We start from the raw sequence: 144,179 nt of genomic DNA on the forward strand, positions 1-144,179 counted from the left end.
TTCTACATGCTTTCTGGTATTCAAGTATACCAGTAATTACTTTGAGTGTTAATGGCCTAAGTGTACTAATTAAAAGTGAGAGATTGTCAGAATGGATCAAAACCAAAATTCAACTATGTGTTGTCTACAAGAAACCCACTTTGAATATAAAGACACATATAGATTAAAAAGTAAATGGATGGAGAAAAATATCCCATTCTAACACTAATCAAAGGAAAGCAGGAATAGCTGTATTATTTCAGACACAGCAAACTATAAAGCAAGGAAAAGTTACCAGGAATAAATTACATTACATAATGATAAAGAGATCAATTACTAAAGAAGATATAAAAATCTTTAACATGAGTGTACCTAACAACACAGCATCAAACTACATGAGCCAAAACTAACAGAAATGCAAGGAGAAAAAGGTGAATCCACTATCATAGTTGGAGACCACAATGCCTCTCTCTCAGAAATGGACAGGTACAGAAGAGAGAAAATCATTGAGGATATAGTTGAGCTCAACAACACCATCAATCAACAGGAAAAAACTGACGTCAATAGACCACTTCATCCAACGGCAGCAAAAACAAAAATGTAAGAAACAAAAAGTGTTGGCGAAGATGTGGAGAAAAAGGAACCCTTGTGTGCTATTGATGGGAATGCAAATGGTGCAGCCACTGTGGAAGACAGTATGGTTGTCCCTCAAAAAATTAAAAATAGAACTGTCATATAATTCAGTAATTGCACTACTGAGTATTTACAATCTTTTAATTTATCTTAATAGTAAAAGCCCAGTTTCTAGAGTATTTCTAGGAGCAAGTGAGAAGAGGGTGTAAATGTGATAAGCCTGCACTGCCTTTGGTAAAGACTAAATTTGGAGTCCCATCGTATCCCTCATGTTATTCTTTCTAAATATTGAGTTTTTTTTTTTAAACTAAATGTCTTTAAAATAAAAAAAAATATTTAAAAATGTTATGTAATGAAATTGAAAAAAAAAATTGATCAAAATTTGAAAAAAAAAGATCAATGGACCTTAATTAAAAATAAATTTAATATCTGTTTTATTCTGTCTTGATAAGTGCAGTTAGACAAATGGAGATACTGGGAACTTGGCTGTATATACTACAAAACTTGATATGATACATAACTTGGTATATTTAGTTGATTAAAGAGATCTTATAGACTGTGGTTCATAAGACCATCATGTGCAGTTTACAGGAAATTGTTACGAGGAGGCTCAAGAAAATTCCAATACCCGGAAAACAGTTTTTTTTTGTCAGATACCCACTTACATTCTAAGTTTCCTTTTTAGTTTAAGTGTGTCCGCACAGGGTTTAATATCAACAGACCTATTCTAGCTGCAAGATTGGTACTATGGAAAGGGATTGTGTAGAAAGCCCTAATAATTAGCCAGTGCCTTGTGGAAATTTCTGGGCCATCTTCATGCAGATACATGCATTCCATTGCAAATTGTTCTACCAACCAGTAGAGGTTAATAGACAAATCAGAACCACACCAAAATAAAGTGAATCTCAATTTTCTACAAATCACAGATTCTATTTCTGATCAAAAGTCTAGAGGAGCACCTCTATATTTTTATCACTCTGTGGTATTTTGGCCTGGAAGTTTCAAAAGGATTTAGGTTGTATATTCTAGGGCAATTGAACACCAAAACAAAGTCATGGAAAAAATAAAAAAATTAAAAAAAAAAACTGTGAGGAGACCACAGGACACATAGTTGGAAGGTCATCTGGCATGAATTGGAAACTACTAGACTAACCCTGACCATAGAATTAATCGAGGTTTACTTAGCTTACATCTGTGGTTCAGATGTTCTGCTTACCTGCCTTTCATCCCTTCTACTTCCCTCAAGTGTCTCTAATGGTGAAGGTAAAAAAAAAATTGCAATATTTGGTTTAAAAAGTTGCAATACTTATAAAGGTATAATAAATTCAACATCATGAACATGCAAGTATAAAAACATAGATCTATATACCTACAAAAGGAGACCTGATAAATCAGCCCTCTGTAATCCAATGAACTTTACATAATGCATTGCATAATTAAAAAATTTAACTAGTCCAAAAAAAAAGTCCTTAACAATTTACTCCCTCAGTGTCATAGTGCAATTTCTCTGTTAAATGAATACCATGACTCCTTTTCTTTTCAAATGTTTACATGAATTTCCTTTTAAATTTATATCTTACCTTGTCACTAACTCTTCTGGTTTTAAAATATGTAATAAGTACAGGTTATTAGTTTTTTCACATTTGTTTTCATGTGAGAACAACTTCTGCTTGAGGAGGATATCCTGAGTTGTACACACGTATAAATAGAATCTACGAAATAGATGTGTTAAGAACTGAAGTTGGCTTGTTGCTGGATTCTGGGCAGTATTTGCTTCTATCTTTTCTTTCTACATGCAGACATTTTATTTTTATTTATTTTTTTTTTATTTATTTTTTTTTTTAATATATGAAATTTACTGTCAAATTGGTTTCCATACAACACCCAGTGCTCATCCCAAAAGGTGCCCTCCTCAATACCCATCACCCACCCTGCCCTCCTTCCCACCCTGCCCTCCCTCCCACCCCCCATCAACCCTCAGTTTGTTCTCAGTTTTTAACAGTCTCTAATGCTTTGGCTCTCTCCCACTCTAACCTCTTTTTTTTTTTTTTCCTTCCCCTCCCCCATGGGTTTCTGTTATGTTTCTCAGGATCCACATAAGAGTGAAACCATATGGTATCTGTCTTTCTCTGTATGGCTTATTTCACTTAGCATCACACTCTCCAGTTCCATCCATGTTGCTACAAAAGGCCATATTTCATTTTTTCTCATTGCCACGTAGTATTCCATTGTGTATATAAACCACAATTTCTTTATCCATTCATCAGTTGATGGACATTTAGGCTCTTTCCATAATTTGGCTATTGTTGAGAGTGCCGCTATAAACATTGGGGTACAGGTGCCCCTATGCATCAGTACTCCTGTATCCCTTGGATAAATTCCTAGCAGTGCTATTGCTGGGTCATAGGGTAGGTCTATTTTTAATTTTTTGAGGAACCTCCACACTGCTTTCCAGAGCGGCTGCACCAATTTGCATTCCCACCAACAGTGCAAGAGGGTTCCTGTTTCTCCACATCCTCTCCAGCATCTATAGTCTCCTGATTTCTTCATTTTGGCCACTCTGACTGGCGTGAGGTGGTATCTGAGTGTGGTTTTGATTTGTATTTCCCTGATAAGGAGCGACGTTGAACATCTTTTCATGTGCCTGTTGGCCATCCGGATGTCTTCTTTAGAGAAGTGTCTATTCATGTTTTCTGCCCATTTCTTCACTGGGTTATTTGTTTTTCGGGTGTGGAGTTTGATGAGCTCTTTATAGATTTTGGATACTAGCCCTTTGTCCGATGTGTCATTTGCAAATATCTTTTCCCATTCCGTTGGTTGCCTTTTAGTTTTGTTGGTTGTTTCCTTTGCTGTGCAGAAGCTTTTTATCTTCATAAGGTCCCAGTAATTCACTTTTGCTTTTAATTCCCTTGCCTTTGGGGATGTGCCGAGTAAGAGATTGCTACGGCTGAGGTCAGAGAGGTCTTTTCCTGCTTTCTCCTCTAAAGTTTTGATGGTTTCCTGTCTCACGTTCAGGTCCTTTATCCATTTTGAGTTTATTTTTGTGAATGGTGTGAGAAAGTGGTCTAGTTTCAACCTTCTGCATGTTGCTGTCCAGTTCTCCCAGCACCATTTGTTAAAGAGACTGTCTTTTTTCCATTGGATGTTCTTTCCTGCCTTGTCAAAGATGAGTTGGCCATACGTTTGTGGGTCTAGTTCTGGGGTTTCTATTCTATTCCATTGGTCTATGTGTCTGTTTTTATGCCAATACCATGCTGTCTTGATGATGACAGCTTTGTAGTAGAGGCTAAAGTCTGGGATTGTGATGCCTCCTGCTTTGGTCTTCTTCTTCAAAATTACTTTGGCTATTCGGGGCCTTTTGTGGTTCCATATGAATTTTAGGATTGCTTGTTCTAGTTTCGAGAAGAATGCTGGTGCAATTTTGATTGGGATTGCATTGAATGTGTAGATAGCTTTGGGTAGTATTGACATTTTGACAATATTTATTCTTCCAATCCATGAGCAGGGAATGTCTTTCCATTTCTTTATATCTTCTTCAATTACCTGCATAAGCTTTCTATAGTTTTCAGCATACAGATCTTTTACATCTTTGGTTAGATTTATTCCTAGGTATTTTATGCTTCTTGGTGCAATTGTGAATGGGATCAGTTTCTTCATTTGTCTTTCTGTTGCTTCATTGTTAGTGTATAAGAATGCAACTGATTTCTGCACGTTGATTTTGTATCCTGCAACTTTGCTGAATTCATGTATCAGTTCTAGCAGACTTTTGGTGGAGTCTATCGGATTTTCCATGTATAATATCATGTCATCTGCAAAAAGCGAAAGCTTGACTTCATCTTTGCCAATTTTGATGCCTTTGATTTCCTTTTGTTGTCTGATTGCTGATGCTAGAACTTCCAGCACTATATTAAACAGCAGCGGTGACAGTGGGCATCCCTGTCGTGTTCCTGATCTCAGGGAAAAAGCTCTCAGTTTTTCCCCGTTGAGGATGATGTTAGCTGTGGGCTTTTCATAAATGGCCTTTATGATCTTTAAGTATGTTCCTTCTATCCCGACTTTCTCAAGGGTTTTTATTAAGAAAGGGTGCTGGATTTTGTCAAAGGCCTTTTCTGCATCGATTGACAGGATCATATGGTTCTTCTCTTTTTTTTTGTTAATGTGATGTATCACGTTGATCGATTTGCGAATGTTGAACCAGCCCTGCATCCCAGGAATGAATCCCACTTGATCATGGTGAATAATTCTTTTTATATGCTGTTGAATTCGATTTGCTAGTATCTTATTAAGAATTTTTGCATCCATATTCATCAGGGATATTGGCCTGTAGTTCTCTTTTTTTACTGGGTCTCTGTCTGGTTTAGGAATCAAAGTAATACTGGCTTCATAGAATGAGTCTGGAAGTTTTCCTTCCCTTTCTATTTCTTGGAATAGCTTGAGAAGGATAGGTATTATCTCTGCTTTAAATGTCTGGTAGAACTCCCCTGGGAAGCTATCTGGTCCTGGACTCTTATTTGTTGGGAGATTTTTGATAACCGATTCAATTTCTTCGCTGGTTATGGGTCTGCTCAAGCTTTCTATTTCCTCCTGATTGAGTTTTGGAAGAGTGTGGGTGTTTAGAAATTTGTCCATTTCTTCCAGGTTGTCCAATTTGCTGGCATATAATTTTTCATAGTATTCCCTGATAATTGTTTGTATCTCTGAGGGATTGGTTGTAATCATTCCATTTTCATTCATGATTTTATCTATTTGGGTCATCTCCCTTTTCTTTTTGAGAAGCCTGGCTAGAGGTTTGTCAATTTTGTTTATTTTTTCAAAAAACCAACTCTTGGTTTCGTTGATCTGCTCTACAGTTTTTTTAGATTCTATATTGTTTATTTCTGCTCTAATCTTTATTATTTCTCTTCTTCTGCTGGGTTTAGGCTGCCTTTGCTGTTCTGCTTCTATTTCCTTTAGGTGTGCTGTTAGATTTTGTATTTGGGATTTTTCTTGTTTCTTGAGATAGGCCTGGATTGCAATGTATTTTCCTCTCAGGACTGCCTTCGCTGCATCCCAGAGCGTTTGGATTGTTGTATTTTCATTTTCGTTTGTTTCCATATATGTTTTAATTTCTTCTCTAATTGCCTGGTTGACCCACTCATTCGTTAGTAGGGTGTTCTTTAACCTCCACGCTTTTGGAGGTTTTCCAGACTTTTTCCTGTGGTTGATTTCAAGCTTCATAGCATTGTGGTCTGAAAGTATGCATGGTATAATTTCAATTCTTGTAAACTTATGAAGGGCTGTTTTGTGACCCAGTATATGATCTATCTTGGAGAATGTTCCATGTGCACTCGAGAAGAAAGTATATTCTGTTGCTTTGGGATGCAGAGTTCTAAATATATCTGTCAAGTCCATCTGATCCAATGTATCATTCAGGGCCCTTGTTTCTTTATTGACTGTGTGTCTAGATGATCTATCCATTTCTGTAAGTGGGGTGTTAAAGTCCCCTGCAATGACCACATTCTTATCAATAAGGTTGCTTATGTTTATGAGTAATTGTTTTATATATCTGGGGGCTCGGGTATTTGGCGCATAGACATTTATAATAGTTAGCTCTTCCTGGTGGATAGACCCTGTGATTATTATATAATGCCCTTCTTCATCTCTTGTTACAGCCTTTAATTTAAAGTCTAGTTTGTCTGATATAAGTATGGCTACTCCAGCTTTCTTTTGGCTTCCAGGAGCATGATAAATAGTTCTCCATCCCCTCACTCTCAATCTAAAGGTGTCCTCAGATCTAAAATGAGTCTCTTGTAGACAGCAAATAGATGGGTCTTGTTTTTTTATCCATTCTGATACCCTATGTCTTTTAGTTGGCGCATTTAATCCATTTACATTCAGTGTTATTATAGAAAGATATGGGTTTAGAGTCATTGTGATGTCTGTATGTTTTATGCTTGTAGTGGTGTCTCTGGTACTTTGTCTCACAGGATCCCCCTTAGGATCTCTTGTAGGGCTGGTTTCGTGGTGACAAATTCCTTCAGTTTTTGTTTGTTTGGGAAGACCTTTATCTCTCCTTCTATTCTAAATGACAGACTTGCTGGATAAAGGATTCTCGGCTGCATATTTTTTCTGTTTAGCACACTGTAGATATCGTGCCAAGCCTTTCTGGCCTGCCAAGTTTCAAAGGAGAGATCAGTCACGAGTCTTATAGGTCTCCCTTTATATGTGAGGGCACGTTTATCCCTTGCTGCTTTCAGAATTTTCTCTTTATCCTTGTATTTTGCCAGTTTCACTATGATATGTCGTGCAGAAGATCGATTCAAGTTACGTCTGAAGGGAGTTCTCTGTGCCTCTTGGATTTCAATGCCTTTTTCCTTCCCCAGTTCAGGGAAGTTCTCAGCTATAATTTGTTCAAGTACCCCTTCAGCACCCTTCCCTCTCTCTTCCTCCTCTGGGATACCAATTATGCGTATATTATTTTTTTTTAGTGTATCACTTAGTTCTCTAATTTTCCCCTCATACTCCTGGATTTTTTTATCTCTCTTTCTTTCAGCTTCCTCTTTCTCCATAACTTTATCTTCTAGTTCACCTATTCTCTCCTCTGCCTCTTCAAGCCGAGCCATCGTGGATTCCATTTTGTTTTGCAATTCGTTTAAAGCGTTTTTCAACTCCTCGTGACTGTTCCTTAGTCCCTCGATCTTTGTGGCAAGAGATTCTCTGCTGTCCTGTATACTGTTTTCAAGCCCAGCGATTAATTTTATGACTATTATTCTAAATTCACTTTCTGTTATATTATTTAAATCCTTTTTGATCAGTTCATTAGCTGTTGTTATTTCCTGGAGATTCTTCTGAGGGGAATTCTTCCGTTTGGTCATTTTGGAGAGTCCCTTGCGTGGTGAGGACCTGCAGTGCACTTCCCCTGTGCTGTGGTGTACAACTGGAGTTAGTGGGCGGGGCCGCAGCCCGACCCGATGTCTGCCCCCAGCCCACTGCTGGGGCCACAGTCAGACTGGTGTGTGCCTTCTCTTCCCCTCTCCTAGGGGCGGGATTCACTGTGGGGTGGCGTGTCCCGTCTGGGCTACTTGCACACTGCCAGGCTTGTGTTGCTGGGGATCTGGCGTATTAGCTGGGGTGGGTAGGCAAGGTGCACGGGGGCTGGAGGGGCAGGCTTAGCTCGCTTCTCCTTAGGTGATCCACTTCAGGAGGGGCCCTGTGGCAGCGGGAGGGAGTCAGATCCGCTGCCGGAGGTTTGGCTCCGCAGAAGCACAGAGTTGGGTGTTTGCGCGGAGCGAGCAAGTTCCCTGGCAGGAACTGGTTCCCTTTGGGATTTTGGCTGGGGGATGGGCGGGGGAGATGGCGCTGGCGCTTTTGTTCCCCGCCAAGCTGAGCTCTGCCGTCCGGGGGCTCAGCAGCTCTCCCTCCCTTTGTCCTCCAGCCTTCCCGCTTTCCGAGCAGAGCTGTTAACTTATGACCTCCCAGACGCTAAGTCGCGCTTGCTGTTGGAACACAGTCTGTCCGGCCCCTCCGCTTTTGCCAGCCAGACTCGGGGGCTCCGCTTGGCCGGCGAGCCGCCCCTCCGCCCCGGCTCCCTCCCGCCAGTCCGTGGAGCGCGCACCGCCTCGCCGCCCTTCCTACCCTCTTCCGTGGGCCTCTGGTCTGCGCTTGACTCCGGAGACTCCCTTCTGCTAATCCTCTGGCAGTTTTCTGGGTTCTTTAGGCAGGTGTAGGTGGAATCTAAGTGATCGGCAGGACGCGCTGTGAGCCCCGCGTCCTCCTACGCCGCCATCTTCCGGCACTCTTTCCATGCAGACATTTTAGAAATCAGAAAAAAAATTATATTTTAATTAACCAAACAAATAAAAATATATATCTTTGTGGTCTAAAAATAGGGCAGAAATGCAAACAGGTGAATTAGGCTGAAGTTCAGACCTACTTGGAGTCCAGGAGCAGGCTGAAGTGGCCCGGAATTCGGGTCCTGTTGGGTAATGGGAGAATAAAATGGTCTGTATTGGTGGGAATCAGAGCCAGGTTCATTACATGGAAGAAAGTGTTGGGATGGAACTCAGTGAATGAGAAGAAACTGAAAAATCCTTCTGAGGATCACTGCCTGGGATTTCATTTTGTATGAAGCTTCAGATTTAGAAATAGCTGAGGATTTCTTAAAAGTCAGGTGGCAAAGGCTCTCGGAGAGGCCACTTTTGAGCTAGTGACTCATTTTGCAATATATATAGTTTTATGGTGGGACATTTCTGTCTCAATATTAGGTTAGGTACTGGATTAGGATAACTTTTGATTGGGAGATTTGGTTTCTGATTTATGCCTCAACTAAACATATCCCTTAATGCAAAACATGAGTATTGTAACACTTGTCATGTAATACTGTTAAATGTATGCAATATATGACTACCAAATATTGGATCATTTTACTTTCCTGTGATTATGTTTCCTACTAAATTACTTATCATGCATCTAAGTGTACAACATTTTATGATTTTGAATTAATTACTAATATTTCGGAATTTAGAATTCACAGAAATCTTTTCTAATATTTCAAGACTTGCTGTGTACTTTTTACACTCAACTCTTCCTTAATATCAGGCTGCAAATGCCAAGAAATGCCTATACAACGAGTAAACACTTGGCAGAGATGAATATATTTCTTAGTATTATATGCAAAATAATCCTTGGTGTCTATTAAGGGGAAAAATCCACAACACTCTTTGAAAAAGTTATTAAGAGAAGGAACATGAAATGACATTTTGTATCACTTTGATAAAGTAAGGCAAGTTTATCTTATATGCCAGTGAAATACGTTAATCATCTATGTAGTTTTCAAATTTACTAAGTAAAATATTAAAGATTATTTTGAAGCTGCCACAAAAATTTACTTATGATAGAAGGTATTGGCTTTTATTTTATCAAATACACTACATTTTCTTTGATACTTCAAAACTTTGTCATTGCTAGGTTGATATTTTGCCAATAAATTTCTTGTATAAAGTGAATTAAATTATTTAAAGGGAAAATTAATTGGGATAGAGGTAGGTGTAATTTTTAAATAAAATTGTTAGTTAAATTTCAATTTTTGAAAATTGAATGTTGAAAATGTTGCATTAGACATTAAATTATTAATAATTAAATTATTCTCACTTGAAAAAAGTTAAAAACCAAATAAATCACTAATGGAGTCCTCTTGTGCTACATAAAATAAATGTGACATTAGTAAAATACAGAGTTTCTCTTTATTGTTTAAAACAACAAGTAACCCAAAGGAAAATTTGACAAAATACATATTGGGCTTCATAAATGAAAAAAAATGCAGTTTACTCAAATTGTAATAATGGAATGGTTTTCTAAAATTAATGATAATTAGAACAATACTGACATAGGCTTTTGAACTGCATTTGGCAAAAAGTTAATGAACATTATAATGTGGAAAAAAAATCAGTAAAATCCAGAACTAGCCAGGGTGAAAAGATTGGATACTTTCATGTGCTGTTGTTTGAATCTTAAAGTAGTATAAACTTTTGGATATTAATTTGGCAGCTTCCACATTTAAAATGTGTATGTCCTGGGGGTGCCTGGGTGGCCCAGTCACTTAAGCTTCCGACTCTTGGTTTCAGCTCAGGTCATGATCTCACAGTTTGTGAATTCGAGCCCCACATCACACTCCCCACTGACAAGTGCCTGGGACTTTCTCTCCCTTTCTTTCTGCCCCTCCCCTGCTCATGAGCTTTCTCTCTTTCTCAAAATAAATAAACTTTAAAAAAAAGTAAATAAAAAATAAAATGTGTATGTTCTTTGTTCCAACAATTTTACTTTTAAGAATTCTGTCCCACAGGAATACAGTCATTGCTTTTATTTATTACATCATATAATTTAAACAAAACATTTAGTTATGGTGGCTTAGCTGTAAGTGTGCTTTAGCATTTTCACACTGAAATGTGTATTGTGTGTTGTATGTTATAACATAGTGGTATATAATACTAAGAGAAGGTCAAGTCTCTTCGCAAAATTGTTCCAGGACCTTACTAAACTACTAGAAATGCACTGGTAAGGACCCATGGCAGAGATACAATTTAAATGTCTCTGTATGACATTTTAATATGTATTAAAGTTATGCTTTTATCTTTGTAGATAACCAAATTTTCTATATATGAAATATGGGACTTATATAGCATTTTAAAAGAATGTCTGAGGAAACTGAAAAATGACACACAGAAGAATGGGCTTTGTAGCACATGAAGAGGTTTTTTGCTTTCTTGAAGAGCAGAGAACCCCAGGGTTTTAATGTACATGGCATCTATCCCTAGGAAGTATAACAGTTTTTCAGGCTTCAATGTTTCTTTCAATCCAATTAAAGCTTTCTAGAAATCTGGAAAGAAAATGAAAGGTTTAAATGGCTTATCATGGATAAAAAGATTAATGATTTTAAAATCCTAATGCATTCTATATATTAAGGAATAGGTTTTTGAGAATTTTGAATGTGACTATCTCTTAGTGCTTATTACATTTGTGCCTGAATTATATTGTAACACAGACTGAAATTCTGAATTCTTTGAAAGAGAGTCACAGTGCAGGTCTTCATGACTTCTGTCACTATCTCCTCATTAACAATCTTAAGCACCATTTTACCAAGTTTTCTATACATGGGGAAGAATGTGCAAAATGTCCTGCCTTTTTTTGGGGGGGGGGGGTAGGATCGATTTTCCCTTCAATGATGTGGTAAAGGTTTGTTATTTTTTAACAGTTAAGCAGAACACATTTAGTTTTGTTGAAAATCTGTTGGATTCATTTGGTTAGGCTCAAACATAGAATGTGACCTGTACCCCTTTCTTACCACCCAATCTAATATTGAAGCTTTCACAGTTTCTTTATGCTGTTTACCACTACAGCTATTTATGACAGTTCGAGCAAAGGCAAGAAGGAGGCACACTATTTAAGCTCAGGCACCAACTGTTCTCATTCTGAAAACACTAACGGCGAAATTCTTTTAGCTGAGAACCCATACAAGTTTCTAACCTTGATCTTATTTATTATGACACCAATATACTCTTGTCAGAAGAAAACCTATATTTTATATATTCAAGAAGATCTGTTTCAGATGTTTTTGGCTTCATGCTGGGCTCTTTATCATAGATTTCTTTTATAATCCTCATAACTTTTCTTTCTTGAGATTATTACCCAAATAAAAATATAAGGGTTATTTATAGTACAATCTGAAAACTAATATGTATGATTTCTACTTTATAGTCTCATATTTGCAATTTTGTACATGCTCATGCTAATAATTATGTAACAATTTCAGTATAGTTCCTAATCAAAACCATAAAGATTACCTTTCTCATATAGTTAAAATTTCACATACACTCTCTCACCCACAGACACTATTTTCTTACTCTAAATATTATATTGTGCACATATCTTGTGCATATGAATACTGCACTTTCATAAACCTTCTGCATATGTCACTAAACATATCTCCAAAGACCCTACGTTCTAGAGATTAGCAATTACTCAAAATTTATTGTGAGAAGGTTATGATTTTGCTTTATTGCACTGTGCTTTTAGTATTTTGCAAGGATATTTTCATTTCACTAAGGAAAACAATTCCAGATTACTGTTTTCTACCTAATCAGTTTTTCTTTACCTATCATTTAATCTTTTCACACCTAACCAGATTATATCAACAGAGTACTTTAAGATTTTGACCTTCCTTTTGGTTATGTAACACTGTACCATGTCTCTTTATTCTCTTAAAAAGAACAGCATGAAATGAATTACCTTGGAGGTGATATCTACATAAGATGATATAAAATAACTTTTGTTATTATTCTGACCCTGAGGGCTACAAAGAAGGAAAATATGTTATCACATACTTGTTACTTTGGTTACAACTTCAAATGTTCTGTTTTAGAAGAATTGTCTACCCTTTGTTCATCAAAGTTTTAAATCTCCATTGCAGTGAGTTTGACATAAAACATAATATCGTTCATTTTCCTCCTATCACTGTCACATAGGTAGCTATAACATTCGAATGAAATCTCCAAACAACTAAAACATGATAAATAATTCTTTCAGTTAGACTAACTAAACATTTCATAATTACATCATCTGCATGACAGATATATAAGAAAGTTATTGTAAAATAGATAATATCACAAAAACTGGTTTGTTTAAAATATTAAATATTTTGTTACATTACCTATCATGTCAAAAATAAATCAGTTTTAGTTTCGATCTTATTTATTTATAAATTACATTAACAATCATAATGATTTTATTTAGTTTAAACATTAAAATTTAAAAACTCTTTTGAAAACAAACAGAATCAGAGAATTCTGTGTTTTGGGTAAGGCACAAGATTTCCACTTTTTCATCTATAAAATGGGACTACTATGCACTTAATTGGGATTGTGTGAACGTTAATGAAATCAGTATATGTAAAGCACACAGTGAGTATACAGATACAGTTCTCTCTTCTCTCACATGTTAAGCACATAGAGATTATTTACTTTGGAAAAACCCTTTAGTTCATGAATCTCTGTGACCTACTGATTCCCTTAACAACCAATGATTTTCCCCATGTAAAAAACAATATGCAGAAACAAAATAAAAGTACAAATGTGGCCATCATATGTGTTTATGGAGTTCACAATTTTTGGGAGAACATTCTTCTAAAAAGACAAAATACAATCCAACCTGTGTTATTAACAAACAGATGTGAAATTAAATGGAAGTTGAATGTAACTTCTCAGAAGAGTTGGCATGAAATCTATACTTTAAGATCGATGAGAAGGTTTTAGGTTGAGAATAGGGCTTTTATCTTATTTTATTTTATTTTTTTAGGTATTCCAAATAGAAGGAATAGCATGTGCAAAATATAGAGTTTTAAAGGATATAATAAATCTGGGGAACCATAAGAAACTTAGTCTGGATTTCACCAAGGGAAAGTGGAATAAGTGATAAGAGATGAATTGATATTGGAATATTGAGGCCATTTGGAGGATATCTTTTCCCAAGGGAAGGTGCTTGGATTGCATCGTGGAAAGTCAATGGAAGTTTAATTGGAAAAGACCAAGAACATATTTGATTTACAGGAAAATAACTGCATTGCTTATATGGACACATTGAAACACAAATTTTCACACCTCTTTATTCCCTTCTATATTGGCTATACTGACTTCCTGTTATACAGGAAGTAACTGTTATACAGTTACTAACCATATGAATCATTTAACAATTTAACAAAAATGCTGCAAAATAACATAATTCTAAAATACCTATTACTGATCATTGTCCTGGTATCTTTACATGTATTAGTACATGCTCCTCACAACAAATCTGTGAAGTAGGAATTACAATTATACTTGTTTCATAGTTGGCAAAATTGAGGCACAGAGTTTAGGTAACCTTTTTAGGGTTTCACAGGTAGGAACATTAATTATTTAACTATTTCAGATGTTACATAATGTTTACCTAAGGATATCATCTCTTTGGAAATCTTACACAATCTAAGTGTATTTTTAAACATCTGTATTCAACAAAAATTCTGAAAAACGTTAAGATTAAATATCCATGAGGGTAAACACCATACATTTCCTTGAACAAGTAACTAGATGAAATTTGCATGGAAATCAGTGCTTAATATTTATATTTTAGCTATGATCCACACCTCTATCATATTCTAAGAACAGAGTTTAGATTTTACTGAAAATTAAATTTATTATTTTGATTTTTTTATTCTATTTAATTCACTGATAGTTTATTACATAGAAAAGTATTCATGTCTATGTTTTTGTACTTTTGTTAACGTTTATTTATTTAGAAAGAGAAACAGAGAGATACATATCATATTTATTTCCTGGATGCATTTGACAGTTTACTTTTCCTCCAGAAGAAAATGATATTCTATTTCTGTAATAGCTGTATTATCACTTTTTAAAAAGTTTATTTATTTATTTTGAAGAGAGAAAGAGAGAAACAGAGACAGCATGAGTGGGGAGGGGGCAGAAAGAAGAGGGAGAGAATCCCAACTTCTGATGCAGGGCTCAACCCATGAACTGTGAGATCATGACCTGAACCAAAATCAAGAGTTGGGCACTCAACCAACTGAGACATTCAGGCCCCCCTACCCATATTATCACTTAAAGTAATATTTGAGGGGTGCCTGGGTGGCTAGTCAGTTAAGTTTCTGACTTCCACTCGGGTTGTGATCTTACAGTTCATGAATTCAAGCCCCACATTGGGCTGTCTGCTGTCAGCACAGAGCCCGCTTTAGATCCTCTGCTCCTCTCTCTGCCCCTCCCCTGTTCTCTCTCCCTCTCTCTCAAAAATAAATAAACTTTGAAAAACAAACAAACAAAGTAAAATAATCTTTGACAATGTTGGACAGAATAATGGACAGTATTACTTAAAATTAATTCAAATAACAATTAAAAATATTATTCAATATTTATTGTGAACAATACCTTGTGTGGTACCCCCATATTTCTTTTGTAAATTTCCTCTTGGTAGATTTTGACTATTTTTTCATTATTATATTGGCTCTGATTTTTTATTATATTTTATATTTTATATTGTATTTTATATATTTCATTGATTTACTATTTTTAATTTAGGTACAAATATATTACCCCTTTGTCAGATATGCTGCCAGTATTTTTTTCAATTTATCATTTGCTCTCTACAATACTTACAGTTTACTTTAATACACATAAGTTTTAATATTTGAAAATGTAGTCAGAGAGATTAACCTTTATGATTTGATTTTTGGCTTCTCTTTTATGTTTTAAGAATACCATTCCAATCAAAATTATGTAAGTATTGATCTTTATCTCAGGAGCAATTATGCATACAATATTTTGTCTTCTCCTTATGCCATCTTGAATAATCTGTTTTCCACTGAAATGCCTCATCTTCTTTTTAACTACATATAGCTCATAATATAAACCCTACTCAGCAATACCTCCCCTTCTTCTCTGAAACTCAATGGCCAACCTGCGGTCTTCTGCTGACTAAAGTCCATCTCATCCAGGCAGATCATGCTCTTTCTGAAAGCCTCACCGCATTTAATGTTGGTGTTATTCATTACAAAATCATATTAAGGCCATTTAACTTGTAAAATATATACCTTAACATCATAACTAAACTATAAAATATTAGATGTCATGACTTTTTATTACATAATTGTATAGCTTCATAGTTAAGCACAAAGACTTTCTGGATTCCATGATGTTACAACCTGGCTCTATGACATAGTGGCTGTGAAACCTTTAGCAACTTATTAAACCTCTTCCTATTTCAGGTTACCTATTTGGCAACTAAGAATAATAATCAAGACTAAATGAGTTAAGGGGCCCCTGGGTGGCTCAACCAGTTAAGCATCTGACTTTGTTTGGCTCAGGTCATGATCTCACAGTTGGTGGGTTTGAGCCCACCCTGCCCCTCCGTCCTTCCCTTTCTTGTGCTTTTCTCTCACTCTCTCTCTCAACATAAGTAAATAAATTAATTAATTAATTAATTTTTAAAAAAGACTAAATGAGTTAATAAGTGTAAGTCTTTAAGAACATTCCTTGACATAAAGTAAACAAAAGATTAGCCATTATTAGATTAGACAGTAAGTGCATACTTTTAGTACAATATTTAACTTATAGCAAGTGCATAATACAACTTTAGTCAGTGACTAAAACCTATGTTGAGGTTTCATTGTTTTTTCTTTAAAAATCCATGTACAAAAAGTATTGATAAATACATACAACTTTCCCACTAAGACAAGGATATTTCCACCCATTATCCTTTACAGCATCATATTGGAATCCTAGCTAATTCAGTAAGACAAGAAGGAAATGAAAAAACCTGAGATTAGGAAAAAAAATTTGTCTTTGTTTTCAAATGACATAATTGTCGATGAAGAAAACCTAAAATTGGAGCGCCTGCATGGTTCAGTCAGTAAGGCCTCTGACTTCGGCCAAGTCATGATCTCGTGATTCGTGAGTTCAAGCCCCATGTCAGGCTCAGTGCTGACAGCTCAGAACCTGGAGCCTGCTTCCAGATTCTGTGTCTCACTCTCTCTCTTGCCCCTCCCCTGCTCATGCTCTGTCTCTGTCTCTCAAAAATAAATAAATGTTAAAAAATTTTTTTTAAGAAAACCTGAAAGAATCAACAAAAAAACTCCTCAAGCTAATAAGCAATTGTAACAAGGTTGCAGGATACAGGTTAATATAAAAAAGTCAACTACTTTCCTACATAGCAACAATTAATGAGTGGGACTTGATATTAGAAACCCAATGCCATTTACATTAAACTCCCTTCTCCAAAGAAAAATAAATACTTACCCATATATCTAACAGAATTTTGGAGGAGATAATCAAGAAAGAATTTGGAGGAGATAATCAAGAAAATGTGACGACCAGTTGATCCTCAACTTGGACTCTGGCAATTAGAGACTCTTTACCCCTTCCCTTGTTATTGAAATATGCTTTCTGCTTGCCTTCTCCATACACAGAAGCTGTTCCAAGGGCACAAATTTGAGATAGAAATGTGGTGTTGAGGCTATCTGGACTGTATACATGACTGAACCTAGTTAAGTGTTTTTACAAACTTTAATGATGCTGGTGGGTAGGTGGGAAGATCTACTCATCTCGCAGCCATCCAAGACAAGCCTTACAAGTAACTTCCCTTGTTTATTAAGACTGCCACCTACCAATATGGAGTGGGTTTTCTATTTCTTTGGTCTCTCCCTACCCTCAATGAATGGGAGCCAATTTCAGATTACACCAAGGAAATTCTCAAGGAGTTGGCAAACCAATAGTACAAGATAAATAATACAAATCTACAAAACTCTGATGAAAGAAACTTTTTAAAAAATCAAATGAAGAGAGATTCTATGTTCATGGATAGGAACATTCAGCATTGTTAAGGTGTCAATTATTTTCAACTTGATGTATGGATTCACCACTATCCCAACCAAAATACTGGTAATTTATTTTGTGGATATCATCAAATCAATTCTAAAATTTATATGGAGAAGCAAAACACCAAGAAAGGTAACCAATTTTGAAGGATATAACAAAATTGGAGGACTAATACTACCCGACTTCAAGACTTACTATAAAGCTACAGTAACTAAGGCAGTGTGGTACCGGCAAAAGAACAAAGAGATCGATAAAACGGAATACAGATCCCAAACAGAACCACATAAATATAGTCAATTGATTTCTGGCAAAGAAGCAAAGGCAAAAACTAAAAGTCTTTTCAACAACAGGTGCTGGAACCCTGGATATCCACATATAAAACAGTCAAACAAACAAAATCTAAACACAGACTTTACATTCTTCACAGAAATTAAAAATGGATCACAGACCTTAACTTACAAAACTCCTAGGAGATAACATAGGAGAAAGTCTAGATGACTTTGGTCATGATGATAACTTTTTAGTTACAAACTCAAAGGCATGATCCATGACAGAAACAATTGATAAGTTGAACTTTATTAAAATTATTTTTTTCTGCTCTGTGAAAGGGAATGAGATTACAAGCCACAGACTACAAGAAAATATATGTAAGAGATATATGTATTAAAGGACTGTTATCAACAATATATAAAGAACTATCTTTTTTTTTGGTTTCAAGTTTTTGTTTAAATCCCAGTTGGTTAATATACAGAATAACTTTATTTTAATTGTTTCAGGTACAAAGAACTCTTAAAACTCAATCATAAGGGGGGCACCTGGGTGGTTCAGTCAGTTAAGCATCAACTCTTGACCTCAGCTCAGGTCTTGATCCCAGGGATGTGAGCTCAAGACCTGCATTGGGCTCAATCATAAGAAAAGGACAAACCTTACTTAAAAAATAGGCAAAAGACATGAATGGACACCTCACTCCAGAAGATAAACATATACATATGGCAAGTAAGCATATGAAAAGGTGCTTCACATCTTGTTATTAAGAAATGCAAATTGAAACAACAATGAGATACCAATACATACCTCTTAGAATGATCAAAATCTGGAACACTGACACCAAATTCTGATGAAGGTGTGGAGCAACAAGAACTCTCATTCATTGCTGGTGGGGATGTAAAATAGTGCAGCTGCTTTGGAAGGCAGTTCGTCAGTCCTACAAAATTAAACATACTCTTACCATGTGATCCAGCAATTGCACTCCTAGGGTCTTACACAAAGGAATTAAAACATATCTACACCAAAATCTACACGCATATGTGTGTGGCAGCTTAATGCATAAATGCCAAAACTTGGAAGCAACTAAGATATCCTTCAGTAGGTGAATAGATAAACAAACTGTGGTATATCCAGATACTAAAATATTATTTAGTGCTGGAAGGAGTTAATAAATCATCAAAAATTATGGTGTAAACTTGAATGCATATTACTAAGTGAAAGAAGCAAATATGAAAAGCCTACATATTATGTGACTGAAACTATATGGCATTCTGAAAAGGCAAAAAACTATGAGACCACAAAAAGATCAGGGATCACTAATAAAAGATTAGTGGGGAGGGAAGTATGAATAGATGAAGCCGAAGGTTTAGGGCAGTGAAACTATTCTGTATCATGGTATAATGGTGGATGTATGTCAACACACAATTGTCAAGACCCATAAAAGGTACAGTGCCCAAGAGTGAACCCTGAAGTAAACTATTAACTTTGTGGAATAATTATGTGTTAACATAGATTCATGAATTGTAACAAATGTCCCACTCTGGTGTAGGATATTGATAGTGGAGTCAACTATGTATATACAGAGAAGGGGAGCAGGGAATATAAGGGAATTCTCTGTATTTTCTGCTTAATTTTGCTATGAATTAGTCTATTTAAAAGGAAAAGAATACACACATACATGTGTGCATGTGCAAACACACATGAAAGTACATTAAAAATAAAATAAAAACTTTGAAATATATAGGCATCATTATGACAGTTATTTTTCTTGTACTTGGCTGTATAGCTAATGACTATTTTGCTAACTTTTATAACTAACACAGTTATTAAAAATGGATATATTTCTAGTCAGTCTGATTATAAGAGTTTTCATTTTATTTTCTATTTTTAAATAATCATTGTTGTGGAAGTTCCAAATTCTAAGTTGGTTCTGTGGCCACAGTTTCTGAAATATGCAGTAAAATAGTCATTTGTCTTTCTTCAGTATCTTTTCTTCATGCTGTTCTCCTTGAGATAAATGACAGATTCTCCTAGTTTTGTAGGTAAAACAGATTTTGAAAACAAATTTTTTAGAACCATGTACTTCAAGCTGGTTTAGTAATAGAGTCCCTATATTCTTATAACATTAATTACAGTTTTTACTTTTTAAATTAGTAATAAGTGTATATAAGAATGAAATGTGGACCACTTCATTAACCACTAAATGGTTGATTTAACACTTGTTGATGTAACACTGTTGATTTCTGTTTAGAAGATAAGAGATTTAAATATCAAGATTATCAGAACAAGCCATAACATTAAATGACTGCAAATGAAAAACCCTGGGATGTGTTGAAGAATGCAGGTCTACTGTGCAAATTACCCCTTTTAACAACAAACTATTGAAGATATATAGTTTGCAACTATCTAATAATTTTTGAAAAAAATTACAAATATACTCTGTGTCCACCATGGTTGTAGCCAATATGTTTACATCAGATACCAGTAAAGACAGAGATTCTTACACTAATAGAGCTTAAATTATTGCAGAAGGACGTAAAAATAGTGATAAAGATAATGACTGACCAAATTTTATAGTATACTAGAAGGCGATAGGTATGATGTCTATGAAGTTTTTACATGTTTATTTCTCTGCATTTTACTCCTAGAGATGGAAGAATATAAAACTATATATCAGCATGTAATGCCTACATTCCTTTCCTCATTGGACGTTCTTACTCTAGTAAACTGTTTTGAATTATAAGAACAACAAAATAAATCATCTGCCAATTATAACTCAATTATTTTTTGTTACTTTTAAAAGGCAGTTTTTATTTTTTCAGTCTCAAGAACACTATTTCAATATATTATAAAAGATGATAGGCTATGAAGTATGACAATTTTGCTTTTATACTACATGACCTTTCTATACTTAATAGCAGATAAACTTTATTAAAACACTAGTGCTACCTTATTAAAATATAGGTAATACCAAGGAATATTTCATTGCAATGTGGTTATTCTTTACCTATTTCCTTGTCCCAAACCATATTGAGCAACTTTCTATATGTCAGCAACATGGATGGGTTTAAATGGTGTTTGTGGAAGGTAAGAGAGACTAGAGTTAAAAAGAAATAGTATATCCTGATAGTATTTGATTTCTCTTCTTGGTGCTGGGAAGCTTTAAGATACTTCAGTTTACCTTCATTATTAATACCTAGGGACAATAAGACTCTTATACAAGGTGGAAACACCCAACACTGGATCATTTCATCAGAAGCATTCCAAAATGACAATCTGAGGCTGTACAAATAATACCACTCTATAATTATTGAACTAAAATCCGTGCTGTAATATAAACAGTAGTATTACATTTTCAGTAAAAATATATGAAGTAGATTAGCAGTCATAAAAAATTCCCAACATTCACTGATATTAATCCTCTGAAAATATGTATTTTAATTTTATTACACAAAATATATATAATTATGAACACAAATAATGAATTAGTCAACAGAAGTGAATTTCATTATTGTCATAGTGTTGTATCACACAATAAAGAAAGATTGTTTTTATTAGGGCTTAGTCTTCAGAAGGTTCTTGTTGTTTGGGATTCCCTTGAAAATGCAATATAGTATCTAGGGATTTTCCCTTACTAATTTAGAAATACCTCCAACCATATTTCCTTATCGTCCTTGGGTATTTTGTGCTTTATCCAGATTAAATGTTTTTCTTTTTTTCCTTCTTAATATTTGATTTTTTTTCTTTTGTGGTGTACTGAACCTAAGGTTATTCCATATGTTTCTTACCTCTTGATGTTCAAATCTTTGTGTAAGCCCCTCTTCTAGTGTGGTCTTGATCTGTCACTTGTTTTTAACCAATAGAATATGGCAAAGGTGATAGAATGCCACTCCGTGACTGCATTATATTACATAAGACTGTTCTGCCAGCTCTCACTCTCTTCCTGGAATTTAAGAGCAAACTGCCATGTTTTTGTTTTGTTCGTTTTGTTTTTTGTTTTGTTTGTGTGCTATTTTTTATTTGAGAGAGAGAGAGAGAGAGAGAGAGCGCATTGCGAGCAGGGGAGAGGGAAAGAGAAAGAGAGAATCCCAAGCAGTTTCCACACTCAGTGCAGAACCTGACATGGCACTTGGTCCCATGAGCCTGGGATCAGGACCCGAGCTGAAATCAAGAGTTGGACACTCCACTGACTGAGCCTCCCAGGTGCCCCCAAACTGCCTTGCTTTAAATGGCTTATGGAGAGGGTCATATGGCAAGGAATTGCAAAAGACAGCAATTTCTTACGATCATCCTCCATTTGACAGCCTTCATGAATCCAGAGTCCACAACCATAGGGCCTTTAAAAAACTATTTGCCTATGTGAGCTTAGAATTGGATCACTCCCCAGTTGAGCCCCTAGATGAGGACATAGCCTGGCTGACTACAGCCTGTCAGACCCTGAACGGAGGACCCAGCTAATGCCATGCCCAAACTCCTAAAGCACAGAAAATGAGATAATAAATTAATGTTCTTTCAAGCCATCCAGCAAATATGCATTATTTGTCATAAAACATAGAAAAGTAATACACTTCCCCACCACTATACTTTCATGCAGATTCCACTGTCTATGTTAACTTTCTCTCCTATATATACAAATCAAAAATGTAAATTAAACACCATGGTCTACATTAAGTCTTTGTTGATTTCTATTAATGTTAAAAAACTCTATTTTCTTAAAAGCTCCATAATATTTTACTAATTATGAATATTAAATGTTTTATTGAGTAAATATAAAATTTCAAAGATGGTGCCAGATCTTGTAAACACAATCACACTCCCTAGCATTAAAGATCTCAAAAAGTGCTACAAATACAGTAATAATTAACTACTTGCTAGTGATTATATTTGTGATATAACTTTATTTTATATATTTAAAATTAAATATCAATATTTTAATATTCATTTTAGTTCTTTAAAACAGTATTTCTTAATTTTGCATGGGTTGGGTTTGTTTTTATATAATGCATACCCCTAAAAGGAAACACGTGCTTAAAATAATAAGCATATAATTTTTAGAGGGATCAGGTAATCCATTTCCATGGATTTGATGTTAAGAAGTATAACTATCTTACAAAAAGAATGTACATAAAATATTACTCTTGCGGTTAGCATGATTATACCATGTACATTACAGTGAGAAAGATAAAAACTACAGTTTCAATTAGTTCATTAAAAATAATTTTTTTAATGTTTATTCATTCTTGACAGACAGAGAGAGACAGAGCGTGAGTAGGGGAGGGTTAGAGAGAGAGGGCGACACACAGTCTGAAGCAGGCTCCAGGTTCTGAGCTGTCAGCATTGAGCCCGGCGCGGGGCTCAAATTCAGGAACCGCGAGATCATGACCTGAGCTGAAGTCGGACACTTAACCCACTGAGCCACCCAGGTGCCCCTAGATTTACTTCATTTTCATACTCCATGAATTAAATATTAAAAAGACAAAGTGTCTTTGCCATATGATAAATTGTAAAAAGACCGCCCATTTCACATGATTTTACAAACACACAGAAAACTTCAAGTCTATAATGATTGAAGCAGTGAAAGCTCAAGCCAGGATATGTAAGTTTTTAAAAATTTTTAAAGAAATCTTCTCCCTAAAATAAAAGGTTCATAGAATTATTCAGAAGTCATTTAGAGCTCTCAGCATTGAAGATAAAATTTGAAAGCATTATGTTTTTATAAGTATGGTTTATTTTGGAAGTAATTGGCTTTTCAAACTTTTATTTAATTTATTAAAAAATATTTCCAGTGTCATTTTAATTTTTTTATCCCCTTAAATTTTTATTTGGAGATATATATTTGTCCAAATACAATTTTCCAATACATATGATCATATATATATAAGCACTTTTCATGGATATATCCTTATGACTGGGAAAATCTTACTCTATAAATGTTTATAAATGTGTACATGTATATATATGTGCATATAAAAGTACACATTCTTAAAATATATTTGCAAAAACATGGTCATATCATGCACACTAATATGTCCATCTTGTTTTCATTTGAATATATATATGTGTGTGTATAAAAGACAAATATATATGCAGAAATATATGTAAATACTATATATATATATACACACATATGTACCCAATATATACACATATGTGTGTATATACATATATGAAAATTTACATATTCATATATAGGCTTATCTCATTCTTTTAAACAACATAATAGTATCATATATTATAAATATACAGTTATCAGCTGATCAAAACTTTTGATATCTTCAGAATTCTGCTAAATACATAAGCAAAAATCATTCTGATTTATGGCTAGTGAGCAAATATATCTATTAATACAAACTAATAAATGTGAATTTGCTTGGTGAAAGGGCATGAGAGTGTGTAATTTGCATAAATATAATCAAATTTTTCTTTAAAGATGTGGCAACTAATTAACTCTTTTACCATTGCCCCAAGAATTGATGATCCAAGAAAGACTTAACCTCCACTACCTCAAGAACTCAGAGCCAGCACTGCTAACAGACACTGGACATTGGATGCTGCCACTAGATGCATTACCAAATTTATCTCTGCCAGTGAGATTTAGCTTTTGACACACCATTCATCCATATAATGCAGGTTCCTTAATCACGCTGTTTCTACTCAAAGTCTACAGTGAGTATATTTGACTGACAAAATCATTGTCAAGTTGTAAGTGAAGTTAGTAAGGTGAATATCTACTGTGATTAACTCACTTATTAATTATATCATAGTGTTTCATATGCTCAAAATATAAAAAGGATTTTTTAAAATATAAAAATGTCCACATTATGTCTATTCATTGATCTATCTATATATCTATACCTATCAATACAATACGAGACTTTCTCCAGTATGGAAGATATAGGTATACATAAAGACATAGGCATGTACACAAAGCCTTAATTATTATATATGGAGAGAGCCACACATTACATCATTACATGTATATATCTACACATCACATATATGTATATATATCTGCACATTGCATAAATATATCTTATAATAATATTATATATATTACATATGCAATATTTTCATGATGTTTTCACAACAGGTAAGAAATTTGTGCTACTTTTTGATATAGGAGAAGCAGGAAAATCAAACCAGGTATACAACAAGTTTATTTTGGGATACTTACACAATATACCTAAGTAAAAAATACCCATATGAGTTTGGATTAATTTAGCAAATATAAAATTCATAAAAATAAAACGTCTAAAAATTGATTTCAGACACAAAACGATTATGTTGTACTCACCATTATGGAGTGCAGTAGAACTAGTATTGTGGGTTATGATTGACTCAGAATAAAACCTTAGAATAAAACCTGCAGCATTTGGGGGCGCCTGGGTGACTCAGGTAAGTGTCTGACTTTGGCTCAAGTCATGATCTCACAGTTCATGAGTTCAAGCCCCATGTTGGGCTCTGTGCTGACAGCTTGGATCCTGGAGTTTGCTTGGATTCTCTGTCTCCTTCTCTCTCTTCCCCTCCCCCACTTGTTCTCTCTCTCTCTCTCTCTCTCTCTCTCTCTCTCTGCCTCTCTCAAAAATAAATAAATAAACATAAAAAAAGAAACTGCAGCATTTGAAAAGCTGCAAAAGAGAATGATGTACTAAAAATATTAAGGGAGAAGAGGAGGACTAGAAAGAAAACAGTCACTTTAAAGAAAGTAAAAACAAAAGAAACACAAAAATGGTTAATAGTGTTAAAAATTCTCAGGAGAATACAAATATATAAGGATAGGAAATTTTTCATTTTAATTTTGCCACTTGTATGATAAGGGATATATTTACAAAAGCAGTTTAATGGAACAGAAAGGTAAATCCGTGCCTTGAATAGTTACTGTATCTGAAGAAGTAGAGGAGGCAAGTATAAGGTAATCTTTCTAGAAGTATGTATGTAAGGGTAAGCAGGGTGGTAGACCAGTTGCCAGACTAAGGAGAGGGTAGCTTATCTATTTGTTGGTATGTATGTATTTTGAAAAGTGGTATTCCTGCATATATCTGCATAATTTCTGTGTCTAAACTAAAATGTCCAGACAGAGAGTGAAGTTCAAGGCATAAGACCAATGTTGACTAACATTTTGAGAAATGTCCTGTTAGAAACGAGAAGAGAAAGTGCTTCAGGTGTATATAAAAGGGGAAAAAATTTCTGATTATTTTTGGGAAAAACTTCACAGAAAGAAAATAATCAAATATATTTATATTTTTAAAAGGTATATACTTTCTGAATTGAGAATGGTGATAGAGAGAAAGGCATGCCTGCCTGGAGGAGATACATGTAATATATCAAAATTTCATCTAGTTCTGTTTCATATTTTGATTTCTTTGGGCATAATTCCTCTGTCCACTTTCAGCTTTTCCTCCTAAAGAACTCCCATTTATTTTGTAAAAGAGGAATAAGACATCATTTCCTCCTAAAAACATTTCCCTCTATATCATCATCATCTTCTTCTTCTCCTCCTCCTCCTCCTCCTCCTCCTCCTCCTCCTCCTCCTCCTCCTCCTCCTCCTCCTCCTCCTCCTCCTTCTTCTTCCAGAGGGAGAGGGAGAGAGAATCTTAAGCAGCCTCCACACCCAGCACAATGTGGGGCTCAATCCCACAATGTGAGATCATGATCTGAGCTGAAATCAAGAGTCAGAGGCTTAACCAACTGCACCACCCAAGTGACCCTACCCCTCTATATTCTTAACACTTCAAATGAAATAGATCTCACCCCTTATTTGTTCCGATTTCACTCCATAATACTCCATTGTATTTACCAACATTTTCATATATTTTTGTATATATTATATAATTGCCCAGGTTCTTAAATAATTTAGGGATAAAACAAAAATTGGTGGACTCTCTAATTCTCTGCAGCCCAAGTTTCAGTAATAAGGTATTGCCCTTATTACTGATAGGTTTTTCTAATTTGTGTATGTAATTTACTATTAAAGACTTATTGTTCCTTAAGAATGACAACACTGGTCTTAGGCAGGCTTCAGCCTCTCCATTCTTCAGTCATTCATCAACCCCTCAAATGGAGAATTTTCCTAAATGAGTCAGCAGAATGTATTTATTTTTTTATATGCAAAGAGTTTTTATATACAATAAAAGTACATCAAGAATGTGAGCTTCCTATTCTCCACATGGCATCATCTTCCCTCCAGTCACTGCTGAGGCTTCCATGACCTGGGGAGTAAGTACCCCTTCATAGCAGACCAAGGTCAAAATCCATTGTATGCTTAAACTTTAAGTTACCTCTCTATATGATATGAGTCCAAAGCAGGTCAAAGGATTCTCTACAAACAACCAAGGTCAAAATGTAATGTCTTTATGTTAAATCTTTATGTCTATGTGTAGATGCTACTACGTGAAGAGTTGTGATTAAATGATTTCTGTACAATTTCTCCTCTTAAGTTTTCATCAGTAAATCAAAAAGAAGTTTGTCAACCAAGAGTGGGATAAGAGAGGAGTTCTTTATTGTTTGATGAGAACAATAAAATATTGAGAGGAAAAAGTAAGACACTAGCATCCACATTTCCTGTTTAGTTTTTAATATTCCCCCTGCAATGTGTTAAATGTTGGCATCTTCCCCAAAAAGGAAAGGGTCTTACCTCTTCATAAAACTTGTAGCATAGAGAAGTACAATTTTGAGCAATGCTCAGGCAGACCTATTATAAAAAAAATATTAAAGTAGTGGTTTAGGCAGAAGGAATATGGTCCCAGAGGGAAATATAGGAAGAAATGAAGAACAATGGGTATGGTAACTATACAATTAAATCTAAATTAATATTTGTTTAAAACTAAAAAAGAAGTAATGTCCTCTATGATTTATATACAGAGAGAGAAATTGAATTAATTTAAAAAATTACATAGGGGCGCCTGGGTGGCTCAGTCGGTTGGGAGTCCGACTTCGGCTCAGGTCATGATCTCGCGGTCCGTGAGTTCGAGCCCCGCGTCGGGCTCTGTGCTGACAGCTCAGAGCCTGGAGCCTGTTTCAGATTCTGTGTCTCCCTCTATCTCTGACCTTCCCCCATTCATGCTCTGTCTCTCTCTGCCTCAAAAATGAATAAACGTTAAAAAAATTTAAAAAAAATAAAATAAAATAAATTACATAAAAGTTGAGAGGGGCAATGTGTTTTAAGGACCTAATAATATCTGAGATGTGGTAAAATTTCTCATTTAAATGAGAGTCTAATATGTCAAGGATTCATGTTGCTAGGGTAACATTCAAAGAGTAGTTAAAGAGTGTATGTTTGTATTAACAGTAATCCCGAAGGAGTTAATAGGAGAGAGAAAGAATATAAAGTAGTTGAGACAAACTAAAGACAAAAAACATAAGACAGTAGACAAAAGCCAAATATGACAGATAACAATGTATGCTAAATGAATTAAACATTCTAATTGAGACAAAACTTGTCTGTCCCAATGTATCCTTGATTAAACCAGATCACAGAACTAATATAGATTTTCCATTGTTCTTTACAAACATCTTTTTTTTTTTTGCTTAATTTTCTGTTTACCCTTTTCTCTGTGGAGATTCACCACCACATGATGATAAGTTTGATTGAAATTACCAAAGGAAATAGTTACATGATATAATGCCAAGTGATAGAGATATTCAACGATTTTGACTCAAAGCAGACTGACTCCATGTAATCAAAATTCGAATGTTCAATGATACACAGATTCACCAGTTATCATTAGGAAAAAAATGTCAAAATAAAAACTGGACCATGCGTGGTGGATGTGGGTGGCTCAGTCAGTTAAGCATTGACTCAATCTTGGCTCAGGTCATGATCTCACGGTTCGTAAGATCGAGTCCTCTGATGGGGCTCCACACTGACAGCATGGAGCCTGCTTGGGATTCTCTCTCTCTCCCTCTCTCTGCCCTCCCCCCTCTCTCAGCTCCTCCTGCCCCTTGTGTGCACTCTTTCCCCCTCTCTCAAAAATAAACAAACAAACATGAAAATGATTGGACCATGCATGATATTCTAGTGGGGCCATTCTCTCAGTCACCCCAGATTTGAGATTCTGGTCCCCTTATGATAAGGTTACCCCCTTATCATACACAAATAAGTGGCACAAGATGATCAAACACATTCCTGAGAATCTACTACCAGCCAGGGAGAATCGACGGTCCATCAGTAGGCCATCCCTTGGCAGATTTCAACGCTGAGTTATGCTTTAGTTCATCAAGCTACTCTACCTTTTTCTTAGCTTGTGTGCTGAATCATTGATAGACTTTTTAACTCCTGTCTGATAGACAAAGGTCCTTTATAAAAGCCTGATAATTTTATCCTTCAAACTGTATTATACCTACACTTCCATTTTGCGGAATAAACTTAGTTCTTTTAAACTCTTCCTACTTGCAGGTTTGCTCTTCCTCCGTTCTCTGTCATGTGCTGTCAGAGAAATCCTGCTTGTACCTGTTCTGTTTGTCTCTGCTCATTCTATCTCATCTCATTGGATCTTGTTGCCTAGAAAATAAATTCAAAAATTCTTTTTTTCCTGACCGTGATTCTATTTATACTCAGCTTTCAATCTGCTTTATCATTTTTGTAGTTTTACTTCTCACTATACTCCTCCATTTCACCAATGATCTGTGTAAGTTGGAAATAAAAAAGAGTATGTTTCCTTTACTAGTTGGACAACATTCTGATGCTGTAACAGACAAACTCTCAAACATCAGTGGCGTAATACATACACAGATTATTTCTCACTCATATACTGTCCATCATGGGTAGTCACTAAAATGGTGTTTGCTAACCAGATGCATCACGCAATCAGGATCATTCCATTATGGGGCTCCATATTTTCTATGGCTTAGGAGTCTTTTGCTCCCAGTGAGAATATGGAACCTAGGAAGGGAGCTTTATGCAAGGGCCCGGAAATGCTCTCCAGGTTAAAACTCAGTAATACAGACACAGTCATCTGCCAAGGAGGCTGGCGTGTAGTTGACTCTTGCTGAGTACCAAGGAAGAATAAGACACCATTTCTATAAACACATGTCATTTTTGACACAAGGCAATGTTCTATTTTCTTTCCATAAAATATTCTTCTTTTTAAATCCCTCCCTAATATTCTCTTACTATGATTCAACATCCAACCTCATCACTTTCATCGAATTTATTTGATGCCTCTAACAAAGAAATCTAAAATTTATCTTTATATATATATCTTTCCTAACAAATTTTATTTTTCCTTAGGTCAAATATTGTATTAAAGTTAGTATTCAAACCCATTAATTTTTTAGTTTATGTGTTTATACATAGCAGATGTACAATAAAAATGCGTATTGAATTGATTAATTATTCATTATTCCTCCCTAAAACCAGAATTCTTCCAGGCGTATCAGAGAGATACCTATTTCAACTAATTATTTTTAAATGTTTGTTAATGCCCAAATAATTAGTAAAAATTTAACAAAAATTCAACACATCCTGAACAAAAATAATCTCTTAATTATAATATATTTTTCTTCCCACAAATGAATTGGCCACTAAACATTTCATAAGGCACTTAAAAAATTCCCATTCATTCTTGTTCCAGTTTTTTAATTAGTTTCTGCCACTTTTGTTTTCTTCAGTTAATTTAACTCTCAGCATATTGCAGCAATTATTGCTGCCTACTCAAGCACATTTGTAAAATTGCTACATATTATGAATATTCATACTGATACATTAAAGTTAAAGTAAAATTGACCGGGAAAGGACTTGTACCAGAACATTTACCATTAGACTGGTGTCTCATACATAAAACGTCATGATTGACTATTACACACACATACACACATACACACACACACAATTTATATATGCACAAATATAATTAAAATGTATTAATACAAACTTGTAAATATTAACATTATCATTCAAAGAGAGTTTCCAGAAAATATACTTTAGTTAATGCCATGACATTAACTTTTAAATGAATGTTGTTAATTGTCCCCTTAGATGGCTCCATTTGCTATTGAATAATAGAATGCAAAGCACAGTGAAATTGAGAACATTTTCATATAAATGAGTATTTAGCAAAACTAAAAACTTGATTCAGAATGTGAGCAGGTATTTTGAAGATGCTATTAAAGATTTTAAATATGATTATTAGGAGGAAGCTCAATTAAATCTGTTTTTCAAAAGATATGTTATTGATAGAAGAAACATGACATCTAGTAAATAAAATCAAATATGGACTCATTTTTTGAAAGGTTAATTTCTAACAAAAGGTATAGCTGGTTAGAAGAATAAGGGAATTTGGTGTGTGTAAGAGAATTCACTAGGACAATTAATATCAAAAGCTTATAGTGTTAACAAACTAGAAACTACATGGTGTGGAGTTTCAGGAAAGGAAGTTTGGGAACAAAATAGAGAGAGCCATATATCATATGTTAGGGTTGTTTTGTTTGCTTGCTTGCCTTTTGACCGATAATCATTTAAAAGTATTATAAACAATTATAAAATGTTAAGCATAAAGATATAACGATCACATTTGTGACAAGAGAACCAACTGTGGAAGAAATGGGAGTCAGAAAAAAACGGAAAGGCCTACAAATATAGCAATATTAATAAATGTTCAAAATAATAAATCCCTAACTGCTATTAATGGGAATTGTCAGGCAGAAAACGGCATTATAGATTGAAAAGAATAATTGTGAATTGATAACAGGTCTGAAATTGGATAATAGCATCAGCATTAATATTTTTAACTAGATAAAAAATTGGCAATTAAAAACAGGTTTGGGTAAACTCTTGTTGGTCTCACTGAAGTTACTGCAGATTATCAAGACTGAACGTCTAGAAGGTTGTAAGTAATAGAGGATTTTTGGCCAATGGGATAAATAAGCTAAGATTAGAAGTGTAGTTGTAAGAGAGCTCAACATAACATTTAATTTACAAAATGTAGGTATGGTTGGAATTGAAGGGCTAAGTTTATAAAAGAAAAAAAACTTAGAATGGAATTCTTGGGAAACTGACGTTTTAGAGAAAATTTAGAGGAAAATAAAAGGGTATAAATAAACCAATGCATCCACACAATGGGATCTTATTCAGTACTAAAAAAACATGACCTACCAAGCCATAAAAAGACATACAAGAACCTTAAATGCATATTACTAAGTGAAAGAAGCCAATCTGAAAAGTCTACATACTGTATGATCCCACCTAATTGACATTCTGGATAAGGCAAAACTATAGAGACAGTAAAAAGATCAGTGGTTGTCTGGGGTAGGTGGGGAGAGATGAATAGGCCAGCACAGAGGGTTTTTAGAGCAGTGAAAATACTTGGTCTGATGTTCTTACACATTTGTCCAAAGCCATAGGATGTACAACACCAAGAGCAAACCCTAAGGTAAACTATGAACTTTGGTGATTATAATGTGTCACTGTAGGTCATTCTTAAAAAAAGAAAAAGGGGCGCCTGGGTGGCTCAGTTGGTTAGGCGTCTGACTTCAGCTTAGGTCACTATCTCATGGTTGGTGAGTTCGAGCCCCACATTGGGCTCTGTGGGCTCTGTGCTGACAGCTCAGAGCCTGAAGCCTGCTTTGCATTCTGTGTCTCCCTCTTTCTCTGCCCCTTACCCAATTGCTCTCTGTCTCTCTCTGTCTCTCAAAATAAACGTTAAAAAAAGTTAAAAAAAAGATTATTTATAATAATAATATAATAATATAATATAATAATATTTATAATAATTTATAAAAAATAGAAATATTTTTAAATATTTTAAAAGAGTATATACTGAACTGCTGAGTAGAGAAATGGAAGTGAGGGTGTCTAAGGGAGACATTTCAAATGTGAAGAAACAAAAGTAAGAACAATGTTTCTGTTTTCCTTTGCAAATTCACCTGTTGCTTGTATAACACAAATGACATAAGTTCAAAAGGTTTTTAAAATGTTCCAAAACATACAAGGGCACTGAGTACAGTAGCTAATCATAGACTCAGACTCTCTGGGCACAAATTTCAGTTTCAACTGTCTTAACTTTGTCTCTGCAGGCAAATGGTTAGCTTCTGTAAATTTTTGTTTCCTCATCTATAAAATGAAGATAATAATCACATTTATCTCATACAGATGACCTGAATATTAAATAAGTAAAATAAGTATTCAAAAATGTGATTTGTTTCTTATAATATATAAAATATTTTTGTATAAATAAGTATTCAAGATGTTAACATTACTGTAATGCATGAAGTGTAATTCTAAATATTTAAGCACTGCTTAACACTGCTCTGCCTCAAATTATCATTATCAATCTATCTATCCATCTATCGATCAATCTATCTATGTTTGCCTGTTATATATCTCAGCTAAATGTCACCCGCCTGGCTAAACAAAATAATTTATTTTCTAAAATCATAACATTCTTCTTATCTATTCATAATACTCATCATAAGCTATAAATTTCTTATGTTTTCCTTATTTATTGTTTAATTCTTGAACTCTGCCACTCAAACTATCTTTATAAGAAAATGAAGGAAGAATATCTTGTCACTACCCATATAAATTTTGCACAGAGTGAACACTTGGCATATTTAGTTCCATAAATAAATACAAGTATACAAGAGGGAGGCAGAATTCTTCTTTTAGGGGATTGCATTATTGTCTTCACTTATTCACCTTCCTGTCTCAACTTTTTTTGTCATGAGACAATGTATACCTGCCTATGAAAAGAGTAGAGTATATTTTTCCACCTCATTACTTGGTATGCAGCTTGTGACTTGCTTGGGCCATTAAAATCAGACTGGTCTGACAGTATGCTAGTTCTCAGCCTAGTTCTTAAGACACCTTGTAATTTTTCAATTTCAAGTGAAAAGTGTCTGCCATCACCTCGAATCTTTTTAAGGACATACATTTTGAAGTGAAGGTAGACGCCAGGATTTTGGCTTCAGCAACTGGAAATGTGGGGTAACCAACAACTGATTTGAGAAAGACTGTCAGAAAAGTAGGTTTCTGGAAGGAGCTATGGAGCTCCAATTTAAAGATGTTGGTGGGTATGCCTATCATATATCCAAATGGAAATGTTGAGGAGGCAGCAGGGTATTCATGAGTTTGAAGTACTTGAAAAAGAACCTGTCACCATGTATTTTCAACATCACCCCCTACAAGTTTTCCTGTTGCTTACTAATTGCTGTAACAGGACTCCGTAAATGATAGGCAGTTAGTCCTAATAGTGTGTAATCATTATAACTCTTATAAAATGACATTTCATATGGCATTGCTGCTAAGAAATGGAACAAGATTTTAGCTTAGGCTTTTTCATTTCAGTTTTGTGTTTTCTCTAAATCTCCAAGAATTTGTGTGATATGGATTACTTAATGTTCTTGTTGTTCTTTCTCCCTCCCCTGCCCCCACCCTATACTAGTGCCCTTTAGTCTTTGCAGAACATTTAGCTCCTTGGGAGACTTCCATGGTCACCAGGGCGTATCCACTTTATGTGACCCAAACTGATGCTGTGCAAACTGCCTCATTGACTTCTGTCTAGTTTCTTCTATTTATTTCTCATGGTGATTTTACATGAAAATAGTTACTTATTCTTGAACCTCAGCTGATGAACTTGCGTGAACTGACTCAGTCAACAAGTGTTCCTGGTCCTATTTCCTGAGGCTGGGCTCTGTTTCAAAGTCGTCCTCCACATTTTCTCATTTACAAACAACTGTAATTAATGACCAGTCTCATCTGAAAGTAGACACAACACACTTAGGGATCTGGACATTAGGCTTTCTCTACTCTAGAGGTTGAGGCCCTCAGGACTGGACCTACTTGAAAGTATATTTAAGTTTTTTTTTTTTTAATATTTCTTTTATTTTTGAGAAAGCACCAGTGGGGTAGGGGCAGAAAGAAGGAGACAGAGGATCTGAAGTGAGCTCTGTGCTGACAGGCTGAAAGCAGAGAGCCCGATGTGGGGCTCAAAGTCACAAACTGTGAGATCATGATCCAAGCTGAAGGTGGATTTTTGACTGAGCCACCCAGGTTCCCCAAAAGTATATTAAGGTTTTGAAGAATGATAATATACAAGAAAAAAATAAACTACCCACCTGATAGGACTTTTGGAATTCAAAAGGAGAGGAGGTACACTGTTGATGAGAATATAAAATGTTACAGCTGCTATGGAAGATAGTATGGAGGTCCTGAAAAAAAAAAAAAAAGTAAACTAGTACTCTCATATGATTTAGCCATCCCAGTGATGGGTATTCGTCCAAAAGAGTTGAAATCAGAATCTTAAAGAGAGATCTGCACTCCTATGCTCATTGTAGCATTGTTCACAATAGCCAAGATGTGCAAGTAACCTAAATGCTCATCGATGCATGAATGATGAAAAGAATGTGCTATATACATGCAATAGAATATTTAAAACCTTAATCAATAAATCATGTCATATGCAACAACATGGATGAACCTCGAGCACATTATATTAAGCAAAATAAGCCAGTCACAGAAGGACAAATACTACATGATTCTACTTCCATGAAATACCTGTAAGAGTCAAACTCAGAGAATCAGAGAGTAGAAAGGTGGTTGTCAGAGGCTGGAGGAATAGAGAAAGGGGGGTTGTTAATGTTAATGCTGTGTAACATTTCAGTTATGCAAGATGTTTAAGTTCTAGAAATCTGTTGTACAACATTGTGTCTATTGTTAACAGTACAATATTGTGCACTTAAACATTGTTGAGAGGGTGCATCTCATTTTAAGTGTTCTTACAATAAGAAGAGGAGACTGTGTATGTAAATCAAGAAGCATGCTTGTAGTTATAGCTCCTTTCACTCCTTTGTTTCTTGTGGGCTTAGTTTAGTACTATCTCCTCAATTTGGAGAGAGAAGATGGTACCCTTGTTACCTTTTTCAAACTGACCAGCCCTGCCTTGGAAATCACCTGGTATTATCTCAGCTGGATAATGGGCAGGTAGTATGTACAATGAAATTTACTGTATTTAAAAGGGAAATAACAAAAGTTCTCCAACGTTTTGTTTTTTATTTTTATTTATTTTTGGGACAGAGAGAGACAGAGCATGAACGGGTGAGGGGCAGAGAGAGAGGGAGACACAGAATCGGAAACACGCTCCAGGCTCCGAGCCATCAGCCCAGAGCCTGACGCGGGGCTGGAACTCACGGACCGCGAGATCGTGACCTGGCTGAAGTCGGACGCTTAACCGACTGCGCCACCCAGGCGCCCCAAAATAACAAAAGTTCTTATGGGGACGGGTCAAATGATGCTTCACATTATGGGTTGTACTCATAGCAGTATGTTTAAAACCATTTTAATGAATTATTTTTATATCATTATAAATACAGAAATAACTAACTCAGCCCTGTACTTGCCTCTTCCCATCTAGGGAATTTATTTATCTTTAGTTTCATTTTAAAGGTGTTGGTGAACTTGAAGATAGTAGATATGTTAGTGGAAGATCTTTTATTTTAGTTGACACTATCTTTGGACTCAAAAAGCAGGCCTTCAGGCAATAAACTTATACTTTGACCTTTGAAGAAAACTCAGTCAAAGCCCAAACATAGTAAAAAAGGAAAAATCATAATGGAAGAAGTATAGCCTTAAGCACAGTTATAGAATCCCTAGAGACTGTATAGTATCTGTAAACACCTCAGAGGGCTGCTATAGATGACTCTGTGTCCGTGTTTACTGACACTTGAAAATTGTCATCAATTCAACACCTAATAATAGAAGGATGATTGTGTTGGTTCCCACCATAAAAGATTTTTAAACTGAATCACTCTTTCTTGCCTTCCACCTTTGATGTAATGTTATAGAGAGGCCACTCTTTCCTTACCCTGTCAATAGCAATCTTTGTTGAACTATTTTCAGCATATATTGAACTGTGAAAATATCATTTAAGGGAAAATACATTGATAAATTGTTGTTAGGCTATCTTTTATTTTTAACACTTTTTAAAAAGTATACCAATCGATGAGGTTTTAAGATTAAGGAATTTCCTCCATAGAGAATAAAATTCTTGTTTATAGATAGTGCTGCTTTATTTATTCATAATGTACTCCAGTTGTGCTTATACAATACTTGACTGAGACTTTCTGTGATAAAACATATTTTACTTCTGGAAGAAATAACTTCTATAATATAGATTATTCACACAGTTTAGCCCTAGAGTTTTTTTCACTGATTTTTACAATATAATTCACTTATGGGTATTTTCTTTTACACACCAAGTACATTTTTACATTTTGATTTTGGAAGAAGAAAATAGTAGTATTAAATATTAGCTATGTACTTACATATATACTTATATGTATGCATTTATATACGGATATTCAGTTTATAGAACAAGGTATAAATTAAATATTAGAATTTTTAATATCTTATACAAGATGAAGTAGAGAAAATTAGCTGATGCAAACTATGTAAAGTTATTATTAAAGGAAATATATTTAAGTTAAAATTACTTGACATGGGTGTTTAGTAGTATGAGTATGTATATGTATATAATTAATATTTATGTACCTATAAGGCATAGCTGTGACATATCTCACTAATGCATGCACAGGTTTATTTTCTAGACTTAGTGTGATAGAGTTATTTAAGAATAGAGGCTAGCTATACTCTCTCTATTTGCATGATTGTCACCCCTCAGAGCCCCATCTGGGGTACTCTCATTATTTTCAGCACATAATGTCTTATAGGGGGATGCTGCTGGCTCCATGATGTATTCTCATAGTATGAAATCTATCTGTGTGTGCACATCTCAGGCATTAGAACCTAATGGGTATTTGCTGCCATCACTTGCTCTCTATCCCAGTGCTGTCTTCAGCCCATCTTTGTATAGCAGCAGTGAGTTTCATTTATATTTTGCTCGTTAATTTCCTTCTTTTTCTCCAAGCAAGTTTTGTTTCACTGTTCATATTTATTTTTAACATTAGTTGAATAAAAATTGGATATTTGTTTTCATAGTCTTGCCCTAACTGCAGATCTTTACATGAATAAATATAATTTTATGACATGTATCAAAAATTTCCAGAATTTCCAGAAAGTATATGGTGTCTAGATTTTTACTAATTTCAGTAATTTATAGGAGATGATGTAGTGAGAGTCTGTTATGTAAATATCATGCTCAGATTCCCATTTTAAACTAGAGGATCCCATGAATTTCATTTTTTGGTTAACAAAATTAATCAACTAAAGACCTTAGGTAATAAATATTATAAAATGTACTCTATGTTAGAGAACAAAGTTGTTGACTATTATTAGGTTTATATAATAATATTTTTAAAGAACCTTTTCACCCATTATATCAATTGTATCAATTATATCAGTTACAATTCAGCCTTAAATTATGAACATAGAAGGATCCTGAATTGCATTAAGAATTATCTAATGGCTGAATATATTGATTTTCATGATAATTTCATAGGATAATATCTATGAGGTGAAATGCTAAAAATATTTTTCTAAATAATCAGAAATATTTATTCATAGGCTCTACTTTGAGCATTTTGGCCAAAATTTTTATATCAAAGCAATAAAATATTCCCAAATCATCTCATTAGAATTCAACTGTCCATATGTTAAAAGAATAAGTATACTTTATGTTATGGAAGGAATGGGGGTAGGAATGCTGTATTAGAATCCTAGGCAACCAAGATTGGGGTCAGGTTGAGAAGATAATTAAGTTTTATTCTAAAGGATTTAAATTTCAAGTGAAATGCTTTATAAAGCTAGGGTGATTTTTTTTGAGTAATGACATTGCATGATAGATCTCTTCATTAGATATGTAAATGTGGAGGCAATTTGCATAGAAAGTTGTAATACAGTCTAGCAACAGAGAACTGAATGATGTGCTAATAATGAAGGCATGTCCCAAAACAGTGGCATTAAAAATTCAAGGACTTACTCTTTAAAAATGATGCAATACCTGTTTTCTGTTGTATCACAGAACTTGCCCTTGACTGAAAGTAAAAGGAAAGCCTTAACATCTTCTTTTTAATGTTTACCAATGTGAGCAGCCATGTGAAATTAATATGCAAATAATAGAAAAGTATCCAAATAAAAGAAAACTATGCAAATAATAAAAGCTAATATATATTGAACACCATGTAGCAGCCTAAATACATTTGTTATTTCATCTAAAAATCTTTGAATGATATATAACATCTTTCTTTTGTTTTAGAGTTAAACAAAATAAATGGAAAGTTAAAAAAGCCAAGTTGCTTATTGAAGGTACTCCCACATATGAATTGCAGTGTGCATACCTGGTTCCATCTGCTTTCAAAGCTCAGTGTCTGTCACTCTCTGCTAAACTGTCTCCTTGTAATTCCTCAAGACTTTGAATGACCCAGTAATAACAAAGACCAGGATTTCAGTCCGTGCCACTTCATCTTTGGGTACTTTAAAGAACAGTGAGAATTGATTCTGCCTAATTTATAAATTCAACACTTCCATGCTTCTACTTCAATACTGTTTTTGGTTTTTTGGGTTTTTTTTTTGCCAAATTAGCTTTTCTGTCTTGTGTTACCAATTATACAGGAACTGTTGAAAGATCAATGATATTCAGTGGCTTTATCAACACTACACGTGGTGTAATTTTAACTAGGATAACCTAAAAAGAAACTCCAAATTTAGTATAAAGTAATTAAGTAAAGAAAATAACATTTTTTCTGTAAATCAAACCATGACAGTATATCCAAGCCTGATATGGGAAGAAAGACAAGAAGGTATCATATTGGATCAAAGAAATAGAGTTTGAAATAGCACATATATCATATCTAGGTTACATAAACAACAGGATGTAAAGCTATAAAAGTCCTCTTTCCTGGTGGTAATAATGTAACTTAAAAGTTGGTTTAAAGCCTTGCATTCGTTCTCTGAAGAGTTCAGAATCACTTAACATCACTGAAAATCACCTCATTTATAGAAGACTAAATCTCATTAATACTGAAACTGCTTATGTCACTAAAACCTCCTTGATTAACTTTTCATTTTTCATACATATCCATCAGCTTCTTTCCCTCTGGAGTCTCAAGGGTTGTCAATTATCCAGAAACGTATTTTCTTCTGAGATGGCATCAAAGTTTAGAATAGTTTTTCAGGATGGGTTCCTATCAGAGAGCCTCATGGGAGTCATATACATACGCCTAGGACTTTAGTGCTTTTAAGATAATGACAATATTTTTATTATTCTTCAAGATTTTTTTGAATGTGGAATTGATTTTTCTAAGCAGAGGTAAGTATCCCATACACATATAAAACTGAAATGACTTCCTTTAGCGCATGATTACACCAGCTTCTGGACAGGCTGCAGAGGGAGAGTTACATGCTATCCCACCTAAGATTAGACAGTATCTGCTTCGGCATCTAGCTTCTCATTTTTTTAAGTAGCCTCTTCACCCATGGTGTAGCCCAATGTGGGGCTTGACCTCATGACCCTGAGATGGAGACCTGAGCTGAGATCAAGAGTCAGACACTGAACCAACTGAGCCACCCAGGCGCCCCTAGTGTCTCATTTTCTATGACTTCGCTGTAATTTTTATTATTTTTCACGTAGATAATTCTCTCAACTATATAATTCCAGTTCCTTCATCTATATGTCTAAAATCAAAATTTCAGAGCATTGTTACAGATTAGATGAGATGAATAAATCATATAGCACAGTAACTAGTTTATCATAGTGTTTCATATTAAATCCCAGATATGTTTTTAATATTTATGAATCAGAAATACCCTAACAAAAGTGAAATGGCTTCATTTTGGTTTGAAGAAATTGTGGATGTGCTCAACAAATGTTAGTTATCATTTTTATTTTGTATATGCTCTCAAAGAAATTTATGTGGTCAAAAATATAGTCCATAAAAATATAGAGCAGAATAAGTGACAGAACTACAAAAGGAAATAAAAATATTATGTAAAGCAACAATGTATCATTACACAAATCAAAATTTAACAGAAGCAACAAAAAGATGAAAATTAACAAAATTATTAATCTACAAGAAAACTGTATGAGTGAAAATATACAAACATGTAAATAAATTGAAAAAATTGGTATGAAAAAAGGTAAAAGAAAAAGAAAAAAAAGAAAATGAGTGGTGTTCCTGAAAAATACATAATTACAAATATAAGATAATTGATATTGAAAGGAATAATAAAAGAAAATGTAGGAACATTGTAGAAATGTAGAAAGACCTAAAGATTGGTAGGGAACATTTAATTCTATTTTTAAAAAAGGTATACATATTAATAACTTAATTCTAAAGATGTATTATTGTTTATCTACATAAAGGAAGAAAATAAAAAACCTTCACAGGTAGATCACACATGAAATAAAATGCTAACTTCAGATTCTCCAAAATTATATATTCAATATTAGAATAAACTGAATAAGGTCTACAGATTATAATTTTCTGCATTTTATTTTATGACATCAAAGGACCAAACCCAGAACTTCTAGGGAGAGTAGAGTAGGTCAATTAAACATATCCTTATGTGCCATAAAGCAAAAGTAAAATAGTTTCCAGTTTGGGGTGCCTGGGTGCCTACTCAGTTGAGCATCTGACTTCAGCTCAGGTCATGATCTCAACAGTTTGTGGGTTCGAGCCCTGTGTCGGGCTCTGTGCCACGAGCTTGCTCACAGCTTGGAGGCTGCTTCAGATTCTGTGTCTCCTTCTCTCTCTGCCCCTCCTCTGCTCACACTCTGTCTCTCTCTGTCTCTCAAAAACAAATAAATGTTAAAAAAAAAAAAAAAAGCTAAATAAAATAAAATAAGTTTCCAGTTAGAAACACTGATGGACTAGCCAACCCAATATTGAAGGTGTGGAGAAAGGTGGCATATCACAGGGGAGTTTAATCATATGTTGGAGATAAATGTTCCAAACAAAATCTTGGAGGAAATAAAGTTAACTAAACAAAACATTTTGGTTTGCAAAGTCAATGGACCAAATCAAGTCCCCTCAATAAGTCTAAGACTGACAAGATCAATGCAGTAAAATAACCCTGAGGATTTGCTAGGGGATTTTTTTTATATAATAATTTTCATCCTAGTTCATATATTCATCAAATGAAAAATGTTCATAAGAGTTAAAAAATTCAGGAATATTGTTTCCATGAATGCCTCTAATAAAACAAATAAACCCATTCATAACAATACAAACAAACCAAGTAACAAAAAGAACCAATCAATTATGTTAGCTATACAAACAAAAAATGATTCAAAATAAAGACTCCAGAAACAACACCACCTCCAACACATTTGTTACTGATTTACTTACCAACACATTTGTTACTGATTTACTTAGCGGTAATGGATTAGTAGTTTAGATCCTCAATGTTTTTTTTGTTTGTTTGTTTGTTTGATCATATAACATTAGGAGATAGACAAGGTGGTACATTAGACCTTGTAGGTTAAATCTAGCTGTCCTCTTATTTTTATTCACCTGAGCTACTCAGTTCACAGTAGTAAAACTTAGATTGTTATAACTTGAGGGAATACAGGTTTGTGGAAAAGGAAAGAGCTTTATTTTGCCTACATCAAGTTAAGGATTCCTAATAAAATATCAACACAAGAATTCAAGTGGATAGTAGAATATATAAAACTGGAATTCAGGGAAAGGCAGTTGTTGTTAAACAACTAGTGTCTCTGTAATTAACATTTTTTATTTTTCAGAATGTGATCCCTCCATATAATATAATAATCATTTTAGATTAAGCATTTTGCTTTCATGGAGGTTTCATTTAAATTAACAGCATTCCCTGATTTGACATAGTTAAAATTGTTTATGGACCCAACAATTTGGGTCCATAAATTTGACTCAGCATATTTAATAACAGTAATAGATAACTATTTCTTCCTGATTTTATCATTTATTTGTAGTGTGACTTGAACTAATTGGAAAATTTTTAAATAAAAAAGGAGAAAATATTGACCCAAACTATTACTAAACAGATCACTTTATGAGATTATACACTGATGATACAGGCATTAATCAAATCACTTTTAAAACTTTTATTTCAAAATGGTTTTTCCAACGATTTATTTTTTTCAATAGAATTTTAATTGCTTCTCAAACTTTTTGGTCAAGACAACTTTAAATTATTAAACATAAGTGAAGATTTAGGATAGCTTTTTTATGTGGATTATATTTATCAATATTTACCATATTAAGAATTAAGCTGGTTTTATAAAAATTTATATTTTAGTTTAACAAATAGCAGTAATACAGCCATTATATGTTAATATAAATAGCATGTATATAAAAATTGCTGTATTTTCCAATACAAATCTTAGTGAGGAGAGTAGCATCATTTTGCATTTCACATTGTCTGGTTTAATGGATAACAAATGGATTATTAAATCTATTCTACTTTAATTTTTTTGCAATGTCACAAGTCGTGTAGAGCCTCTAGAAAACCTTACATTTTTCTCTTGAGAGAATGGGAGTGGATAATGTCTTAGAATCAAGCAAATAGTTTTGAACTTGAAAAACCCTGTAAGTCCCTAGACTACTTTTGAGACCTCTGATTTATAATAATGTATCATTCTCCTTTTACAATTTTTTTCTTTATCCCTGTTTCTTTCCTCACTTTTTAAAACCTTATTGTCAGCTTTCAAGTTTCACACATGCTTGAAGTGATGCCACCACCTTTGAATTAACACTCTAAGCCTTACTATGTACCTTGCTAGAACTGACTTGAAAGTGGGGATTCATCATTTGTGGCCGTGGAGCCCAATGATTTTTTTTTTTGATAACCCAGAAACTTGCCTAATGGAGAACACTTGTAGGAAGGATGTTGACTTTTACTTTTTGTGTGTGTTGTGCCTAAATTCTAAATAACGACCTATTGCCAAGTAAAAAATGTCCATACCATGTATTATATTAATGTTCTAAATGGTATTCAAGAGGGAGGGAAGATTTGCGACCACATGCATAGATGTTCCATAAACAAACAGTGGAATGTTTGTAGTAATTATTCCTGAACCACATCGCTCTCATTCTGTCTTCTTTACCACTAGTTTCTTTCTCTCATAAAAGGGTTATGAGTACAAAATTTCAAAAAGCAAGTAAGAAAAGTACTATAGTGAGAATTGTTTTAGAAATGTACAGCCTTGAGGCCATATAGAAGGCATCAAGATACACAAATTTAGTCAGTTCTACAAAAATGCTTCTTCAAAACCATAAATTTGTTCCCACATGATTGATATATTAGTGAAAATTCTAAATGTAATGGGAATTCTTTGCTTGTGTATGCTATAATTTGTGAGAAATATTGAGTGAACACAGAAAACTGCACCCAGCTGAACCAAACACACTGTGTAGGAAAAGAAAAATGCACACCACTCAAACATCTACCAGTCGCTTCAGTTCACCATATGTGTTATCCTATAAGGTTTGTTTTGGTATGCTTTCACATTTATGAATATATATATTTTTTCAATGTCCCAAACATGCCTAAGTGTCCTGATTCAAAACCACTGGGAAGTGGGGAAGTGGTAAGCAACTGGAAATGCAATTTATTGTGCAAAGGCAAAAACGCAAAACAAAAATTCATCTTAACTAAAATACTTTGCTGTGCAACTTATATTAATCTGTATAGAGTTGTGGTGTGGGTGCGCATGTGTGTGGGTCTGCAGGCTGGTGTTATGTATATTTGTTTTTGTTCTATAAATGCTCTCAAATGTTTTTTTAACCACATATAATAGAGGTTATTCTTTAAATTTTTTTTTAAAAATGTTTATGTATTTTGAGAGAGAAAGTGCAAGCAGGGCAGAGACAGGGAGAAAGAGAGACAGAGAGACAGAGAGACAGAGAGAGAGAGAGAGAGAGAGAGAGAATCCCAAGCAGGCTCCATACCAACAGCACAGAGCCTGATGTGGGGCTCAACCGCGAGATCATGACCTGAGCCAAAGTCAAGAATCAGATGCTTAACCAACTGAACCACCCAGGCGCCTCTAATAGATGATAGGCAAGACAGATCATCTTATGAAAGGTGATACATGTCTTCTTATGCAAGACACGCTTTCATGTTTGTGTTCCATGATTTTTTCTAGTGGCTATTAAATAGAAAAACTGGGCTGCCAGCAATTCTAGTAGAGTAATAATGGCCCCACTCCTTCACTGTCAGCTGATGAACAGCTGAGTACTATCACATGATACTATTGTTGGGACCAGTGCTCTTACACATATGATGAGATAAAACCAAAATGTGTCATTATTCCCATTAGAAAAAAGTGAAAAATGTGTGCTTTCCCATAGTGTTTACTAATATTTCTAGCGGTTTCTTAAAAAATAAAAAAATGTAAAAAAAAAGGAAATCAGTAAGCTGTTAGCAAAGAGAGATGAGGACAGTGAGTGAATCTTGACTTACTCTGCTCACTGTTGCATCCATCCATTGCCCTCTCAGTTTGAGTATCTCAGAAATATTGGGTTGTCTGGCACATAATAATTACCTCATTGACTTATGCTAATGTTTGTCATTTCTTATTCTGCAAGTGTAAATGCCCCCTGTGCACTCTCAATGAAGAAAGAGGGTAAAAATGAAGGTGAGTTAGCAAATTGGGAAAACAAGAGTTAATCAATATGAAGGATCCTCAACACATTTCCATTCTTTTAGCATGATTCCACTCTGGATAAAAAAGAACACACAATAGTATTCCCTCTATAAAGGAATGTCCAGCATTCATGAATTCAATGCTGTAGAATTTAGCTTTTCTTTTCTTCCTTCTTCCTTTTTTTTAAAGTTTATTTATTTGAGGGGCGCCTGGGTGGCTCAGTCGGTTAAGCCTCCGACTTCAGCTCAGGTCACGATCTCACAGTCCATAAGTTCGAGCCCCTGTCGGGCTCTGGGCTGATGGCTCAGAGCCTGGAGCCTGCTTCCGATTCTGTGTCTCCGTCTCTCTCTGCCCCTCCCCCATTCATGCTCTGTCTCTCTCTGTGTCAAAAATAAATAAAACGTTAAAAAAAATTTAAAGTTTATTTATTTGAGAGAGCGAGCATGAGTGGGGGAGGGAGTGTGAGTGAGTGAGTGATCAGGGAGGAGGGAGAGAGAGAATCCCAAGCAGGCTCCATGCTGTCAGCACAGAACTAGATGCAGGCTCAAACCCACGAACCTGAGCCAAAACCTAGAGTCAGATGCTTAACCGACTGAGCCACCCAGGCTCTTTATTTATTTCTTCTTTATGCGCTTCATTTGACTTATTTCCTGCTGATCACGATTCTCTCCTTTTTCCTACCCATTGCTGGATGCACAATAATTAAAAATACACATTTGTCAATGAAGTACCAGGCATTTCAATTTCCCACACCCTGCCCCTAGCATGGAAGCCTAATTATTACTATTATTTAAAAAATTATAACTTCTGACTTTCACATTTTATTTTCTGGCAGGGGATGCCACAGAATTTTCTGCAAGAAATGAAAGCTACAGTTAACAAGCATCGATACCTCCTGGCTTTAGCTCTTTTCTATCACCAAGATTCTTTGGTTGAACCCAATTAGTCTTGGTGGTGGCAAAGAATGAAAAAGTATGAAAAATCCCAACCCTATATTTACTTAAACCTGTGCTTATGCCCTTTGCAACATAAATATTAAACTTTCCTAGAAGTCATTTTAGTAGTTGCGGGTCATAAGTTAAACAGCTGCAAGTTAACATTTATAAATGTCTAGAGGCATAATAGATAAAATAATAATATCAACTTGAACTTTGAGTAAATTTGAAAAGAGAATTCAGAAAATGTGGACACTACTGCTAATATAAAATTTCCATTTTGGGCTAAGTCTTGCAGTTAACCTTTGTCTCAGGGCAGGCTTTACTTTAGTCATGTTTTTCTATTTCGTTTATTTTATCACTCAGTTAAGCTGAATTTGGGCTTTAATTCTTTGTCAATTTAGCCCGAGCCCTTATACAAAAGGGTATTTAATGATGACAAAAGGTAAAAATAAAATGGTTTAGAAATTCCAAGCAAAAGAATATGCCTGTTTGATAACTTTTCACATGTGTTTCCAGTTTATAATTAGATGTGGCTAAGGACAGCTTGATAAGCAAACTTTTAGATAGCTGAAGATTATTCCATATAAAAATTGGAAGGATACAAAAATACTGATTCGAAGGGGCACATGCACCCTAATGTTTATAGCAGCTCCATCAACAATAGCCAAATTATGGAAAGAGCCCAAATGTCCATTGACAGATGAATGGATGAAGAAGATGTGGTATATATATATATATATATATATATATATATATATATATACACACACACACACACACACACACAATGTAATACTACGGAGATTAAAAAAATGAAATCTTGCCATTTGCAGCAACGTGGATGGAACTAGAATGTATTATGCTAAGTGAAATAAGTCAGTCAGAGAAAGATAAATACTATATGATTTCACTCATATGTGGAACCTAAGAAACAAAACAGAGGAACACAGAGGAAGGGAGAGAAAAATACTATAAAAACAGAGAGGGAGGCAAACCATAGGAAACTCTTAAATACAGAAAACAAACTGAGGGTTGCTGGAGAGGAGGTCAGTGGGGGGATGGGCTAAATGGGTGACGGGCGTTAAGGACGGCGCTTTTTGGGATGAACCCTGGGTGTTATATATAAGTGATGAATCACTAAATTCTACTCCTGAAACCAGTATTACACTGTATGTTAACTAACTTGGATTTAAATAAAATAAAAGAATAAAAGAATTGGAAACTCCAACACTTTCCTTAAAACAGACTACTTTTTCTTAATCTTACATTTTTCAGTAAGGTAGAACTTTCAATAACACAATGATGACCATGATGCCTAAATTGCATAATCTCAATCTCACTACATAAGAATAATCAGCATAATTATTTTGGAACCCAGTTCAGAAACCAAATAGATACTCGGCAAAGATGTGCTAATATCCCTGTGCAGTTCATTTTCCTCCTCCTATTAAGAAAAGACACTTAAAGTTTGACTCAGCAAGTCAACACTGGCAAAGCCTGGTTGGTATATTTCATTCTAATTGTTTTACCTTTACAGTAGATACATTTCTTTCTCCCATTGCCCCTTTGGCAGGTCACTTGTCTCATCAGTCACTTAGGCATAACTGAGCTTGTTAAGCAATCATCAGAGTAAAATCAATACTAAGCATTATGCTCCCTGTACTGTAAAAGGGAGAGTGTACAGAGCTAATCAACACAAAACTTGGTGATGTTTTGACCTTAACTCTAAAGGTTTGTCAGGGCAAGGCAAGTTGCTTAAGAGTTGTGTGGTACTAGATTTTCACTCTCCTTGTCTTTATTTATGCTTCTCAATGCTCCACTATTTGTCATCCACTCATATTTATTGTGCATTCCCAGGTGCCTGACATTGCAGTAAGTGGTTTGAGATTTAGAGTTTTTATTTGCTCCTTGCCCTTAAAAGGCAGTTTAATGGGACGCACAAACACAGGCAAATAGCTTATATTGCTAGGTTCATATGCTTAGAATAGCAAGTAAATAAACAAGAACAAAAGCAAAGAAAACATTTACAAACTAGGGATGAGGACAGGCTGAGACTTTTAGGTAGGTCTGAACCAGCTGGGGACAATATATAGGTAGGCTTTGACATATTTGAAACTGCATAGATCTGAACATGTAAGATATATTTTAGGTAGGATAGACAATTCATTCACATTTAATCTAGCAGGAAAACAAACGCAAAACCAACTAAATTGCCAACCTTATAAATAGTTTTTTAAGTTAAATTGTATGTTATATAGTAAAAATCAGATATCCCAGACTCAAGAACTACATCGAACACTGCTACTCTCTTCTGTTTCAAATATCCATCTGTAAAATTAAAATACGATTCATTCACTTATAGAAAAATCTGAAGTGAAGTATACAGTTGGAAGAAAGGAGAACACTGGCACTCAATTTTTCTCTAGACAGCTTGACTGGATTAAACTCTTTTGATGATCTCCCCACTGTCTACTCTAATTTGCTGTTCCTTGATCTCTGCCATTTCCCTGTTAATGAAACTCAATCCAATATCATTATTATCATTATTTTGAATTTTGTGACATAGAACACATATCTATATTAAATATATATGTAAAGATCTATAAAATTACATACAAATATATGTGTATATAAATATATATAGCTTCTGAGATAATTATATAACAACTCAATTTGAATTATGTTTAAAATCTGTGGTCTCAAAGCAAAGAGATTACAGTTGCACAACCAACTAGTTGTATGTATGATTTTGGAAAAACGATCCAACTTTTCTAGACCTCCATTATATCATCTCTACAATAGCAATTTTCAGAATATCATTCCTCTATTGTGGTTTTGCGGACTGAAAGTATAAATTCCAACAAATGAAACCAGCACAATGTCTGGCACATAGTAAACCCTCTCTTGGTCTGTTCAGGATACTTAAAAAAATACCATTAACTAGGTAACTTATAAACAACAGAAATACATTTCTCACAGTTGTGGAGGCTGAACTTCCAAGATCAATGTGAGGGCATATTTGGTGTCTGGTGAGGGCTCTCTTCCTAGACTTTTGTATTTTTCACTATAACCTCATGTAGTGGAAGGGGCAAGGAATCTCTATGGATCTCTTTTAGGTAAGGGCACTGATCCTATTTGTGAGCACTCTGTTCTCATGATCCAAAGGCCCCACCTTCTGATACCACCACATGAGTCATTATAATTCAACATACAAATTTTGGAGAGACACACAAATACTTAGTCTACGATAACTCTCAATGAATGTTAATAATTTGTGAAATTATCTGGCCATTGCTTTTGTATCATACTAGCATATAGTATGCTATCATTCATTAATGATAAAAATACATGATATATCACTACAAATATTTTACACGAATAATATCATGATATACAGTCGGATTGGAAAAAGTAGCACTTTTGTAATGGCAGTTTGTGGGGTTAGAGAAAAATACTCGGCTGTCTAAAAATTGGCAATTATCCTACTTTGTCATTTGACACAAGGTTCCCTGACCACTCTTGTCATATCTACATGCCTGATGCTTTCCTTAGTATCCAGGAAATTTACTCATGAACTGTTATGGGCTCTTCAACCTCTAAGATCATCCAACTTCCACTACCTACTTCCTAATCCATTTTAGTACATTGTGGGAATTATTCCTGTCCCTTCCAATAATCCTAAAGTCATCACTCTACATCATGTTTGCTTATACCTCTCTCTTAGTCCAGGCCGCTAAAATAAAATGACCATAGACTAGATGGCTTATAAACAGAAAAATATTTTTCACAACTCAGGATGCTAGAAGTCTGAAATCAGAATGCCAACATGGTCAGGTTGTGATAGGAGCCCTCTTCTGGGCTTCAGTCAGCTGACTTCTTATCTTCACATGGTGGAAAGAGCTAGCTAGCTCTCTGGCCTTTTCTGATAAGGCTACTAATACCATTTGGGAGAGCTCTACCTCATAGCATAATTACTTCCTTCAAATACTATCCCATTAGGATTAGAGTTTCAACATATGAATTGGCCTGGGTGGGGGGGCATTCAACATATGTCCTAAACTGCAGTCCTAAACTGCAACCCCTAAACAGTTCTCAATATAACCTGCATTACAGTCATTACACAGTGGTATCTACTCCTACTTGTAATTGTATGAATGTACCCATTTTATTTTTTTTCCTATGACAAACAATTCTCCAATGAACAGAATACACATCTCATTGTATAGAGTAGCCAAAATTTCCATCGGGTGTATTCCTAAGAGTGCTTTAGGTGAAACATAGATACTCAGATTTTCAATTTTACTAAGCCTAGCCAAACTGCTTTCTAGAGTAGTTGTAATATTTCCATTCCTACCTTTAGAGTAAATTATGTCAGGCTTTAACAATCTCAGAGTAGTTTCTCAGTAAAGTCCAGTTAAAACCAAGCAGAAATAATTTGTGAATAAAGGAGGGGTAACCTGGAGTGAATGAATTCAAACTTTTAATATCAGGATTATAAATTTAGATTTTTCTGCCAGGTTTCTGACTTAGATGGTTTAAAATTTTTGATATAAACTATATGAGAATATATTGTTTTGTAAAGTTGATGTACAATGAAAATGAAAAATACAGATCTAAGAGTTTATAAACAATATATAGCAACGATTAAACAGGAAATTAAAATAACCTGGACAAAACTGGATCTGTGCAGATGAGCGTGTGTTGAATATGAAGGTTCAGGAACACTTGGTGCTGGTGTTGGTGAAATCAATGTTGATATTGAGGACTACCATTTATCAATATCTGCCACATGCCAGTGAGTTTCGATGGTTTTCTATGGTGCTTTATTTCCATCTTATTATATATCTTATATCTTATTTCTTCAGATAAGGAAACTGAAGCTCAGATATGCAGAAATACAAAGAAGAATAAAAGAAGAAATGAAAAAGTTTTTCTTGAACAGTGTCTATATGGTATCAGATAAATGCTATTGCCATTGACAGGGATGAAGATTTGGAGAAAAGGTTCAAGTTTGGATATATGGAATTTAGTTTCTGAGAAGATATGTTTTGTTGGTTATCAGAATATCTATTCAATTTCACATTGAACGAGTTCCTCTAAAGGATTTAGATATGACTATTCAGCTCTGAGCATTCTTATTGGAGCAGAAGTAAAATCATATTTACTTTAAGAAAGATTATGCTCAGTTCACTCTTTCTTATCAAAATATTAACAACTATCTAACTAGAAAGCTGAATGAGGAAAAAATGAAGCAACAGCATAGGGATAAAAATCAAAAGAGCACTCAATATTTAAATGTATAATGTTCTTAAAAAGAAATGCTAATTAATGCATTTCAGATTCGCTTACATTTTATAATTCATATTCTTGATTTTAATGCAAAAAGCTTACTTTCACAAAACAGATTCTCGCTCTATATGTCTATAATTGATACTACTCTCTCCATACTCTTAACTTTTTAAAGCCAAAATGTTATTTTCTAGGGTCATTAATAATCCAACATATCTGATTGCATTGTAAAGTTCAGTTAGCATGAAAAATTCACTAAAAACTGCAAACTGGGGTAATCTGCTAGAGCTTATTTTCCCTTCTATACCTGATATATATAATCTCAAAGGTTCACATATTTATTCAGCCATCCATTGTATTACCATTAATCTTGGCACAGAAACTGTCACTTGAACAACACCTGTACTTTAAACATATATATGTATGTTAAACATATATATGCATATATATATATATATATATATATATATATGCATATATACAAATTTTTTAGTTTTTGTTTGACTCAAATTTTTATGGATAATTTCCATACACAATTCATTCTCTAAGCATTCTGAAACTAAACACCATAACATCTGCTAATTCTTAAATGTGTGTTTCACTTTAGATGTGTCATTTAAGTTAATGATTTCTCACTCCACAACAATAAGCTTAATATATTTCATATTTTCTCGTACTTTGGTTCAACATATTTATTGGGCCTGTGCTTTATGCTAAACATCTTCCTGGACACAGAAAATACACAAATGAATGAAACTCTTTACTTAATGGGCTAAATGCTTAATAGATGTATAAGCCATGAGTTCCGATAGAGTATCATATTTTTTGAATCAGAAATAAACACCAAGTGTAATGGATACATAGTGGAGGAGAGACTTCAATTTGCTATAAAGGAATAAAAGGGAAGGCATGAAACAAGATGCCATCTGAGGCAGTAGTGACTCAGTCTTTGCATGACCCCTCCTCTTCCAGTGTCCACAGCACTGCCTCAGACACATAGTCTCAGAGCAGGTCCCAACACACTCTGACATGCAAAATACTTCCTCTTTGTCACGTGTAGAACGGGAGGCATGTGGGGCGCCCGGGTGGCTCAGTCGGTTAAGCGGCCGACTTTGGCTCAGGTCATGATCTCACGGTCCATGGGTTCGAGCCCCGCGTCGGGCTCTGTGCTGACAGCTCAGAGCCTGGAGCCTGTTTCAGATTCTGTGTCTCCCTCTCTCTGACCCTCCCCCGTTCATGCTCTGTCTCTCTCTGTCTCAAAAATAAATAAATGTTGGGGCGCCTGGGTGGCTCGGTCGGTTAAGCGTCCGACTTCGGCTCAGGTCATGATCTCACAGTCCGTGAGTTCAAGCCCCGCATAGGGCTCTGTGCTGACAGCTCAGAGCCTGGAGCCTGCTTCGGATTCTGTGTCTCCCTCTCTCTCTGCCCCTCCCCTGTTCATGCTCTGTCTCTCTCTGTCTCAAAAATAAATAAATGTTAAAAAAAAATTAAAAAAAAAATAAATAAATGTTAAACAAAATAAAAAAATAAAAAAAAAGAACAGGAGGCATGAGGAATGTGGATTGAAAGGACCTAAATGCCTTAATAGATTAAGGCTGATGGTACCAGCCATTACACAAGATATTTAAGTTAAACGTGGGGGGAAACTTGTGAAAGTTGCTTGGAAATCAGATTGTAAAATGTATAATTATTGGGGAATTAATATAAAAGAGAGAATAAATATCAATGTTAACATCTTGTAAGCAATAAGACATGGGACAGGCTCCTTTGAATGCAGCAGCGGGGTGAGGTGTTATTAGAACCATGGTGCATCACCATGGAGGCTGAATGAATCTTAAGGCCAGTAGGATGTAAGAAAGGAAAAACAGCCTCTTCAAACTGCAAGAAATTTAATTTATTCTGAAGTCATTAGAGGATACTAAACACATAGATATTTGTTATATAATCTGTATTTTATTTTGGTCATATAAGATTAATAAATAAATAGAAAATTGGGAGTAGAAAGAAGAGGAACTGAAATATATATGAAATTTTAAGCATAAGCATGTTTGCTGTTCCTTAGTAAATGAATGACAAATAGAGAATAACTTCATTGTTTTTATTTTAAACTTTTTTTAATAAATAAAGGATTATTTTATTTTTTGTTGGCATTTTTTGGAAGTAAATGTAAGATGGTAAAGAAGTCAAAGTGGTGTTTGTGTGAGGCTTTTCCTTAATGTTATAAGAATATGTGGAAGAATGTAAAATACATTTAAAATTTTCTTTTATTTCTACTATTTTATTTATATTTAAGGAGAATTTATTTGTGGATTTTAGAAAGACAATCATGTAACAGAGATATTCTTGTAGAAAAAAATGCATAAAACTTTTGGATATCTGGTAGAAATTTATGTATTGTAAAACATACAATACTCCTGAAAGTCAGGAGTCCTGGGTTTGAATCCAGATTCAATTCCTAATTAGTTATTTTGCTTACATTCAGTTCTCATAATTAAAAAAGCAAGAAGTCTGGATCAAATCATTTTTTTTTTTTTTCAGAAAGCTATGGTTTCAGAGTTCACAATTTGAGGGCTATTTGCATTCTGACAGTGTTTCAGAAGAGACTAAAAGGGTTTGAGAAAAGGAAAGGCTAAATCTCTAATAATTGAGTTCAGAAACCATAACAGGTTGCAGGGTATAAATTTTGGGCAGTTGGCCTTCCCGGTGCCCATAAAGTAGCATGATACAGATGGTTTCTGAGTCCTGCCTACTTATTAAGGTCATTCGTAATAATAAGATGAAGCATGGATCATAAGTTAACAAAAGCGGTTGCTGGCAGTTGGAAGTCATTTTCAGGGATGTATTTAATACAAATAACTCTTCAGTTAAATCTAGTTGTGCAATTATTATTGTCTAAAACCTCCTTATTAGTAAAGAGCCAAAAAATGTTCTCATTATGACATTAAGGAGAATGAATACTAAACTTTTATCACAAAGTCTTTTGCACTGGAAACACACATACACAGAGAAATGTTTACAGAATGTTTCAAATAACTGTGAAATAATCATCAGTACTAACTCATATTTCCATTATTTTCCTTCAGATATTAACAGAACATTTTTTACAGATAAAATACATGCTCATTTTACTTGACTCTCCCAAACTATCATATCCTTTTCTTACCAGAGAAAATTCCTATCAGTAATGTTGTGTATAGCAATTCAGGATTTGCTTTTATATTTAACTAAAAATGTCTATAAATAACTCAGGCACAAATGGAAATATGAAATAGTAGGTATTACAAATTAGAGGGAGAAAAATGGACTCTGGAATGAATCACATTAGATCAATGATCCTAGTGTTGGGATAATCATTGTCTGCTAGCCATTAACTCAAACTACATTATAATCATATTTTTGAAAAACAAGACTTTAAAACTATTTAAATTAAAAAAAATAAAAGTAAGGAAATGAAACAAACTTATTTCTGCATTTGTAGTTCAAAAGATTTGCTTAGACAGCTCATGGAAAGCAAAACAAGACAAATATTGATAAATGTGATCATGTGAAAATTTAAAACAATACAGTTTCCAACATTAGTTTTATAAAAAAAATCATATATATTAAAAAGAAATGATAGGAAGAAAGTCATGTAAGACTGTATCTTTGAAAACTTAATAATATGTTTATACAGTATAAAGCTTCTCCTTTTTCATTATGTAGCAGAAAGCACTATGGAGCTGGTGAAATTTCTTAATCTCTCAATTCTAGCTTTCTCATTAACAGACTTGGTCTAATAACATCAATCTCACCAATTCTTACGAGAATTAAGTGAGATAACACGTGCAAGGTGCTAAATATATCTTAGCTCTCTCCCATGCAGATGGTGCGAAGTATTGTTAACAGATGTAACTTCTATCACTAAAAGTTTCTGTAACTATCAACACATACTTGCTGCTCCTTTAGGCTTGTGTCTACTCCTGAGTCTGGGCTCCTAGTTAAAAATCAATATGTAACTAACTCTTCAGATTTGGCCATAGGCAATTACAAACAGTCTTTCCATGATGGGCCTGAGTCAGGGAAAGGTGTCCTCCCTGCAGTGACTTGGAGATAGTCAATGCCTTGGAGCCTTTGAAGGAAGCTGTAGTTTAGGAGGTGGACTCCCCTGCCAGTCACAGTCATGTTCTTCACATATGTACATTCTTAGTCTGATGGGCTTCACTCCTGGCTCTCTTTGTCTGGGCACAGTTCCTCTTTAAGTTTTTCTGCTGAAACCTCCTAGGGTGGGAGTGCAGGACAGAATGAGGGAAAACCCTTGAAGTCTTACTTTCCTTTACAGTGACTACTTTTCTACTTCTAATCTTACTCCCTCACCTTCTCCCACCTGAGTCCATAAAACTGACAGAGCCTTTTGTTTAGAGCTCTCTCAGTGGTAAGATGACCCCCATATGCACGCTGCTGTACCTGACCCTCCCCTGGAGCACGGTTCCTTAGGGGAAAATGGATCAGGGGTTGTCCATGCTTTCTTGGGTTTAGACTCTTGCTTATACTATCACAGTAAGTGATTAAAGGTTTAGCTCTTTTAGAGTTTTGTAATGTTCTTTTTATTTTTATTTTTCTGCCTCTCAAGTCAGGATTCTAATGTTATAAAAAATCTTCTAATTGTTCTTTCTTTTTTAAACATTTTATTTTAGAGATAGAGAAAGAGAGCCAGGGGAGAGGGGCAGAGGTAGAGAGAGAGAGAGAGAGAGAATTCCAAGCAGGCTCCACCCTCAGTGTGGATCCCACGACCCGAGCAGAAATCAAGAGTCAAATGCTCAAATGACCGAGCCCACCAGTCACCCCTTAAGTGTTCTTTGTATAATACATTTCATAACTTCATTGTCAGGCTATGGAAAAATGCATTCCAAAATATTAATTTCATAGTAATATGAAAGAAGACATAATTCATGAGCAGAAAGAAGTATCTCTTCCTCCTCATCTGTCTACCTACCTACCTACCTACCTACCTGTCATCATCATCTATTTATACCTATCCACAGATACATGTATAATTTTATAATTCTTTTTCTTTTAATTTATAAATTTATCTGTAATTTCTGAAATGACTAAATTTTTGTAATGAATTTAAATCATTAAATCTTAAACCTTATTGTTTACAACACTGACACACATAACACATAGTATACTTATATAAACTTGGAAAGAAATCCTATGCAATTTGGAATCAGGAAACTTTGGTGTGAATCCCATATTATCTACCCTACTTTGGGAAGTTTGCACAGCTTCCCTAATTCGTAGTTTATCTGAAAAACTGGAATAATTATATTGCCTACTTTGTATACTTAAAGAGTTAAATAGGAAGATGTTCACAAAGTACACCATCATAGAGGTTCATGGTGCTATTGCTATGTTATTCCATTAATCCAAACGTGTCTGTTATAAAAACACAGAATTACATGAGTATAATGAACATTTTCTGTATCATTTTATTTCCTTGTAAAGCGACTTAACACCAACTCCAGATGTCCTAGTTGACTTGGCCATTGTTGTAGACCCAATCCTGTGTAAGGTTGAAACTCTAGAGAGATGGAAGGACAAGAGTTCAAAAAAGGCAAGCCACTGAATTGCTTCAAACCCTAGACAAACTGTCGAGGGCTATAATCAATTGTTTGCTTGTGACAGCAATACTAATGAGGAAAATAGGTAAGCTAACATGTAACCACACATACAGTTCTCAAATGGTGTGCTGAGCCACACTGGGGTATTATAGAAGGATCACAGGATTTTTAAAATTTTTGAGAGAATTACAGTGATTTGTCAAAAACTGTATATAACTATTATTAAGTTGTCTGTACCTAATGTATTTTAGTTATGAATTTCTTTTTTGCCAAGGAAAGCTGTGAAAAATTACTGAAATACTAAGGTGCTCTGAATCCAGAAAGTTTGATATGAAAAGGATCATAAGAAATACCGTATCTTCAAGGATGAAAAGCTTTGTGTAGGCTGGGTAAGGTTTTTATTTTATATAGAGCCTAATTTTTTTTCATATTTTCTCACCTTTTACTCTGACTCAGTTATTCAGATTTTCTGGTAGAACTAAATATGTAGAACCAAACAGGCCACATATCATTCCACCTGTGATATAGGTCATACCAGCTGCCTGCAGTTTTTCAGCTTTAAATGCCATGACTATAGGGTGTAATGATCAGGGTTTAATTGTCTTACAAAATGTAACCCCACTTGGTCTGATCATCCTGTGATGATGACCTTAGTCTTGGGATGTTTAAAAACATGAAGACCAGTCTACAACTATGCCTGTTTTCTCTTTGTTTTTTCTTTATCTTATCTTTTTAAAGTCTGATTTTCTCTCATCTAAATCAGGGTGTCCTATCCATTTTTTTTTAATGTTAACCTTCTGTGTCATTTCCTCCTCCTATATCACAGGTCAATGCCCCCACCCCAAACTCCAACTCCTATCAGTGGTTCCCCTCAATGAGTTCTCCTTTTACATATGTTTTTCTAAAGAGTTATAAGTCATTTTGTAATATTTCCATCTGTTTTCCCTATTGCACTTATTTTTCCCATATGTTCTACTACTATATTATGATCATAAAGGAAAATGATACCCCTTATAATAAATTATAAAAAATATAAAATGATCCAATAACTTCTTCTCTAAGTTGAAATCCTTTTAATCAGGTCCAATTACTGCATCCAAAAGAAAGCTCTCTTAACTTCTGTAGATATTTTTAATCTGTTCGGTTCTTCAACAATTAACATATCTTCTAGCCATATACCTACTTTGTGATTTGCTTTCCCCTCAAGTAGTTTTAATGGATGATTACGGTGCAGTTTTGTATATGTCAAAATCTAGTGTTTCTTCAAAAAAATGTCTAATAATTTGCAAAAGGTATTTAGATGAAGGATTTACCCTTTTAAGATTGTGTTCTGTAAAACTCCCTAAACTATCTTGAGATCTCTGCCCTTCTTGAATGATCCCAAATTTTCTATTTAGAGTTACTCTCACAATTTCTAAGGACACAAGTTATAGGTGCTGTCTTGCCCCCTTTCCAAAATCAAATTACAGCCACACATCCCTTGTTAGTTGGCTCACATCTAATTATCATCTTGATCTGTCCTCAGCTTACTCTCAGTTCTGTGTATGGCAGGGTTAGTCCCAGGCAGTTTAGTATTACAGATACATACTCTCATAATAACTTTCCTGTTTCTTATTAAAAATACATGACCAGAAATACTTATTTAGAAATATTTATGATATAGAGTTCATGAATCACCATGAAGTTACTTTGGACACGTTTTGAAGGACACTCAACTATCAACAATGTCAAGTTGTGCCACTAATAATGCTCCTAGTATTTTTTATGCTGGGTATACAAAGTCTAAGTTACCATAGCAGTCCACCAATAAGAGCAAACAAATCCCCATAGAACAGGTAGAGTAAATACAATGGAGGACAAACATGATATCATTTTTTTTTATAAAAATGTGGTAGGTAGAGACAATTGGTCTCCTAATTTTTATCCTGTTCTTTCTTGTGTACACTGATTTTAATTTCTGGTCTAGTATTTTCAAGGGGATATCAAAACAACATTAATTCCAATTATGAGGAAAACTAGCAGTGTTTACTTTCATAATTTAATTTTCAATCAACTGAATTTCTTGCCCAAAATGTACTAAATGAAATCATGAATGTGGTAGGATTTTTTAAAAAATGTTTCTTTATTTTTGAGACAGAGAGAGAGAGAGAGACAGAGAATGCAAGCAGGGGAGGAGCAGAGAGAGAGGGAGAGAGAGAATCCCAAGCAGGCTCCGTGCTGTCAGCACAGAGCCTGCCATGGGGCTCGAACCACAAACTGTGAGATCACGGCCTGAGCTGAAATCAAGAGTCAGACACTTAACCAACTGAGCGTCCCAGGCACTCCTGTGGTAGGATTTTTAAAATGTATTGTGTTAAATATTAGCAATATTATTATAATTACTATTTTCATTTTGCCATTGAAGTAACTTCTTGTTAGTGTTTATTTCAGGAAACTCCTCATGAAAGGGACCCGGATTGCACTGACATTTTTGTGTTTAGTAACTAATGTTTTAAACATGTTGCAGATTGCAACCTGTTTACATTATGCTGGCTTTACTCTCAATATTCAGACACAATAATCTAAGATGAGGATGCCACTTTTGCCTCTGTGAGCTGATGTTGACAGGATTACAGTTCAAGAAAATAAAATAGGTATGTAAACATGAAGAGTTACTACTAACACATCTAACACCCATAGTTAGTAATAACACTAATAACACCAATAACAATCCACAGAGGGCTGAAGATCAAAGAGAAGCATATTTTCCCGTCAAGGAGAAGATACAGAGATCCTCAAAGTTCTAACTGATTTAACAGGAAAGTATCAATACCTGATATTTGGACTAATTTCTAGACACCCCAAAATTGGTTAGCAATGATTGGAATGGATAATATTAAGTATTTAAGAATATGCCAATGGAAATCCTGCAGAGATTTCTACATTTAGTAGGAGTGGATAATATGCATGACTGTCTCATTATACAGTCGTTTTGTAGTAAATCTCTCAGCTGTTACAGATAAAAGAGTAACTCTAATAATATCCTTTTAAACATTGACAAAACATAGTAAGTTATTTTCCTTTAGATCAAACTCACAGAATTTATAAAGCTTGCTTAAGACAACAGAATCAACTAACAGTACAATATGAACAGTAATACATAAAATAAACAAACCTTCTGCTATCTATAAAACCACTAACTCCTGTTTGATTTCTTAGAGCCTTATAAATTTCAAAGTCATGTTTTGTTTTAGAAGATATGATCAAATATATTTTCACAGGAACAGGAACAAGTTTGCACTACGGGTACTGGGAAGACATATAGAAATGCTTAATCATTTAAGGCAAATTACAACTCTATGCATTTAAAATCAACATATGGCTTTGCCTTGAATTGTGAAAATTCTATGTATTTCTACATCTCCTTTACTTTTCGGCTGGAATGTTAATGAATTCTAAGAAGCCAATGTGAGCCTACATAGCCACTGAAAATCTCTGGAAGCTTCATAACTAAAGGCTCTCTATCTCTCTACTAACTCTTCTCTATGGCAGTTGCTCAGAATGTTGACTGGAGTCAATCGGGAGTCTTGAGGATCCCTGTTTTGGCAGAGGCATATAGTGCAAGCCAGACTGTAAGGGAAGGGCAGGACAGGCTAAAGAAATCTGTCTGAAATCCAAACCCTGCATAATACAGGTCTTAGGGGGACATTCTAAGCATTTTCTTAAAATGGCAAGGAAGTATTCCTTATTTAACATGATAAAAAGATCTGGGCATTTCCAGTGATAGAGGAGTATGTTTATTACCTGAGATATCTATTCTTTCCATCCTAGAATGCTTTTTGAAGAAACGACCTTGGATACCTGGACAGATAGTTCTCCAGAAACTATGCATTATCCCAGGAAAAAAAACGATGGAAGAGAGTAGTACTGGGAAAATAAAGAACATTCACATTCAGTTTCAAACTTTGTAATAGTAACAAATGTTACCACAAAGAGAAATAAAAGTAATATTCTCTTATCAAATTTGCACTCCTGCTATGATATTTGAATCTTTAGTCTGTCAGTGGCGTATGGGATAAGTTATATTAACTCTCTGATGTCACTAAGCAATCAGACTTTGGAAAACTGCTTCCCTTCTGTGAGATTCAAATTCTCATAAGCACAATATAAATAAATTACTTCAGAGGAATGTTAGATACAAATGTGAAAATATATGTATTTCTCATAGGATAAATTATAAATATATAGCTGTTGGATTTCTTTATGCCTGAATGGACTTTGCAAGTCCCTCTTGGAATGATTTTCTGAATCTGGAAACCTTACCATTAGTCTGAGAGAGATGCTGATTCACTACCATCTGTAGTTAAAATAAAATTCACCAGACGACAGAAGCGCCTTGCTATACACGCAACAGACCAAACAACTAAACTGCTAATAGTTTGTAATGCAGACTGCCATATGAGTAATGGGAGATACACCACATTTTAATTCATGAAGTGGTGATTCTTAATGCTTCTTGTGGCATACATTTCAATGTGAGAATCTGATGAAACTACAGACTTCCTATTTAAAAATTTGCTTTCCTATATTTATAGATAATTTGTTTTAAAATTCTGATTTCAAGACCCCTCTGAAGCCCACCTGCAAACATAACAAATAAACTTCCTGCAGAGGTGTGGTGGATACACAGCCTCATATCTATTGTAGGTTCCATTATTAAAATGGAAATTAGGGTTAATCTTCTTTTCTAATTCTTTTAAGTTGGTGACTTTGAAATGAGGCCCTGTTAATCATGTGCTATGCTCATAGGAGTACTATGAAAACGCTGATGACCATAAAATGTTCAAAGAACTGTAGAAAGTATCATTCTAACCTTTTATATAACTGATTAGACTTCTTCTTCTCTAGAGTCCACTATGAGTCTGCTGTTATGGTAATTAAATTATACTCTGGAAGCAGACAAACAAACAATCCCCAAAGCTTACAGTATCTTGCTTGATTCAATACAATTTAATAGGAGAATATACACATTTGAAATAGGAGTACTCAATTTCACTGCTTAATTTTCTTTTAATTTCACTTAAATAAGTTTTTACCCACTAGAATAAACTAATTCAACCACTTCCAACAACTTTACGTTTCTCATAATTTCAATGTATTGCTGTTGTTGCTTTCTTAACTGGGAAAATAAAAATTTACATCAAAAGGGATATTGGCTTTGAATCCACATTATAGCACTATTAAGAAGAGAAGTACTTGGGGAACCTGAGGACACGTTCTAAAGTGACTTTTCAATAAAGAAAACACTACTTGAAGTACATTGTCCTATTTAAAATGAGGGGATAGAGCTGCTAAAAGTTAAAGGATTCTGACTCCAAAGTTCAAACCTGTGCTCTTATGTCTTGGGCGTTTTGAAACCTTCCTCGTGCCACAGTTTTTCAATGGGAAAAAAATGAGAATGTAATGTTATTTAAATTTTTTTTTTTTAACGTTTATTTATTTTTGAGACAGAGAGAGACAGAGCATGAACAGGGGAGGGGCAGAGAGAGAGGGAGACACAGAATCTGAAACAGGCCCCAAGCTCTGAGCTGTCAGCACAGAGCCCGACCCGGGGCTCGAACTCACGGACCGCGAGATCGTGACCTGAGCTGAAGTCGGACGCTTAACCGACCAAGCCACCCAGGCGCCCCGAGAATGTAATGTTATTAAACTCATAGAACTGTTGTAAAATGTAAATGAAAAAATGTATGTGTACACGTGTGCATATATCATTTAATAAGTTCAGCTAGTCTTGTTAAACATTCACAAAATAAGTGAGTTACTTTGAACTTTTGTACACTTACTATAAACGTGATTATTTCAATACTAAATGTATTAATCAGCAATTAATTTACCTAAACAATCTGTCAAAAGTTAAACTAAAATATATGCTTCACCATCCTCCTGACACAAAGCCACATACCCATAAAAGTTTAAGAAGCATGCCTGTATAATTAAAGCAATCCTACACAATATGTGTTGAAATAACTTTCTAGGTCCAAGACGGAGCCACTCATGCCCAGAAAGCCATGTCAGCAAACTGAAAGTTAGATAACTTTTGTGTCCCTGTAAATGCTCTGCTTGGCCAGAAATAAAGTGCAACTACTTAGACAATCCCCAAACACCAAGCTAATTCTGGGCCTTCTCACCCCAAACAAAGTTGACTATGTGGCCTGAGATAATCAGATGCTTTTTATTTTTCTATTTTTCTCTACATTGTTCTTTACTCTTTATTCTATAAAAGCTTCTTGACTTCTGCCCCATTTTGCAGTTTTCCAAAAGAAGAATTCCACTTCATGAAACGTTAAATAGAGTTTGCTTGTAGCACCTAAATTGTCTTGTTTAATCACTTTTTAACAGTTTCTGGTGATGAGGATGGGATCCAAAACTGACTGCTAACAACAGCCTGCAGGACAAGACACATAGGCAGGGTGCTTACTGAACACTTGGAGATTGCTGCTCCTCTGGTCATCGCTGAGGGCCATGGGTAAGTCACTCCTGTATTTGAGCTCTACTCCCTTGTGTGTAACTTTCCAAACCAAAAAACTTTATAGAATATATATTATATTATATTATATTATATTATATTATATTATATTATATTATATGTGTATATATATATAGTATACTATAAATACTATATAGTATATATAGTACATGTAGTACATGTAGTTCCCAGAAAGTTTCTGGGATCTGGAAAGGTTCCAAGAAGGCTATATTGGGAGTCCCCAGTGGATGGCCGCCATTAAGAGGTCTTTTAAGACCTCTTAAGAGATTCCAAAGTAGCTTCATTCAAAGTATCACTGAAAAGCGCTAATGAAAAATTAAAGACACAGGAGGTACCTAAAACAAAAGACGTGTAAGACTAATGTGACCACTACCTGTCTCCTCTATCTGCTAAGATGACTGTGTATGTAGCAAGGAGCAAGGAGTCTTATAGGCACTAAAATGCCTTATATTTAATTAAATGCTTACAAATATATTATTTAAGAAAGCTTAATAACCCCTCATGTTATTGATCAGGACTGATATTTATACTGGATTGGATGTATTCACTCTTTTAATATCATTAGCAAGTTTTTGTATAAACTTTTAAAACTCACATTGCTAATGCTTTTTTTTAATTAAAATTCACAATTATACAATAAAAATTCTCACTTTGCTAACATAAAAAATGAAATCAATTTATTTTGGGTTTTTTTTGTTTTTATTTTTCAATTTGTTTTGTTTTCCTTTGATCTATTATGGAAACCTCTTCATGTTGGTACATATATGATTTACAGAAAATTTTTAGTTTTCTGATCTTCATCTTACACCTAATCTTCTAAGGGAATAATTTATAGTGATTTCAAGCAGTTTATTTCCTACACCATATCCAATATCACACAAGAAGTTGTATTCAGTGAATTGAAGGGTTTTTTTTTTCCTAGATTTTTTTGCTCTAAAATAGAATATCAATATTTTTCTCAGGCAGGCCATCTCAGCATGGTTTTCTTTGTTCTTTAATCTACTGTCTTGATTTTAGAATGTAATAAATGAATGTGACAGGAAAGTATATTTTGAAACATCAACAATTACTTTTCTCCAGTATTTAGTTTTCTTTTCTGAACTTCAATAGGTTATCCTGAATTTCTCATTTCAGAGAAATGAAGTGACAGCAAAGAGTGGGGGGTAGAAACCAGGTGTAGGCTAGATTTTACTCTTTAGAGGCCTCGATTCTTTCAGAAAAATGAGAACAAAACCTTTTATGAAAGATGGAAAGGTAAATGGTCAATAAGAACAAGGCTTTCCTGGCCGTTCTCCCCCTTCTCCTCAGCCCCTCCACACTCTTGGGGAGAAGGGGTGATCCAGAGAAGCGGTGGACTGCGGAGGGAAACAGAGAGGACATGTAGTCACGTGGATTTAAAGAGATGGCAGTTTCCTGAACCCCATCCTGACATGAGTAATCACAGTGATCCCTACATCCTCCAAAGCTGAGGGACAAGTGACGGCTCTCAAATTAGAAGAACAATACAACGGAGACCAAGACCATGTTGGTCCTAGAAAGAGCCCTAAGGAAAATGGGAATAATGTTAAGAGGCAAATTAAGGTTTCCATACTCCAATGAAACGAGGACTTGAAATAGTAATACATGTTTTTAAAGACAAATAAAATCACGTTTCTTATTCTCTAGGTCTTTGGACTAAAATCTTTCCTATTATATAAGTAAACCAATCTGCTTCTTCTAAGTGAACTTGAGTCTTAATATGTTATTTGTGTCATTTATTTAAGTTGAATAAGCCTAAGTATTATGCCATTTTGACTATAGCTCAATCCACTCACAGAAGCATGATTGACTTTAACAACTTATACATAATCAGGAACAGCATCTTTGCAAGAGCATTAAAGTATTAAAAAGTATGTTAGAGTAGGCAGAAAAATAATGGTGAAGAAAATCTGTGGTCTCAAAGCACAATAAAAGAATGTCCATTCTCTTCTACTTAAGAAAGTAAATTTAAATTAAGAAACTTATTTTAAGTGTCAATAAGTGCAAGAGCCTGTTTCTTTAATTTATTCTAGGTTTGATTCTAAATATTAGTAATGACAATATCTTGCATATTAATTTTCTAAAATGATTTCTTTGCATATTTAACTGCACATAACAATTACTTTCATTATGGGTAAAACCAGACATGAATTTTCTATAAAACTTTGCAAAATTTATTTTTACAAAATCTCACCTAAATATAATGATGATGAATATAATGATAATAATACCCTCCCAGATACCTACCTAGTCAGTTACCAATGTGTACTTAAACTAGCAATTTATTAAATGTATATTCTTTTGTTTGGATTTACTAGTAAATTGAAGAATATGGAATGACTAACTCTGTGGCTTTTATGAGCCAGTTAACCGGCCAGTTCATTTTAAGCCTAAATTCCCATCATGCCCCTGGACTGCTCTGCTTCACCTCCTCTGGACAGAGCCCTGAGGACACAAAGCTCATGCTGCGTCTATGTCCTAACAAAGTCCTTTGAGGCTGAACCAAGAATCTCATGTCTTCTCTAGCTATCCATCATTTTTTGGTATGTTAATTGTTAGCCAGCAAATAGCATAAAATCTCAGATGCTTAAAACTTCTTGCCACTGTATACATCATCATTTTGTCTAGTAACAATGCCCTTATTTTCCTCTGAGGAACAGTTTACCCATCATTTCCGCTCTATATATTCTTCTTCAGGTGGAAAAATTCCACCCAGTTAAACAGAGAACAGTTAACCTCAGCTGTGGACATTTAGAGCATTGGAATTTATTTAACATAGAAATTCAGTTAATAAAAGGATTATGACACAACTTGAACTATTGAAAATGAGGTTTAGATCTCTGTTGAAATACTTTTTCAAGTATATGTATGTTTTCTATTAGACCTTTATTAATAGTGGTTATTAAAAGGCATCTTAATTTCCTATACTTCTATATCTTTATAAAATGAAAACAATATTAGTTTCCAGTTCATGGAATAATTGTGAAGATGAAATGAATTAATTCGTATAAATTCTTCACAAGAGCGCATGGCACATTGGAAGCACTCAAAGATTGGGTATTACAATTGTAAATGTACCTCTGAGAGTGTAAGCCAAGAGTAGTTGGCAGTGACCATGATACCACACAAATCTTGACAATGAAACCACAGTAGAGTAAAACTGGAGAAGAATCTGTCTTGAGGAAATTATTTGAATCTCAGATTTCATTTCTGCTAGAAGCTCATGGATTCTGAGTTATGTATGCCAATAAATTACACTCACATTTTTTAAAGCAATTTTGGCTTAGATTTTCTGTCACTTGCACATAAGGAGGGTCAATACTAAAGAACAAAATTAAAATTAAAAATCCTTACAATTCAGAATAAACTGAGTAACAGGAGCATTATGAAAAAGTAAGGACACTTATATTTTGGTCTGGTAATAGAGAAACAGATAGATATATAATTGCTCCCACTTGTGCTTCTGAAGTTCTATCATGTATCACTCAACTTTGATGCATAGCAAACAACTGCAAAATTTAAGTGGCTTAGAAAAACACTTACTTCTTGCTCACATTACAGACTGATGACCAAAGATGAGCTTTGGCTCAGTTTATCTCAAACTGTCTCGGATGGTCTCTATTTCAAAACTCAAGTTGAAGGAGCAGCCCTTATAAGGAACATGCCCTCTTCTGTGGCAAAGGGCAAGAGGTAAATGCAGTGAGTTGAACCATGCAATTCCATTGATATCTTCTGCTCTTTGTGACATATAACACTAAACACATGTATGGCATAAAGCTTAACAGTTCATATCTCATGGGCTAAGGCAAGTCACAAGAATGAGACATCATCGGTGGTAGAGAGGAGCATAACTAGTCACCAAAAGAACAGGCAAGCTATTGGTGATGGTGGCATTATAACTCTCTAGAGAGGTATAGGGAATGAATGAGCACAATGATATCTGAAATACTAAAGTACTTGCTAAAGAAAAAAAGGATTTGGGGATGTAATGCTTTTTGCTTTCAGTTTCAATTACATTATATAAAAAAATTATCATGTCAGACTTAAGCTATCCTATTTAGAAGTAGGTGGATGGAACTGGAAGGTATTATGCTAACTGAAACTAGTCAGTCAGAAAAGGAGAGATATCATATGTTTTCATTCATATGTGGATCTTGAGAAACTAAACAGAAGACCATGTGGGAAGGGAAGAGGAAAAAAACCAGATACAAACAGAGAGGGAGGAAGGCAAATCATAAGAGACAATTAAACACAGAGTACAAACTAAGGGTGGATGGGGGTGGGGAGAGGGAAAATGGGTGATGGGCATTGAGGAGGGCACTTGTTGGGATGAGCACTGGGTGTTGTATGTAAACCAATTTGACAATAAATTACATTCATAAAAAAAAGAAGTAGATGGATTTGGTAGGAAGTTCTTTCTATCTATTGTCTTCAAATTAAAATGGAAGGAAGAATGGTTTTCTAGATTGAGATTAGTTTGAACTGTGATAAGGGAGTGCAAACTAGAGACGATTGGAATTTAGAAGAAAAATTTCCTTTTCTGTGCTTTAAAGCTTCTTTTCTTTTTTTTTCAATATATGAAATTTATTGTCAAATTGCTTTCCATAGAACACCCAGTGCTCATCCCAAAAGGTGCCCTCCTCAATACCCATCACCCATCCTCCCCTCCCTCCCACCCCCCATCAACCCTCAGTTTGTTCTCAGTTTTTAAGAGTCTCTTATGCTTTGGCTCTCTCCCACTCTAACCTCTTTTTTTTTTCCTTCCCCTCCCCCATTGGTTTCTGTTAAGTTTCTCAGACCCACATAGGAGTGAAAACATATGGTATCTGTCTTTCTCTGTGTGGCTTATTTCACTTAGCATCACACTCTCCAGTTCCATCCACGTTGCTACAAAGGGCCATATTTCATTCTTTCTCATTGCCACATAGTATTCCATTGTGTATATAAACCACAATTTCTTTATCCATTCATCAGTTGATGGACATTTAGGCTCTTTCCATAATTTGGCTATTGTTGAGAGTGCTGCTATAAACATTGGGGTACAAGTGCCCCTATGCATCAGTACTCCTGTATCCCTTGGGTAAATTCCTAGCAGTGCTATTGCTGGGTCATAGAGTAGGTCTATTTTTAATTTTTTGAGGAACCTCCACACTGTTTTCCAGAGTGGCTGTACCAATTTGCATTCCCACCAACAGTGCAAGAGGGTTCCCATTTCTCCACATCCTCTCCAGCATCTATAGTCTCCTGATTTGTTCATTTTGGCCACTCTGACTGGCATGAGGTGATAACTGAGTGTGGTTTTGATTTGTATTTCCCTGATGAGGAGCAATGTTGAGCATCTTTTCATGTGCCTGTTGGCCATCCGGATGTCTTCTTTAGAGAAGTGTCTATTCATGTTTTCTGCCCATTTCTTCATTGGGTTATTTGTTTTTCGGGTGTAGAGTTTGGTGAGCTCTTTATAGATTTTGGATACTAGCCCTTTGTCCGATATGTCATTTGCAAATATCTTTTCCCATTCCATTGGTTGCCTTTTAGTTTTGTTGTTTGTTTCCTTTGCTGTGCAGAAGCTTTTTATCTTCATAAGGTCCCAGTAGTTCATAAAGCTTCTTTTCTAAATGCACTTCCCATGTTGAAAAAGGAACACTTTTCTCTGTTTTAAAGAGGCAGCTATGAGGCAAGGGCAGGTTGAATTTGCAGCCCTAGTCATTATTATGAGTTGTCCAAAGGTTGAAGCCAGGTGAGACCCAGCAGAATGATTAATCTAAAAGCTAATGGTTGTTGAGAATTTAATATTTGTTAGGCAGTGTAGTGTTCTAAACACTTTATATGCATTAAATAATTTTTTTCAGTATTGCAACTTCGTAAGACAGGCACATCCTCCTTGTGTGGATAAGGAGGAGCTTGTTTAAGTAACTTGTATGAAAGTATCCATCTGGGAAATGATGGAGCTGAGAATCAAGCCCAGCAGGCTGGCTGTTAATCTAAATTATTAACCAGTGAATACACTACTACCTTGCAAGACAGAGAGTATCAACAACTTGTTACTATGTTTCTGAAATCCTCAAATAGGTTCTGGATTCCAGTATTATATTTGCTTTACAAAAAAAATTGAAAAATGAAGAACAAAAGCAAAAACTGAGTAACTTCTCCCCACCCTATACTTCCAACATATGAGTTAAGAAACACCACATCTATGCCCATTACCCACCTCCAGGCTTCATACGACATTCATCAGAGTTCAAGGCAAGTATTTCAGGTACTCAAGAGAGATAACCTTTTCCAGCTTCCTCACCTTCATGTACAAAAGCCAGAGGACTGTCACTGAGCCATTCTCCTCAGAGCAAACTCTCTCTTCCACACTACAACTGTGGGAATGAAGAAGGACCCATAGCTCAACCTGCTTCTGGGAAACCCACCTCTAATTCTAAGACTCTTCCTATCGCTACTTGCCTAGGATCATCAGGATTATTCACAGTATTCTCTCTATTCTGGTTTCTTTTAGCTACAATGAAAAAGCAGTAGCCTTAGCAATCTGTGACCTTCATATTCCTATATAATTTTGTTTTTCCTCTGGGCTGGATCAATACCTTAAAAGTTTTGATCCAATGGGAGCTCTGGAACTCACAGTTTTTTAATAAAATCTTCTTTTCTCTCTCCCATTTGAATCTTCCATTTATAAACTTCTCTGTGAAATTAAAATCCTAGAATAATAGTTGATCTCAATTTCTCTTCTACCATTTTCTCTTGAACTCACTCTGTAGAGATCTATTCCTTCCTCCCCCACATACACCCTAGGGAAATTATTCTGCCTAGGATTAACGTATCCTCCACAATGCTTATATGGTCAATTCTTAGTCTTCCTCTTACTTGACTTATCAGTAATTTTTGACACTACTTATCTTTGAAATCCTTTCTTCATTTGGATTATAGGAAACATACTCTCTTGTTATTCCTTTTTTACAAACTATCCCTTCTATTATGTTCCTGTTTTATTCCCACAATAATAGTCTTTGGATCAGATACAGTTATATGGCTTTAAACACTATCATTATACTAACAATTCTAAAATTTGTATCTCTAGAAGAGACATCTCCCCTAAACTATAGACTTGTGATTACAGATTCTTAGGCAAATTTCATTTCAATTTCCAAAAGATATCTAGTATCTGTTACATTCAAGGGATGTTCTAAAATTTGCTTGTGGACAGTCTTTCCCATCTTAGTTCATGAGAATTCCAACTCACTCAAAATACTAATCCAAATGCTAACAAAAAGCAAACCCCAAATTGACAAAAAGATGGTATCAAAATATTAATATCAGACACAATGTATCATATGATAAAAATGTTTATGAGATCTGAACAGTCATTACTTAAGCATAAAAGGTAAAAAAAAAAGTCACTAAGAAGATAACACCGTGAATGTTTATACATTTCAGTTAGCTCTACACTGACATATTAAGCAGAAAACGAGAAAAGAGAGAAAGAAAGAGAGAGAAAGGGAGAGAAAAGCAGAGAAGAAGGGAGAGAAGGGGTGAGGGAGGGAGAGTGGAAAGAGAGTAAAGAGGATTTAAACAACATAATATAAGCTTAATTTTGTAGTCTTATATAAACATACCTTTATAGATTTATAAAATACAAAAGGAATATGCAAAATAATAATCTATGATCATATCTCTCTAAACAAAATAATAGCAAGAAATACCATAAAGCTTTAAAGAAATCTGTATTTTTTCAAGAATTAGAAAATATGGTTCTAACTAACACCTGGTCAAATAATCACATTGAAATAATCACATTGCCTCTTATAAAATATTCAAAACTGAACAGCACATAAAATACTACAATCCCTAACTACATTTCACGGTTAATGCACTAAGTGGAAGGAAACTTATAACTTCAATATATAAGTTGGAGTCAGACATTTTCTGAATTACAAAGAAGACAATGTAGTTTAAAAACTTAGAAAGTGCTAAACCAAATAATATAGCATGAATGGGACAACAAAGAGAAGAGCAAAAAGTAATAGCAACCATAAAGAAAAAGTTTTAAGCAGGTTTTTGAAAAAAAACAATACGAGGTGGAAACCTCAGTTAAGAGAGTTCAGCATAAAATTGAAAACATACTTAATAATGTCAGGAATAAAAAAAAGGAGACAAATTATAAATGAGAAAGAGATTAAAGCAGTATATTTACTTTGTCCCAGCATTCCAAAATATAAATTTTTAATTTTGTGGAAAACACTAATTACCAAATTGACTACATTTTAAAAAATGTTTGAAAAAATGAAGGAATATTAAACATAAAAACCCTAATTTTCCCACAGTAAAGACACAATAAGTGTACTACCCCAAAATGATTTAAGCATTGAGTTTTAGCAACTCTTAATGAAGCACGTAAAGTCTTATACAGTCTTTCTTATCAAATGGAAGAGGGTAATCTACTGTAGCATTCACTTCAGTAATACATAAGGACTCAAAAAACATAATTTAAACCTACTTTGTTGAAATGAAAATATAAATATCTTAAATATCCCCTAATGAATCCAGATGCTTAAGTTATTTGTGTATATTATATACAAATTCTACATGTGTGCATGTATGTGTGTGTGTGCTTGTGCCACATTATCTCTCTATCCTTAGGATTACCCCAAAAAAGCCATGAAATTTTATCATCAGAACACTGATTAACATAATTCACTGCATAAGTTACAGGAGAAAATAATTATGATCTCAACAGATACAAAAATGAATGTGATATTCTAATCTATAATAATTTAGGTAACTTTCATTAGAGTAAAGCATTTTTGTAATGAATATGTAATAAATCCTAGAAAAAATCCTAGAAAAATGTTAGGAGGATACCCTTTATAAGGATGTACCCTTTATAAGGCTACTATGTGGTAGTATATGCAAAAGTATAACATGGTCCGTAGGCAGTGGAAAAGAAAAGTAATAAAAGGTAAAATGATTCAAAGGAATGAAATAAAATCACTCTTGGCAAATGTTAAAGTGCACATGGGTAACTCTTGGAGCCTCTACAGAAAACATTTAAAGTAGGATATGAACATTATGAGACCAATATGTAAAGTTAAAAAAAAAAAAAAGCAAAAAACATGCTGCATTCATTTTGTGGAGGCACTTTGTGCTGTGCTTTCTGTTGTGGCTTGGCACCACCATCACCCTACTGAACCCTGGGAACTACACTTCCCAGAATAACCTTCCCCTTATGTGTCAAGTTCAAGTGCACCAATGAGAGGCGTCCACAGATTCAGAAGCTGGAAATGAAGAGGCAACCGGCAGTTTTAGATTGCCAAGAGGTCAATTGTTGACGACTACCACAGGACCAGCAAGCAGCTCAGGCTTCCCCTTCTAGGTCTTTCCCACGACTGGCAACTCTCCCCCTCCATGTTTATTCCAGGGCTTCAGTTTAACTCTGATAATGATTTTTTTTAAATTTATTTTTTTTTATTATTTGTTAAAGTTTATTTATTATTTTGAGACTGAGATAGAGTGTGCATGCTGGTATAAGCAGGGGAGGAGCAGAGAAAGAGCAAGAGAGAGAATCCCAAGCAGGCTCCTTTGTGCTATCAGTGCAGAGCCTGATGCAGGGCTCAATCTCATGAACCATGGGATCATGACCTGAGCCGAAATCAAGAGTTGAACACTTAACTGGCTAAGCCACCCAGGCACCCCAATAATGACTGTTTTTTAAAGGCTACTTTTTTAGAGCAGTTTTAGGTTGACAGCGAAATTGAGAGGGATGAACATAGAATGGCTTTTTCACAGATTCTCCGACTTTAGCTCTTCCCACCCTGCTGCCCTGTTTTCTACATTAAACCCCATAGCATTTCACCTATTACTGATTCTATTTTTTCTGATTGATACACATACATACATACATAATGACATTATAAATAAATGGTCTGGAAAGATAAATACTATCATCAAGATACTGGTTATTTCAAGGCAAAGGGGCAGAGAATGGAATTAGCAAGGGATATAGTGGCAAATTCCAACTGTATCACTTTTATTAGGAAATAATCTGAGGAAGGTATAGTCAATGAACTAACACTTGTTCAAGCTGGATTATATTAGGCAAATCAATGTGTGTTAAAAACATTAAAAGTTTTATGCATTATTCCAGATTTTTAACATATTTCCCTAAATAAAAAAATGTAAACTGTTTTTTTTACCTGAGATGCTTTCCAATATTTCTTTTCAAGTCATCAGATTTCTTGTTTAACATACTCAATTATGGCCAGAAAAGTATAATTATATTTATGAATATGACTGATATAAAACACTAAAATTATCATCATCTGGGCTGACATTAGGTGTCTAGACACTTTGCCGTTAAAATGATATATTATTAGTTTCAGAGGATTCCATGAATGAACTTGATTTCCATTTCAAATTCAAATTTTTAGTCAACCATAACATCTTACAGCAATGTTTGCTATATCATCTCTTTGAAGTGTTATTTTAAAACTATCTTTGAGGAAACTTGAAATTTGAGTCTTAGTTCTGAGAGAGATTGAGTGCATCCTCAATCCCTCTCCCAAATGGGTATCACTAGGTTCCCTCACCATGCTCACTTTACAGTGCAGACGAAATGAGAAACCTGTTCGAATGCTGAGCTGGCCTAATTATGCTACAGCTGTCTAATAAACTCTTCACAAAAGAAGGGACGTGAACATTAGTTTAACAAAGTTCATTTAGGGGCAGCTGGCTGGCTCACTGGGTACAGTAAGCAACTCCCGATCTTGGGGTTGTGAGTTTAAGCCCCATAATGGGCATGTACCTTGTACTTCATACCTTCATTTAGAATTTTCAAAAAAGGATAAAACATTGTTATGAGTCTTATCACTATTATGGTTTTATTGAGACTAGAAGTATTAATACAGAGTGAGGGCATCAAAAAAAATTGAAACCTATGCATACTATGGTAGTCTTGCTCTGAACCCTGGTAATACCCCTACCCACACACTGCCATTTCCTCTGTTGCTAATAATTGGCCTCTGTATCTTAGGTATGTCCCCTGTGGGGAAATAGGTTGAAGAATTCCTTATAGTTACATAAATGGGTTAAAAAAAAAAGCTTAGGGCGGAAAGCCACTGCTATAGGGCGGGGAAAGCACCCGAGGTTAGCGAGATACTATAATGGCATCACGAGTAACTTTTTATATCATCTGCAGGAAATTACTTTCCATCTGGCGCCAATATACTTTGATCACAACTTCGAACTCCACTTGCCCCCCCCCCACTCCCGACCCCCTTTGCTTCTTACACAAGTTAGTGATTACTATCTGATAGTTTTCTGCACGTTCACCATGTGTGTAAGATCGTGAGAGCTCAATACGAAGACGAAACTCCTGTTCGGGGCTCTTGTCTCCTACCAGACATTAGTCTCTCTCGTTTTCACTTCTGCACCCGCTCTCTTGCTGGATAAAAGAGAACTCCAGACTCACAGTCTGCGACAGTCCCCCAAAGAACCCTATGTATTATTTTGTTACCTAAAGTTGTAAATAAACTTTATCTCATTTTTAAATGCTTCCAGATGAAAGACTTGAAAGACCATGAGAGCAGTTCAAGAGTCTCAGTCATTAGCCACATATTAACCCCATCCTGTGAACCACATGTAAAGCTGTGTACACAATCATACTTCATGTGAGCACGGCAGGATAACTCAAAGCTATTCTTAGATTTACTTTCATACCTACCTTGAAGAACTGCAAATAGAACTTGCTTTCTCTGGTGTTTTGAGATTAGGACACAAATTATCTTCCTCTCTCCAGAAATTCTGCTTCTTCTTCTTCTTCTTCTTCTTCTTCTTCTTCTTCTTCTTCTTCTGACAATTGTCAAAATGGGAGAATGGGATCTATCTTTTTGTCCCTAAGAGAATCTGAGAATTGCATTCTGACCCCTTCAATCCCTTACCCTCTTCCCCCACTCAAGGTATTAAGAGTCAGTGAACTGGCCTCAGACTACTAACGTTTTCCTGAGTCATTCAAAATTTCAAACAACTTGGATGATACTCCATATGCAGCTACCTTATGGAAAGTCTCACTTCATGGCCTGACTATTGGAGGTGATAGAGCCATTCAAAGGAAAATCTTATGGTTGAAGAGAAGAAAAACTAAGAATTTTGCTTCTTTAGGACATGAATAGGATTAAAAAGAATCTTGAAAAGAGCTGAAAGTGATTATGTAGAAATACTACTCTGAAGTGAGGGGAAAAAAAAGAATTGAGCATCTAGTAAATAAGATCTGGTCTCTGAGTATAAGTGACCACAGGGAGTTGGAATATGCTGAGAATGTCCTAATTGTTCCTGTATCATAGTGCAAAGCACATAGTATTAGACATTTTATGGATTTAGTCATTTATAAAAAATTATCTTATGTCTATGGTGCCCCTATCACTGTGTTGGAGTAGGAGCCCATTGAAAAAGCTTTGAAACAGTATATATACACAGCAAAAAATAAGCAAATATGCCTCCAACGCAATACGACAGTGTGTAAATGGATTGTGCATAAAGAGAAATTAGCAAAGTTCCATTTAATCTTAGAATTATAATGAAAAACTCAGTGTATTGCTTCTTCAGTTTATGATTTAATTTGAATATCATATGGAAGAAGCTACTGAATACATTTGCTAGGTTGATTTCACTTATCATCCTGGTAACTTTTAGACTGATGGATGTGTAGGATGTCTGGACAATCAGGAACAGGGGGAACTAGTAACAAAGCAGGAGTCAACTGCTCAGAATAAAATGAAAAAAGCCAAATTCTCTACTTTATAACTTGTTAATAGTGTTTGTTTTGTTTTTTTTTTTTTAAACTGTAGCACTAACTCTTCATTCTATGGAGATAAAAGATTCTCACAGTGTCTGACTTAACAATTTGCAAGACTTTTTATTCTCGGACTTATTCATTAGCATATTGTGTGAAACAATTTGTGACAATTAACTTCTGTAATAAATGTCTCCAGTAGGAATAATCATTCCTTTCTTCCTACTCATTCACTAAATGGGTGACTGCTGTAGGTCAGAAAGAAACATTATCTCCTATTTTGTAAGAAACCTACAATTTCTTTCCCTTACGAGTCACTTACTGCTACTCTTACATTCTTACAAGGAATATTACAACTCTTGCTGGTTCTGCACTAAGACTGTTGCAGCTACTATTACTACTATTGTTGTTACTTTATTTCCTGAGTGAAGAGATGGGATTGCTCACACAGATGATTATTTGTTGTGCCTTTGGTTTTATTTATTTTATGTTTTTTAGAAATTGTATAATCTGCCAACCTTACTTCTGTTTTGTTTGCCTTTGTGGAGGAGCAGGTTAAGACCACTCAGTGGTTGTCTCTCTCCATTTAGTGTCCTGAGCAGTGGGATCCGCAGACCAGTCCTCAGGGGCAGGCTGAGGGCTCCAGGCTTCAGGAGGGAACTGATGCATAGGCACAGAGTGCACCTGCACGCCTTCACACCAGTCTCTGATTTTAGGTTAAGTAGCAGTGAACTCAGGAGCTGGAGCAGTCCATTCAACCCTGAAATCCCTCTTTTTCAGCATCAGCCTGGTCTTCCTTTTCAAACGCTTCAAGATTTCTGTAGAAGTAGAAATCAGGCCTCACTTCCCATGGGTTCCCGGGAAATGTTGCCACGCATGTGCCAAACTTCCCGAGCCAGCATCCACTGCATCAGACCCACTTAGTAAGCTCTCTTGTTGTTGCAAGTGATGTCAGTGTCCACACAGTGCAGAAGAGTCTGTTACACAGAGTGACAGTAGGTAGGTTAACATAAGATGTCTCTATGAGATGCTGGTGGTCAGCCCTGGGATCAGTAACCATCAGAAGTCTGGGCTCCTGCCTGGATCTGGTTAGTGAAGGTTCCAGGAGTGAAGCCACCAGCAACATGAGTGGCTCCAGTGGCAGTGGCAAACTTTGGCATAGCTCAGTAGCCAGTGTTCCTGGATGATATGACACTGACATCCAGGTTTTCAGTGGCAACAATAGCACAAGCTGCCAGCAGAAGCTTCTCCCAGGTTCTCTTCAGAAGGATATAGCTGCCATCACTTTTCCTTTTGTAGCTGTACTGTTTCCATTTGGAAGTCAAAGTTGGTGCCACCTAAGTAGGTTCCTGCTGCAAGGAATTTGAGGACAGACTCCTCCTTCATTTGCAAGAGATTGAGGGCTCCAGACATTATGAGAGTTTACCTTTAAGTTACAGTGGGCATGTAGAACAACACGGTATGCAGAAAGGCTACTTTAGTTTGTTTTAAAAGCAACAATATAAATGTTTCTAGTAATGTGTACTGTCAAGTTCCTTCTCTTTGAGACTCACCAATGGTCGGGACGCATGAACTATGAGCCTTTGTTAGACTGCTTCAGAAAATAAGTCAGAAAAAGAAGGGTCTCAGGCTTCTTGTCAGAAACAAATCATTATAGAATATGGAGAGATGATTTGGTCTCTCAGGGCTAACTATCAGAGAGGCAACACAGCTCTTCTAACATACTTTCCTCCTTGCGAAACCTCCCACCATCTCCTTTCTGTGTGTGTGTGTGTGTGTGTGTGTGTGTGTCTTTCTACATACACATTATAAATAATATGGTATATATGTTTAAATTACATATATAATATTTTCAGAAACCAATACACAATGTACGTAATCTCACTGAGTTTTACTTTGTAAACTGATTGACTAACACCTTGACATTCAAAAAGTATTTTTTGTATTGGTTCAGAGCTACATACTCTGAGGCCTAAATAGATAATTAGTACTTATCCCCTAGTATCAGCCTTAATATACTTAAAACACTTCCAATTTGGGGGTTTTTTGAAATATGTAAGGCACTAATATACTTATAAATCTTCTGTATTTTCCCTCATTTGTAATCTCTTTGTATATGTCACATCCTGTTACTTGGGCTTCCAACTAACATTTTTGTTTTCTTAGATCTAAGATAAGTTGTGAAAATCACAGAGTAGGTACCAAGGAATTGTAAATATAACAGGCTTTTTTAGACAAAGGAAATAAAATGGCTGACAAAGTTTAAAGCTGTGGGTAAAGCTCAGAGTCACTAATGGGGTAAAAGAGTCTGTGAGGTTAACTTGAGCTTATTCTGAAGGATGGACGACTGTGCATGCCCAGCTGTGAACTTTGAGTTTTAACCTGCAAAAATGAGCAGCCATACGATGATTTTAAGTTTCTGAGTAGGATGACTATGATATTTGAGTTATAGGAAGATAATTCTGAATGCCAAATAGACTACAGAAGTGTTGTCAAAATAACTTGAAAGAGAAAAATGGTGGCTTGAAATAAATGGTTTGATATGGATGTTAGACAAAGAATGATTAAAATTTTCGTGTACTCATTGTCTTACTCTAGGTTCCACAGAACACAGAGCCTGAGGTAAAAGCTATGTGCTACTACTTTATGAGGTAGTACAATACTAGGGTGCTGGGTTGAGGGAAAAGGAGAACAAGGTAGGAAGGAAGAAGAGCCAGTAAGAGAGTAAAAGGTTGTATGATGGTGATGACAGAGACTAGGTGAAGGAAAAAGAAATTCATATGCAGATCAAGTATGGATTCCAGTGGCTATGCACTGCTGCCCTTTCTGGGGGGAGGGTGGGAAGGTGTTTGAAATAGGTGACATGACACTAAGTACATAACCAGTCCTTTTGAAGGATGATGATATTCTAAGATCTGTCACTGGTGTCGACTACTGGCAGGTTAATTGTATGGCAGTAGCAGTTACAGTTAGCTAGTTCAGTTAGCTAGTTAGCTTGCACCGACAAGTCCAAGTGCATTTATTATGGCACCCATGCACTGATCCATTTTTCACATGATTGTGGTGTCCGTGGACCATTGCCCAAACTTGGGTGGGATAAGAAGAAGGCTTATTGAAAGTCACAGTGTTAGTCACTTTTATATGAATTACATAAAAAATAAAGATCCACATGCCTTTGCTCACTGCTATGGGTCTATCCATATGTCTTTCCCCAGAACTCTGACTTTTTACCTTCTAAGTTTTTTTTCCCCCTTCCCAAATCGAGATAAATCAATCAGACCTTTACCTCTGTCCTGGAGGTCATGTATACTCATTCTTCTGGCCACTTCTCATCCCTAGAAAGTGATGACTAAGTGACCGCACACGGTTTTGCTTACTGAAACGATGTCCTTTGTAACTGCACTTTAGTATTTCCCCTTTGTAGGGCTATAATGAGGCATCAGTTCCTTCTCACCTAACACAAACATATTGCAATAATCCATCTGTGAGTGGGTTGAAATTCATCCTACTTTATCAGTTATAGACAACATCCATGAATTCCTAAGTATAAGCTGAAAGTCATTTGTATAAAGAGATAAGTGACATAGGCATCAGAATTACATGTTCATGTAATTTAAATATGCACTTGATCTGCTTGGTACAAACCTCGACTGTGATGTTCCAATTTCACATGGATCCTTCCTATTCTGCTTGACAATATGCCAAGATGATATGGTAAAACATCCCTCAAAATGGACAGTTCCAATAATACAGCCACTTGGTGTTCCTAGCAAAGAATATTTCTTACTAGGACCATAGCACCCCCTCAATTCATTCCTTAAGCGATTGATGAGGGTATTATCTATGCTATTCTGAAAATTATAGACTCGTAGTGGGTTCTTAGCTCATAAGTGTTAAATCTATTTTACCTTCCCATATTCTCAGAGTCTTCTGATTTCATCCTTACCACTATGTAAGGAAGTAACAACATTTATTCCTAATTTAAGATAATTGAGTGGAGGATTTAAACAGTCAATTTAATAGGTTATTAGGATATTTTAGGAGTCCTTATAATGGATATAAATTCCCCAAGGTAAGTAAATTGTCTCCTATTAAAACCTATTTCCCAACCCTTGGATGTCTCCTATTAAAATATAGTTCCTGGGGTGTCTGGGTGGTTCAGCTGGTTAAGTGTGGAACTTTTGATCTTGGCTCAGGTCGTGATCTCACAGTTCCTAGGTTCAAGCCTCATGTTAGGCTCCATGATGAGTGTGGAGCCTACTTGGAATTCTCTTTCCCTCTCTCTCTGCCCCTCTCCTGCTCGTGCTCTTTCTCTCTCTCTCAAAAATAAATATAAATAAACAAAAACAAAAACAAAAAACCCCACCATATTTCCCAACCCTCAAGATCTATGTTGACAGGTCATGGCCAGCAGACATTAGCTGGGTTCTATACTTCCTTTAATGTATAAGCTATTTCCTTTTAGAACAGAGATTTTACTTTTTTTTGGTTTGTGCTTAATCCTGAACTTGTAATTGTCTTAGAAGCAATGAGGGAAGTAAGGAAGGTTCTTTTATGGAAACAAGCTCCATCTCTGTGTCTGATTCAAGTGGGTCATTTCAATTTCACCACTCAAGGAAGGGACTGCCTTTCTCTAACAAGGGGGAAGGAGGCAGGCAGCTTCTGCTGAAATAATGAATTCAGTGGAATTTAGGAATTCAAATTTAGCAGACTTGTCGATCCATATTCCCCATCACAGATTTCAGAGTTCTACTCTTGTCCTATGAGAGTCCTGACATTGACAAATGAGATTTGTTAATTATATCATATAATCTAACTCCCTTACAATTAGGTTCTACCTTGAGATTGCAGCTCCTGAAGAATTTTATAGAAGTTACTAATAGTATGCCATGAGATATCACTTGATGCCCAGGTATTAGAGGAATTAGCTGTTGAGCAACCTGTCATTGTCCCATACAGCCCTAAAATGACAAACACCACACATTAATGCCTTAGTTTCCACCTGTACCTCATCAAATCATCACTGTCTTGATTGGTAGTTTCTGGCTTCTGTTGAGATGGCCAATTAATACCCTTATCAAATTTGGCCACATCTTTCATGTTCTCTCCTAAACAAGATTTTTTTTCTCCTTTCAATATGGATAGGCTAAGAACTTCTGAAATTTTTAAGTTCTGCTTTTTTATTAAGAATTCCATCCTAAAATCATTTTTCTTGTCACATTCTACTATAAGCATTCAAGAGAAACCAGCTGCTCCTTCAACACTTTGCTTAGATATTGCCTTCACCAAATATCTAATTTCATCACTCTCAAGGTCAACCTTCCACAAGACACTAGGACAGGAACACAATTCAGCGAAACTCTGCCATTTTATAACAAAGAATCACCTTCTCTCCAATGTCCAATAACATGTTACTCATTTCTGTTTGTAACCTCATCAGAATGGCCTATACCATCCATATTTCTACCAACATTCTGTTCACAACCACTTAGGTATATACTCTAAGATGATTGAGGATTTCTCCATAGCTCTCCTTTTTTCCTTTGCATTCTCACCAGAATTGCTTTTAATGCTTTTAATGCCTATAGCATTAGTAGTTTAAGTAAAAATGGGCTTTTCCCCCTTCATTATCTAGAATGATATAATATTCAGGAACAGGAACACAATTCAGCGAAACTCTGCCATTTTATAACAAAGAATCACCTTCTCTCCAATGTCCAATAACATGTTACTCATTTCTGTTTGTAACCTCATCAGAATGGCCTATACCATCCATATTTCTACCAACATTCTGTTCACAACCACTTAGGTATATACTCTAAGATGATTGAGGATTTCTCCATAGCTCTCCTTTTTTCCTTTGCATTCTCACCAGAATTGCTTTTAATGGTCCTTTCACAGAAATCTTGTCTTACTCTAGCATGTAACTCCAAAGTCTTCTAGCCTTTACCTATTTACTAAGTTCTAAAACCACTTGCACTTTTTTAGCTATATGTTGCAGCAGCACTCTGCTTCTCAAGACTAATGTCTATACTTGTTAGGGTTTTCCAGAGAAACAGAATCATTGGGATATATAAAGAGATACAAGAGAAAATGTATTACAGGAATTGACACATGAAATTATGGAGGCCTAGATATGCCACAACATGTCATCTATGAGCTAGAGAACAAGAAAAACCTTTGGTATAATTCAGTTCAAGCCTGAAGGTATAAGAACCAGAAACTCCAATGTCTAAGGGTAGGAGAAGGATGATGTCCCAGCACAAGGCAAGAAAAAGAGAATTTGCCCTTCCTTCACATTTTTATTCAATTCAGGCACTCAGCAGATTGGATGATGCCTACTACATTGGTGGAGTGATTTTCATTACTCAGTCTACTGATTCAAATGCTAATCTCTTTCAGAAACACCCTCACAAACACATCCAGATAACGTTTTACCAGCTATCTCGGCATCCTTTGGCCGAGTCACATAGGATTAAAGAACAGGACTGAATGCCTTCTACTACCATCAGTTTACTTTGCTTTGTTCACAACTATTTTCAACATTATCAGGTGCAAGCATAGGCACTGTTTCCCCTTTCCTCATTCAATTCCTACCATTGGTTTTGGCTTCAGCTCTTTTTTTCCATCTCACTTTTTTTCTTCACACTTTGCCTGATAATGAGAATTAAACCAGAGAGTAAGTGATTTGTCTATACCTGTATAGAAAATGTCTGAACTAGGAGTAGATCTCAAGCCACCTGAGTCTCTCCCCACTCAGAGTGTGGTAATATTACCAAGATTATTGGAAAGGTCATATTATTGCATAGGTCATGCTGACAAGTACGAATATCTGTTTCAACACAGATACAATGCCTATAGCATTAGTAGTTTAAGTAAAAATGGGCTTTTTCCCCTTATCTAGAATGATATAATATGCATAGAGTATACACATACATTTAAATTATATTATTATTATTATTATTATAAAGAATCAGGAAAAATACCTATTTTTCTGATTTTCCTTCTTCTAACTAATAGAATACACATGTGCACAGTAGGCAACCAGATGTTCCAAATAAATTTTGCCTTGTTTTTGATTATATAGACATACATATGCCTGTGTGTGTTTATTATAAACACATTACTTGTTACTGAATTATTTAGTATCTATGTACTGCTATTGTCAAGTCTTTAAATAATCCTCATTTTCCCTTTTTTCTTTGACTCATGGCTAAATTTAGAACCATAGCATTTGCTTATTGTTGAAGTACTGATTGAAACAGAAGGTAACTGTATTCCCAAATATGTATGTATGTATGCATACATACATATATATATATATATGAGAAAGACTGAAATAGCACTGAGGAAAAATTACGGCAGTATAGATTGTGTAGTGAGATCATCAGAAATATTTACATGTTTCACAAGGACTGTATTCTTTGGTATCATGATTTAAAGTATACACAGAAAATAAGAGAAATTGAAATTTGTCCTGAGTAAAGGACCATCTTAGCTCCTTGATCCATATAAGTTTGATGAACTCTGCATTCCTAGGGAAGAGCAACAGTCATGCTGAGGGCAGAGAGATATCTATAAATGAGACCCTGATATGCCTTATGTGATTCTAATACACTCATCTCCTTCAGTGCTTTTACACATATCCATCCAGAGGAATTAAGCAAGAAATATTTCTCTGGAAATTTGTTTTAAATCATTTTCCAAAATAAAAATAATTTAAAATTTCAGGTACTTAAAAATTTAAGTAGAATTTGTGCAGAAATCTACATTTTTGTCTATAGTATTCGATTAGAATACAAACTAAATAAAAATGTTTACAGTTGTTTTACTAACTGTATCAAATACTAAAGCCTATACTGCACATATATATCTATGCATGCTTCCATCTGTGCTCCCAGGTACTTCATTTCATAAATCAACCTTCCTTACCTTTTCTAACAGTCTGAAACTGTTATGTAGAATGGAATGAGTTATAATATCATACTTTCTAGTATTCATAACTTAATTTTAAAAAGTCATTTAGCAGAAAAAAATATGAATTAAATATTTCTAATATTAAAGATAATGCTAAATTTATCATGAATTATGTCTAAATAAATGTTATATTTAAAGAAAGAATATGATTTCTTTTAAAAAAAAATTTAGGTTTATTTATTTGGAGACAGAGAGTGTGCACAAGTGGGGTATGGACAGAGAGAGAGGAGAGAGAAAATCCCAAGCAGGTTCCATCCACACTGTCAGTGCAGAGCCCAATGTGGGGGCTCAAACTCATGAATCGTGAGATTGTGATCTGAGCCCAAACAGAGTAGGACGCTTAACTGACTGAGCCACTCAGACACCCTGTAAAGACAGAAGATGGTTTCTGAACATCCTATATAGTTGTTCTTAAATCTTAAACATCCCATAACTTAACTCTTGGCCTTTCAAAAGACCCAGGTAATCTTCCTTACCTTAGTATTTTTGCTTGTACATTTATTTTTGGTGCTCATTTGAACTCCTTCATACCTGTAATTGATTCTGGAGGGCTTGGGGGAGAATTACACTTAAAATAATATTGCTTAGGGAAAAATCACAACTTTATAAAACTGATTCCAATAATTTCCTTCTCTTTCTTTTATGGAGAAATCCAGAAAGAAGTTCCCACAAAGCTGCAAATTTGATGAGTTGTTAAACTGATGACTCATCAAATTAATAAAGTCAGAAAACTTCTGGGTGATAATTGAAGTACAGAGAACAAAGACTCTGTATGCAACATCCCTATAGCTGTATCTGATTTTTTGCTCTGGATCCAATCAGGAAAATATGGTACTCTTGGGAAATCCACTTTATCTACAGACTTGTAAAATTCCATTGGGTAAATTTTTATTCCAAAGAAACTAAGACAGTGTATACATTGGCTAAGCCAAGAGCACTGCTTGGGGAATTTAACTATTTTGCTCAGACTATCACTGGCCATCTGTTATTGAAGAGAGGTCTTTAGAACTTGAATTATCTAGGCAGGCTAACACTGTTGATAGAATAACTTGGCTAAATACTATGTTTTCCATGTCAATTGTCAATTTGTTAGACATACTGTATCAGGAATGAAAAACAGGTTTTTTGTTGTTTTTTTTTAATTTCTTGGTATTGATACTGCATGTTTGTAAACTTACTCAGTCACAGCAGAAAATCCTTGTTTCAAATGTGTGTGTGTGAAGATCTTGCTGTGATGGCTGAAGTTCATTTTTTTTAATAAAGCACGATTTATTTGTTCAAAAAAATTTTTTAATCACTCAGAGTTTATGGCTTCATTTGGCCCAATAATACACCTCTGAGGACCCCACATGATCTTTCCAAAAATTACCAGACATGTAAATTTGAAGTGTTACAGGCCTTTCCATGACCCCTTAGGTCCTGCCAGTGAGTCTAAAGAGAAAAATGAGAGCGTTTCTACGTGGATCTTCCCACAGTGGCTCTGTTTCTCTGGGCTGCAGTGCTGATGCAAATGACTGGGGCATTTCAGCACAGGAGCCTCTGCACAATGCCATCACATGATTGCACAGCACGAGTTCTCTTTCTGGGCCATTTTATAGAAGGCTTTAGGCTGTTCCCAGCACTTGGGATTTGGACACCAGGTCACCCAGCTTCTCCCCTTGCTCTAACAGAGACTCCATCGTGTTGTGCAGCCTGATTTTGGTCTCATCCAGCTCCATCCTGTACCTTAGTCATGGGGTTAGTTTCTCAGCAGTTCTTGTATCTACTGGGGCTGCCATCTAAGGGCTGCTTAGCGGATGGTAGCAAGAGATCCGACTGGCCACTCTATCCTGTCCACCTGCTTGGAGAATTCTTCTAGTACCTTCTCTAAAAAGGTAAGAGCCATGCAGGGTGGCAATTCACTATCTGCAATGACCACTCCTGCAAGACTGTGGTTTCACACGTAGACATGGCACAGATATTCTTGTTCTTGGACAGAAGCTCTGCTGCCTTATGCTGAGTGCTCCACAGCCCGTTGACCTGTGAGGGTCATGACTTTCTGTTCACTGGACCTCTGGAAGAAGCTGAAGGAGCACACGTCGTATGTGGCTTTGAGCAGCACCACCTTGGGCTTGCCTTTTTACAGGACACTAAGGCTGTACAGCTTCATGGTGCAGTGTTCCCCACCCCTGCCCCAGAGCCATGGGACCAGCGCCCCTGGGGACTGCCTCAGGCTGCTGATGAGTCTGACCTATTGAAAACACCACCTGAAAAATGATTTATCAAGTAATTTAAGAAAATAAACATTTGGCACAGTTTGCTCTGAACTTTAAAATGCCTCAATATTAAGCATTTTGGAGTAGATATACTTTTTTATTGTCTAATTTGCTCTGTGAATATCTGGAACTTCTAGCTCTTTTCCGTGTGATGAAAAGCATTTAAAAAAATTTCCCACAATAAAGTAATGTTAATGGTGAATGTTAGATTAGGCTAGGTAAACAACTTTTCTTTGTGAAAATCAAAAGAAGAAGTAACAGGTTATCAAAGATAAAATTTAAAATTATTGTATTATCTTCATCAACAAATCCTTGATAAAGAGTTAATTATAATGATATAAAACACTTGTTTTTAACACTTAACATGGACCAAGAAAGGAATTTAAATGTCTCATCTACATAAAGTCATTTTATCCTTGTAAAAACTATATTATTATAAATAAGTCAGGAAAAAAAAGATTATTTTAATGATTTTCCTACTTCTAATAGTACAGAGTGAGCATACATGGGGACAGCAGGCAACCAGATGCTCCATAGAAATGGGTATTTTGCCTCATTTTTCTGATTATATGCCAACATCTATCAGAGTGCTCAGGATAATAGTATTTTTGAGAAAATTAATCTGAATAAATGAATGAAAAGAACAAAAATAGAAGCGTTTTAAATATTACATTGTGACTATGCTTGAAAATACTGCTCATGTCATTTTATTTGCTGAAATGATTCTGTATAACTGCAAAGCCGCCATTGCCCACATACCTCAGGATTTTCCATATGCAGGGGCTGTCATCCCACAGTTAGCAAGAGGCAGCAGTAAGGGGAATAAATAGGAATATGAGGGTGGATGATGACATTCCATGACAAATGAGTCTGATGGTCTCATTTGTTATCATATCCAGTCATTGAAAATGTGCCAATTCTTGCTCCTCAATGAAATTTTCTTTTCTTCCTAAATTCTGATAATGGGTTTTATGCAGAATTCTATAAAATGATTCACCTAAATAGGAAAGTTTACAGCAATTTGAGTCAACATGCCAATGGAAGAAATGACACAGGTGCTTTGATCTTTTTCTTCCTTAAAAAATAAAGATTTTAATGTCATTTAAAAAGTTTTAAAGGGCATTTTTTAATGTGAAAATGCACTTTCAGTATTAAGACTTCATATTTATATGTAAATTTAAGCTCAGAGATAAATTTACAAAACTTGAATTGTTATTTGATCAAAAGGGTTTTGAAAATTAAGCTGATATAGTTCCAATATCCCTCTTCCTTTTTTTTTTTTTTTTTTAAATACGGAATGCTTCACAAATTTGGTGTCATCCTTGCACAGAACTCATGCTAATCTTCTCTGCATTTCAATTTTAGTATATGTGCTGCCAAAGCATGCACTCTATCTTCCTTTTGTGACAATACGTTCTTTTGTTTCTTTGAGATTTAATCTCATGGTGCCTGTTTGGAAACATAATATGGAAAGAAGTCTAATGAACTTATGGAACATGTTGGTTTTGGACAGGTAAAAGAATGAAATGGTCTGAAGGGCTTGTTATAAATGCATATGATAAATTAGTCTGCCAGATTTAATAACATGCTTTATCCCTTTCAATTAAAGCTACTATGTGCAGATTCAAGTACCTTTAACGTTTATTTATTTTTGAGACAGAGAGAGACAGAGCATGAATAGGGGAGGGTCAGAGAGAGGGAGACACAGAATCTGAAACAGGCTCTAGGCTCTGAGCTGTCAGCACAGAGCCTGACGCGGGGCTCGAACTCACGGACCGCGAGATCATGACCTGAGCCGAAGTCGGCCGCTTAACTGATTGAGCCACCCAGGCGCCCCTCAAGTACCTTTAAAGACTGAATGTTATGTGGATAGATGGAAAAATGATACTATCATTGGATTCCATTCTCAGTAGTATTTTGTATTTTTTCAAAAGCTAAAGCTTAACTATATTTTTACTTATAAGTTATTTTTAAGGTTTAAAACAGTGAATTTGTGGCAAAACATGTCAAATTAACCTTTAAAAAATGGAAAATATTTTATATATAAGGATACCGTTTCTTCTTCCCAATTTTATTAATTAAAAAAAAAAACTTAAATTGTTGTTCTAAAACACCAATGAGCTATTTGATTTTTATCTTGGAAAAAAATGAATGTATATAGATGGCACACATTCTTTTACTCGGTTGCATATTGAAAAAAAAAAAGATGAGAAAAATTAGTTCAACTTTTATCTCAATTTAGCAGTAAATATCAATGCAGCTTTCCCAGATGTCTATAGTTTCAATTTTTAACTACTAACATAAGAAACTGAAGTCTTATTTTATGTAATTGGCTTTCCCATGAAAACTGTAGCTACAATTGAGGAGTTTTGCCTTTATACTTGATTCAATAACAGCAACAAAAAATGATACTGCCCTAGGAAATGACACACAAGAATCATTTACATACAGGGCCTCATCTAACTTCAAGATTATTCTGTATGTGAAGTCTGCAGTAGGATTGACTCCACAGACTCTTTATTAGCCTACTTTTATCATCACACTTTTATGCCTTTAATAAGATGTTAGGTATTCTTTCTCCTTTTTTAAAGTTTGTTTGTTTATTTATTTATCTTTGAGAGAGAGAGAGAGAGAGAGAGAGAGAGAGAGAGAGAGAGAATCCCAAGCAGGCTCCATGCTCTCAGGCTCACAAACCATGAGATCATGACCTGAGTTGAAATCAAGAGTCGGATGCTTAATCAACTGAGCCACCCAGGCGCCCCTGTTCTTTTCTCCTTAAGTGAAACATATTTTACTTGATAAAGACATGTAGAAAAGTACGTGTGTGTGTGTGTGTGTGTGTGTGTGTGTGTGTGTCTATGTTGACTGATCTTTTCATAATGTGCTGTTTTACATGTTGATGGCATTGTGCTGTTATAAACTGAGCCTCACATTCATGAGACCAAAGGGCACAGCCAATGTTGATGACATCTGTCAAATTGTTATTATGGAGAATTTCCTGTAGAGTCATTGCATTATGGGTCAGAGGGGAGGTGGAGCAAGGCAGAAGCATGTGAATAGAAATACACTTGGGATATAAATCAAAGAAGAGAGTACTTCATTTTAGGTGTGACCTACAAATCTATGAAGTAAGTATAATCTTCATTCTAAAGAAAAGGAAACTAAAGTTCAGGAAGATGAAGTCATTCATTTAGAGTTCTAATGTAATATCGGAAGCAGGATTTTACGTCTCAACGTCCGATTCTATTGAAACTAACCAAACATGCAGAAAAATTTAAAAACAGACAAAACCAACAACAAAACCCTCCTTCATGTTGGCATTGCTTCTCTATCCTAGACACGTTTTCCATTTTTTCTTGATAGATGTCAAGCAACAGGTTTTTTTCCTGATATTTGTTGTCAATATAATCTCCTCCTCCAACCACTGTTCAAAATTTAAAACTATACTAATTAGCAACAGCTTGAAACATATCACAATTTGGAATTATAGAAAGGGAAGGGGATCATAGTTTGACAAACAACAATTAAAGAAAAACCATCTGGAAGAGATAAAAGTGCTGAGGAGATGATCCAATAAATGTTTCTCAATAATTTTACATGCATAAACATCCAGGAGATAGGAAGATGAATATAGATATTGTAAAATAATTATTTTAGATATCCATTCTCTGGTTCTCTTAAAGCTAGACTCTTCCTTATACTTTTATAAGGAAAATACATAATCATAAACTATAGTCAGATATAAACTTCAGTATCTCTGCTAAAAAGAAGTATGTTAATTAAGAAAAATATAACAAAGTCATTTCAGAAAACATGTATTTGATGGTAATAGCTTAAGAATTTAACATGCTTATGTGTGTTCCCTTGTCACTTCACTCTACAGCATGACGGCACAGAAAGGATCTGGAGGCTTGCCACTGGAGAAAGGAAAGGTGGCAAACCTATAAATTACTCTTAATTATCAAAAATAGAATGCATAAAGTGACTTTCACACTCTTGAGTATAAAACACATCAAAAGTTACCATTAGACATCCTCTTGCAGCTATAATTCACTTACTTGGTTTTACAGAGTTCTCAGTGTGCCTGATTTCCTTGGTCTACCTGTTTCTCTCTCCCTGCCACTCATTATCCCTATTATTCCTCTCCCATTGACTCTTCAGTTGGCACATTTCCATACTCCCCATTATGCTTACAAATAATCTCATTAAAAGAGTACAGCTCACCAAAGAGCACCTGTTACATCAAGGGTAGAACTGACATTAGACTCACTTCACCATGGGCAGTATTCAAGTGTTTTACTGGAAATATACCCTCACATCTGGTTGCTACTCAGTGGTTAAGTACATAGCCACATTATTGAGATCAATTATTACCTGCCTGAGCTAGAAAACAGTTTACAACATGATGAAAGGGTGAAAAGAATAGTGCTCAGTGAAGCGATCATTGACTGAAATATCAAGTACCTCTCGTGTCAAAGTGCTAACAACGTATAATCTAACAGCAATAGTGTTTCAAGATCATACCCCATTACCTAGGGGTATTTATTCAGCATAATATCAAAGACATGTGTAATCTTTGTGACTACAGAGACCATAAAGGCCCAGGTAGCAGCATAACCAAGAAATTAAAAGATGATAAATAGTCCATGATTAAATTTTCATTTCCCATTCTTGATTCTGTTTACTATTCCATTTTGATCGATTTTTTTCCCCACACACTTTTGAGTATCAGAGGAAACTGGATACACTTGTAAAATGATGGTTTTAGTTTGAAATGAAGAACACACCCACCAAAAATCTTGGTTGAACAACAGCTAAATATCAAAGAAAAGGACACACACACCTCCTCACTCAAGTACCTCCTGCCAAGAGAACCAGGGCTTCCCGCCTGCTTACATAACGGGCCGGCAAGTCATGCACACGCACTTCTGAAGAGTGGCTGGTAGTGAAGGGAAAGCAGCAGGGGCAGAGGGGCTGGTGCGGAGGATTCTTGGTAGAACGTGAACTGTACAAAAGGGTCAAGAGAACAGCTGTTAGCCCAACACAGGACCAAATTAGTGGCATGGGATATGCCTTTACAGGACTGAGTTGGTGGCAGAAGGCAGAATGCAAGTTCTGGCAAACTAATTTTATTTTTGTTTGCATAGTACATTTGTAAAATTGCATAAAAGTAAATTTTATTTCACAGTTTTTAAAATTTTAAAATTTTATTTTACAGAGAATTGCCTGCTTTCTATATTGAATTTGGTTTCCTTGCTCAAGAACAGAATACACCTCTTGATTAAACCTTTACTTTCAAAGTCAAGGTAACTTTTTTCACAGTCTGAATGTCACTTGAGCCTTAAAATACAATGATTTTCCTTTCCAGAAGAAACAGTGACATAGTGGTGAAACTATTCCAGCACTTAAATATGCTACAAAAGCCAACATACTAAACCAAACTAGCAATCCCTTTCTCAATCACTTAAGTGGAGAGATAAATGATTCTTTTTCACAAACACATCTGCTTATCTTAAGGGAGTCTAGAAATTAGATCACTACCTTAAGCAACATTTAAGAGCATTCCTATGTCTCATGAATCAGGAAATGTTAACTTATAGGCATCTTCTTTACAGTAAATCAGAGCAAATGATTTTCAAGGGAAATTTGTAAAGTATAATTCTAAAACTTATTTGTAAAAATAATGTGAAGGTGAATCAAAAACTAAATATAAGTGAGTTTTAAAAGAAGATTAAGTCCTTTAGTTTCTGTGATCCATGAATAATTTTTAAAACAAAATTTCTTATAATATTTAAATAATATATAATGCATTAAAAATAATGCTTTACTGGGGCGGCTCAGTCAGTTAAGCGCCCGACTTCAGCTCAGATCATGATCTCATGATTTGTGAGGTCAAGCTCCGTGTTGCGCTCTGTGCTGACAGCTTGGAGCCTGGAGCCTGCTTTGGATTCTGTGTCTCCCTCTCTCTCTGCCCCTTCCCTATTCATGCTCTGTCTCTCAAAAGTAAACATTGAAAAAATATTTTTTTAATTAATGCATATACTACATCTACATATACTACTATAATACTAGTATATAATCATATACTACATCTAAATAGAATCATATGTACAAAAACTTTACAGACACAGCACAATATTCAACATGAGAAAATAATATTTTGATGAAAAACAATGATGCTCTCCTTTCTGTATCCAAAATTTTCTAACTTTGGATAAGGGATATTTTTATAAGATCAATAGAAGTCCGAGTGTATTAATTAGTGACACTAACAATACTACTGGGTAGTTGTGTTTACCATTCCCTCCAAATATTGTTAGGATTTTCTCTAGTAATTACTTAGGAAACTTCAATACTTCTGAGCATATTTATATTCCAGAAGACTTCCTAACTTTCTCCTCTGAGAAAGCTCAGAATATGATAGGAAATTTCAGATATAATAAACAAATAGTAGGGCAAATCTTAATGAAGATAAACATTCATTGTGACCAATGTCCTCCAAAATTCTAATTTAAAATAATCCTGGAGACTGGCGAGGATGCAGAGAAAGGGGAACCCTCTTTCACTGCTGGTGGCATTGCAAACTGGTGCAGCCACTCTGGAGAACTGAATGGAGGTTCCTCAAAAAAAAAGAACTGTCCTATGATCCAGCAATTGCACCACTAGGTATTTACTCAAAGTCTACAAAAATACAGATTTGAAGGGGTACATGTATTCAATGTTTATAGCAACATTATCAACAGTAGCCAAACTATGGAGAGAGCCCAAATATCCATCGACTGATGAATGGATAAAAATACATATATATGTGTGTGTGTGTATATATGATATATACACATACACAATGGAATATCACTCAGCCATCAAAAGAATGAAATCTTGGCATTTGCAATGATGTGGATGGAGCCAGAATGTATTTTGCTAAGCAAAATAAGTCAATCAGAGAAAGACAAATACCATATGATTTCACTCATATGTGGAATTTAAGAAACAAAGAGATGAACATTTGGGAAGGTGAGAAAAAAGAGAAGAGAGGGAAAAACAAACCACAAGAGACTCTTAACAAAAGAGAACAAACGAGAGTTGATAGAGGGTGGTGGGTAGGAAGATGGGCTAGATGGGTGATGGGTATTAAGGAGGGCACTTGTGATGAGCACTGGGTATTGTATATAAGTGATGAATTACTGAATTCTACTCTTGAAACCAATAACCCACTGTATATTAACTAAAATTTAAATAAACAAAAAAAATGGAAATTGAATTGTGAAACAGAGATTTTTTCTTCTTTTAAATCATTGCTTACATTTTAAAATTCATATTAACAGAATAATGAAGGTTTGGTTACTTCTTTTTTTTTTATTAAATTTTTTTTAACGTTTATTTATTTTCGAGACAGGGAGAGACAGAGCATGAACAGGGGTGGGTCAGAGAGAGGGAGACACAGAATATGAAGCAGGCTCCAGGCTCTGAGCTGTCAGCACAGAGCCCAACGCGGGGCTAGAACTCACGGACCGCAAGATCATGACCTGAGCCGAAGTCAGCCGCCTAACCGACTGAGCCACCCAGGCGCCCCAAGGTTTGGTTACTTCTAAGTCACTGTAGTTATTTTATCCAAATTATATATCGTACCTGTAGCTATTTCTACAATAGCAAGTAATTAAAAAAATAAAATTATATTTTTCTGGACACTAAGTTAATAATCCCACAAAGTATTAGAATCAAGAGTATGGTAGGTCCCAGAAGTATTAAGTAATAACCCATCATGAGCACAATTACGAAGCAGGGTGGCAAGCATGTGCTACTGTGGTTTGTGTACCTCTCCACTGCACCTGGTGGGGTGGGCTAGTAAAACCTGAAATGCAGCCTATGTGCTGGCCTGGCATGAAGCTGTGCCTATTTCTTTAAATAGTAGTTGCCTTTGCTTCTCCAGGCCGAGTCTCTGGCTATCCCAGGAGCAGCAGTGAACTTTTTGTACCAGAGGTAACATACAAGGTCAGAGTAGCCCTGAAAGCAGGGGGTGGGGAGGGTGATAATAGAAGAAAATCGAGATACACCATCATTTCAACATTCAACCACCATCAAAGTGGTTAATAACAAATATATGTGTGCTTGCATGTGTGTGTGTGTATTTAACAAACTTTTATATAGATATATTGTGTGATTTCTTTTTTTGTAATGTTTATTTATTTATTTTTGACAGAGACAGAGAGAGAGAGAGAGAGAGAGAGAGAGAGAGAGAGAGAGAGCAAGCAGGGGAGGGGCAGAGAAAGGGAGACACAGAATCCAAAACAGGCTCCAGGCTCTGAGCTGTCAGCACAGAGCCCAATGCGAGGTAGAATCCATGAACTGCAAGATTATGACCTGAGTCGAAGTCTGACACCCAACCAACTGAGCCACCCAGGCGCCCCTATTGTGTGATTTCTTACTAGAATATTATTTCCTTGAGTTCAGGGAATATATCTGAATTATAATGGTAGCCTTTACAAGTCTGAGCTCAGATTTCAAAAAACAATAACTATATACATATATGAATCATATCTGTAAAGAAATATATTTTAGAATATGCATAACATATTTTCATAATACTGTTATAAACACATGATCTTTAATCTGTACACAAAAATCCAATCCTTAGAATGACAGCAATTATTATTTTGTTTGAATCTTGTTTGACATCTATGCAATATATACATATATAGTGACCTGATTATTTAAAACTTTGTTTGAATTCTTAGCTATTACATTAGGTAACAATGTTATCAGTGTTCATTATGCTTAAATCATACAAACTATCTTTAAAAAGAGAGAAATTTTGGGTTGCCTGGGAGGCTCAGTTGGTTCAGCATCTGACTTTGGCTCAGGTCATGATCTCACAGTTTGTGACTTGGAGCCAGCGTCGGGCTAGGTGCTGGTAGCTCGGAGCCTAGAGCCTGCTTTGGATTCTGTATTTGCCTCTCTCTCTGCCCCTCCCCCACTCCCTCTCCCTCTCTCTCTCTCTCTCTCTCTCTCTCTCTCTCTCTCTCTCTCTCAAAAATAAATAAAGATTAAAAAAAGTTTTTTAAAAAAAGGGAGTGGAGCACCTGGGTGGCTCAGTTAGTTAGGCATCCAACGTCCACTCAGGTCATCATCTCACCGTTTGTGGTTCAAGCCCCACATCTGGCTCTGTGCTGATAGCATGATCCAGATTCTGTGTCTCCTTCTCTCTCTGCCCCGTCTCCCGCTCACATTCTGTCTGTCTCTCTCAAAAATAAACATTTAAAAAAAATTTTTAAGAGAGAAGCATTAAAATATGGTTAGAATAAAAACATAGTTTGAAATAGACAAATCATATCCCATTTCTTAAATGATGTTTGATTTTTATACATTTCTTTCAGATTATATTAGCCAACAGTGATTGCATATTGCCAATAAAAAAAAGAATTTAAATTAACCTTGTCATCCCTATTCCAACTCACTCTTTGTTAGCATCTTGGGTTCAGTTTTTCTTTATTTTATTTCAAGTTTTTATTTAAATTCTAATTAGTTAATATATAGTGTAATATTGGTTTCAAGAGTAGAATTTAGTGATTTATCACTTACATACAACACCCAGTGTTCATCCCAACAAGTGTTCTCAATACCCTTCGTCCATTTAGCCCATCCCCCACCAACCTCCCCTCCATTAACCCTGTTAGTTCTTTATAGTTAGGAGTATCTTATACTTTGCTTTTTTCTTCCCCCTTCTCATATGTTCTTCTGTTTTGCTGCTTAAATTCCCCATATGAGAGAAATTATATAGTATTTGTCTTTTTCTGACTCACTTATTTCACTTAGCATGATACACTCTTGCTCCATCCACGTCATTGCAGATGGCAAGATTCTTTGAAGAGTAATACTCCATTGTAGATATATACCACAATTTCTTTATCCATTCATTAGTTGATGGACATGTGGGCTCCTTCCACAATTTGGCTATTGTTGATAGTGTTGCTATAAACATTGGTTATATGTGCCCCTTTGAATCAGTATTTTTGAGTCCTTTAGATCAATACCTAGTAATGCAATTGTTGGGTCATAAGGTAGTTCTATTTTTACCTTTTTGAGGAAACTCCATACTGTTTTCCATAGTGGCTGCACCAGTTTGCATTCCCACCAACAGTGAAAGAGGGTTTCCCTTTCTCCACATCCTCGCCAACATCTGTTATTTCCTGAGTTGTTCATTTTAGCGATTCTGACAGATGTGAAGTGGTGGTATCTCATTGTGGTTTTGATTTGTGGTTCCCTGATGATGAGTGATGCTGAGCATCTTTTCATGTATCTATTAGCCATCTGTTTTTTTTAATTAATTTATTTTTGAGATGATAGGGAGGTGCACAGAGAGAGAGGGAGACAGAGGACCTGAAGCGGGCTCTGCACTGACAGCAACCAGCCCAATGTGGGGTTCAAACTCACAAACCAGGAGATCACGACCTGAGCTGAAGTTGGACACTTAACTGAGCCACCCAGGCTTCCCAGTAGTCATCTGTATATCTTTTTGGAGTCACCTGTTCATGTCTTCTGCCCATTGTTCAACTGGATTATTTACTTTTTTGGGTGTTGAGTTTGATACATTCTTCATAGGTTTTAGATATTAACCCTTTATCTGATATGTCATTTGGAAAGATCTCCTCCAATTCTGTAGGTTGTCTTTTAGTTTTGTTGATTGCTTCCTTTGCTGTGCAGACGCGTTATATCTTGATGAAATTCCAACAGTTCATTTTTGCTTTTGTTTCCCTTGCCTCCAGAGACCTGTGTAGTAAGACATTGCTATGACCAAGGTCAAAGAGGTTGCTGACTTTGTACTCCTCTAGAATTTTGATGGTTTCCTGTCTTACATTTAGGTCTGTCATCCATTTTGAATTCATTTTTGTGTATGGTGCAAGAAAGTTGTCCACATTTATTCTTCTGCATGTTGCTGTCCAGTTTTCCCAAAACCATTTGTTGAAGAGACTTTTTTCCATTGGATAATGTTACCTGCTTTGTCAAAGATTAGTTGACCACACAGTAGTGGGTACATTTCTGGGTTTTCTAGTCTGTTCCATTGATTCATGTGTGACTGTTTTTATGCCAGTATTGATCACTGTCTTGATCACTACAGTTTTGTAATGTAGCTTGAGGTCCAGAATTGTGATGCCTTCAGCTTTGCCTTTCTTTTTCAAGAGTGGTTTGGCTATTCCTGGTCTTTTGTGGTTCTATCCAAATTTCAGGATTGTTTGCTCTAGCTTTGCAAAAAATGCTGGTGGTATTTTGATAGGGATTGTATTAAATATGTAGATTGCTTTGGGTTGTTTAGACATTTTAACAGTATTTGTTCTCCCAATTTATGAGACTGGAATGTATTTCTCTTTCTTTGTGTCACCTTCAGTATCTTTCATAGGCATTTTACAGTTTTCAGAATACAGATCTTTTACCTCTTTGGTTAGGTATATTCCTAGATATCTTGTGTTTTTTGGCGTAATTATAAATGGTATCTATTCCTCTTTCTGCTTCTTCATTATTGGTGTATCTAAATGCAACAGATTTGTTTGTTGATTTTATATCCTCTGACTTTGCGGAATTCGTGTATCAGTTCTAGCAACTTTTTGGTGGAATTTTTTAGGTTTTTTACATAGAGTATCATGTCATCTGCGAATAGTGAAAGTTTGACTTCTCCCTTGCCTATCCAAATGCTTTTATTGATTTTCTTGTCTCATTTCTGAGGCTAGGAATTCCAATGCTGTGTTAAGTAACAATGGTGAGAGTAGCCATCCCTATCTTGTTTCTGGCTGTAGGAAAAGCTCTCAGTTTTTCCCCATTGAGGATATTAGCTATGGGTCTTTTATATACAGAGTTTATGATATTGAGGCATGTTCCCTCTATCCCTACTTTGTTGAGGGTTTTTATCAGGAATGGATGCTGTATTTTGTCATATGCCTTTTCTACATCTATTGAGAAAATCATATGGATCTTATCTTTTCTTTTATTAATGTGATGTATCATGTTGATTCATTTGTGAATATCGAACCATTCCTGAAGCCTAGGAATAAATCCCAATTGATTGTGATGAATAATTCTTTTAATGTACTGTTGATTCAATCTGCTAGTATGTTGTTGAGAATTTTTGCATTCGTGTTCATCAGGGATATTGGCCTATAATTCTTTTTAGTGGGGACTTTGATTCTGAAATCAAGTGAAATCAATGTAATGCTGGCCTCATAGAATGAGTTTGGAAGTTATCCTTTTATTTCTTTTTTTTTTTTTTTTTTTTTTTTTTTTGGAACAGTTTGAGAAGAATAGGTACTGACACATCCTTAAATGTTTGGTAGAATTCCCCGGGGAAGTCATCTAGCCCTGGACTTTCATTTGTTGGGAGATTTTTGATTATTGATTCAATTTCTTTCCTGGTTGTGGGTCTATTCAAACTTTCTATTTCTTCCTGTTTTAGTTTTGGTCGTTTATATTTTTCTAGGAATTTGTCCATTTCTTCCAGTTTACCCAATTTATTGGCATATAATTTTCCATAATATTCTTTTATAATTGTATTTCTATGGTTTTGGTTGTGATTTCTCCTCGTTAATTTGTGATTTTATTTATTTGGGTCCTGTCTCTTTTCTTTTTGATAAGTCTTGCTAGAGGTTTATAAATTTTATTAATTCTTTCAGAGAACCAGCTCTTAGTTTCATTGATCTGGCCTACTGTTTTTTGTTTGTTTGTTTGTTTCTACTATCATTTCTTTCTTTAAAAAAAAATTGTTTATTTAGTTTTGAGAGAGGGAGATACAGAACTTGAAGAGGGCTCCAGGATCCATGCTGTCAGCTCAGAGCCCTACACAGGGCTCAAACCCACAACTGAGAAATCATAACGGGAGCCGATGTCAGACGCTCAACTGACTGAGCCACCCAGGTGCTGATAATATCACTTATTTCTGCTCAATCTTCATTACTTCCCTTATTCTTCTGACTTTAGGCTTTATTTGCTGTTCATTTTCTAGCTCCTTTATGTGTAAGCTTAGGTTGTGTATTTGAGATTTTTCTTGTTTCTTGAGGTAGGTCTGTATTGCTATATACTTCCCTCTTAGGACCACTTTTGCTGCACCTCAAAGGTTCGGACTGTCATATTTTCATTTTCATTTACTTCCATGCACTTTGTTTACATCTTCTGTAATTGGATATTTTTAACCTCCATGTATTTGTGGTATTTCCAAATTTTTTCTTTGTGATTGACTTCAAGTTTCATAGCATTGTGGTCTGAAAATATGCGTGGTATGATATCAACCTTTTTGTACGTTTTGAGGCCTGGTTTGCGACCCAGTATGTGATCTATTCTGGAGAATACTCCATGTGCACTCAAAAAGAATGTGTATTCTGCTGCTTCAGGATGAAATGTCCTGAATATATGTTAAGTGCATCTGGTCCAGTATGTCATTCACAGCCATTGTTTCTTTGTTGATCTTTTCCTTAATGGTCTGTACTTTGCTAAACTTTTGCTAAAAGTTCCCTATTATTATTGTGTTCTTATCAATGAGTTTATGTTTATTATTGATTTATATATTTGGGTGTTCCTAAACTAGGGGCATGAATATTTACAACGGTTAGATCTTCTTGTTGGATAGATCCCTTTATTATGATACAGTGCCCTTCTTCATCTCTTGCTACAGTCTTTGGTTTAAAAATCTAGTTTGTCTGATAAAAGTATGGCCACTCTTGCTTTCTTTTGACGTCCATTAGCACGATATATGGTTCTCCATCCTCTCACTTTCAATCTGGAGGTGTCTTTAGGTCTAAAATAAGTTCCTCATAGGCAACATATCAATGGGTCTTGTTTTTTGTTTTTGTTTTTTTACCCATTCTGATGCCCTATGTCTTTTCATTGGATCATTTAGTCCATTTGCCTGAGTGATTATTGATAGATAGGAATGGTGTGCCACTGTATTACCTGTCAAGATGCTGTTTCTGGAGATTCTCTCTGTTATTTTCTAGTCTTTGTTGCTTTTAGTCTTTCTTTCCCACTACAAGAGTCCCCTTTAGTATTTCTTGTAGGGCTGGTTTAGTGGTCATGGATTCTTTTAGTTTTTGTTTGTCTTAGAAATTCTTTATCTCTCTATTCTGAATCACAGCCTTGCTGAAAAGGTTTTCTTAGCTGTATATTTTTCCCATTCAGCATATTGAATATATCATGCCACTCCCTTCTGGCCTGCCAAGTTTCTGTAGAAAGATCTTATGTGTCTTCCCTTGTAGGTTAAGGACTCCTTTTCCCTTGCTGTTTTCAGGATTCTTTCCTTATCTTTTCATTTTGCAATTTTACTATGGTATGTCTTGGTTTGGGGCAGCTTTTGTTGATTTTGATGGGAGTTCTCTTTGCCTCTTGGATTTTGATGTCTGTTTCCTTCCCCAGATTAAGCAAGTTTTCACCTATAATTTGCTCAAATAAACCTTCTGCTGCCTTTTTCCTGTCTTCTTCTGGGACTCCTATGATATGACTGTTATTATGCCTTATTGAGTTGTTGAGTTCCCTAAGTCTACATTCATGAGCCAATATTTTTTGTTTTCCCTCTTCTTTTCAGCCCTCCTTTATGGAAAATTATTATTTTCCATCATTTTATCTTCTATATTACTTAGTCATTCCTCTGCTTCTTCCATCCTTGTTGTCAGTACATCCAGTTTGCTTTGCATCTCAGTTATAGCATTTTTTACTTTGGCCTAATATTTAGGTCTTATATTTCTGAAGTAAGGGACTCCCTAGGGTCTTCTATGGTTTTCTCAATCCCAACTACTAGTATCATTATCATTATTGTTTTAAATTATGATTAAGGCATGTTACTTATATCTGTTTTGATTAGATTCCTTCCCACAACTTCTTGTTCTTTCTTTTGGGATAAATTCCTCACTCTTGACATTTTGTCTAGATCTATGTCTTTTGTGTGTTAAAAAGTCTGTTATGTTTCTGCTCCTGAGAGTATAGCCTATATTAAGAAGAGGTCATATACTATCCAGGTCCTGGTGCTTCAGGAAGTGTTTTGGTGTATGCTGTATGCACTCTATTGTGTTTTGGCTGCTCTTTCCCTCAGATCAGTCTTCAGAGTTTCTCCTTGCCTGCAGAAGGAAGTGCTTGGACTTTGTTCAGTGTGTGGCAAGTTTTACCAGGCGTGTTTTGATCTGCTTGTTAAAAAGGGTTACATCCTATTTTTTGGTTGTTTATTTCAAAATGTTTTCTCTATGGATTAGAAGAATTAATGGGTCGTGGTTGCTGTGGGACACTGGGTTAGGGGCAGGTTTGCAAACAGAAATGAAAGAATAAGAATTTTGTAAAACTGAAAATCTGTATTTTGTATGCAAATGTTTGTTTGACATTATCTTTAAGAATTTCTCAAATCATTGATAGTTAAAGTAACATTTTATGGTGATATATTTTTTAAATATTATGTTTATGTTACCAAGGTTTTTTTTTTTTGTTTTTTTTTTTTTTTGCTCAAAACATGCACTGATGAAATATTTCCTATGATTAATTTCTCTCTGTGAAAACTCTAGGATATAAGATATAGTGTGTTTACAATCTTGGTACAGAGAGCTAATTTACTTTTTGGGGAGGTCAGGAATATTTAGTGTTTTAGAGAAATAGAGAGTGCCACTTCTGGTTGTCCCATCCATGTGCCACTTTCATTTCACCCATGCAGAATTTCCTACTCTAAAATCAGTATATAGATGCTATTTTATTTGTGATAATTCATTAATTTTTTGCCTCAGTAGCATTTCACAGAACCTCATTAGGAGGAGCTATTCTGTTATTGTGATATAAGCTGTTTGCCTAATATAATTATTTTTACACACGAAGAATATATTCTAGTCCTAATTTCTGAGAATAATACAGGCAATAGTTTTTCATTTATAATAAATATATTTAAGGAATTTATCATTATAATATGTTAACTCATTAATAGCCATATTTATATTTTTTGCATGAACTCTATTTGTGTGTGGTATTTAATTTTTTATATTCTAGTATTTAATGAAAGAGTCTATATTTATTTTATGGCAAATTATTATAAGTTGATAATCTTTGAGATGATAATTTTGCCTTTTCATAAAACAAAATGGGACATTTCATTGTTTTACTGTGCTATGTATCAACTTGCATAAGATGCAGCCATAACTTAAAAGCTGAAAAGAGTGAAACATGAAAATGTAGGTCTTGCATCTTCACATGGATTCTTTGATACTTTTTCAGTTTTATTCACAGTCATTTGTTATTCAGATATTGAGTTAACTTTTGTAGCATAAATATGCTGCCAATAGGAAATGATATATGTAATTGACCTTTTAAGAGATCTCAACAGAAATCTCAGGGCCTGGGTCAATTGCTTCTTCCTTTTTAAGAACCTGCTTCTATTACACATACTTTCTTATTCTCTTTATTCTAGTCATTTGAAATGTTCACCACAGATTTTCTAGATAAATATTTTCACATTGCTTCTCACAGAGTGAAAAAAAAAAACTTTCAACAAAAACTTTCTTTTTTTTTTTTAAGCTGAGAAATAATCTTTAAGAGATTACTTGAAAATTGCCTCTAACATATTTATCCAATTACATTACTCATATAATTTTTAATCCATGTGTTGGGTCTTCCATAATCCATTCTATAATTCATGTTTGTTACATTTATACTCTTTTTTTTTTAGTCTTTTAACTTTGTCTCACATTATGGGGTATTTTTCTTTATAGGACTAGACTACATATCATTGATTTAGTTTTTTTTTTTTTTTCACTTGAATTCTGCTCTTTACTGCAAAATTAGTATTTAGTTAGTATTGTTTTATCCTTTTGTTAAATTTTAACAACAGGTTTATCAGGTTCCCTATGCATAGTTTCAGTTACTTTACAGGTGTTATGTCTTTAAAATGATATCTATGATTCAACAGTATTTTAAAAAGAAATTCTCTCTATATGTGATAAATAATTTCCAAGTATATTCTCCTCTTGTAAAACTAACCTCTAAGCTTTAGTGCTTTCAAAATCTAAAATTTTATTCAGAGAATATTTACATCTTTTCTAAAGAAAGAAACTGTAACATGGAGAACTATGACCAAGGCTCAAAGTATGTAGAAACATTTTTTTTTTAAAAAGGATAGAAAGAAAGAAAAGAAAAAAGGAAGGAAGGAAAGAAGAGATTGAATGAGAAATATTAACAAATCTAAACATGGAAAAAGAACACTTAAGAGGAATATATATGGCTGTGAAGTATTTAAATAATAAATATCTGTTACATTCTAGTTGTCATCACTAATGATTATTGCTTAATTATGTAATAAAAATAATACATATTTGAAGAAGAAATTTTTATTTTTGTATCTGGCATATTCAGTATAGACAGGCTTGCTGAATAACCCTTTTAGTTAAAATAAGGGAAGAAAGAAACTAAACTAAAAACATCAGTTGGAATGCCATACCAAATCATTTACTACAGCTAGCTCCTGATCATCATAGTAATTTGAGGAGCCATTACTCAAGGATAAACAGCATTATCATGTCTGTTAAAAGTATTTGGAAAGCTAATCATTAGATTATTGAATAGGTCATTTAAGTTATAGGTTATTTCAAAATTAAATCTAAAACTTATAACTATAGTATCTTTTTATACAGTAATAACTAAATAATCTTTGTAAATTTTGTAAAATAAGACAATTCTTTGCCATTATTTTAAAATATGCATACATGATTTCTAAATTATCTATGTATATATATCTGTATCTCTGATAAAACATATGTGTATACAAAATTTTAGAGAAATATATAATAAATAGATTTAGATGCATAGGACGTAGCCTATGCTTATACCAGATACAAATTAAGGACTAAACTCAGATCCCAAACCCATTATAAACCAAGTCATCTTGAACAAGTTAGGTCACCATACTACACCTCAGTTTTTACATCAATACATAGGTATAACAATGGTATCTAACTCACAAGGTTGTTGTGAAATTACAATGCTTAATATGAATAATTTTGTTTAGAAAAAGTGGTTTTTTGCCGTTAATTTCTTTTTTAAGTTATAATAAATATACTCTGCTATATTTGATGTAATAAGTTAAATCCATTAATATACAATTGTTATTATTTTTAAAAATATATTTATTTATTTTGAGAGAGAGAAAGCATGCATGCAATCAAGGGAGGGACAGAGAGAGAAGGAAAGAGAGAATCCCAAGCAGGCTCCACACTGACCACACCAACATGGGGCTTGAACTTGTGAACCATGAGATTATGATATGAGCCAAAATCAAGAGTCTGACGCTTGACCAACTGAGCCACTCAAGCATCCCAATAATAGTTACTATTTTTAAGAGTACTAAATTTAATCTAAATAAATGCATTAAGTTTATCAATGTTCTTATAACTTTTACAAAATATATTCCTCACTCCAGTCTTCAAGTGCTATAGACTACCAATTCATAAAATAGTCATGATTATTTAACAGGCAAAAAACAAAAATGATAACCATAATACATGTTTTTTTTTCTTATAGAAAATGCTAGCTAATTTTACATAAGAGTTGGAATGATTACTATGATAACCCACAGTAATTCTGACATTTGTACTTGAAAAGATGAGAAATCCTTTCCAATTCAGCACTTCAGAAAAACAATAGGAACTAATGGACTTGTTATTTAAAAAATAGTCACAATGCAGTAATATGGGCATTTGGACAATCATATTTATTTAAAATATTCATCATTTTTCAAAGTTTGAGTTAGAGTCAAACATTAAAAATCATAAGCACGTAAAAATAAGTCCTTTGTTCTAAATCTGACTTATTATTCAGCAATACATGACCTTAAAATATGTTATCCCCAAAAATGAACCTCAATACACTTTCTAATTGACTTTACATTCCTAAAACACACAAAAAATAATGTAATAGAATATCTACAGTCACTGAACACAAGATATAGTGTAGTATATCATTTTAAAACTCAATCTATTATTCCAGCAATTCAAATTTATAAAAAACGTCTTCAATATATTATTCTTGGAAGCCAACAATTCTTTTATGTTTTTTAGTACTAGAAACTTACTGCATACATTTATTTTAAAAAATATTGCCAGGTTATCTGGTCATATTTTAATTAACATGCCCAAATTCTAAGGAATGTGTTATTCTTTTGAAATAATTAAATTCCTATTTTTCTTAGTAAAGCAAATAAATTATATTACACAAGGAACAGCAGAAAGACATAGTCGTGGAGGAATATTTCTATTGAAAACTTAAATGTATGACAGGGGCTCAGATTAGTTGCTGTCAGAAATGGAGAACCATTATATAAAGGTAAATATGGAAGACTGCTAAGATGCTACCTCTTGCCTGGTGCTTCTGAACTTAAGTTATTATGCAAAGTGATACATGTCCTTTAGAACCCTGGCAAAGCAATCTCACAGTAAGGAATAAACTTCATGTCCTTCTCTAAAGCTACTTGATTATGGGAATTTGAATTTCCTTAGAGAAAACACATTTTCTCTTTCTTTGTTTATATTCTTTGAAACTCCTAGGTATGTTGAAATATTCTCTGTAAAGCACAGAATATTACACAAACAAACAAACATACAAAAAACCCAAAGGAAATAAAAGGCTAAAAGGCACAGATAATTACTGCGCAATCACATATACATAACACAGATATTTTAACTATTAGTTGAATAAATACCATAATCAGAAGGAATATTTAGCCTCCTATTCCTGTTGAATAAAAAGTTGATACTTACAGATTTTACAAATTAGAAAATTTATATATTTTTTATACAAAAGTATATTATCTCAGCATAAAATTTGACTTTCCATACCAATAAATCAGAACAAATTAATTTATGACAGCATGATATACTTGCCTTGAACTTTTAATTCTTTTCTCTTGGTAAATAGATGACTTTTTAATTGAAGAGAGTAATTAGTGATTGATAATTGAAGAATAATTTAAAAATTATTGCCATTATTTGAAACACTCCTGAGCAGGAAAATAGGTATGGAAAGTCAAATGTTTTATCAATACTGCTTATCCAAAGTTCATAAAACTTTGTGGTATATGTTAACATGGAATTTCCTCAAAGACATAAAATCTCTCATATACCTTGTATATCATCTTTAGAAGTGGGCATGGTTCTAATGAATTGAAAAAGGGGACCTGTGGGGTATAACAGAATCCCTGAATGGGAGAATATGATCTCACGGAACTGGCCCAGGTGGTCATAAAGGCATTACTAGCTCATTTCAAGGTCCCAGTGGATGAGATTTATTCACCCATGTGTTCACTGAAGTACTCATTCATATACTTATTCTTACAACAAATGTCCATGGTGATTCTATGGTACGACATGCACTGCTATAATCCAAGGCAAGAAAGCAGACAAAGTCTTGCTACAGATAGAACACAGTCACCAAAGTAATAAGCATTAATATATGGCAATGTGATTTATTGTGAAAATGAAACTGTAAAATAATAGCATTTTGTGCAATATAACTACTAGACATGAAGGTTAAGACTTAACAGCCTGAGGAAATGGCACTAGAGCTGGGGCCTGAATGAAAGGAGAGAGCCATACAAAGATCTGGTGGAAGATGTCCCAGGCAGAAGGGACTCCAAGTACAGTGTACTTAGTAGGAAGACTCCTGGCATATTGGTAGAACACAAAGAAAATACATATGACTGAGGTTGTACAATATGTGGTTAGTGTTAAGTGTATCGGTAAACAATTTGGAGATTTTATCTGGAGAGAGTGATTTTTCAAAAGATCCCCAAAAGTTAACTTTAAGCCTGTATCACTTACCATTATTCCAGGGGCTTGACGGATATTAAAGTGTATCTCAAAAATCCCTCTCGAGAGTTACTATTATTATTTGGGGGTGAAAAAAATGGAAGTTCTGAAAGATTAAGAAATTTTCCCCCAAACTGCACCTTTTGTAAATGGCATGGTATAAACTTCACAGTCTGCATCCAAAGTCTGCATGTATAACCACTCCACTATGCTTCATTCTTTTAAGTTTTACAATGGTCACCTAAAGGCTATATGAAGAATTTATTATAGGGATATAAAAGTAGAAACACGGTGTTGTGTGCCGAATGTTTGTGTCCCCCAAATTCATATGTGGAAGCCCTAGTCTCCATTGTGATGGCATTTGGAAGTGGGACCTTTGAGAAGTAATTAGATCAAGAGCATAGAAGCCAGAAATGAACCCACAACTATTTGGTCAACTAATCTTTGACAAAGCAGGAAAGAACATCCGATGGAAAAAAAGTCTCTTCAACAAATGGTGTTGGGAAAACTTGACAGCAACATGCAGAAGAATGAAACTGGACCACTGTCTTATACCATACATAAAAATAAATTCAAAATGGATGACAGACCTAAATGTGAGCCAGGAAACCATCAAAATTCTAGAGAAGTACAAAGTCAGCAACCTTTTTGACCTTAGCCATAGCAACCTCTTACTAGGCAGGTTTCTGGAGGCAAGGGAAATAAAAGCAGAAATGAACTATTGGGACTTCATCAAGATAGGAAGTTTCTGCACAGCAAAGGAAGCAATCACAAAACTAAAAGGTAACCTACAGAATGGGAAGAGATCTTTGCAAATGACATATCAGATAAAAGACTAGTATTTAAAATCTATACAGAATGTATCAAACTCAACAGCCAAAAAAGTAGATAACCCAGTTAAACAATGGGCAGAAGATATGAACAGACATTACTTGAAAGAAAACATACAGATGGCTAACAGACACATGAAAAGATGTTCAGCATCACTCATCATCAGAGAAACACAAATCAAAACCACAATAAGATACCACTGCACACCTGTCAGAATGACTAAAATGAACAAGTCAGGAAACAACAGATTTGGTGAGGATGTGGAGAAAGGGGAACCCTCTTTCACTGTTGGTAGGAATGCAAACTGGTGCAGCCACTGTGGAAAACAGTATGGAAGTTCCTCAAACAGGTAAAAATAGAACTACACTATGACTCAGCAATTGCACTATGAGGTATTTATCCAAAGAATACAAAAATACTGATCTGAAGGGGCATGTATACCCCAATGTTTATAGCAGCACTATCAACAAGAGCCAAATTATGGAAAAAGCCCAAATGTCCATCAACTGATAAATGAATAAATAAGAGGTTTTATATATATATATATATATATATATATATATATATATACACACACACACATACACACACACACACATATATATATATACACATACACACACACACACACACACACAGACTCAGCCATCAAAAGAATGAAATCTTGCCATCTGCAATAACGTGGATGGAGCGAGTGTATCATGCTAAATGAAATAAGTCAGTCAGAGAAAGATAAATACTACATGATTTCACCCATACATGGGGTAAAGAAACAAAAAAGATGAACACAGGAGAAGGGAATAAAAATAAGATAAAAACAGAGAGGGAGGCAAACCGTAAGAGACTCTTAATTAAAGAGAACAAATTGAATGCTGCTGGAGGGGAGATGGGTGGGGGCATGGGCTAAATGACTGATGGACATTAAAGAGGGTACTTGTTGGGATGAGCATTGGGTGTTATATGTAAGTGATGCATCACTAAATTCTACTCCTGAAACCAATATTACACTGTATGTTAACTAACTTGAATTTAAATAAAATCTCAGAAGAGAAAAAAAAGAGTATGGAGCTCTTATAAGTGAGATTGGTGCCCTTGTAAAAAAAAGACATGAGAGATGATCTCTTCGGTCATGTGAGGTTATAGAGAGAAAGCAGCTGTCTACCAGCTAGGAAGCTGGCCTTCACTAGACACCTAATCTGCTGGCACTTTTACCTTGGACTTCTCAGCCTCCATAACTGTGAGAAACAAAAATGTGTTATCAATGTGTTATTAATGTGTTATTATAATGTGTTATTATTTAAGCACCCCAGTCTATGGTATTTTGTTATAGCAGCCTGAGAAGACTAAGACACAAGGTTGCTAGTCTTAGATGGTAGATGCTGGTCTTGAAGTCATCCCATATTTTAGAATAAAATATTGCTAGGATTGCTAGGTTGTTGTAATAATTTTGGCTTATAAAATGAACAGAGTATTCAAGGAAATCTCTTGTTTTGGGGCTTACGCAAGAAATTACATGGTATTTACCAGCAGGGAAGTACTGGGGTATGTGTGGATGCAGAAATGATTTTATTTCAGACATGCTCAATTTCAGGTGCATTTCATGTATCTTAGTGGAAATGTCAAGTCAGTCATGGACATAGGGCCCTGATATCATCAGCATACTGATTGAGACTAAATTCATGGTAGTAGAAGGGATTGCCTAGAAAGTAAAAAGACAAGGACTGAGTCTCACTCAAGAAATATTTAGACATTACTCTGAAATGGAAGACACAGTAAAGTCAACAGAGAGGTTTAGGCATAGGAAGCAAAACAAAATAGTATGATATTATTAGACACAAAGGAAGATACTGTTTGGGAAGATGAAGTGGTCCCCGAAGAAGAAGACTGTCTGAAACTGGAATAAAATATATATCAAGAAGCATGATAAAGTTTGGTTTGATTGGGAAGAAACATTTCAGTCTACCAGATAAGGTGAAAGTGAATACAGAATAACATATGGACAGAATGGATCATGAGAAGGCAAAGACATGAATTATAATTGCTTATTATAATAATTTTCACCATAAATTTGGTGGCCAAAGGGAATGTAAAATAATGTGAAATTGAGAAAATATTTTTTAAGAAAAATATCAAAGTATGTTGGCTAGAATAGATTCCCAGAGGGATAAATTTAGTAGAGAAGGGGAAATTAATGATTAAGATAGGACATATGTTGGAGAGAAGTCCTTGAGTAATCAGTTCTTAAAAATCCATTTTTAAAAATAATAGCAGTTAACTAAAAAGTGGTAGTAGAAAAGGATAAGCATTATGTAGGAAAAATATGTTCACAAGGCTTAAAACATGAAGTGCCTAACCTGACACATAATTAAAACCATGTAGATTTAATTTTAAGAACTTTACCTAAGGAGGAAAGTTCAAAAGTTTGATAATAATGTTAGCATGGGTGAGAGGAAATATATATAAACACACTGTGCAAGCTTAAACTAGTGAAGAATCAGTGGGCAGCAAATCATCAATATCTCTCTAAGTGTAATACCTCTTTTTTTTTTTTCAGAAATTTTACTTTTAGAAATTTTAGCTTTGGAGGAAGTTTTTATATTTATTTTTTTTTTGGCCTAACCTTTTAACATATTGGGGTATAGTTATCTCTTTTTGCATTAAAAAATATCTGCAAAGTATTAAAAACAGAACTATCATATGATCCAGCAATACAACTTCTGAATTATTTAGCCCCCAAAATTGAAATCAGGACCTGGAAAAGATACCAGCACTCCGACATTTACTTTAGCACTATTCGCAATAGCCAAGATGTGAAAACAACCTAAATGTCCACCAAGGGTGAATGAATAAAGATAAAATGGCGCGTGCGCGTGCGCGCACACACACACACACACACACACACACACACACACACACACACACACACAGCATTATTCAGCCTTATAAAAGAAGAAAATCCTGTGACAGCATGGATAAACCTTGGAAATACTCTAAGGAAAATAAGATAGTCACAAAAGGACAAATACTGCATAATTCCTTTCACATGCAATTGTCTAAAATAGCCATATTCATACAATCAGAGAGAGAATGGTGGATTGGGGCTTGGAGAGACAAGGGGAAACAGGAATTTGCTAATCAACTGACATAAATTTCAAACATGCAAGAAGATCTAGAGATCTAGAGATCTCTGGTAAAACATTGTATCAATAGTTAACAATACTGTATAATACACTTAGCATTTTGTTAAGAGGGTAGAGTTCTTATCACAATAACATTTTAAAAATAGTTATAAAAATGCATTGCCTCTCTAGAAAAAACAAATGCCACAAAGCAAATGCAACACAACCATTTGGAAAGAAAGGGTGTCTGGTGTTAATTCCATCTTGGTGACATTTAGATGGAGGACAAATAGATGAATGGGTGGATGGCTGAATAGAAAAACAGGCTTCTTATATATTATGATCATGCTATTTTTAATATGCTGTATTTATTGTTTTATGTGGTAATAATTTCCCCATGTCAATTAAGTATTTATCAGAAGATAATATTTATGGTTAAATTATATTTCAGCCAACAGATGTACCATAAATTATTTCATGCCTTTGAGGTGAAAAATAAACTTTGCCAAATATCATTCCAGGTAGATTATGCAAATCTAAAATTCCACTAGCTTCATAAAAACGACTGTTTTACTGTAAATAAGCCAAGTGGAGAGTTATGATTTTCAAGGGAGCTCTAAACTTGGGAGATTGGGAATAAAAAGTAATAGCACATTGTTGCTATAATTTGATTTTCAAAATTACTATTTAGTTTAACATTTTCTCAGAAGATCATTTTTTGACACTGGTTTTGGAACAACCTTTTCCCTTTTTCTTAACAATTTATTGTCTCTCATTTATTATAGACCCAATATTTATTAATAATCATTTTATTTTTATAATTTTGATTTTTTGTATTTTTATTTAAAATTTTTTTTGATGTTTATTTATTTTTGAGAGAGAGAGAGATAGAGCATGAGCAGGGGCGGGTCAGACAGAGAGGGAGGCACAGAACCTGAAGCAGGCTCCAGGTTCTGAGTTGTCAGCACAGAGCCCAATGTGGTGCTTCAACCCACGAACCGTGAGATCATGACCCTAGCAGAAGTCAGATGCTTAACTGACTGAGCCACCCACGCACTCCATGAAAATAACTGATTTTATAAATAATGTTTATATTTTATTGTACTGCTTCATAAAATATATGTAATATTTTTAAAACATTTATATACCATGATTATCAATATTTTCTTTTTTCAATTTATTTAATGCCTAGTCTGTCTACCCTTTAATATTCTGAAATCAGCTATGTGTTCAATTGACCTATCAATTCTTAGCCCATTGAGATTTCATAGCAAATAATTTTTCTCTAGATTATCTTGCTTTATTTTTTTCATTTTTAAGAACTGTATTATTATTATTATTTTATTGTTAAGGTATCCACTTCTATGACTGTCATGCAGCCCAGACTGGGCTAACAGTGATGAGTGCTTGAGGTAAGTGCACCCCAGTTTGGACTTTCTGGTTATAATCTCTGTCTTCTCTCTCTACCTCTATTGAAAACCCAGACTCACGAGGTCTCAATTCCTGCTCTCCTAATCCTGAAGATGCCAAAGCCAACTATGTTGGAAGGTTTTTCAGAGGAGACTACTTTGTTTTCCCACTTGAGGCAGATAGCAACCCCAAACCATAGACAGGTTGGGACCTGCACAGACCTCAGTGATCTTACTTGTTTTAAATATAGATATTAGGGGAGCCTGGGTGGCTCAGTCGGTTAAGCATCTGACTCTTGGTTTCAGCTCAGATCATGGTCTCATGGTTTGTGGGTTCAGGCCCCTCACTGGGCTCTGCGCTGACAGTGTGGAACCTGCTTGGGAGTCTCTCTCTCTCTCCCTCTCTCTCTCTGCTCCTCCCCCACTCTCTCTCTCAAAATAAATAACTTGAAAATAAATAAATACATAAATATAGAAATTAACAAGTAAGCTTCATTATACAAAAAAAGTCCCCAAGGACTTAATTTTCAAAGAGCAAGTAGAAAAGAAAAAATCCCCTTCCCGATACATATGAAGAAATAGATAATATTTCACAAGTGGTGTGTCTTCCCTGAAAATGTGCATATTTCAGAAAAATAAACCACTTAACAAAAAAATTAAGGACAAAATGATAATGATATAGGCAGGAATGAGAGATAATAGATGAGAGAGATTTGAGAGAGTGAATACAAAACGAACTAAAGTTAATACAAATTAACATTGTGCCATTTGAAATGTAAGAGCTGTGGTAAAGTGAAAATATTCCCAAGGGTCAATGAAATGAAATCAGAACACAAGCCAAATGATGTAGTCACATAACATCTGGACATGCTCCAGTGAAAGCTTAAACACTTCTTCAAATTCTCATTTGTGTGGCAATATTGACTGGTTTCATAGCCATTTTAATAAGGCAATTGGATCTACTCTTTCAGTGACCTTCCCTACAATGTGCATGAGGGATTACTGCATTTGAGAACTGACAGGGCATTTTAAATGAATTTGGACTTTGGTTTTGCTAAATATGTAAATATCCTATGATTTCTGACTGGTGTGCACACATTATTCTCAAGTATATGTGATTTTGAATTGAGTTCCTCTGCAATTAATCTAACACAGTAACACTGACCATAAACTCATTGTCTTCTAGTGAGAGTCTAGCCCCTAATAAAATATAGAATCAAATACCATGCTGTCAGTCTAACATATTTCTCTAATGTCTTGAATTCATATAGTTACTTAGAAATATTTTAATTTATTTTATTCCATAATAAATCATTACTGAATATATTAATGAGACACAGAGGGTAGGAAAAATGATACTATCATAGATTAGGAACAAAATCTCAAAGATATTAAACAGCTTGCCTTATTTGAAATAGCTAAAAAGGAAAGGATCAATAATGATATCCACGTCCTCTAGCATTTAATCTCACCTTTTAAGAAATGAATTCACTGTTTTACCTGTGCTTAAAACTTTTAATTGCCCTTAGAAAGTATAATTATTATTATTATAAGAATAATATCTAACAGAATAGATCTTTATCATGATATACAAAGATCTTTATGATCTGCCTTATGGCTGATTGCCCACCTTTATTATTTATCATTTCCACCCATTTGCCAGTCATACTCTATTCTCCAGTTGTGCTGAGCAACTGACCATACTGCTTTATATCTCTTTAGGCTACAACAGGTTCCTACTCTCCTTCAGACTCTTCAAACTTCTTTAGCTCTTTATTAATGATTTTTAATATCTAGATTAAATATGAACTCTAATACAAAACCTTCATTGCTCTCTCCTAGCAAAGTCTGAATTCGGATCACTACCCTTTTCCCCATAGCATCTTATGGAATCTATTAATATTTAGGGAGCACTATGATATTTATTAAAATATTTTAATCACAGCTGGGTTTATTGTTAGGTCAATAAGAGTTATGTTTCATGACTCCTTTCTTTTAGAGGAATTTTTTCAGGGAACTTTTAGTGGATCCTGGAAATGTATCTGCACAGTATTTTAAAACAAGATCCAACGGAGTAGAGTGAGTCATTGAACTGAGCCCAATATTCTTCATGCTGCTTTTCCTCTTGGAGAATCTGTCAACTCTTGTCCTACAAACTGTGGAAGACAGCTGCTAATATGCAGAATAGACCACACGAGTAACCACAGTCACATGGAAATTAAACATGACACTCCATGCTTTCTAGGGTCCTTAGACATAAAGATCCAAAATCTTGGATAGAACAAAGAAGCAGAGAAGTGAGCCAGGTACTTGGATTGCTCGTGTAGACATTTGCTAAATCTTCAGCTTTGAAGGACATGAGGTGGAAAGCCAACTAAAAAGTGAAAGGAAAAAAAAATAAAGCAGAATTTTTAGCAATCATATGTTGCTAAGGAAACAAAAATTAGAGTTCAGGATTATGAAAGGAGGGTGGTCCTAAACATAAACAAAAAATTAAATAAATAAGTAAGAAAATAAAACACAAAAAGTTAGGACCCTACAGGGAAATATTTAAGAAGTGCAAACGAACCAGAGATAGACCAAACTTTATAAAGTTTACAAAGTTTCTATGATACAAAAAGAAGTCTTTAGAATAAGGTGACCCACTCCTCTGTTGCTTGGTAGAAGATAGGATTGGGAGAATATTTCAACCAAAGTTTTATATATGTATATTTTTTCATACACAATATTTTTCATTCATTCAAGAATTTCAAGACTTATTAGGCATGCCAAGAGAAGACCAAGGTATGAAAGACAATGCTACCAAGATTCAAACTTGCACAAGATATCGAAGTTATAAATATCAGACTTAAAAATAAGTGATTAAATTATTCAAAATAGTGGAAAATTGGAGATTATCACCAGTGATTAGAAATTGATAAAAATGAATCAAATAGATATTATAGAATTGAAAAATATAATAAATTAAGATGCATCTAACAGAAGAATGGTCACATCAGACAAAAATTTTATTATACTGTAAGTGTATCAGCAGAAGATAACCAGATAGAGAAACAAAGAGGAAAAAGAATGAAGAAAAAAGCCCAAGTGCAACTTACAACTGTGAGTAACTGGAACATAATTCTACTAGGGTGCTTAGCACATGGAGAAAATAAATTCTTCAGAGCCACTCAAGCAAAGATTCTCAATGATATTGGCCCATCCTTCTCCAAATGCATTTCTTACTATTTAAAGAAGGGAATATGCCTTAGTCTCACTGCTTGAACCTGGTCAGCAATAGGGTTTATATATAATAAATCCATTCCATTAACCCCACCTCTTTGACTCATTTGACCTCTTAATGAGTATTCTGTGAAAATATGCAGTGGAATGGTTAGGAAAACTTTTCAGTTGGTAGACTTCATGTTTTAAAATTCTTACTTGGTATTTACCACTTTCACAATCTCAGAAACTTACTTAGTAATCTCTGTGCATCTCAGCTTTCTCACATATATATAAAAGAAAGTAATAAAGCCCATATCAAATCGGTTTGAGAAGGAGAAATTAAGTTAATACTTGCAAAGTGGTTAGAACAATTACCTGCACATATTAAGTGTTCAATACATCTGTATTATCATTATCATTTTTATCTTTTTAGCTGCATTGCTAAGCAAAAAGTTTAGAATCTAAATAATATAATAGCAAGGATATATATACTTATATATTTATTATATATATACTTATACTATTATATATATAATAGTAAGGATACACGATATATATATATATATATATATATATATATATATATATATATATATATATATATATAGTACTAATTACATCTAGGCATTTTCCTAAATACTGTATTAACACATGTAAGTCTCATAACAACTCAGAGATGACTAACTCAAGCATTTGTTTCCATAGTCCATGGCAATAAGCGTAACAGTGAGTAAAGAGTAAAGAACAGTAAGGAATACTGCTCATAATATGTTTGTAGAAATGAAGAGAATTTAATGGGATTACTTGTCTATGAATGATCATAAAAAAGAGCATATCAGTGTTTGGAAACATAAATGTACTGGTAACAAAAGTGAATAGGTACAAAACTGTGGACTAATTCATTTAAATTTGTTAATGCTACCAGAAAGCCTTTTTACATGATATAGATTTTTGGTGGTTGCATGGTAGCATCATTTCCCAATAGGACACATTTATTATATATAAATTCAATAAAGGTATGTTACATGCAATGGGCATATGTACAGAGATGCCCCAAATAAATGCTGACATGCAGGGGGGTGGGGAGTTAGAAAGTGTAAACCACTAGGAAAAATAGAGAAACAGATCCCTTTATTGCCACTTTAACCATCACAATAATAACAGAGTAATGCATTTTCATCTATGACTGAGTCCAGTGTTGGGCTGGAGCCAATGCTTCTCAACTCTTGAAAGCTGACTTGTGGTACCTTGCTGCCACTTTGCAGCAACAGCACATTAGTAGCATGAAATGGGTCATGGGAGGAAACTTACATACACAAAATGGAAAACGGTAAAATTTGATACAGTTTATACTGGAGGTCAGGTTATTAAACACTTACCAGCACAGTATTGGGTGCAACTCCGATGACTTAGAAAACAGCAAATATATTTACACTGAGTATCTTCATCAATAGTAACATGGAAGTAAAACAAACAAACAAAATAGATCTTTATAATTCTATTGTATGATGCATGATCATTTGTTTTCCAACCGTTTTAAAGGTTAAATATCCATGGAAAATATTAATGTTAAACACTGTTTTCATTCTAAACCAAATTTATCTCCATTAGGAATTTGCTTATATATAAGCTAGAGAGGCTAAGGGAAACATTCCTCATCTGATTTAGGCCATATATATATATACACATATATGTGTGTAAATATATATATACATATATATACACACACACATATATATACATATATATGTATATGTATATGTATATGTATATACATGTATGTACATATGTATAGTATATATAAAGTTATATATACATATATATTTGTGTGTGTATATATATACAGTATATATATTTGTAATACATATTTGTATTTTGAAGATTTTCTGTCATGGTTTAATATCCACATCTTAAAACATCCCTTATTAACCTATTTCATACTTTGTTCAGTTTATAAAATTCAACTCTGTGTAAAATAGTCAATAAACATTTTGATGATGTTCCTCAATATTTAAAAATTAAATATTTCTGTACAGAATTTTCAATTTATCATAGCTCTAGTTAATTCCATTCCTGTTTGTAACTTAACTGATTTTTATAATATTCAAAATAAGGGAGGCAAATTTACTCTAAAAGCAAACCTATTTCATCAGTAGAATGCAAAGTTTGCATAGAAAGACACTCTCAAGCAAATTAATTGAAGATTCAAGTGTGCAGCACTGGCCTGTTAGTATAGAGAAATTAAGAAGTCCTGACTAAGTTTCAGGGAATAAGATCAGTAAGAGGTCATATTTTAGTCTCAAGGGATAACCTGTGACCTAAGAGGGCAGAGGCAGAGAAGACATTTATATCTAAAACGTAAATTTATAAAAGACTCACCCTCTACTTGTTTATGACCTCACCCCAACCAAATGTTATATGATAATTCTTGCATTAAGATGTGCAGCCACTGTGTGGTTATGTGGAGCAAATGCTGCCCAAGTGACTCGACGGTATTAATACCTTTTCCAAAAGAGTAAGTGCATGTCATCAAAGGTGCATTGAACTTTTATTCAGGGAGTTCATTCCTGGAAGACTATGATTACTCAAAGGAATTATGGGGCCACGTCATGATGGTTTTGGAGAACAGCCTAGTCTGAAATTGATCATTTAAGAAAACCAGAGATACTATTTAGTGTGATAGAGCAAGTGCTCATATTAATACCAATATGTATTGGGTACCGTATAAATATTATTCAAGGAAAGATTGTTTGTAACAATATGCAGAGAGGCAATTGATTGTGAACTCATGATGAAAAATTCAAAAATGCTAAATAGCATTAAAGGGAAGGTCTTTGTTACTGTATTAAAAATATGACTATATAAGTCTTATAAAATTACATAGCAAAAAAATAGCATAATATTTAAGAAGTAGATGTTATTCATGTGCTGCAAAAATGCAATAATTTAACAGTTTAATTGAATATAATCTAGAATGTAAATATTAATAATTTACTTTAATAAGGTAAAATATAACTACATAGAGTAAGCTAAAGCATATCACATCTTTTTTTTGAGTAACACATTTTCAATTTTCCTGGGATATGATTGCCTTTCTGTGAAAGAATATAATATCTCTTCTCTCTCATTCTAAGAAAAGGGAGTATTTAATGCCATAAAAACTAGAAACTAATCCTGATTAGCATTTTAGAAGTGTGTTTTATAAAACATTTTATAAAACATTGTAGAGTTGTAAGCACAGTTCAGCATTAGTCTAATCTCACCTTGGGTATCTCTCTTCATAGACATACCCTTTTCCTTCCTATTATCTTCATATCAGAAGAGGGTGGCCTTTATGATGAATTTGTTTAATTGATGATATATAATATTTTAATTCACCTTTATAAGAAATATGTACAGTTTGTCAACTTCATCAAGTATCTCAGAAAAACAAATGAAACTCTCTATTTACTTCCAAAAAGGTAAGTTAAAATTCACTTAGATGCATTGCATATAATGCAGTTAAATATACGTTCAATCAGTGGTTAAAAAAAAAAATTCTACTGATTAGATGAAACAATTAGTTGGATAACAAGTAGGCAAGTAAAAAATTCTTTACACTTAAGACACATTCCAGTTATCTCGTGTCTTAAAAACGGACCACTTTAACTGAATTTAACTAAACATGATTAATAAATTTTAAAAAATCATTATTGCTTTATAGCTGGGGGAAATTTGTTCTCTCTTGTGTCAATGTAGTGTTTCTTTGTTAAAGAATAAGATCTTGGGGCACCTGGGTGGCTCAGCTGGATTAGCATCCGACTTTGGCTCAGGTCATGATCTCACCGTTTGTGAGTTTGAACCCCTCATAGAGGCTCTCTGCTGTCAGCACAGAACCTGCTTCAGATCCTCTGTCCCCCTCTCTCTCTGTCCTTCCCCCACTCACACACACACTCTCTCTCAAAAATAATAAACATTTAAAAAAATATAAAAAAAAAGAGTAAGATCTTTAAACTTGAGAACAAATAAGGAATACATATATTCTGAAACTGACCAGAAATTCTTAGGTTTCTATCAGATAAATGGATTTATTATACTGTTATTAGCTAATACTAATTCCTGGCCAGAGAATGCAAGTCTAATCCACTAGTCAGAGTGCATCCTTGGAGTCAATGGAAAAGGGAGTTTTGAAAGAATATCATCTCACAGGGTCCCTGATGTATACTTGACTCCATCCTGTGGTAATACACAATTTTGTTTTGTTTTGTTTTGCTTTTCTGTGTTTTCTATTTGGCATATGTTTTCCGTTCCTACATTGCTCACTTAGAATGAGAATTATAATGACTTAAGTGGTCGTGAAGAAGCCACTGGAAGTACATTTCCTATACAGGTAATAAACCAATGAAAATAACAATCGTGGGGAGAGGAAAGATAGAGGATTCCAAATACAACTTCATTCAGCTTGTGTGTTTAGCTTATGCAGAATATCTATGGATCCTGGACAATGCCAGTGGATTATGATAAATTTAACCATATGATGAACCAATTGTATACCTGCTCTTACAGTGAAGTATTTTTACTGGAGAAAAAATCAACATAGACACAATTTACATGCAACTGTCAATTTGGAAAATTATCTCTGGTCTATAGTAATTGTTAAAGAACACAAAAAGCGATGTGCTTTCAACTGGGAAGCTTAATATCTTTCCCTGTTTTACTTAATAGCTGTATAATCTCTCCACTCTCTGATATAGTTTTGCCAACAGGGACACTGATAATCTCAATGTCCCAAAGGATGACAACCTTGTCCACTATATTGAGGAGATAATTCTGATAAGAATGGGTAAGCAAGAAGTAACTCACCTTAGATTTCTAGGAAAGAGATATGCTTGTTAGAAAATGAAAGATAAATTACATGTGCTACCACATAATGTTTTTTTTTTTAATTTTCACTCTGCAGAATGACAAGGTATGTCTTCTGAATTCAAGGGCAAGTCATTTTTAAGAAAGAGGTACAACATTATTGGTAGAATGTAAATTCTGAATGTAAAATGTATCACATCGAGTATATTGTCTGCTATCTGGGCTTATATTTTGATCTACAGTTTACAGGCTGTCAGGAGCCCAGCTAAACTGGAAGAGAGAGAACTCTACTTTCAGTTATTAGAGTAACTGATTAAAGCAACAAGCCAAAAATAAAGAGTTAAACCTTTAATCAGCTACTGTCATAGTATAAACAAGAGTCTAAAACCAGAGAAAGTGCTGGCTCCGTCTCCCCCAATTTCTTGCATGGAACAGCAGCACTCTGGTTGAAGGTAAGATGGATTAGTATGGAGGGTTCTCACTGTTGAGGGAGCCCTGAAGAAAAGTCTCTGGAAGACTTATGGATCCTGAGATGAGAGGGAGGGAGGAATACTAAGAATTGAATAGTAGTGAGTATTGAGTCAGAGTAGGGAGAAGTGCTTTCAAGGTTTCCTCCTCTTTTTCCTGTAAGTAGGGTCTCAGTGGAGGTACCTGAAGAGGACCTCCATCCATGGCCTAAAAGGAGACCTTGGACTGAAGATGCCTGGCTAGGAATGTGGATATGGGTAAGAGCATGGCCAGACAGGGCAGCCTGAGTCTTTGACCACAATACCTTTCAAAGACTACAATGCCCTGGCTGTGCACCCATGGTCAGGCCTAAAAAATGACACCTAAGTTTTTAACTAGGAGCTAGACTTCTCAGTATCTAAAAATCATTTTGACTTCAAGATAATGTTAATTAGCGGTACACACTAATTACCAGGAGAAATATCTGTCCTGTTCCCTCAATTTTAACAATAAAAAATGTTTAGGGCCTTCTGATATTTTCTTCTTTATATTTTGAAGTTCTCTTGTTTTCTTTTTCTTGCATGGCATGAACTAAGCCATGTTGTAACATTTGCATCCATATCTAAGACCAGGTCCAAATGTTATCCACTCTGAGAAGCAATTACTGACCTCAGTGGAAAAAAGTGAAGCATTTTACCATCCCCAACATATCCTATCATGCTTCTAAATTTACTATATGGTGTCTAATTGTAGTTAATATATAAAATTTGAAGTAATTCAGGCAGAGGGGGAAAAACAAAAAGTATAGAATCTGATGGCTGGAAGCAATATAACATCAAATAATTTCTAGTATAAAATAAGACACATATAAAAGGAACATATAGGGTAGCAGAACATGATGTCCAAAACTGCCACTTTGGTATAAAGATTATTTTGAACTGAAGGCAACCAAAAAAAAAAAAAAAAGCAGACACAGAAAAACTTTATGCTCTCCCCACTGCCTTCTCTACCAGAAAGAGCAGGATACAGGATAATTCTTAAATCACCAGAGACAACTCTATACATAGCACTAGAGGAAACTATGTAATACTTCACTTAACTAGCTCCTATCTTCCATCAGGTCCCCTTACGTTTGCCTTTGCACAATTTGCTCTCCTAGAAACTCAAAGTCCTTATTTTTGTCTTGTCACTTTTCTAAAGATTTATTATTCTTGGGGTACCTGGGTGGCTCAGTCAGTTGAGCGATTAAGCATAGGACTCTTGATTTCAGCTCAGATCATGATCCCATGGTTTGTGGGATTGAGCCCCGTGGAGGCTGCTTAGGATTCTCTCTCGGCTCTCTCTACCCCTGCTCCTGTTTGCACATGGGCACGCACTCTCTCTCCCTCTCTCAAAATAAATAAACTTAAATAAAAGATCATTCTTTTGTAATTCTAACCACCCCTTTCAGTTACTCATCACTGGGTGTCCCATGTCTATTCAGGATACACATGTTAATAAACTTGTTTGTTTTTCTCTTGTTGATCTGTCTTCCTCTATCTGATTCATAGTGATCTGACCAATGAGTCTAAGATGAGTAGAGGAAAACAGTTTTTCCTCTCCTACAAATACAATAATATAATTTATAAAAACAAAAAGATTTCTTCTGTATTAGTCAAAAAGTTATGCAGCAGTAAAACATTTACCCTGAAATCTCCATGGCATAACACTATTAAGTTCTATTTCTTGCTCATTTTCAGGGTGTACCGTAAGTCTCTTCTGCCAATAGAGAGTTTCATAGTTGCTCAGAGCAGGGGAAAAGAAAGTTGGAGGGTCACACACTAGGTCTTAAATGCTTTTGTGTGGGAATAACACATTTACTATCAATGCTGATTGGACAGAACTTTGGTCGGATGACTCTAAAACTAAAAAAGACTGGAGAATTGGAGAGAGGGAACATATGAAAATTTTACAGAAGTAAAAGTTTCTGTCACATATCAGTTTATACTATTCTAAAATTTCTCTAATATTCAGAAATTAAATCATTCACTTATTTTAAATTAAATTTTATAATGCCATTCTTCATAAGGAAAGGACATTATAGAATTATAAAACCACATGTATTATTTTAGAGTTATAAAATGATTGGGAATCCACGATATATAAACAGAGAGAGAGTAAGGTTTGGTCACAAAGTTATTTTATGAAGCTATGCACAGTTTTGTTACACCTGCTATTTAAATTTTTCTAAAATGTCTAAAGCAAAAAAAAAAAAAAAAAAAAGGTAGGGTATAAAGCTTTATAATACAGAAAATAATCCACAAATGATACAGTGATAGTTCAGATTACCCAAAGTATGTTGGACAGTATAATTCCAAGAAACTATGAAAGGACATCACACCATAAAAGATGCAAAGTAAAACAGATGTGAATATGAATAGCAACTTTGTTACTTACTAGGGGCATGACCATATAAAGGAAATTAGCTTTTCCTATCTGCATTCTTGCCATGTTAAATCTCATGTAACAGTATATTATCAAACTGTATCGAGTGTAGAGGTTCCTTTTGAGATACAAATAATATAATGCTTACAACTTATTTTAGCACAACACACAATGCTATTATTTTTTACTATTGATCAACTATTTTGAGGATGAAAATAATCTAAAATTCTATCTTTCATATTTTAAGCTGAATTTATGAAAATAATGAAAGATCTCTATGATCAGCACAAGGTAAAATAAGTAGCTGTTGTATGCCATCAGCCAAATAATAATAAATATATTGAAATTGAAGTTAAAGAGATGAGACTGTCAATAGAAAACAAATTCCAAACTTTCAGAAGAATCCATTTTTAAAACAGTCACTCTTTGGAATACTGATGTAAATTATTTTATTTATTTTTATTTTTGTTTAAAGTTGTATTTATTTAAGTAATCTCTACATCCCATGTGGGACTCAAACCCACAACACTGAGATCAAGAGTCTCATGCTCCTCCAGCCAAGCCAGTCAAGCTGATGCTCTTAAAATAAAAATGTGATATTAAAATTTGATGTATCTGGTTTTTTTTAATTTTTTATTTATTTATTTTTTACATTTGCATCCAAGTTATTTACCATATAGTACAATAATGATTTCAGGAGTAGATTCCAGTGATTCATCCCCCATGTATAACACCCCAGTTCTCATCTCAACAAGTGTCTTCCTTAATTTCCCTTACTCATTTAGCTCATCCTCCCACCCACAACCCCTCCAGCAACCCTGTTTGTTCTCTGTATTTGAGTTTCTTATGTTTTGTCCCCGTCCCTGTTTTCATATTATTTCTGCTTCCCTTCCCTTATGTTAGTCTGTTTTGTATCTTAAATTCCACATAGGAGTGAGGTCATATGATATTTGTCTTTCTCTGACTAATATCGCTTAGCACAATACCCTCTAGTTCCATCCACGTTGCTGCAAACGGCAAGGTTTCATTCTTTTTGTTTGCTGAGTAATACTCTATTGTATATACATACCATTTCTTCTTTATCCACTCATCTGTTGATGGACATTTGGGCTCCTTCCATACTTTGGCTATCATCGACAGGCTGCTATAAACATTGGGTGCTTGTGCCCCTTTGAAACAGCACACCCATAACCCTTGTTTAAATACCTAGTAGTGCAATTGCTGGGTCGTAGGGTAGTTCTATTTTTAGCTTTTTGAGGAACCTCCATACTGTTTTCCAGAGTGGCTACACCAGTTTACATTCACACCAGCAGTGCAAAGTTTCTCTGCATCCTTGCCAACATCTGTTGTTGCCTGAGTTATTTATTTTAGACATTCTGATTAGTGTGAGGTGGTATCTCACTGTGGTGTTACTCTGTATTTCCCTGATAATGAGTGATGTTGAGCACTTTTCATGTGTCTGTTAGTTGCCTGGATGTCTTCTTTGGGAAAGTGTCTATTCATGTCTTTTGCATATTTCTACACTGGATTATTTGCTTTTTGGGTGTTGAGTTTGGTAAGTTCTTTATAGATTTTGGATACTAACCTTTATCTGATACGTCATTTGCAAATATCTTCTCCCATTCTGTCAGTTGCCTTTTAGTTTTGCTGATTGTTTCCTTTGCCTTGCAGAAGCTTTTTATTTTGATGAGGTCCCAATAATTCATTTTTGCTTCTGTTTCCCTTGCCTTCAGAGACGTGTTGAGTAGACAGTTGCTATGGTGAGGTCAAAGATATTTTTGCCTACTTTCTCCTAGGATTTTGATGGCTTCCTGTCTTACATTTAGGTCTTTCATCCATTTTGAGTTTATTTTTGTGTATAGTGTAAGAAAGTGGTCCAGGTTCATTTTTCTGCATGTTGCTGCCCAGTTTTCCCAACACGATTTGCTGAAGAGCCTGTCTTTATTCCATTGGATATTCTTTCCTGCTTTGTCAAAGATTAGTTGGCCATACGTTTGTGGGTCCATTTCTGGGTTCTCTATTCTTTTCCATTGATCTAAGTGTCTGTTTTTGTGCCAGTACCATACTATTTTGACTACAGCTTTGTAATATATCTGGAAGTCTGGGATTGTGATGCCTCCAGCTTTGGTTTTCTTTTTCAGGATTGCTTTGGCTATTCAGGGTCTTTTCTGGTTCCATAAAAATTTTAGGATTGTTCTAGCCCTGTGAAGAATGCTGGTGTTATTTTTATAGGGATTGCCTTGAATATGTAGATTGCTTTGGGTATTATTGGCATTATAACAATATTCATTTTCCAATCCATAAGCATGGAATCTTTTTCCATTTTTTTGTGTCTTCTTCAATTTCTTTCATAAGCTTTCTATAGTTTTCAGTGTATAGATTGTTCATCTCTTTGGTTAGGCTTATTCCTAGGTATTTTATCGTTTTTGGTGCAATTGTAAATGGGATTGACTCTGATTTCTCTTTCTGTAGCTTTATTGTTGGTGTACAGGCATGCAACCAATTTCTGTGCATTGATTTTATATCCTGCAACTTTGCTGAATTCATGGATCAGTTCTAGCAGTTTTTTCAGTGGAATCTTTTGGGTTTTCCACATAGAGTATCATGTTGTCTGTGAAGAGTGAAAGTTTAACTTCCTCCTTGCTGATTTCCATGCCTTTCATTTCTTTGTGTTGTCTGATTGCTGAGGCCAGGATTTCCAACACTATGTTGAATAACAGTGGCAAGAGAGGACATCCCTCTCTTGTTCATGACCTTAGGGGGAAAGCTCTCAGTTTTTCCCCACTGAGGATGATATTAGTGGGGGTCTTTCCTTAATGACCTTTATGATCTTGAGGTATGATCCTTCTATCCCTACTTACTTGAGGGTTTTTATCAAGAAAAGATGCTTTATTTTGTCAAATGTCTCTGCATCTATTGAGAGGATCATGTGGTGCTTGCCCTTTCTTTTACTGATGTGATGTATCACATTGATTGTTTTGTGGATATTGAACCAGACTTGCATCCCAGGTATAAATCCCACTTGGTCATGGTGAATGATTCTTTTAATGTATTGTTGGATCTGCTTGGCTAGTATCTTGAGGATTTTTGCATCCACGTTCATCAGGAAAATCGGTCTATAGTTCTCCTTTTTAGTGTGGTCTCTGGTTTTGGAATCAAGGTAATGCTGGCTTCATAGAATGAGTTTGGAAGTTTTCCGTCCATTTCTATTTTTTGGAACAGCTTCAAAAGAATAGGTGTTAACTCTTCTTTAAATGTTTGATAGAATTCCCCTGGAAAGCCATCCAGCTCTGAACTGTTGTTTTTTGGGAGATTTTTTATTACTAATTTGATTTCTTTGTTATGGATCTGTTCAAATTTTCTATTTCTTCCTGTTTCAGTTTTGGCAGTTTATATGTTTCTAGGAATTTGTCCATTCCTTCCAGATTGCCCAATTTATTGGCATATAATTCCTCATAATATTCTCTTATTTTTGTTTGTATTTCTGCAGTGTTGGTTGTGATCTCTCCTCTTTCATTCTTGATTTTATTTATCTGGGTTCTTTCCTTTTTCTTTTTGATCAAACTGGCTAGGGATTTATCAATTTTTAAAAATTCTTTCAAAGAACCAGCTCCTGGTTTCATTGATGTGTTCTACTGTGTTTTGATTTCGATAGCACTGTTTTATGCTCTAATCTCTATTATTTCCCATCTTCTGCTGGTTTGGGGTTTTATTTGCTGTTCTTTTTCCAGCTCTTTAAGGTGTAAAGTTAGGTTGTGTATCTGAGACCTTTCTTCCTTCTTTAGGAAGGCCTGGATTGCCATCTACTTCCCTCTTATGACTGCCTTTGCTGTGTCCCAGAGGTTTGGGGTTGTGATGTTATCATTTTCATTGGCTTCCATGTACTTTTTAACTCCGCTTTTAACTTCTTGGTTAGCCCAATCATTCTTTAGTAGGATGTTCTTTAGTCTCCAAATATTTGTCTGTGCAAATTTTTTCTTATAGTTGATTTTGATTTTCATAGCATTGTGGTTTGAAAATATGCAAGGTATGATCTCGATCTTTTTGTACTTGTTGAGGGTTGATTTGTGTCCCAGTATGTGATCTATTCTGGAGAATGTTCCATGTGCACTCGAGAAGAATGTGTACTCTGTTACTTTAGGATGAAATGTTTTGAATGTGCCTGTTAGGTTTATCCAGCTCAGTGTGTCATACAAAGCCATTGTTTCCTTGTTGAGTTTATGCTTAGATGATCTGTCCATTGTTGTAAGCGGGGTGTTGAAGTCCCCTACTATTATGGTATTATTTTCAATAAGTTTCTTTAGTTTTTGATTAATTGATTTATATATTTGGGTGTTTCCATGTTGGAAGCATAAATGCTTACAACTGTTATGTCTTCTTTGTGGACAGCCCCCTTAATTATGATACAATGCCCTTCTTCATCTCTTATTACTATCTTTATATTAAAATCTGCATTGTCTGATGTAAGTATGGCTACTCTGGCTTTCTTTTGGTGACCATTAGCATGATAGATGGTTCTCCATCCCCTTACTTTCAATCTGAAGTTGTCTTTAGGTCTAAAACAGGTCTCTTGTAAACAGTGTATAGATGGATCTTGTTTTATTTTTTTAATGTTTATTATTTTTCAGAGAGAGAGAGAGTAAGCGAGCATGAGTGGGGAGGGGCAGAGAGAGAGGCAGACACAAATCCAAAGCAGGCTCCAGGCTCTGAGCTGTCAGCACAGAGCCTGATGCAGGGCTCAAACTCATGGACTGAAAGATCATGACCTGAGCCGAATTTGGACGCTTAACCGACTAATCCCCCAAGGTGTCCCAATGGATCTTGTTTTATTATCCATTCTGTTACCCTATGTATTTTGACTGGAGCATTTAGTCCATTGACATTTAGAGTGAGTACCAAAAGATATGAATTTATTGTCATTTTGTTGTCTCTAGAGTTGGAGTTTCTGGTGGTGTTCCTTGGTCCTTTCTAGTTTTTATTGCCTTTGCTTTGCCTAGTTATTGCCTAGTTTTATTGCCTTTTTTGTTTTATTTCGTCTTTTCTCCCCTCAGAGAGTCCCCCTTAAAATTTCTTGCATGACTGGTTTATTGGTCACAAACTCCTTTAGTTTTTGTCTGTCTGGGAAACTCTTTATCTTTCCTTCTATTTTGAATGATAGCCTTGCTGGATAAAGAATTCTTGGCTGCATATTATTCCAAATCAGCACATTGAATATATCCTGCCACTCCTCTATGGCCTGCCAAGTTTCCGTAGATAGATCTGCTGCAAACCTGACCTGTCTTCCCTTGTAGGTTAAGAACTTTTTTCCCTTGCTGATTTCATGATCCTTTCTTGTCTGTGTATTTTGCATATTTGACTATGATATGCCTTGTTGATGGTCAATTTTTGTTGAATCTAATGGGAGTTCTCTGTGACTGCAGATTCCCAGAGACTGATGCCGGGTGCCAGTCCGCCCCAGAAAAACTTTGTGCAATCATGTAGCAGCAGCATTTCAGGGATTATGGTAAATCACAACACACATCTGGCACCAGGCTTCACCACCCCCATGTCCTTCTTGCCAACAGCAAACATGGCTGTTCTCTAGGGTCGGCTGGGACCTTTGCCTGTGGGGAGGCCACACAGCCTCTACCAAATGTCCTTTCATCAGGGGAACCACCTCTTCCTGTGTGGCCCGAAGACCCCTCAGTCCTCACTGTCTGCTCCTGGGGATTCGCCCTTCCCACCAGAGCTCTGCCAGGTATTGAGCTGCAGAGTTTCAGACTCTGCACTCTTCTGTTTATAGAGTCCTAACGGTATTTAAATACTCTCCTTTCTTTCTTGTTCACTCCCTTATGGGTGTTTCCAGTCTTTCTCTTTCTGTCCAGCTGCTTTTGGAGGGAGTGCTTTTCCTGTACTCCTCCCCATCTCCATCCTCTCTTTGCAAGTAAAAACAGCTACCTACCCTCTGCAGCTTCTCTTCCCCAGTTCATCTCTCTGTGCCACATACTTGCTGAGTTCTGTGGCTCAAGTTATGCAGATTGTCGTGTTAATGCTCAGATCAATTTTCTAGGTGTGCAAGATGGTTTGGTTTTGATCTAGCTGAATTTCAGGGACAAGAGAAGCAGAAAACTTCCATGCTGCTCCACCTTCTTGACTCCTCCTCCTGATGTATTTATTTTTATTTCTCAAGTAAAAAAGTGTGATACTGTATTTAAGGTTGAAACTGTTTTAAATGACTTAATGAAACCATATACTTGAGGTTGAAATAAGACATGAAAAAATCTCAGATTATTTTGGATTCCTTCTTTCAGAGGCTCAGCTACACCAGTCCAGTTACACTAATATAAAAGGTATCATTCCCTAGTCCAAGGATAATAATTCTTTCTTTTAATTGAACATAGAGGTTTTTATAATGAGTAGCAAATAAAAATCAGAACTTACGGTGTTAATAGGAAATTAGGTCACATTGAAAAAAAAACTAAATTAGAGTCTGGGCTTTTAACATGCAACAGTATAAATAAAATACTTTTCAATTTTCCTGTGACACATTCTCTGTATGTTTTCTTTGCATTTAATAGAAATCTTTGTATCTGTGATGCAAAACTTGGTCATTCTTTTATGAGCATGTATCTGCAATAACCGTATTTTAGCTTTTATTTAAAATGAGATCTTAAAAATCACTCTTTCTTCAAAAAAAAAGTTTTTTATTCTTTTAAAGCTTAAACACCTGCAAATATTCTGATTCCTTACAAAGAAAAGAAAAAGTTAGAATATGCAGGAAACAAGTTTAGACAGGCTCAAGTGAGTTTCAAGAATTTGGGAGTAGTGTGAGCTAATATAGTCATGATGTTGGGTCAGTGAATCTAATTTAAGACCAACACTTTGCAGCCATATACCAAAGCTGATTTTTGTATTGCCTCCCTAAGCACTGCCAATATATTTTTACTGATATATTTTAAAGCAGAGAGATGGCACTTTATGATAACTATTTAAGATTTGCCTGAATAAGTGAACAGGTAATATTAAAACAGGAATTTATTTGCCTGGTGCTTGGCCAAATTCAAAGATGACTGTCAGGATATGGTGTTAAAGAATACATTCATGAGAATCTTCAAACATAAGATTTTGAGAGTTACAGAATCTCAGCCTGTTTTCTTCCCTGTCATGACAATACTTGAATAAAGAGTACACAAGATTTTTCAGAGTTAGGAAACCTCTGAGAATACTTTAAGCTGAGGAGTCCTCTAAGGCTACACATTATCAAGAAGGGGTCATGAGGCTATGATTCTGGACACATCAATGTACAGAGGAAAATCCTAATAGATTTACTGCTTCACCAATGATTCACTGCCACCTAGCTGATGGCTGTACAGTCTTATCTAGGGTGGAAATCTGAGGGCCATAGACAGGTTACTGTTAGTCTGTTGTTTTAGAAACGAGTGGTCTTCATTCACCACCTATGCATGTGACCAAATGAAAAATGGATTTGGGAATCTTGAATTTGATCTTAGGTTAGATACCCTTGTGAAAGAGATATTGAAAGAGATACTAATTTGATCTTTATTGAGCTTTTCTTTGTCAAGGGGTAATAATGTGTGTGGTCAAGAGGGATTCTTAAAACAAAAGAAAAACTGTTCAATAGGTAAAGAAATTTGTCTAAATTATATAAATATTATAAGAATAAATTTCTCTAGCAATAGGAACTTCATATATATATATGTATATACATATAACAGGATATTAAAATAACCAATTATGTAAAAAAAATAATTTCCTATAACCAAATTACTTTTGTATATACATATAACTATATAATCTATCAGTTTCACTTAAAAGGATTATTTGACACTAAGCATTTGATAATAATTTTTAATCTATCAAATATTTCCATCTGACAAAATCAAGCTAGTTTTTACATTTTAGCATTGAGGTGGGTTAAAATCTCAGGTGGTAAAATTAATATTAGTGTAGTTCAAATCTCATTTCCTATTGAAATTATAAATTATATTTGTTGAGAGTAGAAATATGTTAGTGATTTAAATACATGCTAAACTACATAAATAATAAGCTAAAGTATATAATTTATTATATTAAAAGTAGTATTCTAAATCTTAACAAAATTTCCCATAGGAATAAGTATCAATGCCATAATTAAAATAAAATGGAAATATTTAATTTACTATACTATTATAAAGTATCCTATCATAATGTAATGGATCCAACTTCTGTCCAAATTTTTCAAGTACAGCTAAAAATACAATAGCCTTGATAAATTATTCTCTAGGTAGCCATACATTTATTGATTTTTTAAAGGTTTACTGAAATATTGTATTTCTAGGTCAAATAGTCAAATGGATTTACAGAGAGTATTTTTAAGACTCAGTTATCCAAAACTTAGAAATATTATATCAGAGGCATTATATTGTAAATGTGAGGAAAAATGAATTTCATGATACATGACTATAAAATTATTTAGAAAGAAATCTCAAGCTGTAATTATTTCAATAAAATGAAATCAAAATTTTTTTCTCATTGGTCACATTTAAAATAATTCTTATCTTCTATTATTTTTAAACATATTGGAACTATTGGCTTTTCTCAAAGACGTAAAAGCATGTCTTTGGAATAAGAGTCCAATCTAAGGGAAAACAGATTAAATGAAGAGTAAACAATTTTGATTTTTAGAATTAAAGTCCTAGTAGTCATTATTTACTCAACAAGCTACTCAAATGTAATTTCTAGCAAATAAACTAGGACTCACCTAATTGAAGCCATACGTTCTAACTTACAGATTTTTAAAATATTCCATACATAAATATTATTATTTCATCACACATGGACAATTGTAAGTATCATATTTCTATTGGATGGATGGAAGGAGAGTGACAAAAATAGATGACTTATAAAATAAGAAATCAGAGTAGAGTTTTTAAAGGTAAATATGAGGGTGCTTCAGGAATAGAATAGAAAGTGACATACTAGGTTAAATAAGAAATTCCAACAACAGGGAAAATTCCAACTTACGATAATAATCCAAAGACACAGGGTAGAGTGTATTAAAGAAAGTTCAAGCAGCTGAAATGAGATGATGAAGGGGTCCACAGAAAAAACTTCCAGAAAGAGAAGTAGTTTAAATGGGAAATGGTTTGCAACAATTCCAGAAATGTATTACAAATATCAAATGTAATAGCTAAATGAAGATGTTTATGACCCACTCAAGTTCATCAAAGGAACTTGAGAGGGAGCAATGATGGTCACTTGTAGATGTTTCAATGTCTGCAATATAAAAACAAATACTCATAAAAACTAAACTTCCAGTTAAGTAAAACACGAATGTGGTCAAAGCTAATATATACATAAATTAAATATACATAAATAATATATAAATATACATAAACATATTAAATTACAATAAATAAGGTTCAAACAGGTTTTTTTAATTAAAGTCTTATTCCATTTCAATAATACACAGATATCACTGCATATTTTTTAACAGAATACAGCTAAAGTGCTTTTGTATTAAACCAGTCATATCTTAACAATAAAGTAAATTTAGGATTAACCTAAATGAAAGCCTTTTATAGAACCAGATAGAATCTATTTAACCTATAATCTAAAGCTTCTAGTTAAAACGTAAGGAATAAACTCAACTTTGAAATATGAAAAAAAAAAAAGACCCACAAAATAAAACACTGGATAGTTCTTTCTATAGAAGAATATTGAAAGTCGACATCATTTGGCTAGTTTCACAGTTTTTCAAAAACCCATGGGTTCTTAATTTATTATAATACGTGAATTAATTTGAAAACACTTTTCTGACATCAAATTTTAAATATAACTTCACAGAAAAATATCTAAATGCCTAATTAAGAAAAATACTAAAACAATAGGAAATTAATTGTTGTCATTTATTTTAAAAATAAGATTAGATTTCTCTTTCAATATTCATGGGCTGCAAAAAAAAAAAGTGTGCTTGACAAATTAAATGTGTTTCACTTTTGCTTTCCCTCATGCACTGGTGATTCTGAATAGACACAAAAGGCTCCATATTTATAAGCAGTTTATGACCTCCCCAGACAACTCAATTAAGGAAATAGAGAAACATACGTATATTAAAATTCATTACAGAAAACATTTGCTGAGGTTGGAAAGTAAAACTCTAGAATTTGAATACACAGTGTATTTTAAATACCTTTTTAAATGCTTAACAACTGATCCACCATTCCCATCATATTTAGCAGACAAGTACTCAAACTATGTTTGTAATGTGATTCCCCAGACTTCATGCACATAATGTTTTCCAGCATTAGCATTCAAAAAATAAATAAATTGAAAACAGAATTTTATGTCTGGATACCTGTGTGTGTCACATTTTTGTTGTATAGGCCTTAAATATAAAAGGTTGAGAAGGTATAACCCATTACTAGAAACATTTTAAACTTAATAGAGCATATATGCATGCCAGCCAATGATACAAGAGAGTTACTGGCATCTTTTGTTGTTTCTTTATCAAATATTACCCTGTCAGTCTACATGATTTTCTCCTTAGGTAAGATGATAATGATGATGATGATATCAATAATATTAATACAATAATAAACATAACCCCTCACACTGACAAAGAAAACAAGGCACTCCTGTAATAATGGTGTAATGCTCAATATTCTGGTTTGAGAGATGTCCTCCACTCTATTTCTTTAGTGAATTAAAATGTTGGCTTGACGTACTATCTTGTAGCTCCACTGTCCTGCAGCAGTTTCTAAACTGGAAGCTGTTCTAATATCTGTTGTCAAATCTTAGGGCCCTTTCCCATTGTCTGCTAGCATACGTGCTCCCAGTTTCATACCAAGCCTTGAATACTCACTTTCCATCCACTCTCTGGGTATCAGAATATATATTTTTCTATGCATGTGAGCTCCAACAACAACCAATCAGTAAGCCAAATGCAAATCTTCTGTCAGTTTTAGAGAGACTATTCCAACCTGCTCTGCTGTTGCCAACCCAACAGAGAGCCATGTTTCTTTCCTGTATTTCAAGATAAAGAGAAACTATTTCTCTGAAAATGTGGACTAGGCAATCTATTTTCTTTTCTAAACAAAGAACTCGTGGCGTTATCAATAAAATTTTGTTTAATCTCACAGTTTGAGGCCCATGCTGAGAATAATCTTAACTTTTGTTAAATTAAGAAGTACTTTTCGTCTTTCAGATTTTCACCAATGGATTCACTCTGTTTTGTAATGAATTGTACAGTGCCTGGGTCATACTATGTGGAAACGGCCAATCCATAAAGGGAAAAAAAATCACTTACTCCACATAAGAAGCCATTTGATTTTTCACAGGATGTGCATAGCTGTAGCCAAGATATTATTTGATGAACATGTGGTATGTTACCTGATTAGGGACTATATGGTCTAGAAGAGATGCAAATACATGCATGCTATATCTAGGAGGTTCCTGGTCTTATTTGTTGAACATTTCCAGTGAATTCATTAAGACTATTTTTTTTTTTTACCTTTGCTTAAACATTCATTGCCATTTTAGAGCAGAGAAACCAAGTTTTAAACTTAGAGTGCAGACATTTACAGCTTGCCTAGGATAGCGCTGGTTTATGCCGATTATCCCCACATAATCATAAATAGTACTAACTCATTTTAGTCTCAAAAGTGTAGTAGTTTGAGTGCTAAGTTACCTGTTCACCAAACAGCTCTAAGATCTCCCCCACAAAGCCACAAGTTTCACATATGACCCTCAACAGGACTAACTGCTTACACAGAACTATTATGAGGCAGTGTGGTTCTTTGCACAGACCTTATTAATGACTGCTTACTTCTGTTTATCCAGATGAAGATGTCACACCTAATGAGGAAGCCACTTTCTCCTCACCAGAAAAACCACATATGCCTTTCTACTAATCTCTGCAGCTCTAAATCTTTTTTCCTGAGCACTGAGGTGATTCTCTATCTTTAAGAGGAGTCTGTTTGTATAAATCATTGTATCTGTTAAGAGTTCCCAGGAAATAATCTCCAGCTGTCAGACATTTTCCTCCTTGGGAAATTTAGGACCTTCAGGAATGCTCACATCCCCCCTGACAGGTATTTTTTTTTTTTTAATTTGTGTAATGTTTATTTATTTTTGAAAGAGAAAGGCAGAGCATGTGAAGGGAGGGGCAGAGCCAGAGGGAGATAGAGAATCCCAAGCAAGGTTCAGGCTCTGAGCTGTCAGCACAGAGCCCGATGCAGGCCTCAAACTCAGGAGCTGTGAGATCACCACCCGAGCCTAAGTTGGATTCTTAACCAACTGAGCCACCCAGGCACCCCTTCCCTGACAGGTATTACATGGCTTATTGGTGAGCCCTGTGGTGCATATAAAATGCAACTGTACTACTCATTTATGACTACTATTTTAAAAATCCGCTTTAATCTATTACAGGAGAGCCAACAACTCTCCTGCAATAGTCAAGGATATATGAAGAAGAATGTTGTTCTTTATTTCAAGCTTTTTTCTTTTTAATACAGCTTCTCATTCTGCAAACAAAAACAACAACAACAACAAAAACAAAAAACAAACCAACCAACCCTCAGTTTTGAGCCTCTGGTGGTCTTACTCTGTTTGGGCTGCTATAAAAAACTATCATAAACTGGGTGGTTTAAACATTTATTTCTCATAGTTCTGGAGGCTTAAAAGTTCAAAATCAATGTGCTGGAAGATCCAGTATTTGGGGAGGGCCGTCTTCCTGACCTGAAGATAGCTATCTTCCCCTTGTATACTCACATGGCACAGAACACAGAGATCACTAATGTCATGAGGGTTCCACTCTCATGACTTAATTACCCCCCCCCCCAAATTACCTCCTAAAACCTCTTAATATCATCACACTGGGGATTACAGTTTCAACATATGAATTTTGGGGAGTCATAAACATTCAGTCCATAACAGGCAGTATTCATATTATTGGTATTCTGTAACTACCATGACTCCTCTTTTAGCAAAATTCCTCTATGCTATTATACAAAACACTATTCCATCTTTTTTTGGTAGATCTGAAATTCTGCGGAAATTGATAGCCTTTTAGTCAAGCTTGAATGCATCTTTACCCTAAAAAAGTTATTTTTCTCAGACTTATAAAAAACCATCATTTCCTAATTTTTCCACAGGCCCCATGGAAGACTGGAAATTATTATAATGGGGGCAATAAAGTTATTATTCCATGTTATTAATAGCTTTTTACATAACATTACGTATGGAGAAATCTGTTACCAGGACTTACTTTTTAGACACAAAATTACTTTCAAAAAGAAGTAAATGTTACAAAAATAATCACAAATTAAACAAAATGAATTGTTTATATCAAAATTAGTAGAAATAAAAGACCATATGTTATCAGTAAAAAACCCCAAAAGATAATACAATGTTATGAAAGAGTTAAAAGTAAAAAGTCTTGAAAGAATGTGAGAACATGTAGGCTGCCTGGTGATTACGGTAGTGTGTTGAGAGCATTCTACATTCATATGGAATTGGATTGTAACAAGCATGAGATTCTCAAAGGGTTAATTCATTATTTTGCATTTTGGACTAAGCATAGGTTAAGTCTTACATATTACTTTTACTAATGTTCTTGATAAAGCAAAAGTATTTCATGTGAAAATCAAGAAGTTAATGCCAAGGAAATTGATTATATACTAGAGAACTCCCTCCTGTAATCCATACACAGTTTAAGGAAAATATAAATGGATAAATTATGGAACCCACCTATGACATCAAATGAAAAATTCAGAATACATTCCATAATGTTGTAAAGAACAGTTGTTCAACATCTCAAAATTGATTCAAAAATCAATTTAAAACACATTCACATCTTGCTGTAGCTTGCACCTGTCTTGATTCAAGAAACTTCCCTACATTCTAGTATGTCTGATTTATAATAAAATAAGAAAATAGCAAGAAAAACTGTATTAACTCAAATGAAAATTCAAGGTGTTAAAGACAAAAATACTGGGACTTCATGTAAAAGGAAGAAGCCTAAACAACCTCAGGGAAATAACTAGGTTTCAGAAATTCTCCTGTGAAAAAGAAAAAATAAATTCATGTCACAGTGGTATTGTATCTATTGACCCGGGCAGGATAAAATATTTCACACAGGGAAATCTGCTTAGCAAAGGGACCCGTAACCACAAAAGGACAGATACAGGCAAGCAACTGTATCTGTCAACACTTTGTGAAACCTTCTGTCGTGAAGGCAGAAAAACAGGAAACATGTCTAAAAACATATTAATTGCATTTTATTTTCCCTAACTTGACTATCTCTGTTAACTCTTAAGAAACTGAAGAAAAAAAAATCCAAGTAAGAAAAGTGACTATGTTTCCTTTCAACTAATTCCAATAAGCTAATAATCATGTCTTAAAAGGAACACATGTGATACTTATTTTTTTTACATCATGCGCACTAATCAAGCCCTAATCATAATATAGGACTGCACTGTAAGATTCAATTTACTCTGTTTCACCACGCTACAATAAATATGACAAACTAAACTATACTTTTAAACACATGCATATGGGTAACACAAAATGAATAAATGTTATTTGAAATGCATGTCAAAATTTAAAATACATGTCTTTCTACTTAATTGTCAAGCCAAACATATGGACACAGTAGAGATTACCCATAATTCAAGTCAGTGTAATCTTAGTAAGAACTCATCGTGTACCAGACTCTTTTCCAAATGCTTTTAAGAAATATCAATCTTTAATTCTCACAGTTATATGGAGCAAAATACATATGGTTTCAAATGGACATATAGAAGCTCAGAGAAGTGGCATTGGGTATAGATCACATATCTGTCAGGTGGCAGAGCTGCAAATCCAATCCAAGGCTTCCGCCTCCAAGTCCAGCACAGGTCCCACTGCAGACGTAACCCCTTCACTCCATAAGCACCACCACCATAGTTTTTAGGCACGTGACACATTTAAAACTATGCTACCTGCTGTTCCTACTGATATTCTTACATTGACAAAGTTTTCACTCAATTAAGATATATAATCCATTTAAAATATCCGGTGAGTTGTTTATTTGGTTTAGTGGTTTTACTTAAGGTCTAAACAACATGAAAAAATGTTTATGTTTGATTTAAATCATTTTGTGTTCATTGGTGATTGTTAAACCCATAGGAACTTAATGTGTTAATTTTTCTCTATACTTACCATAAGGTTAACATATTTTAAGCATCTTTAGCTTTCTATATAACAAGATTTTAAATATGTAGTATTTTATGATTATTTCTGTATTTTGAATTGATATTTCCTTGGTAAAAGGCAAACATATATATCTAACTCTAAATTGATCTCATTCTATTCTGCTCTAGTGTATCTTATGCATTTCCTATTGTTTCACTCATCTCTAACAATGAAAACACACTTGAAGTTGTGTCTCTCTCCTTTGTTAGCCTCTGAGCTCCTTAAGGACAAGGTCTGTTGTTTTAATATCTAGATTCCCAGGACTTCACACAGAAATAACAGTATGTTTAATGGATTAATGACCTATTGTGGTTTATCTTGTTTAAAGCCTAACTATAAGAATTGAATGTGGCTGATATGCAGAAGTTAAATGAAGTTTAAATGTTGCTTGCTATAGAACCCAAATGGACATTCTAAAGAATTTGCTATCCTTGGCAATCACCTGTCCGTTAAGTGAGTGACATTTCACTGACCCACATATAAAATTAGGAATGATGACTGTCCAAAACCTTCTCTTCTTTGCTGGTCCTGTTGTTTTCATTATTGCTGCTGTTCAAAAGCTAACTACCTAAGATCAGAATTAGGCACATGGTAGACTGAAACCTTTTATATTTGGGACAATTACTAATTTTTATTATATGCATATTTTCAATGATATCCATTTTCATTGATATTTCAGTCAGAAACCTGGGATATGGTTTATGAACAAATAGACTACCTTACCCAAAATATTCCCTGATCAATGTGTTTCAAATATTCAAACTAACTTAGATTATCTTTTTGATTAGTAGGAAACTTTTTTTCAGGTAACTCAATGGGAACTTCATATATAACAGTGAGACTAATCTTTCAGTTGTCATTGAATATAATCATTTTGTTTATTTCTTATATCTAATCAGTTGATGGGAATATGTAAACATTTATAGCAAAATCAAACAACATACTTTATTTTTCTGAATATGGTCTACGAAAACCATTCAAGGAAAAGAACTGCTGATTATGTTGAATCTAAATTAAAGAATTAATTGATTTTAATATCTAGAATAATTATTAGGCATTAAAGTATTTTATGAAATTAAAGTTTTCTATTAATATATTTTATAGATATTTTAGGGAAATGTTTCCCTTAAGTAGGTTTGTCTGTTACAAAATAAGTCTACCTTGAATTTAGCAAAGTTGCAGGATACAAAATCAATGTACAGAAATCAGTTTCATTCTTGTACACTAATAATGAAGCAACAGAAAGACAAATAAAGAAACTGATCCCATTCACAATTGCACCAAGAAGCATAAAATACCTAGGAAGAAATCTAACCAAAGATGTAAAAGATCTGTATGCTGAAAACTATAGAAAGCTTATGAAGGCAATTGAAGAAGATATAAAGAAATGGAAAGACATTCCCTGCTCATGGATTGGAAGAATAAATATTATCAAAATGTCAATATTACCCAAAGCTATCTACACATTCAATGCAATCCCAATCAAAATTGCACTAGCATTCTTCTCGAAACTAGAACAAGCAATCCTAAAATTCATATGGAATCACAAAAGGCCCCAAATAGCCAAAGTAATTTTGAAGAAGACCAAAGCAGGAGGCATCACAATCCCAGACTTTAGCCTCTACTTCAAAGCTGTCATCATCAAGACAGCATGGTATTGGCACAAAAACAGACACATAGACCAATGGAATAGAATAGAAACCCCAGAACTAGACCCACAAACGTATGGCCAACTCATCTTTGACAAAGAAGGAAAGAACATCCAATGGAAAAAAGACAGTCTCTTTAACAAATGGTGCTGGGAGAACTGGACAGCAACATGCAGAAGATTGAAACTAGACCACTTTCTCACACCATTCACAAAAATAAACTCAAAATGGATAAAGGACCTGAATGTGAGACAGGAAACCATCAAAACCTTAGAGGAGAAAGCAGGAAAAGACCTCTCTGACCTCAGCCGTAGCAATCTCTTACTTGACACATCCCCAAAGGCAAGGGAATTAAAAGCAAAAATGAACTACTGGGACCTTATGAAGATAAAAAGCTTCTGCACAGCAAAGGAAACAACCAACAAAACTAAAAGGCAACCAACGGAATGGGAAAAGCTATTTGCAAATGACATATCGGACAAAGGGCTAGTATCCAAAATCTATAACGAGCTCACCAAACTCCACACCCGAAAAACAAATAATCCAGTGAAGAAATGGGCAGAAAACATGAATAGACACTTCTCTAAAGAAGATATCCAGATGGCCAACAGGCACATGAAAAGATGCTCAATGTCGCTCCTCATCAGGGAAACACAAATCAAAACCACACTCAGATATCACTTCACACCAGTCAGAGTGGCCAAAATGAACAAATCAGGAGACTACAGATGCTGGCGAGGATGTGGAGAAATGGGAACCCTCTTGCACTGTTGGTGGGAATGAAAATTGGTGCAGCCACTCTGGAAAACAGTGTGGAGGTTCCTCTAAAAATTAAAAATAAACCTACCCTATGACCCAGCAATAGCACTGCTGGGAATTTACCCAAGGGATACAGGAGTACTGATGCATAGGGGCACTTGTACCCCAATGTTTATAGCAGCACTCTCAACAATAGCCAAATTATGGAAAGAGCCTAAATGTCCATCAACTGATGAATGGATAAAGAAATTGTGGTTTATATACACAATGGAGTACTACGTGGCAATGAGACAGAATGCAATTTGGCCTTTTGTAGCAACATGGATGGAACTGGAGAGTGTTATGCTAAGTGAAATAAGCCATACAGAGAAAGACAGATACCATATGGTTTCACTCTTATGTGGATCCTGAGAAACTTAACAGAAACCCATGGGGGAGGGGAAGGAAAAAAAAAGAGGTTAGAGTGGGAGAGAGCCAAAGCATAAGAGACTCTTAAAAACTGAGAACAAACTGAGGGTTGATGGGGGGTGGGAGGGAGGGGAGGGTGGGTGATGGGTATTGAGGAGGGCACCTTTTGGGATGAGCACTGGGTGTTGTATGGAAACCAATTTGACAATAAACTTCATATATTGAAAAAACAAAAAAACAAAATAAATCTACCTTTAGGCAGATGTATAAATTGGGTAAAACTGTATGAGTCCTACCTATGATATACTCTTTTAATAAAATGATCTATTGTTGAGTAACTATTTAGCTGATCTTTTTACAAACTGAATTACAATAGCATTGAAATAAACAACAAAAAGTCACCACAAAATGAATGAGAAAACCATAAACAGAAACAAAAGGAGCACTGATAATGTTGTCACTGAATATAAAAGTTTCCTCTTTTTGGAAAAAAAATAGTAAAGCAACCTTGTTCTGGTTAAAATGCTCAAAGAGTGGGTCATATGATTGTTCTATAAAGAAGAAAGAATACAAATAGATCTGTATTCTACCTTGAAGACAGAAATCCCTTAAAAGATAAACTAGGGGCATTACCTGGTTAGAAACTGAATTTGGTGCCTTATTTGCATTCAGGGAGAATACACCTTATTCTTCTTAATAGATCTTTGAGAAAAAAAACAATGGCCAATAACTGTTAGAATTAAGCAGATACATAACAACTTCGTTCAGACATAATCATTTCTACAACTAAGATATTTCAATATACATATTTAAAATCTTTTTTTTCATGATCTAAAATATGTAAAAAATTATTTTCTTTTTTGATAGTCCTTACAATATTATACTTATGGATATTTAGTTTGTGTCTTATAGGAAGATAAGAATTTTAAAAAATGCACCTTTCTTTGTCTTCCAGTAACTTCATACTATCCAGATAATATCCACTATACTGAAAGCTGAAGTCTCTTAGGAGTTTTACTCTAAGATAAAGAATTTTTCCTAAGTATACAAATAAACAAATAATTGCCAAGTGATAGACCATACTGTGTGATCTTGAAAGGCAAACTTTCACTGAACCATGATTGTACATATTACAAACTTCCATATGGAAATATTTACAAGGACAATAAAATAGATCAGATTTCAGCTATCCTTATTTGACCATATTAATGTTCAAAATGCTCATCTATTCCATATTTACTCTTAAGGAAAAAGGTCAGAATAAAATATGACATTTTAGATAAAACTCTGACCTGAAGTTTGTGTTATCCAGTGTACTAACAGCAAAGTCAGTGAACAAAATTTGGGACATTTAGCATTCATAAAATATATTTTCACTGTGAAGAATTTCAAATGTTCTAAAATGAAAACTAGCTTTTCTTTAATAAACTTTCATCATTTTCAACATTATTGATATATTTTAAAAACATCTGGTTGAAGGGGTGCCTGGGTGGCTCCAGTCTGTTTAGTGTCTGACTTCAGCTCAGGTCATGATCTCCTGGTTCATGGGTTTGAGCTCCGTGTGGGGCTCTGTGCTGACAGCTGGGAGCCTGGAGCCTGCTTCAGATTCTGTCTTCCTCTCTCTCTCCTCCCTCCCCTGCTCACAGTCTGTCTCTCAAAAATGAATAAACATTAAAAATTTTTTTAAAAATCTGGTTGAAGAATATAGTAGAAATATAGCATTATAAATATGGATCTGATGGAAATTTGGGGAAATTATTGTGACCAGCCCACCATTTTCAGGCTGGTAAGTTATTAATGTGCTAAGGTTATATATGAAGCATCTGAGAGGCCCAGATAACAAAGAAAGTTGGAAGGCAGAAATTCTGCTATATCCTAACAAACTACTCTGTCTTCTATGCCAAACTTTTTCAACATGTGGCCAAATTACTGTGTGTGTGTGTGTGTGTGTGTGTGTGTGTGTGTGTGTGTGTACATACACCTATGTGTATGTATATATAAGTTTTACAGCCAAGGAATGATTTCTCCATTTGAGGTCAACATGAAGATTTGTGATAACTTGGTTACTAAAACTTTTTTTTTAATTTTTTTAATGTTTATTTTTGAAGGAGAGAGAAACAGAGTGTGAGTGGGGGAGGGGCCGAGAGAGAGAGAGAGAGAGAGAGAGAGAGAGAGAGAGACACACACACACACACACACAAAATCCAAAGCAGGCTCCAGGCTCTGAGAGCCCGACGCGGGGCTCGAACTCACAAACCGCAAGATCATGACGTGAGCTGAAGTTGGACACTCAACCAACTGAGCCACCCAGGTGCACCTTGGTATCTAAAACTTTACGTTGTGATAGAAATTAAGCCCATATACAGTAATATTTCTTTAGTTTTTTTAAAACTT

The 144,179-nt window shown here is 34.9% G+C and overlaps 1 long non-coding RNA gene and 2 pseudogenes across 1 annotated transcript; all 3 read right to left on the bottom strand.

Moving 5' to 3' along the window:
- Positions 1-10,498: 10,498 nt before the first annotated feature.
- LOC122230509 lies at positions 10,499-117,487 on the bottom strand. The gene is made up of 4 exons (XR_006207499.1): positions 117,423-117,487; positions 34,827-34,919; positions 18,582-18,711; positions 10,499-10,966 (listed from the first exon to the last, which is right to left on the bottom strand). It is a non-coding gene; the product is annotated as an uncharacterized LOC122230509 (long non-coding RNA).
- LOC102957070 lies at positions 85,977-86,573 on the bottom strand (annotated as a pseudogene).
- On the bottom strand, positions 87,966-88,064 carry LOC122230826 (annotated as a pseudogene).
- Positions 117,488-144,179: the final 26,692 nt, after the last annotated feature.

Source organism: Panthera tigris, chromosome C2 (genome assembly GCF_018350195.1).
Source record: "Panthera tigris isolate Pti1 chromosome C2, P.tigris_Pti1_mat1.1, whole genome shotgun sequence".
NCBI lineage: Eukaryota > Metazoa > Chordata > Mammalia > Carnivora > Felidae > Panthera > Panthera tigris.